The 119,776-nt window shown below is 45.1% G+C and overlaps 2 protein-coding genes and 3 long non-coding RNA genes across 12 annotated transcripts; all 5 read right to left on the reverse strand.

Moving 5' to 3' along the window:
- Positions 1 to 10,774: 10,774 nt before the first annotated feature.
- Positions 10,775 to 29,554, reverse strand: LOC129384379 (uncharacterized). Of its 3 annotated transcripts, none has more exons than XM_055069799.2 (8): positions 29,476 to 29,554; positions 28,487 to 28,576; positions 24,301 to 24,390; positions 23,324 to 23,419; positions 22,391 to 22,486; positions 16,858 to 16,968; positions 15,168 to 15,275; positions 10,806 to 10,987 (listed from the first exon to the last, which is right to left on the reverse strand). In XM_055069799.2, exons 1-8 carry the CDS (start codon positions 29,501 to 29,503, stop codon positions 10,848 to 10,850), a joined length of 759 nt encoding a protein of 252 aa, XP_054925774.1. In that variant the 5' UTR covers positions 29,504 to 29,554; the 3' UTR covers positions 10,806 to 10,847. The 3 variants fall into 3 exon arrangements, with proteins under 3 accessions (XP_054925775.1, XP_054925774.1, XP_054925776.1); XM_055069801.2 differs by lacking the exon at positions 10,806 to 10,987 and adding an exon at positions 14,348 to 14,632 and having other exon boundaries at positions 29,476 to 29,551; XM_055069800.2 differs by lacking the exon at positions 22,391 to 22,486 and having other exon boundaries at positions 10,775 to 10,987.
- A 1,407-nt stretch (positions 29,555 to 30,961) lies between these two features.
- LOC129384202 (uncharacterized) lies at positions 30,962 to 35,473 on the reverse strand. 2 transcript variants are annotated; one of them, XR_011889900.1, is made up of 8 exons: positions 35,391 to 35,473; positions 34,898 to 34,987; positions 33,912 to 34,001; positions 33,421 to 33,510; positions 32,927 to 33,016; positions 32,434 to 32,523; positions 31,449 to 31,538; positions 30,962 to 31,045 (listed from the first exon to the last, which is right to left on the reverse strand). It is a non-coding gene; the product is annotated as an uncharacterized lncRNA (long non-coding RNA). The 2 variants fall into 2 exon arrangements; XR_011889901.1 differs by lacking the exon at positions 33,912 to 34,001.
- An 803-nt stretch (positions 35,474 to 36,276) lies between these two features.
- LOC140212922 (uncharacterized) lies at positions 36,277 to 39,581 on the reverse strand. The gene is made up of 4 exons (XR_011889902.1): positions 39,333 to 39,581; positions 37,854 to 37,943; positions 36,868 to 36,957; positions 36,277 to 36,464 (listed from the first exon to the last, which is right to left on the reverse strand). It is a non-coding gene; the product is annotated as an uncharacterized lncRNA (long non-coding RNA).
- A 1,237-nt stretch (positions 39,582 to 40,818) lies between these two features.
- Positions 40,819 to 43,408, reverse strand: LOC129384272 (uncharacterized). 2 transcript variants are annotated; one of them, XR_008612005.2, is made up of 5 exons: positions 43,226 to 43,408; positions 42,737 to 42,826; positions 42,282 to 42,377; positions 41,306 to 41,395; positions 40,819 to 40,902 (listed from the first exon to the last, which is right to left on the reverse strand). It is a non-coding gene; the product is annotated as an uncharacterized lncRNA (long non-coding RNA). The 2 variants fall into 2 exon arrangements; XR_008612006.2 differs by lacking the exons at positions 40,819 to 40,902; positions 41,306 to 41,395 and adding an exon at positions 41,785 to 41,891 and having other exon boundaries at positions 43,226 to 43,402.
- A 9,170-nt stretch (positions 43,409 to 52,578) lies between these two features.
- Positions 52,579 to 116,418, reverse strand: LOC126529486 (uncharacterized). Of its 4 annotated transcripts, XM_055069796.1 has the most exons (9): positions 116,044 to 116,418; positions 110,365 to 110,681; positions 108,272 to 108,365; positions 97,013 to 97,257; positions 92,193 to 93,987; positions 87,488 to 87,510; positions 81,030 to 81,056; positions 75,783 to 75,818; positions 52,579 to 52,769 (listed from the first exon to the last, which is right to left on the reverse strand). In XM_055069796.1, exons 1-5 carry the CDS (start codon positions 116,218 to 116,220, stop codon positions 93,618 to 93,620), a joined length of 1,203 nt encoding a protein of 400 aa, XP_054925771.1. In that variant the 5' UTR covers positions 116,221 to 116,418; the 3' UTR covers positions 52,579 to 52,769; positions 75,783 to 75,818; positions 81,030 to 81,056; positions 87,488 to 87,510; positions 92,193 to 93,617. The 4 variants fall into 4 exon arrangements, with proteins under 4 accessions (XP_054925771.1, XP_054925773.1, XP_054925772.1 ...); XM_055069798.1 differs by lacking the exon at positions 87,488 to 87,510; XM_055069797.1 differs by lacking the exon at positions 75,783 to 75,818.
- Positions 116,419 to 119,776: the final 3,358 nt, after the last annotated feature.

Here is a 119,776-nt window from a genome sequence, read left to right on the forward strand (position 1 = left end):
TTCGGAATGGGTGACGACTGCCCGGTTCTGGAAGAAATATAATATCTTTACCCGCCTACATGAAGCAGCAGAAGCGAATTAATTTACTCTCGTATTATTAAAAAAAAAATCGTTTAGCACTATAAAGTTCTCAAACCCCTTCAATACGTATATGACATCACCCCACGCACTTTTCTTGAAAAACATCAGTATTATTGCATTTTTTAACCTTTCGTTGCTTGCAGCCGCGATGTTCTCCCAGTAACCGCAAGATAAGTGAGGGAAAGTGGGCCAATCGCAGACGCCGACACTGCCCTCCTCCCCAGCTATCTCCTTTGATTGTGCTAGCTCGGCCCTACCAAAATCATCTACGATTCTGCGTGTTCCTCGGCTTTTGTCAGCCAATAAGATAAGAAGAACCTGTCAAGATAGGCAATGTTATTCACTTAGAAACTAAACAAAATTGACCTCCTACAAACGAGTGTAGCGTTTAATTGGACGGCTCAAACAGCGCTGCCGGTAAGTTTCCGATGCTTTCTTCTCCGCATACATAACTATGACGTCGCGAGATTGAAATAAAAGAAGGTTAGAATATTTTTGCCTTATAAAACCTTTGTTCAGCATAAAGGCAGCAGCAGCACTGAGCAGCCACAATCGCAATTTTTTTACGAGACAGTTATCTAAGACAGCGTCGATTTAATTGCGATGATGAGATGCTCAGGTCGGGCCTTGGTCGCCCAGCCCAACAGCAATTACGCCTCGAAAGCACGCATTCTTTCTCACGCGAAACTCAACTATAACCCTTAGACAGTATGCGCATACGCCATGCCGCGTAGAACTAGTGATGGCGCGGATGTGTGACCCAATTGACAGTGACTGACAAGAATTTTATCGCAGCGTCCTGAGGAACTTGATTGGGGGAAACCGAAGGCTCCCCAATCAAGTTGGTGCCTCCGCCCCCGGAGGGACAGGGAGGTGGTGGCTCTCTGCGAAGTCGTGGGCCCACGGGACGGCCTGTAGCAAGGCATCCCACTTGGACTTGACCCAATTGACAATTTGCAAAATATATGCTGCACAATAGCCAGAACGATGTTATGCAAATAATAGTCCTTTAGACATTAAATATTGCCGTAAGAATACACGACCGAAATGTGTCTTGGTGTAACTTGTTTTAAGATGAGACCTTGACGTCTGAGTAGGTTTTCTTGCAGATCATGGCAGCAATTATCGGCAGAAGGTAGCACTTTCGGCACGGGCAACCAGCTTTTATATTCTGGTTAACCTAGAGCGTACATTGAAGAAAGAAGCATTCAATCGGTGCGTTCACCAACTCAGCTGGTTGAGAAGCGGTAAAAAATCTGCCTACCAACAGCAGGGATGTGCCTTGTTTTCCGACCTGGATTTGTGGAGTAGCCGCAACACCCACGCGGGCGCACACTATTTTGCAAGTACTAAATTTTTGTTAGGGCGTAGACGCAGAAATGAAATGGGAAAATAACTCTTAACAATACCAGTCTCCCGTCATGGGATGCAGTAAGAAATTGTTTCCAAAAGCCAGAACATGCCGGTTTTCTAATATTTTTCCCTCCCAGCCACTATACACACGGACTATCTTATTTAGCAATGAAATAATTCGCTGACGAATGCGATACTCCATAATACGAAATTTGAGCGCCGCTCCATGCATGTTTTATTTCGCGATATATTGACTGGCGCGGACAACCTGTTTGTGCGGCAAGCTCCAAACGGAGCCAAATTTGGGTGTGACTACCTCGCTAATCGGGAGATAGCGAGAGGCAGCGCGTGGGTGATGCGTGGGCATCATCTACATGCAGCCACCGAGGACAGGCCTGCGCTCTTGCAGCGCTTTGTTTCCATACAGACGACGCGCGCTACTCTGGCGCCATCTCATAACCATCGGCGCCCACTCTTGCGCGGCACAACGCTTTTCTTCTCATGCTTTCGCCATACCCTCCTGCTCCTCCTTCTGCCTCGTTCTTTCACTGTCATCATCATCATCAGCCTGGTTATGCCCACTGCAGGGCAAAGGCCTCTCCCATACTTCTCCAACTACCCCGGTTATGTACTATTTGTGGCCATGTTGTCCCTGCAAACTTCTTAATCTCGTCCGCCCACCTAACTTTCAGCCGCCCACTGCTACGCTTCCCTTCCATTGGAATCCATTCCGTAAATCTTAATGACCATCGGTTATGTTCCCTCCTCATTACGTGTCCTGCCCTTGCCCATTTCTTTTTCTTGATTTCAACTAAGATGTCATTAACTCGCGTTTGTTCCCTCACCCAATCTGTTCTTTTCTTATCCCTTAACGTTACACCTATCATTCTTCTTTCCATATCTCTTTCACTGTAGCCTCCTAATAATAATAAATAACGGTGCTGCAATACAACTGTGCACTAACAAAGGATAGATCTGCGCTTTCAGTTGAAACTATATTTCAGATTTCTAAGAAGGCACTCATGTTACTTGTGAAACGAGCACCTCATTTTCAATCATTGTAGGAAACATGCTCTATGATGATTCGTCCACAAGAGTGGGTCGTACTCAGTGAGTTCCAGTCTATATTTGTGAGAGGAAAAAATATTTGAAGCAGTTAGTGTGAATATCGTATTCGATTAGTGCACGATAATGCTTACGGTGGGTTGATCTTGCATACGACTGACAGATAAATATGGGGGTGCCGATTTTTATTGCGTTATAAAGGAGATGAAACATCACTTTTAGCCGTGATAATTTGCTTCCGTTTTGCAGCGTAATGATGCCGGTGTGATCAGGTAGGTGTTATGTTGAGTTTGTAAGTCTAGTGTTACCGAAAATAAACCTTATGTCTTTCATTATAGTTACTCTATTTAGCTCACCTGTTTAAAGGTAAAAGAAAAGCGAACCGGCGCTAGCATATTCGAATACAGATCGCATGAGTATGTATGAGCTATTAGTTCCGTATGTGACGGTGCAAGCTGAAATTATATTTTCAATGAAAACACTTGTTTCAGGACTGTGCAAGTAATGTATTTGATGAGAGTATCCGATCTCAAATCGTTTGAAGTTGGTAATCCCCAACATTTCTAATTTGTTACTTGGGTCAAATGACAGTTGCACATAGCGTATTAAAAGTTCGACTTGTAACATTAGTGAAGTATTGCGAAGTAAACCCATTTAACAAAATTGTGAGACAGATATCAGCAATTATACTGCCAGCGCTCGTATTTTATGCCTTTAATGAGAATTCGGCGGCCTGCAAATGTAATAACATCTGAAAAAATCACTGAGTCATCTGCCAAAAGCGTAAGTTTTATATTTATAGAGAGGGACAGATTATTTATAAATATTGTAAATCATATAGCAGCTAGAACAAAACCCTCCGTTGGGCCTGACGTGATCTCGTATTGATCTAGATGCAGTGTCACGTATTCGTACGAATTGTGTGCCATTAATAAAGTAATTTTTATTCTAGCAAACAACGGGACCATATTGACGCGTGTACTTCTCTGTATCAGGCAAGCACATTTCGCCGCCTAACAAATGTAATCGTACAGCGTGGGACGCGCCTGCATGTATCCGAAGTTTCTGGAAAGTTATCGTTGCTTCTATCCGCTGTCTGTTGTCGCCGAACCTTATGTTATCTGATTCCATCGCGTGACGCGAATGGTGTAGAACTTTGTGGAAGGCACGCGGGTCCGAACGATTAGTCTGGAACATTCGACGACTGCTCTATAAAAGCCGACGCGCTTGACCCGCTGATCAGATTTTCGACGATCGCCGGCTGTGTTCGCCACTATCGTTGTGCTATAAGTGTAGCCTGTTTTGTGGGCACAGGTTCGCCCAATAAAATTTATTTTAGTCGTTCACAGTGTTGCTACTGTGTTCTTCAACGTCACCACCACGTGACAATATAGTCGGAAATAGTTCCTTTGCTTATCGCTTTACAAGTAGCATGACTGCGTTCTTAGAACCATGAAATATAGTTTCTAGCTGAAAGCGCGGATCTGTTCTTTGCTGGTGCACACTTGTATTGCATACAATTTTCTTATTATTTTCTGATGTGAAAGGTGGTCTCATGCTTTAGCTAGACCTAAAAAGTGAAATTAGTTTGCTTCATCTTATCAATGGCGGGCGCTATATTGCTTTATTATTTTAGAAATTTAGTAAATGTTGAAATGCCCTTAAGGAAACCATGCTGGGCAGATGAAAGCACACGTTTTTCTTCAGGGATATAGTAATGTGTTTTAACATTGAATGTTCGAAGAAATTACGTACATAACTAGCTAGAGATATTAATTAGCGGTATTATTTTTGCATTTTTTTCCCTCTGTGAAAGCAATGCATGTATTTGTTGATTGACTAAGGAATATACAAATGTCCCAGTTACCCACTCTGCATACTTGTTAATAAAGATATTGGAATGTTCTCAGGACCAGTGCCCTTGATTTATATCAATTTTTACATGTGCTTCAGCCCGCCTTGCTCTGTAAGTGTTACCAATTTAATTGGTGTACGATGGGACGGTTCCATGAATGGTATGCGGATATCCGTATATCTATCATATACGGTAAAGGTTGGTAGGAAGTTATCATTGAAAGTTTACAAAAGCGCTGTTGCCTTTAGAGGAACGCGCGTATTAGTCACTTTTTTGGGGATTGAGGTACATTCACAATTTATTTGACTTGTTTTGCTAACCTTTCGGAAGAATCGTAGCCACGTAATCAGATGTAACATCCTTTTATTTACACCTGAGATGATTAAGTTCCACTGTGGCTCCACTTCCAGTAAACTTGCTCGATTCGTGCTCAGCTATTTTCTTAACTGCTTTCTTTTGACTTCGTATGTAGTACATCACGAATTATTCAAGGGCTTGATGTTCTCATTTCTTATTCGGTACATATTTTTATACATGAAGTAGGAATGTCTTTAAATCAACTCCGCAGCCTTTGAATATCAGCTCACAAATCAATTGTAAGTGCTAAGAAACAAGCCTATTAAAAAAGAGAGAGTCGGTCATGCTTGTATCATGGGCATGGCTGAAACAGTGATACAATAGAGATGTTTGTCGATTAACTTTCGCATCATCCATCGATAGTGTACACAAGATAAGCTGGCAGTTCGAAATGCCTGGCATGATTTCCATGATTTTTATTTTCGTAATGTCGCGTGGAAAGTTTCACTAAGAAAAATGAAATCAAGAATGTTGGACATTATTTAGTGTACACGCGGGGCTATAGTCACTATCTGACCTAAGGAAAATTTGAGGATTACATCACAGAACATTGGAAGGGTGATGGTTAGGGCTTGTTGGTTATCAGTGAGAAGGTGTGGCGCAGCGCAAAGCGGGGCAGGGGACACAGGAAGAAACGAGGACAAGTGCTTACTGCGAACTGAAATTTTATTGTCTGCTGCAACGTATTATATAGAAAAGACAGAATGAAATTATTTTACGTCGTTTTCTTCTGCTTTGTTTTACATAACAATTTGTATCAGAAAACAAACTTTCAGTTCACAGTAAGTGCTTGTTCTCGATTTTCACCTGTGTCCCCTGTCCCGCTTCACGCTGCTCCACAGAGTCCCACAGAAAATTGGAGGGTCCGAAGAATTGAAAGTCAAAGCGTTTCAATCAATTTCTGGGATAGTAAAAACACAAAAAAGAATTATTTTCATATTCGATACGTGGAGCTACTTATACTTACAAAGTGAAGAAGTAACGCCACTGGTGTGTGAGGGACTGCGCTAAACACAGCCAACAATGATGGCTCCTGGACCCATTTGCCAGTTGCAAAAAAAAAGTTACTCCTACGCCTTTCAACAACTGGAACTACATCGAAGGCTATTGGTTTACTCCGTTAAATTACCACGCTAACACCGTATGTAGGCCTGCCCTTGCACATAATTGCATGGCTTGGCCTACGTATTTCATGATCATGAATGTCACTTGTTAACCACGTTTCTCTGATTGCTGTGAAGTTATGCTCAAGATTGTATGAATATTAAGAGATATATGAACATGTGTGGGTTACGGTGTATTTATTCACACGAGCTTAAGATCTCATCTGAGACTAGCAGTAACTTGAAAATAATTGAACCCTATTGTCTGTTACATCTCATCTTAAGAACTTCCACGAGCATTCTTTCTAAAAATTTCCAAGCGCATTTTACACATTGTGCTTACCTCAATTTTTACTTTTTATATCTGCAGAACAAGCGATATGTTCACTCTGGGTGAAGGAGAACTTCACTTTAGAAAGCCAAATCCCTCTCGTGGCAAATTTGTCTTTTCATTCAAGCTGCAAAAACGCATACTACTTTGGATATCTCGATACCTGCGGCAAGTCATAAGACGCTCGTGGAACACGAATAAATTTTTCTGACAGAAACGGTAATAGATGCTTTTGTGAATTCATTTACGGAAGAAAGGATTCTGCGAAACACGACAGTGATTTATGCGGCTGTGCAGCCCTGCAAAGAAAACGCTCAATCAGTCACCGTCAACCATTGCTCCTGGCTACTTCCTGCTTAACTGCATTGGCGACTATTGGTCTGCTGAAAATGTTCTTCGCAGTCCTCTCTAATTTATTTATTTCCGCCATCTTTGGCTGTAAAGCACAATTCGGCTGAGTTATTATAATGTACAACGAAGCTCACATAAAGACCGCATTTTTCGTAGTGTGCACAACAAAGCTGCTCAAGCAGACTAGAAAAGGCACAAAAGCGAACACACATACACTTCCAACAAACCAGGCGCCACTTACACCTGGCGCTTGTCGGCTGGTACATCTCTGCTTGCTGATGTCGTTTTTAACCGAGAAAGAGAGAGGTAGAGAGAGGGAAAGAGAAAGGAGCAAAATCTCGTGCAGGTATACGGAGTGACAAATTCCAAGTTTCCCAGAATTTTTAAAAATTTACAGTTGCAGATAACATATATCTATTTCTTGAGCTGGATCATTCTGAGAAACGGACATTACTCGCACAAGAAATGAAAGCAACTTATTCAAGAAGAACTTGAACAGATTACACAATTTCACTAATTTCATCTTTATTAAGTTTATTTACGGCACATGTAATTTAGTAATCGTAGCTTGTCAGTTTGTTACTCCTATTCACTTGGAATGAATTTCCAGGGCCAGAACAGCATGGACATATGCGCCATCAAACTCTTAGTAAAACTGAACTGTTGTTCCAATTGCTATTTTCAGAAAACGCTGTCTTAGGCATTAAAGCCCGAAAGTAACTGGAACGCCTATCTGTATGCTCCACTTTGCGCAATAATATATCAAAGCTGTTGTCATTCTGGAGATTGATTTCAAGCGCATACGTCTTGCAAGCTTACTGGGTACAAATCGTAAATTGGAAATAATTAACAAGGTAATCGTTAATCGTGCTGCAGTGGCGACGTTAACGTCGCCACTGCAGCAAAATGGATGGAAACGAATTACAACCAGGCAAGTTCTAAACGAATTGGGCTGAATCATCATCATCATTTATTGACCCTTAAAGGCCCCTGTTGGGGTATTACATAAGGGGGGAGCATACATAAGAAAAAGAAAGGTACAAACAGTCATGACTGAAGTAAGAAACAATAACAATAACACTCATAAGGGGTAAAGAAGGTGTAATCAAATGAATGTCAAACACAAAAAGTAATAACCAATGCACTAAAAAATGTGTGATGTAGTAAAAGTAAGTCAAATCCATTAAGCATCAATACTCAGAAAGTTCGCCAGTATGTTTCGAAACTTGGTAGGGTTACGTTCGATTACTACGTGGTCCGGTAAACTATTCCATTCTGCAATAGCTACCGGCAAGAAAGAGCTGTTGAAGGATTTAGTAGACCCGTGAAGACGTAGAATACTGAGGTTGTTTGAGAGACGGCGTGAAGTACGGCTGGGGGGCAAAAGAAGTGTGTCACGTAAATGCGGGAAATTGTAATAGAGCTTTTGAAAGAGGCATAAGCCTGAGATTTTTCGACGATGTGCTAATGATTGGATGTGGCGAGATGATTTGATGTTTCTAACACTTAGCCGATAGTCGTACTGGGATGTAATAAACCGGGCTGCGTGATTTTGGACGGCTTCCAGTAGCTCAACAAGGTACGCTTGATGGGGATTCCATATTGCTGACGCGAATTCCAGTTTAGTACGGATAAATGTTTCATATGCTAGTTGACAGTGACCGTCTTATGAATCCCAGGGATCAATTAGTGGCAATAACCAGATTTTGGATATGTTCTGACCATGTAAGCTTGCTAGTGAAGGTGATACCAAGGCACCTGTATGATTGAACCAGCTCAATAGGAAGGGCCTGCGTTTTCTGTTCACTTGCACAGCACGTCTCACGTTACGGTTGTTCCAGTTGCTCCATAATCCTGGCAGTTCTATTATATTGAGATAATGCGTGTGATCGCGCACAGAAACAGACGAAGTGCGCAAAGCTGGTTGGGTTCACGCGAGCAAAGGAAGGTCGGTGAGCGATTGTAGGAACTCCGTACAGGGAGGTATGAAACGCGAAAAGAAATTGAAGAACCTCAGAACTCTCGTAACTTGCAAAGCATTGACAGTTACGAAAAAATCCTTCACTGCTTGAATGTGCCAGAAGAAAGAATGGCTTCTTAGCAAAGAGATGTTATGGCCTAAGAAAATCCGCTCGAAAACCTCGAAGAGGCACTTCTGAGCATTCACGGCTTTACCATGTTTCTGCAGGCAACGGAATAACGTACGCAAGTGATCATCGTTGCCTGCTGGAGTAGCAGTCGCGACAAGAATGGCACTGATGTCGGCAAGTACAGTTCGAGCGCCACGCATCACTTCTGGGCGAAGTGTTGGTGCGCCTAATTCCAAAGACATCGGTGCGTACTCAAACAAGCCAAACGGAGTTGTGATGGCTGTCTTTAGCCTCGGTCCGGGCTCCGTAGGATTTTGATGCCATGCATGAGCAAGGTCGACTTTCTCAAGGATGGCTTGGTGGGCTAGTTGGTAAAGTATCTTAAAGAGTTGACAGCACACGCAGAGGGGGATAAAGTGAGGAGCAACATGACACAGCGCTAAACTACAACCGACACTTTATTTGAAGAGGCAACACGTACGTACGCTGAAACAGCCAGTGCGTAAGCTAACATCTTCGTATCATATCGCCCTCTGCCCTTTAAAGGCATCATACAGATATTCAATTTCATTTTTAGAGCGTCGCTGGAGGCGTGCTTACGCAATTATGTTTATCACGATAGATTACATATGCTTCGGTCCCATAGCGTGTCAGCATGTCGTTCTTATTCACTTCACACTACCCGTAGACGTGTTTGTAAGTACAACTTCTACAGTGCAGTGACAGGTGGCCCGATAAGACAGTCTTTCCTACCAGATTCCGGTGCTCCCTGAGCCTGTCGTTCACACACCTACCCGACGGGCCGATACATCTTTTCCCGCTGTCCAAGTGGCAAGTGCAAATTACGCCTTCCTCGCCATTAACGAACTGCTCTTTGTCATTTATTGAGCATCCTACTTTCTTTCTGGCATCTGGGTTGACCATCAAACAAATTTTTGAACGTTTGTCGGGGCAGAGGAGATAATATCTACGCCACTGCGCATAAATATTTTCTTGAAATTGTGTGCGATTTCTGTGCAGGTAGGGTGCCGCTAATGCCTAGTAGATAGAAATTTGGGAACTGTCTAATTGGTCCTTTTGCAAAGCGGTCTACAACTTTCTAATTGAATTTTTCTTCCTTAGCTTCTTTGCTACCGAGGTTGGTTAATTAATCATAAAGGCTTCTGCAATTAACAAGAATAAAAAATGGCGATACCTACTTCTTACAATAGTCAGCATCATGTATTTCGTCGCGTCCTGTTAGTGTGTATCGGCATATTTTTAAAATCTGGCAAAATTTATTTGGGACACCCTGTATACTCCGCGTAGTTAGATGACACAAAAGCCTGATTGAAGCCCGACAAAACTTGATGGCAAAGCGCACAGTATAGTTTTTTTATATGGTGAAGTAAAGTTTCAGTTACGACTAGCTTAGAAAACCTATTACTAAGTAATTGTATTTGTACGATAAGTTGGTTATACCATAAAAACATTTTCTTTTTTTTTCTCCATGGCCAGCAATATATGTCAACAAGTTGTTCCAGTTTTCCTTTATTTTGGAACTGTCTTTAGGCCTTTCAAGGTTAAACTTACGTGCTGGCAAATAAGCTTACTTCCATTTCCCCCTAGCATGTCATTTCCCAACCAAGTGGTTACCTTCTAGTTGGTCGGGGTATTTCGGTGGCGTCATCCTCACGGAAAAAAACTTTGAGCGATTGAAGCGAAAAGTGCTACCTTCTTTGGCATCACGCATACAACATACAGGACGGCATTCGTTTCAATGAATAGCAACATCAAAACAAGCATCCAAATTACATACTTGATAATAAGATGTTTTATGAAGAAGGATTATGTAAAATGTACGTAATGATTCATTACAAGGACAGCTCCATGATTCTCAGAGCACACTACATGCCAAAGTCATTGCATGTGCGAGTACAATCGACAACACTCAAGATCCCCTATTTAGGCAGTAGATTCCCCTCTTTCACCCGGTGAGGGACCTCAATGCCCACCTTCTCGGCCAAGTGAAACTGTCGCACTGTCTGCAAAACCTTACGTATTGTGTCGCATCACTCCGACGGACTCTGCCTCTGGTGTCCAACCTTCGTCCTATCCTCGATGCAATGACGCTGAAATTTCTTGAGAAACAGGGGTTGACACTGTTCCCACGACGTCGTCAGCGTATGCTCTTTGTAGCAGTTAGTAGACTGCAAATGGCCGATGACCGCTTTACACTTTGGGGTTGCAGACGAAAACGGGGCCATATAATCGTTTGTGAATTATTTAGCGGCGGTTTCCTCGTCGGCTCTTTGGCGCCGAAAGAAAGATGAAGCGTGAATGGAATTCCACAGCTGCAGGCTCGCCGGTGTGCATGCTTTGTCCAGAAGGATCGCCAGGAACAACAGCATTCCTTCTATACCTGCACGTTAACCGGTGAATCATCATTTGTCTAGAAGGAACCTCAGCCACAATAGTACGCAGCAGAGTTCTTGTCTCACAATTGACACTGGACGCCCTGCGCCATCTAGCGATGCCACCAGAAAGTCTGCCCGTGGCGTTTGTGTAAATGTATATTGCGAGAAGGTTCAGCATATATTACCCAATTGAGAGTCAGCCCGCCACCGGATAAATTTCACAATATTTTCGTCTTTAAAGATTCGCATATACCAAGTGGTACATACACACTGAGCTTAAGTTGGTGCCGAAAATGTTAATCGAGGTGCGACACATACACCGGAATCTAAGTTGGTGTCACAGGTTCATCAGAGAGCGGCACTTGCACTAATTCGCATAGCCAGTGGCCCAAGACCGTGAAACGGGTGGTTTTGAATAGGGTTCCCCCCACGCCGTTGCGAAATGCTCTACCCATTAGACTATAGACTACTATAGGCTACTATATATAGACTACTATACACAATACGCCCGCTTAAGCGAGAAACTTCTCCCGCGGGCCTGAACGCACGCAAACGGCACCGTGCAGAGGCCGAACGTTTTAGTTAACCCGGAAAACCAAAATCGAAGTAAACAAATGCTACCTGTACCATCTAGGCCGACAGTGAATGTAGTGAAGAAGAAGAACAGCAATATCAACAGGGGTAGAATATACAGGTATCTACGCGATGATCTGGATAAACATCAATGTAATGCATGAACGAGTCACATAGATGCATAGGGGTGGCACCCCCATTTGGCTCCGCATACGTCCCGTTCAAGGAGGTGTGCGCATTTTCCTTCTCAGGCAATATATAACGGGTTGCTGAAAGGCCGGTGTGCAAACACGGACACAAGAATGAACGTATTGAGAATAATAAGAATAGAGTTAGAGGTGTTCTTTGCATTCACTATCTGTCGCATAGGCTTACGAATATAGGAAGACAATACCTGATCAACTTTGGGTTTACCGCTCACAGTAACGTAGGAAATATATACGCCACTGTCTCGACATACAAATTGAAGCAAAAAAAAAAAACGAATGAATACTACACAAGGTAAGAGGCATACGTACAAGGCCGCCGAATGATCGTAGTTGTTCATTCTAGCTGCGGTTACGTTTTGTGTACGACATTCAAGGCATTGCATTAGTCAATAAATTTTCTGAGCATGGACGTTACTAATGAAACAAAGTCTCCCTTCGTGTAAACTGTCGCGATTAGTAGTGTAGTGAAAATTTTGTAGGCCGGGTAGTTTGGCTTAGAAATAAAACGAAGAACTTCGCCTTGTGGTTTCGGCCTTGCATAAGGGGTCGCACATACGTAAATCGGCACTCGATTATTTTTATGCCTAAACCTATGGTTCACAATGGGCCTTCACCTATCCATGATTGACGTGACGATGCAGCATTTCTTTCCCTCTTTTCTGGCATTCCCTCTTTTCTGACATTCGGTAACATTTCAGTTGATTGTCCGATTTCATGTTCCCGTGTTCATTCCTCCTTTCGGTCGTGTTGGCGTGCCGGGCTTTCAGTGCCACAAATTCTTACGAAGTTGTTGAATTTTCAGTGGCCCTTTAGGAAATGATAATTACTAAACCAATAAATAAAGCAGTGACGCATAGAGGAAGGTACTACAAGACCTGGGTACAGCGGTCGATATTATCGGGTGAAGTTAACTTCTAATGGGACAAACCTGTAAATTGGTGGCAAACACTCTTCCCTTGCCTTCTCTTACAATTAGTTTTCCATGGTTTCATTCTTTTCATATCCTACCGCGCGCTCAGTGGTCTGTCCAGCGTGAGTGAATAAGTAAACGCAAAATAAAATGGCTACTTGGCGCATGTTTACCGCGGTTCAGGGCCAACGTTTGGAGAAACCATTTCGTATACATGTGTCGCTTAAAGCAGTGCCACCGCTATATAGGATATACGGAAGAACTGGTTACTGAAGGAAATATGAAGTCAGGTTCTTTCGCTAAATTTATACAGCCTTAGACAGCTGAGCACGGTTAGTGTTACATCATATGAAACAGTGATGTAGCGCTGTTGAAGAAGAATCTGAAGATATCGCAGGTTATTGATTAACCTGCTTGGCGTATAAGCTACAGTAACCACTAGCATATTCTGTAGCAGTGCAGTATGGGCTGCACTTTCTTGATGATTTGTTTCACCCGAACAACATCATGTCCTCTGCGCGACGCCATTCGTTTGCTTCGGTGAATGTTTCGGAAAGAACGTGTTCGAAGCACTCCTTGGTTTTGCTGGAGATGTAGCGGAAGCGCTGGGGCATTTCTAAACGAGCGCTTGACTAGCACTCAGATAACTTAACAATCTCGGAAAGTTCCAATTGATTTCAACGGACTCATGTGGTATGCTTTCTTTTCCAGGTGCCGCATGTATTGCTGTTTAACGCGGCAGCGTTTAGGGCCCCGTGGCGCAGAATATCCGGTGGCGGCGTCCGGCATCGCCGTCCCGCCTCCTGCGTGCAGAGTCGGACCTCTTTTTGGCGAAATGAAATTCGGACCGCGCATGCCCAGGCCTCCATGTAGCGCACGAAAGTCACTGAATTCATGCAATTTATCAAGCTGAAATGCTTAAAAAATCATAAAGTACGGCATATTCACAACCTGCAGGCATGATAGCGTCGGATTGTCATTCGAATATACGAGAAAACATGACTCTGTTAAGCGAAAACTAAAAACAAAAACAATACGAACCCCCTTTTCTGTGTTTGTACCATTCCTAGAGCGGCCATATGGCCTCCCAGATTTTCGCGCGCAAATCTCGAAGGACATAAAACTGTGCGCCTGGTTCCTTGCAACAGCTCCAGATGGCGCTCGCCTCTGCCGCATGGCGGCCCATTCAAGAGGCCGCATTTCTACCAGAAGGCTCGCCTACATGCACAGCGTTCACCGCCATTGTTTCCCGGTAAACATTACAGTTACATAAGCTGCAGTTGCCGGGAAGCGTGAGAAGCTGTCAGGGAACTTTGCCGTCGCGTTCCACTCCTAAAGGCAGAGCTTAAGCGTCCTCTAACTTTTTTCTTAAGGCACGTAGCTTCCCGATGACGAGTGACATCTGACGTGCTGAATAGAAATTACCCCCTTCCTCCGTTCACGTGAGAATATTTTCTACTTCAGAGCTGCTAGAATTAACATCACCGGAATTGCATACCGCCTTTTTGGCACACTGCTAAGTGCCATAGGTAAAGCCACCTTGAATACCTAAATTCAAGTCCAATACATTTGCCATTGATTTGTGTGTCCCGGAAATTATTTCTTGTGTTATACGACTCTATTATCAATGTGGACAATCGCAATGAGGCAGTGCAGACACTTGAGAGTTTTCATAATTAGTACTTTTTATTGTAGTTACCTAAGGTAGTATAAATTCGGTAGAATACAATGAGCAATGTCTCAGATGGATTCTTTATGCCAGTGACAATGGCCTTCAATAGTTCGTAGGATCTTCTGTTTCGTACTCGTTTAACCAAAAATACACTCCCACCCCTCGTGGTGCGCGTTATGTTCTGTCATATTATGCGACTTGTTTGACGCCAGATGCAAGGAATGTGTCATGGGCAGTTGGTCCTACATTCTTATACGATTCAACACACATAATAATGTCTATTCACCTGAAACAAAGTATATAGTTATAGATTAGCCCACATCTGGTACTCAGGCTTCCTGCAGGAAGGGTTCTTCACACTACAATGGTTTTTATGTTATCACGCATTCTACTCGAAGAGCAGGAAGAGTTTCAGCAATGTCATTTATGGATGCAGCCTTGCTCGGACATTTACTCTTGTTAAGTTGCATTTATGATTTAATTGTTTCTCTTAATGTGAGCTTTGATGGGCTTATGTGAAGTATTGAGGCTGTAAAAGGGATGGCCTTTTATTCTGGCCACAACCGAAGCGCTAGAGAAAGACCTATGGAAGGAATATTTTAGTTTCAGTCGTTTTCTTTTTCTAGGTGGTAATGTCCCGCAACCATGATCAACACATATTACGTATGACTACTAGACATATTCACAAACCGCTCGCCTCGCGGAGTACATGTTGTCAGGAATTTTCGGTGTGGAGAACGTATTCCATAAAGACGGTGATCCCTAGGGTGATAAATACGCATCATGACATAGACACGTCACAATACCAGTGATACACTTACCATTTGGTGGATTGCAGTGGCAAACCCGTCCCTTGCATTTGGCCGATTTCAGCCAGCTCAAGGTTAAATTTTCCACGCAGAATTTTTGACATCTCTCTTGAGTGCAGTCTGTTCACAAACACACAAAAATGTCCATTAGTGTACATATCAGTCTCAAGGTGGTTCGCTTTTTGCCTTATACCTACAGGCAGTGAATAATTCCAGTGGAACTTCCGTAGTACAGCGTGTTTTTAATCAGGGTGTTGCTGTCTATAGAAAACAATACGCAGTGATGCCTTCGAATATTACTAGAGAGTATGTGGCTTACTTATTTAGTGTGTATAGCTATGGCGCTTAGGCCACATTTAAGATGTCAGCACAGATGGGACAGCGCAAAATACATTGCTTTCGTATAGCAGGTTTTAATACTGTTTACATGTATGCTAGTTTAAACACCAACCTACTTTGTGTTAGCATAGCCTACATGAGCATGGTAATGGAGGAAGGAAGTTGAAATGTGTTCATTTTTCTTTAATGCGAGGTTAAATGAACCATTAATGAACTCTTGAATGCTCTCGCCAGAACTCCAAAGATATGTTCAAAAATTACATTGGTATGTTTTATCTCGTATAACAATCTGTTGCAGGATCCAAGTGGGGGTAGTAAACATGGCGATAGTAAATTCCCAACTAGTGTATGTAAATACACCAAATATAAGACGAATAAGAGCTGGCGAAGGCTCCGTTCATCTAACTTCATTTGCTAACGCGCTCTAAAGAAAATAGCATCGTAGTCAGTGACATCAAAGTCATTGCATGTATCTATAGTGTTGAAAACGCTGTGATCACTGTCTATGCTTTCATGCTGAAGTAAAACATCTTCGGAGCTTGCTGAAAATGCATATAAATGTATTGATTTAGAGACGGGTGTGGCAGCACTTACGTAACTGGCAGTCACCATTTTACAAATGTCTGCTTAAGAACATACACGAATAGAGTGTGTAGGCACCCTAGTGGCCAAAGAAAGGACTCGCCATAACGTCGAAATGAGTTGAACTCACCCTGCCCGTTACTGGCCATTAGACCACCTACCCAACAATCCACTTATCCCCTGAGAGTATCCCACCAGAGTGCCTATAGGTCATAGCTAATCTCCCTAGGCGAAGAGAACTGAGCCGAAAAACATCCGAGGAACTTTATTGAAACTTGCCCTTTTCAAGAAAAAGTTTGTCCCAGGGTTACTCAATAATTTCTCGGCGCCAATTGAGCATAACAGCTTTGCTCACTGTAGCTTTCAGACCTGTATATTCACATGAGAGCCGAACTTTGTGCACCTACAGCCATTTCCTGCGGCATTCACGTTGCCCAAATAACAGCATGCAAAATCATCACTTGCTGTGCATTTGCAGATGCCACGAAAAATCAAGGGCAAGTGATCAGCCTCGCCACTTGTTCCTGTCTGTCGCAAAAGGCATAGTAATAGCGCGACTGCGTTTGCCATTTGTGCATTCATCTCATTATTTGTCATCTACCGCGACAAACATGTGGACAGGCGGATTGAATCCGCAGATAGATTGCGTTTGACATTGCATGGCATCTACAAATGATTGCGCGTTCTGGTATCACAATGCTATTCCGCACGGGTAAAGGTGGTCATAGCTATTTCTCCTGCGACCTAACATGTGGAACGTTGTTTCTCGAACAGTGCTCACCATCCTGGTACAAGCATTTGCACTTCCCTTTTCCAATGCATATAACATCGAGAAGTGGTTTCTTGCTGTCCAGCTTTTTGCAGGCTGTCACGCAAGCGGACCGGGTGCAACCTGCGAAACCGAAGCAGAATGATGTAAAAGAATAACTTCCTTGATGCTAAGAAGGAGTAATACATATGAAGCGAATCCATGCACTTCCCATAAACCCCATATTGGCTGAACCGCCCGCCCCCCTGCAGCTTCCGTAAACAGTAGCGCCGCAGTTCCCTATAGCAATTATTATATGAAGCTCAATGACTTACACAACCATTCTCTTGACGCTGGTGCGTTGAACGAGTGAGCCTGGTTGCGTAGTCAACGCTGCAGCACACGACCGGAACGGAAGCGGGCGCATAAGAGTGTGTAGTAATTTCCCATAAGAAATTATCTCTAACAACAAATCCGTGATGTGCGATCATGCTACTAGCCGGCCTCGCTTCTTTCATTTCTTGCCGTTAAATCTGAGCTTCGATTCTTCCTCGCTCTGAAACGACGCGGTAAGTTTTATGCGCTTCAACTTTGAATGAATGTGTGGTTTTTATTGGCGCAAGGGTCAGGTATGGCCAAAGAGCGCCAAGCAAGTATTAGTGATTTCGCGGTGGAGTGATGAGTTCTATGAAGTTGACGAGACGTGGCTGTAAAGGAGCCTAAAAACTCTCACTGTAAAGTGCGCAAAATGTACGTGTAATAAGATTATGGCGATGGCAAATGACGTGTACTATGAACATTAAGGTGCATTGGAAATAATGACACGACATAAAAATTATGTTAGATGCTGAAATTCACTAGAGAATCACTGTCTCGTTAGAGCCCTTTAGACACAAGGGCCTGGAGACATGCGCTATACAAATCAACTATCACAGCGGCATCCTCTGGAAAGAGGATGAGCTACGAATTTAATGGGCTGATAACATGTAGGACAACATCATTTAAATAATTTAGCACTGCTTTCGTGTTAAAACCGGTTCTTTACCAAGAAACATAGCTGGGTGGAGAGGGAAGCAATAATGATACGCAAAAGGAAAATGTTTCTTTCATATTCGGTTTTGCGACACTCCAAGAGGACGTGGAGGACGGTCAGCCTCTCACCACATCACCACAGGTTGGCGGTTCATTTGCAGTGAACAGAAAATTGTGGGTACCAAATGTGTGCCCTATTCTCATGCGACAGAATAGGACATCTGTTCGCCGTGATTTTTTTGCGGAGCGCCAAGAACCTAACTGTGGTTTTATAGCATGCAGTTTATCATTTATTTCTGCATTCCACATGTGTTGCCAGTGTTGTCGCAGCTTCTTTCGTAAGAAAAGCTTAAGATCTGTGACAGGGGCAGAAGCCGTAGGAAAGGTAGTTAGTGGTGTCAGATGATGTGGCCATTTTATCAGCTAGTACATTACCCTCGATGCCTCTATCGCCAGGCACCCAGCATATTACTACATGTTTATGTGATAGATAAATAGTGCATAAGAGAGAGTAGAGTTCATTGAAGACAGGATTGGTATACTTTTGTAAAGAGATTAACGCTGTTAAACGACTTAACGAGTCTGTGAAAACTATTGCTCTGTCGAGTTTTAATTTATTTATGTTTTACTGCAGACAGTACTTCATAGGCTTCTGCAGTGAAAATACTTATTAGCGGGTACAATATGTCATATTTAGAAAAAGAGGGACCAACAGCGGCATAAGATACACCAGCATGTGATTTTGATGCGTCTGTGTAAAATTCACAGCACGAGTACTTTGATTGAAGTTCACGGAAATGCATAGCGATTTCGAGGTGAGGGGCGTGCTTTGTAACCTCTACGAAGGATACATCACAATCTATCACCTACCACTCCTAGCGCGGTAATAGCTTAGCAGGAGGCATTAGGCGATGTTCGATTATTGGGACATTAATTTCTTCGCCAAGTTCTCTTGCACGGAGTGACAAAGGAAGTCTCATAGAGGGTCTATTGCGAAAAAGTGTTTGACACGTCAAGTCCTTAACGGTTGTGAAACACGGATGTTTTTTATTAGAGTGCACTTTGAGAAAATAGGTGAAGCTGATGTACGTTCTCTGAAGATGGAGTGACCGCTCATTTGATTCTACATATAGACTTTCGACAGGGCTTGTTCTAGATGCGCCAGTGGCCAGGCGGATACCCAGATGATGAACGGCGTCTAACATCTTTAGCGCGCTCGGTGCGGCAGAGTGATATACTCCGGCACCATAATCTAATCGTGATCGAACTAGGCTCCTGTAAAGATTCAATAAACACTTCCTGTCACTACCCCATGTTGTGTGGGATTGGATTTTAAGTATATTCAACGTTTTTAGGAATCTTGCTTTAAGATATTTTATATGTGGAGATAAAAGTAAGCCTCGAGTCAAGTATAACACCTAGAAATTTGTGTTCATTGTTCAGAGGTATTTGTTGTCCGCCCAGTTCTACGCAAGGATCTGGAACCAGGCCTCTCTTTCTTGTGAAGAGAACAAAAGAACTTTCGTGGGAGTTGATTTTAAATCCATTTGGTCTGCCCACATGGACACCTTGTTTAAGCCCTGCTGTACCTGTCTTTCACGCGCTGTAAGGTTGCAGGATTTCAAACCTATTTGTATATTGTCTACGTAGTCGGAATAAAACATGGCTGGAGACAGTGAAGCACGACGTGTTCTCATCTTAACAATAAGAGTTTGCAGCTGAGCACTCCTCCCTGGGTACACCAGTTTCCTGTATAAAAGGACGTGACAGTAGATTACCTACTTTTACCCCCAAAATGCACAATTCGAGAAATAGCTTTTTATTGGGTTTAGCATGTTGCCATGAATGCCCATTTTTGATAAGTCTCTCAAGATGCCGTAGCGCCACGTTCTGTCATACGCCTTCTCCATATCAAGAAATATGGATAAGAAAACCTGTTTGTGTACAAATGCGTCACAGATATATCCTTGAATACGTACAAGATGATCAGTTGTGGAACCCCTTCTCTTCAACGCGCTTCAACTTTGGTTGCAGCCTTATTTTTGCGTAACTACATTTTGGCTAAGAAAATGCGCACGAACAGCACAGGTTAGTGAATTTCGCCGTTGTTCGAAAAAGGCAAGTGAACGCAATGTGTACCTATTTAACAAGTTCTTTGAGGTAAAGAATAGCTTGGTAACAATTTTATGCGTATATTATACACCTAGAATACATGCATGCGAAGAAGTTGATGAGTTGAAATATTTCTGAAAGTTCTTTCTCACCTATATATATTACCAATTCACAAATCCTGCTTCCATGTTGAATTATTTTCGAACTTTGCGTCAACGTCGTTTCATGTTTTAGCCACATGCTGCCTTATCTACGCTCTTTTTTACACTTTACAGTCAACAGAACTACCTTGTGTACTTACTATACCATTTCTCCTAACAATATTCTCACACAATTTGATCAGTATACTTTCTGACACTAAGATGTCAATCCCGGAAAAGTGACCTGGAAAGATACTATCAACGTGTTCACTAACCTCCAAAAATGACAATTCCTTCTTCTACATTGCGTGCCTGTTCATATCTTCGGCATTGTTCTATCCTCTTTTCGTAACAAGTTGGCGTATGTACACCTATTCAATGGGTCAGAGTGAACACTACTCTAGAACTAAGCTTCAACAGGGCGAATAAAACAAGAACACGACGATGAAAAAATATCACAGATCATGTGATGGCTGTAAACCTCACTTTTATTTAAGATATGCCAGCCATTGTATGTAGCCTAACAAAAGAAATACCTACGCCTCACCATTATCTTAGAAACAAAACCGCGTTTCTTCATCATCTCCTTTGTGGGAAAAATTCTCTAAAACGAGCACATTCTCACAATACTTTATCAAGTTCTCAATTCCGCATTCCTAAGAAGTGAGAAGTGTGAATCATTGTCTGAATGTTTTTAGTCACCTCCACAAATCGCAACTCCTTCTTTCATCTTGCACTCTTCTCCTCGTTTTTTTGAATTCTTCTTTCAGCTTTTTGTCACACGTTGACGTTTCTGGGCACGTTAAAAATGTCAAACTATACAACAGTACGACTTTTTTTATACAGTATTTGGAGTTTAAAGGACCTTACAAAAGTTCGTGTCACTATATCTTAAACACAATTGAAAATGCACAAAAGAGATCAGTAATGGAATTCAAAATAAGCCCGCACAAAGGAGATAACGAGCCAACAAGAAACAGACAAGGAGAGCGCGATCAAGTGAGAGAGCGAGAGGGGGCGAGTGAACACAAGACTATAATCGAGCGAGAGAGAGCTTGCCTCTTCATCAAATCCAAGCACTATCCAAAACACAGAAACGGCTGAAGCACCCAAATAAAAGTATACTCTTTAAGAAGGTGTCCCTGACCACGTACGAGGTCGTATGATTAGCTGAAGGTTTTCCCTCACCTACACAACTCGCCGCTTCTCCTTTAATCTTGAATTCCTGTTCAATTTTAGTGCATTGTTTTTTGTACCTTTTCGTCACACGTTGGCGATTCTCTAACTGTATAAAATAGCATAGTAAAGTAAAATTCCTCTTCTTTTCAATACATTATTTTGAGGCTAAATAGACCTTACAGCAAATTCCAGTCAGTACACTTAACGACAATTTCCAATCAGCACAAATCATCTACAATGATTGTCAATGTAAGCTAAGTGCCTGAACAAATCAAAGAACGAGCCAACAACAAAAAGTGAGCAAGAGCGCGAGCGAGAGAAACATCGAAATTGAGTCGGGGAGCAACATACTGTAATCGAGTGAAAGAGAGATTGCCTATTCGTCGAATCCAAGGACCACTCAAAAACAAAAATGGAAAAGCAGCCAAAGAAAATACACGCTTCACAAAGGTGTCCCTTATAACATAGCAGCTCGTATGATTGTGTAAATTTTTTCATTCACGTACACAAATCACCCTTCCTCCTTTGATGTTGCATTCCTTTCAATTTTTTACATTGTTCTTTTAGTATTTCATCCCGATTTGGCATTCTTGTGCCTGTTTCACATGTTAAAGCAAAGTTCCTCTTCTTTTCATTACATTGTTCGAGGTTAGAAGGACATTACACAATGATCCAGTACCCTTAACCACAACTTCAAGTGAGCAAAAATTATCTTCGTTGATTTTCAATGTAAGATAATTGCCCGAACAAAGAAAACGAGCCAACAACAAAGATTCATTGAGAGTGCAAGCGAGAGATACGTATATAATGTGCAAGCCGACAGCAGACTCCAAATGACCGAGAGAGAACTTGCTTCTTCCTCTAATCCCAGCACCATCCAAGCACAAAATTTGCTAAAACACCAAGAAAACAGAGTGAAGGCACGGAGATGGAAATTCGAGACGATAAGCACAACGAGAACAAGGTGAAAGCAGGATCCAACGTTTCCAGAAATGGACTTATCTTCTTCAATGACACCAAAAACCAAGAGAAATTAATGGGCTTTTAAAAGACCTATATGGTATGATACCAGCTCTAATGATAATCTGAATGCATTCACTCACCTACACAAATCGCCCGTCCTCCTTCAATCTTGCATTCCTTTCCGATTTTTTGGCATTCTTCTTTTGTTCTTTCGTCACATGTTGGCGTTTCTGGACCTGTTAAAATTGGCGAAGTGAAAAAAATTTCCTCGCCTCAGTGCGTTAATTCAGGTCAAATGGACCGTACAGAAGAATCGAGTCAGTACCCTTAGCGAGAATTTCGATGAGTGAACATTCTATACGGTATTGTCCAATCCAAGCTAATTCCCAGAACAAAAGAAAGAACGAGCCAACAACAAACAACAACAAGTGCGCGAGCTAGAGAGACGTATTGAATGTGCAAACGAACACGAGACTCCAAGCGAGTGAGAGAGAGCTTGCCTCTTCGTCTAATCCCAGCACCGACAAAACGCAAAATTTGCTGAAATGGTCATAACGAGAAGAAAGGGGGTTACCGGAGTGGCAATATTTTTGTTAATCATACCATGACAAGTAAACAAACACACCAATGAAAACACAGGGGAACTCAGTTGTACTTACTTATTGAATTAAAGGAATGATAAATAATTGGCAGTAAAAGTGGATAAAAATGGTTTGTGAGTGGTGGCGCTGGCCGAAAATTCCCAGGTTAGTTCTAGTAGTAACACATAAATACCCAAGAGAGTGGATGGGGAAACCGAGCCGCGGAAGCTCAATTGGTTAGAGCTTCACACACGTACTGCGAAGACGTGGGTTCGTTGCCTACCTTCGGCAAGCTGTTTGTTCATTCACTTTCAATACGATTATTTTTGCATTTCTTTAATTAAATTAGTAAGAACAAGTAATTTCCCGTATGTTTTTCTTGATGTCTTTGTTGACTGCTCATGCTAAAAGATTAAGAGAAACTGGTACGATTTCAAAAGGCATCCATGATATGATACGAACTCGTATGATTATCTGAATGTTTTCACTCACCTACACAAATCGGCAATCCTCCTTGAATCTTGCATTTTTGTCCAATTTTTTTGCATAGTTCTTTCCGCCTTTCGTCACACGTTGGCCTTTCTTTACCTGTTAAAATTGGCAAAGTAAAAACAACTTTCCTCTCCTCCGGGCGCTGTTTCAAGTCGCACCGAGCTTACACAAGAATTGACTCAGTACCCTTAGCTACAATTTCAAGTGAGCAAAAATTATATATGTGATTATCAACGTAAGCTAGTTGCCTGAACAAAAGAAAGAACGAACCAACAACAAAGGGTCATTCACAGTGCCAGCGACCGAGACAGCGAGAGGGAGCGAGCGAACAACAAAGTCTGAGCAAGCGAGAGAGAGCACGCCTCTCCATCTAATCCCAGCTTCACCCAAACATGGAATGTGTAAAGCAGCCAAAGAATTGGATGTACTTAAGAATTCATCCTAGTTGTGGCACGAGCTGGCCTGATTATCTAAATTTTTTTCATTGTACATCAGAAATCGCCACTGATATTTTAAGCTTGCATTCCTGTCGAATTTTTTGCATGGTTCTTCAAATCTTTCGTCACAAGTTGGCCGTTCCTGTACCTGATAAAAATTGCAAAGTGAGGAAAAGTTCCCCTTCTTTTCGGTACATTATTTGGTGTAAAAGTGCCCTGACACAAGAATGCAGTTAGTACACATAACGACAATTTCAAGTGACGAAAACTCATATTCAATGATTGTCAATGTAAGGTAACAGCCTGAAGAAAAGAAAGAACGACAAAACAGCAAAGCGGGAACGAGAGCACCGCGAGAGAGCGAGAGTGAGCTTCCGAACAACACACTTTAAGCAGGTGATAGAGAGCTAACTTCTTCGTTTAATCCCAGCACCGCGAAAACGCAAAAGTTCATAAAGCAGCCAGAAAAATCTACACGCCTTAAAATGGCATCCATAGTTTGTCACGAGCTCGAATGATAATCGGAACATTTTCACTCACCTACACAAATTGCCATTCCTCCTTTAATTTTGCACTCCTGTCCCATTTTGTTGCATTGTTGTTTGCGGCTTTCGTCACATGTTGAAGTTCCTGCACATGTTTAAAACGGCAAAGTAAAGAAAAGTTCCTCTTCTCAGAATGTTATTTGAGGTTAAAACGACCTTACACGTGAATCCAGTCAGCATATTTACCTACAATTTCAAGTGTCAAAAGTTGTATTCAATGATTTTAAATGTAAGCTAGCTCATTACCTGAACATAAGAAAGAACGTGCCAAAAGCAAACAGTCAACGAGAAAGCCAGGTAGAGAGACAGCGATGGTAGCGAACGAAGAACAGAGTCGAAAAAGCGAGAGAGCTTGTCGCTTCGTCAATGCCCGAAACCGCCAAAACAATCGAATTGCTGAAGCAGCCAGAGAAATTTATACGCTCTAAAAAGTCATCTATAATATAATACGAGTTCGTAAGATTAGCTGAATATTTTCACTGACCTACACAAATCACCATTCCTCGTTTAATCTTGCATTCCTGTCAATTTTTTTCCCACTGTTCTATTAGCCTGTCGTGACGCGTTGGTGTTTCTGCACGTGTTTAAATTGGCGAAGTTCCTCTTCGCCGAGCGTTTTTTTTCAGGTTAAGCGGTCCTTAACGGAATTCGCAGAAAGGAATAAGCTTCGAATAATGAACACCTCTTTCAGGGAACGTAACAACAGAAAGTGGACCTGGAAGAGCCCTAATGGCGAAACAAGAAATGAAATGGATTTTAAACTTTGTTCTGACGCCAGGATAGTGCAGGATGTAGAATTTATAGGTAGGGTAAAGTGCAGTGAACATAGGTTAGTGAGGGATAGTATTCACCTCAATTTGAAGAGAGAAAGAGTAAAATTGGTCAAGAAGAAACAAGTCAAGCTAGAAGCAGTAAGTGTAAAAGGAGCCCAATTAAGGCTGGCCCTTGCAAAGAAATTTACAGCCTTAGAACCGAGAGATGATGATGACATATAGGCAACGAAATGAAACCGTAACTAGGCTTGCTTCAGAGCAAGCCATTGAAGTGGGAGGCAAGGCTGCAAGGCAAACAGTAGGCAAGCTCTCCAAAGTAACAAAGTACGTAATAAACAAATGACAAAGGTGAAGAGTGGCCAACTCAAGAGATAAGATAGAAGACGCGGAACTGTCAAAACTGATCAAAAAGGCGAAAATAGGGGATATTCAAAACTAAAGCATGAGAAAGACTGAAGAAGCCGGAAAAAACGGACGCAGCCTGAAATCAGTTAGAAGGAAGCTTGGCATAGGACAAACCAAGATGTATGCACTGAAAGATAAGCAGGGTAATATCATCAGCAATATAGAAGATATAGGGAAAGCTGCGGAACAATTCTATACTGACCGGTACAGTACACAGACGAGTCAGGATACCTCAATTAGAAACAGTAATGAAAACGATACAGAAACTCCTCCAATAACTAGCCATGAGTCAGAAGGGCCTTGCACGTCATGAAACCAGGAAGAGCGGCCGGATATGAAGGAGTAACAGTCGACTTAATCGAAAATGGAGGATACATAATGCTTTGAAAACTGGCGGCTCTTTATAGGAAGTGTCTACCGACCACAAGGGTCCCAGAAAACTGGAAGAATGCAAACATTATACTAATCCACAAAAAGGGAGACGTTAAAGAATTGAAAAACGATAGACCCATTGGCTTACTCCCAGTATTATATAAAATAGTTACGAAAATAATCTCCAATAGATTAAGATCCACACTGGACTTTAGTCAACCAAGGGGACAAGCTGGCTTCAGTAAGGGAGATTCTACAATGGACCACATCCAAGTCATTAATCAGGTTATCGAGAAATCCGCTGAGTACGATAAGCCTCTCTATGGCTTTCATAGATTACGAAAAAGCATTTGACTCTGTAAAGATATTCCGAGTCATAGAGGCATTGCGTAATCAAGTAGTACAGACCACTTATGTAAATACCGTGGAAAATATCTACAGAGATTCCAGAGCCACCTTAAATCTTCACAAGTAGGAAGATACCTATAAAGAAAGGGGTCCGACAAGGAGCCATAATCTCTCCTATGTTATGCACTGCGTGCTTGGAAGAAATATTCAAGCTATTAAACTGGGAAGGCTTAGGAGTAAGGATCGACGGCGAAAATCTCAGCAACCTTCTATTTCCCGATGACATTGTTCTATTCAGCAACAATGCAGGTGAGTTACAACAAATGATTGAGGACTAAACAGAGAGAGTGTAAGAGTGGGGTAGAAGACTAATATACAGAAGACAAAAGTAATGATAGATAGGCGGGCAGGGGAACAGGAGTTCAGGATAGCCAGTCAGCTTCTACAGTCGGTGAAGGCGTACGTTTACCTAAGTCAATTAATAAAAGGAAACCCTGATTATGAGAAGCAAATCCATAGAAGAATAAACGTGGGTTAGATCGCATACGGCAGACATTGTCAGCTCCTCACTGGAGACTTACCATTATTACTGAAAAGGGAGGCTTATAATAAGTGCATTTTACCACTGATGACATATGGGGCAGAGACTTGGAGACTGACAAAGAAGCTTGAGAACAAGTTAAGGACCGCGCAAAGAGCGATGGAATTAAGATTTCTAGGCACAAGGTTAAGAGACAGAAAGACACCGGTTGGTATCCGAGAGCAAACTGGTATAGTCGATATTCTGATTGACATCAAGGGAAAAAACTCGAGCTGGGTAGGTCATGTATCGCACGGGTAAATAACCGTTGGACCATTAGAGTTACAGAATGGGTTCCAATAGAAGGGAAACCCAGTCGAGGACGGCAGAAGACTAGGTGGAGCCATGAACTTAGGAAATTCGCGGGCGCTAGTTGGAATCGCTTGGCGCCGAAAAGGGTAATTTGAGATCACAGGGAGAGGCCTTCGTTCTGCAGTGGGCATAAAACAAGCTGACAAACAAACAAGTCACAATTCATTTGAGCAAAAATTATGTACATTTATTGTCAATGCAGGCTAATTGCCCAAATAAAAAGAAGAATGGGCCAGCAACGAAGAGTGATTGAGAGCGCGAGCGTGAAAGACATAGAGATTGGGCACGCCAACAACAGACTCCAAGCAATCGAGAGAGAGCTTGCCTCATCGTCTACACCCAGCAACACCAAAACTATATATTTGCTAAAGCAGCCAAACAAGCTTTAAAAATTCATCCATGATATGATACGAGTTCATATGATTACTATTTCACTCACCTACACAAATCGCCTTTCTTCCTTTAATCTTGCATTGCAGACCATCTTTTTGCATTGTTTATTTTTAGCCCTTCGTCAAAATTAGGCTTTCTGCACCTGTTTGAAATGTTAACGTTCCTCTTCTTTTCCTTACTCTTGTCGAAGTTAGAAGGACGTTAGACAAACATTCAGTGTCTATACTTAACGAGAATTTCAAGTGAGATAAATTACTTACAATGAGTGTCAATGTAAGCTATTTTGCCTGTGCACATGCAAAAGGGAAGTAAAAACAAATAGACATTGAGAGAGCCAGCGACAGAGACAACGAGAGGGAGCATGTTCAAAACATGATGTAAGCAAGCCAGATACAGCATGCCTCTTCGTCTAATACCAGCATCGTCCAAACTTGGCAATGTCTAAAGCAACTAAAGAAATTCGTGCACTTAAAAATGTATCCTAGTTATGGTAGGAGCTAGTCTGATTATGTGAGTTTTTTCAATTTACTACACAAATAGCTATTCATATTTTAAGCATGCATTCCTGTCCAATTTTTCTTGCATTTCTCTTTTAGCCTTCCGTCACAAGCTGGCGTTTCTGAATCAGTTAAAAATGGCAAAGAAAACTTTCTCTTCTTTTCGGCACATTATCTGGTGTCAAAATATATGACACATGAATTAAGTCACTACAATAAACGACAATTTCAAGAGAGCAAACATTATCAACAATGATCCGCAATATTACCTACTTAGCTTAAGAAAACAAAGAACGAGCTAACAGCAAAGCGCGAACGAGAGCGCCAACGAGAGAGACAAAGAAAGTGAGCGAGCGAACAACAAACTCTACGCTAGCGAGAGACAGCTTGCTTCTTCATCTAAACCCAGCATCGCCCAAACACGAAAATGTCTAAATCAGCCAAAGAAATTGATACACTTAACACTGAACCTCACGTGATTATGTGAATGTTTTCACTCACCTGCACAAATCGCCATTCCTCCTTTCATCTTGCATTCCTGTCCCAATTTATTGCATTGTTGTTTTTTTCTTTCGTCACAAGTTGGCGATTCTGCACTTGTTTAAGATGGCAAAGTAAAGACACGTTCCTTTTCTTTTCATTACATCGTTATATGTGAAAAGGACATTTCACAAGAATTCAGTCAGTACACGTAACCACAATTTCGAGTCACGGAAATTATCTCCAATGATTGCCAATGTGATCTCTAATTGCCTGAACAATAGAAAGAACGAGCCACCAGCAGAATGATTGAGAGCGCGAGCAAGAGAAACGTAAACGATGTGCGAGCCAACAGCACACCCCAAGCAAGCGAGAGAGAGCTTCCCTCTTCGTCTGATCCAAGCACGCACCGCCCAAACAGACATGTTGATAAAAGGGCAAGAGGAATTTCTACGCTTTCACAAGAATTCCATAATACGACACGAGCTCGGATAATTTTTCGAATGTTTTCGCTCATCTACACAAATCGCCATTCCTCCTTTCATCGTGCATTCCTGTCCCAATTTGTTACATTGTTGTTTTTTCCTTTCGTCACAAGTTGGCGTTTCTGCACTTGTTTAAAATGGCAAAGTAAAGACGTGTTCCTTTTCTTTTCATTACATCGTTATATGTGAAAAGTACATTTCACAAGAATTCAGTCAGTACACGTAACCACAATTTCGAGTCACGGAAATTATCTCCAATGATTGCCAATGTGATCTCTAATTGCCTGAACAATACAAAGAACGAGCCACCAGCAGAATCATTGAGAGCGCGAGCGAGAGAAACGTAAAAGATGTGCGAGCCAACAACAGACCCCAAGCAAGCGACTAAGAGCTTGCCTCTTCGTCTGATCCAAGCACGCACCGCCCAAACAGACATGATAAAATGGCAACAGAAATTACTACGCTTTCACAAGTCTTCCATAATATAAGACGAGCTAGGATAGCTTCTTGAATGTTTTCACTCACCTGCACAAATCGCCATTCCTCCTTTCATCTTGCATTCCTGTCCCAATTTATTACATTGTTGTTTTTTCCTTTCGTCACAAGTTGGAGTTTCTGCACTTGTTTAAAATGGCAAAGTAAAGACGTGTTCCTTTTCTTTTCATTACATCGTTATATGTGAAAAGTACATTTCACAAGAATTCAGTCAGTACACGTAACCACAATTTCGAGTCACGGAAATTATCTCCAATGATTGCCAATGTGATCTCTAATTGCCTGAACAATAGCAAAGAACGAGCCACCAGCAGAATGATTGAGAGCGGGAGCGAGAGAAACGTAAACAATGTGCGAGCCAACAGCAGAACCCAAGCAAGCGAGAGAGAGCTTCCCTCTTCGTCTTATCCAAGCACGCACCGCCCAAACAGACATCCTTAAAGGGCAAAAGAAATTTCTAAGCCTTCACAAGTCTTCCATAGTATGACACGAGCTAGAATGATTTCTTGAATGTTTTCACTCACCTGCACAAATCGCCATTCCTCCTTTCATCTTGCATTCCTGTCCCAATTTATTGCATTGTTCCTTTTGCCTTTGGTCACAAGTTGGGGTTTCTGCACTTGTTTAAAATGGCAAAGTAAAGACATGTTCCGTTTGTTTTCATTACAGTGTTATTTGGGAAAAGTACATTTCACGAAAATTCAGTCAGTACACGTAACCACAATTTCGAGTCACGGAACTTATCTGCAATGATTGCCAATGTGACCTCTAATTGCCTGAACAATAGAAAGAACGAGACACCAGCAGAATGATTGAGAGCGCGAGCGAGAGAAACGTAAAAGATGTGCGAGCCAACAAGAGACACCAAGCAAGTGAGAGAGAGCTTCAATCTTCATCTGATCCAAGCACGCACAGCCCAAACAGACATGATAAAAGGGCAAGAGAAATTTCTAAGCTTTCACAAGTCTTCCATAGTATGACACGAGCTCGAATGATTATCTGAATGTTTTCACTCAGCTACACAAATCGCCATTCCTCCTTTCATCTTGCATTCCTGTCCCAATTTATTGCATTGTTCGTTTTGCCTTTCGTCACAAGTTGGGGTTACTACACATGTTTAAAATGACAAAGTAAAGACATGTTCCTTTTCTTTTCATTACCTTGTTATTTGTTAAAAGTACATTTCACAAGAATTCAGTCAGTACACGTAACCACAATTTCGAGTCACGGAAGTTATCTCCAACGATTGCCAATGTGACCTCTAATTGCCTGAAGAATAGAAAGAACGAGACACCAGCAGAATGGTTGAGAATGCGAGCGAGAGAAACGTAAAAGTTGTGCGAGCCAACAACAGACACCAAGCCAGCGAGAGAGAGCTTGCCTCTTCGTCTGATCCAAGCACGCATCGCCCAGACAGACATGATAAAAGGGCAAGAGAAATTTCTACGCTTTCACAAGTCTTCCATAATATAAGACGAGCTAAGATAATTTCTTGAACGTTTTCACTCACCTGCACAAATCGCCATTCCTCCTTTCATCTTGCATTCCTGTCCCACTTTATTGCATTGTTCTTTTTGCCTTTGGTCACAAGTTGGGGTTTCTGCACTTGTTTAAAATGGCAAAGTAAGGACATGTTCCTTTTCTTTTCATTACATTGTTATTTGTTAAAAGTACATTTCACAAGAATTAAGTCAGTACAAGTAACCACAATTTCAAGTCACAGAAATTATCACCAATGATTGCCAATGTGATCTCTAATTGCCTGAACAATAGAAAGAACTAGCCACCAGCAGAATGATTGACAGCGCGAGCGAGAGAAACGTAAACGATGTGCGACCCAACAGCACACCCCAAGCAAGCGAGAGAGAGCTTCCCTCTTCGTCTGATCCAAGCACACACCGCCCAAACAGACATGATAAAAGGGCAAGAGATATTTCTACGCTTTCACAAGTCATCCATAGTATGACACGAGCTCGAATGATTATCTGAATGTTTTCACACACCTGCACAAATCGCCATTCCTCCTTTTATCTTGCATTCCTGTCCCAATTTATTGCATTGTTGTTTTTTCCTTTCGTCACAAGTTGGCGTTTCTGCACTTGTTTAAAATGGCAAAGTAAGGACATGTTCCTTTTCTTTTCATTGCATTGTTATTTCTTAAAAGTACATTTCACAAGAATTAAGTCAGTACAAGTAACCACAATTTCAAGTCACAGAAATTGTCTCCAATGATTGCAAATGTGATCTCTAATTGCCTGAACAATAGAAAGAACTAGCCACCAGCAGAATGATTGAGAGCGCGAGCAAGAGAAACGTAAAATATGTGCGAGCCAACAATAGACACCAAGCAAGCGAGAGAGAGCTTGCCTCTTCGTCTAATCCAAGCACGCACCGCCCAGACAGACATGATAAAAGGGCAAGAGAAATTTCTAAGCTTTCACAAGTCTTCCATAATATATGACGAGCTAGGATAATTTCCTGAATATTTTCCCTCACCTGCACAAATTGCCATTCCTCCTTTCATCTTGCATTCCTGTCCCAATTTATTACATTGTTCTTTTTGCCTTTGGTCACAAGTTGGGGTTTCAGCATTGTTTAAAATGGCAAAGTAAAGACATGTTCCTTTTCTTTTCATTACATTCTTATTTGTTAAAAGCACATTTCACAAGAATAAAGTCAGTACAAGTAACCACAATTTTAAGTCACAGAAATTATCTCCAATGATTGCCAATGTGATCTCTCATTGCCTGAACAGTAGACAGAACTAGCCACCAGCAGAATGATTGAGAGCGCGAGCGAGAGAAACGTAAACAATGTGCGAGCCAACAGCAGAACCCAAGCAAGCGAGAGAGAGCTTCCCTCTTCGTCTGATCCAAGCACGGACCGCCCAAACAGACATCATAAAAGGGCAAGAGAAATTTCTAAGCCTTCACAAGTCTTCCATAGTATGACACGAGCTAGAATGATTTCTTGAATGTTTTCACTCACCTGCACAAATCGCCATTCCTCCTTTCATCTTGCATTCCTGTCCCAATTTATTGCATTGTTCCTTTTGCCTTTGGTCACAAGTTGGGGTTTCTGCACTTGTTTAAAATGGCAAAGTAAAGATATGTTCCTTTTGTTTTCATTACAGTGTTATTTGTGAAAAGTGCATTTCAGAAGAATTCAGTCAGTACACGCAACCACAATTTCGAGTCACGGAACTTATCTCCAATGATTGCCAATGTGACCTCTAATTGCCTGAACAATAGAAAGAACGAGACACCAGCAGAATGATTGAGAGCGCGAGCGAGAGAAACGTAAAAGATGTGCGAGCCAACAAGAGACACCAAGCAAGTGAGAGAGAGCTTCCCTCTTCATCTGATCCAAGCACGCACCGCCCAAACAGACATGATAAAAGGGCAAGAGAAATTTCTAAGCTATCACAAGTCTTCCATAGTATGACACGAGCTCGAATGATTATCTGAATGTTTTTACTCACCTACACAAATCGCCATTCCTCCTTTCATCTTGCATTCCTGTCCCAATTTATTGCATTGATCTTTTTGCCTTTCGTCACAAGTTGGGGTTACTGCACGTGTTTAAAATGACAAAGTAAAGACATGCTCCTTTTCTTTTCATTACCTTGTTATTTGTTAAAAGTAGATTTCGCAAGAATTCAGTCAGTACACGTAACCACAATTTCGAGTCACGGAACTTATCTCCAATGATTGCCAATGAGACCACTAATTGCCTGAACAATAGCAAAGAACGAGCCACCAGCAGAATGATGGAGAGCGCGAGCGAGAGAAACGTAAAAGATGTGCGAGCCAACAACAGACACCAAGCAAGCGAGAGAGAGCTTGCCTCTTCGTCTGATCCAAGCACGCACCGCCCAGACAGACATGATAAAAGGGCAAGAGAAATTTCTACGCTTTCACAAGTCTTTCATAATATTAGACGAGCTAGGATAATTTCTTGAATGTTTTCACTCACCTCCACAAATCGCCATTCCTCCTTTTACCTTGCATTCCTGTCCCAATTTATTGCATTGTTGTTTTTTCCTTTCGTCACAAGTTGGCGTTTCTGCACTTGTTTAAAATGGCAAAGTAAGGACATGTTCCTTTTCTTTTCATTACATTGTTATTTGTTAAAAGTACATTTCACAAGAATTAAGTCAGTACAAGTAACCACAATTTCAAGTCACAGAAATTATCTCCAATGATTGCCAATGTGATCTCTAATATCCTGAACAATAGAAAGAACTAGCCACCAGCAGAATGATTGAGAGCGCGAGCGAGAGAAACGTAAACAATGTGCGAGCCAACAGCAGAACCCAAGCAAGCGAGAGAGCTTCCCTCTTCGTCTGATCCAAGCACACACCGCCCAAACAGACATCATAAAAGGGCAAGAGAAATTTCTAAGCCTTCACAAGTCTTCCATAGTATGACACGAGCTAGAATGATTTCTTGAATGTTTTCACTCACCTGCACAAATCGCCATTCCTCCTTTCATCTTGCATTCCTGTCCCAATTTATTGCATTGTTCCTTTTGCCTTTGGTCACAAGTTGGGGTTTCTGCACTTGTTTAAAATGGCAAAGTAAAGACATGTTCCTTTTGTTTTCATTACAGTGTTATTTGTGAAAAGTACATTTCACAAGTATTCAGTCAGTACACGTAACCACAATTTCGAGTCACGGAACTTATCTCCAATGATTGCCAATGAGACCATTGATTGCCTGAACAATAGAAAGAATGAGACACCAGCAGAATGATTGAGAGCGCGAGCAAGAGAAACGTAAAATATGTGCGAGCCAACAACAGACACCAAGCCAGCGAGAGAGAGCTTGCCTCTTCGTCTGATCCAAGCACGCACCGCCCAGACAGACATGATAAAAGGGCAAGAGAAATTTCTACGCTTTCACAAGTCTTCCATAATATAAGACGAGCTAAGATAATTTCTTGAACGTTTTCACTCACCTGCACAAATCGCCATTCCTCCTTTCATCTTGCATTCCTGTCCCACTTTATTGCATTGTTCTTTTTGCCTTTGGTCACAAGTTGGGGTTTCTGCACTTGTTTAAAATGGAAAAGTAAGGACATGTTCCTTTTCTTTTCATTACATTGTTATTTGTTAAAAGTACATTTCACAAGAATTAAGTCAGTACAAGTAACCACACTTTCAAGTCACAGAAATTATCACCAATGATTGCCAATGTGATCTCTAATTGCCTGAACAATAGAAAGAACTAGCCACCAGCAGAATGATTGACAGCGCGAGCGAGAGAAACGTAAACGATGTGCGACCCAACATCACACCCCAAGCAAGCGAGAGAGAGCTTCCCTCTTCGTCTGATCCAAGCACACACCGCCCAAACAGACAGGATAAAAGGGCAAGAGATATTTCCACGCTTTCACAAGTCATCCATAGTATGACACGAGCTCGAATGATTATCTGAATGTTTTCACGCACCTGCACAAATCGCCATTCCTCCTTTTATCTTGCATTCCTGTCCCAATTTATTGCATTGTTGTTTTTTCCTTTCGTCACAAGTTGGCGTTTCTGCACTTGTATAAAATCGCAAAGTAAAGACATGTTCCTTTTCTTTTCATTACATCGTTATATGTGAAAAGTACATTTCACAAGAATTCAGTCAGTGCACGTAACCACAATTTCGAGTCACGCAAATTATCTCCAATGATTGCCAATGTGATCTCTAATATCCTGAACAATAGAAAGAACCAGACACCTGCAGAATGATTGAGAGTGCGAGCGAGAGAAACGTAAAAGTTGCGCGAGCCAACAACAGACCCCAAGCAAGCGAGAGAGAGCTTCCCTCTTCGTCTGATCCAAGTACGCACCGCCCAAATAGACATGATAAAAGGGCAAGAGAAATTTCTAAGCTTTCACAAGTCTTCCATAATGTATGACGACCTAGGATAATTTCTTGAATATTTTCCCTCACCTGCACAAATCGCCATTCCTCCTTTCATCTTGCATTCCTGTCCCAATTTATTGCATTGTTCTTTTTGCCTTTGGTCACAAGTTGGGGTTTCAGCATTGTTTAAAATGGCAAAGTAAAGACATGTTCCTTTTCTTTTCATTACATTCTTATTTGTTAAAAGCACATTTCACAAGAATTAAGTCAGTACAAGTAACCACAATTTTAAGTCACAGAAATTATCTCCAATGATTGCCAATGTGATCTCTCATTGCCTGAACAATAGAAAGAACTAGCCACCAGCAGAATGATTGAGAGCGCGAGCGAGAGAAACGTAAACGATGCGCGAGCCAACAGTACACCCCAAGCAAGCGAGAGAGAGCTTCCCTCTTCGTCTGATCCAAGTACGCACCGCCCAAATAGACATGATAAAAGGGCAAGAGAAATTTCTAAGCTTTCACAAGTCTTCCATAATATATGACGAGCTAGGATAATTTCTTGAATATTTTCCCTCACCTGCACAAATCGCCATTCCTCCTTTCATCTTGCATTCCTGTCCCAATTTATTGCATTGTTCTTTTTGCCTTTGGTCACAAGTTGGGGTTTCAGCATTGTTTAAAATGGCAAAGTAAAGACATGTTCCTTTTCTTTTCATTACATTCTTATTTGTTAAAAGCACATTTCACAAGAATTAAGTCAGTACAAGTAACCACAATTTTAAGTCACAGAAATTATCTCCAATGATTGCCAATGTGATCTCTCATTGCCTGAACAATAGAAAGAACTAGCCACCAGCAGAATGATTGAGAGCGCGAGCGAGAGAAACGTAAACGATGCGCGAGCCAACAGTACACCCCAAGCAAGCGAGAGAGAGCTTCCCTCTTCGTCTGATCCAAGTACGCACCGCCCAAATAGACATGATAAAAGGGCAAGAGAAATTTCTAAGCTTTCACAAGTCTTCCATAATATATGACGAGCTAGGATAATTTCTTGAATATTTTCCCTCACCTGCACAAATCGCCATTCCTCCTTTCATCTTGCATTCCTGTCCCAATTTATTGCATTGTTGTTTTTTCCTTTCGTCACAAGTTGGCGTTTCTGCACTTGTTTAAAATGGCAAAGTAAGGACATGTTCCTTTTCTTTTCATTACATTGTTATTTGTTAAAAGTACATTTCACAAGAATTAAGTCAGTACAAGTAACCACAATTTCAAGTCACAGAAATTGTCTCCAATGATTGCAAATGTGATCTCTAATTGCCTGAACAATAGAAAGAACTAGCCACCAGCAGAATGATTGAGAGCGCGAGCGAGAGAAACGTAAACAATGTGCGAGCCAACAGCAGAACCCAAGCAAGCGAGAGAGAGCTTCCCTCTTCGTCTGATCCAAGCACGGACCGCCCAAACAGACATCATAAAAGGGCAAGAGAAATTTCTAAGCCTTCACAAGTCTTCCATAGTATGACACGAGCTAGAATGATTTCTTGAATGTTTTCACTCACCTGCACAAATCGCCATTCCTCCTTTCATCTTGCATTCCTGTCCCAATTTATTGCATTGTTCCTTTTGCCTTTGGTCACAAGTTGGGGTTTCTGCACTTGTTTAAAATGGCAAAGTAAAGATATGTTCCTTTTGTTTTCATTACAGTGTTATTTGTGAAAAGTGCATTTCACAAGAATTCAGTCAGTACACGCAACCACAATTTCGAGTCACGGAACTTATCTCCAATGATTGCCAATGTGACCTCTAGTTCCCTGAACAATAGAAAGAACGAGACACCAGCAGAATGATTGAGAGCGCGAGCGAGAGAAACGTAAAAGATGTGCGAGCCAACAAGAGACACCAAGCAAGTGAGAGAGAGCTTCCCTCTTCATCTGATCCAAGCACGCACCGCCCAAACAGACATGATAAAAGGGCAAGAGAAATTTCTAAGCTATCACAAGTCTTCCATAGTATGACTCGAGCTCGAATGATTATCTGAATGTTTTCACTCACCTACACAAATCGCCATTCCTCCTTTCATCTTGCATTCCTGTCCCAATTTATTGCATTGTTCTTTTTGCCTTTCGTCACAAGTTGGGGTTACTGCACGTGTTTAAAATGACAAAGTAAAGACATGCTCCTTTCTTTTCATTACCTTGTTATTTGTTAAAAGTAGATTTCACAAGAATTCAGTCAGTACACGTAACCACAATTTCGTGTCACGGAACTTATCTCCAATGATTGCCAATGAGACCACTAATTGCCTGAACAATAGCAAAGAACGAGCCACCAGCAGAATGATGGAGAGCGCGAGCGAGAGAAACGTAAAAGATGTGCGAGCCAACAACAGACACCAAGCAAGCGAGAGAGAGCTTGCCTCTTCGTCTGATCCAAGCACGCACCGCCCAGACAGACATGATAAAAGGGCAAGAGAAATTTCTACGCTTTCACAAGTCTTTCATAATATTAGACGAGCTAGGATAATTTCTTGAATGTTTTCTCTCACCTGCACAAATCGCCATTCCTCCTTTTACCTTGCATTCCTGTCCCAATTTATTGCATTGTTGTTTTTTCCTTTCGTCACAAGTTGGCGTTTCTGCACTTGTTTAAAATGGCAAAGTAAGGACATGTTCCTTTTCTTTGCATTACATTGTTATTTGTTAAAAGTACATTTCACAAGAATTAAGTCAGTACAAGTAACCACAATTTCAAGTCACAGAAATTATCTCCAATGATTGCCAATGTGATCTCTAATATCCTGAACAATAGAAAGAACTAGCCACCAGCAGAATGATTGAGAGCGCGAGCGAGAGAAACGTAAACAATGTGCGAGCCAACAGCAGACCCCAAGCAAGCGAGAGAGAGCTTCCCTCTTCGTCTGATCCAAGTACGCACCGCCCAAACAGACATGATAAAAGGGCAAGAGAAATTTCTAAGCCTTCACAAGTCTTCCATAATATATGACGAGCTAGGATAATTTCTTGAATGTTTTCACTCACCTGCACAAATCGCCATTCCTCCTTTCATCTTGCATTCCTGTCCCAATTTATTGCATTTTTCTTTTTGCCTTTCGTCACAAGTTGGGGTTACTGCACGTGTTTAAAATGGCAAAGTAGAGACATGTTCCTTTTCTTTTCATTACCTTGTTATTTGTCAAAAGTTCATTTAACAAGAATTAAGTCAGTACAAGTAACCACAATTTCAAGTCACAGAAATTATCTCCAATGATTGCCAATGTGATCTCTAATATCCTGAACAATAGAAAGAACTCGCCACCAGCAGAATGATTGAGAGCGCGAGCGAGAGAAATGTAAACGATGTGCGAGTCGACAGCAGACCCCAAGCAAGCGAGAAAGAGCTTCCCTCTTCGTCTGATCCAAGTACGCACCGCCCAAACAGACATGATAAAAGGGCAAGAGAAATTTCTAAGCTTTCACAAGTCTTCCATAATATATGACGAGCTAGGATAATTTCTTGAATGTTTTCACTCACCTGCACAAATCGCCATTCCTCCTTTCATCTTGCATTCCTGTCCCAATTTATTGCATTGTTCTTTTTGCCTTTGGTCACAAGTTGGGGTTTCTGCACTTGTTTAAAATGGCAAAGTAAAGACATGTTCCTTTTCTTTTCATTACATTGTTATTTGTTAAAAGTACATTTCACAAGAATTAAGTCAGTACAAGTAACCACAATTTCAAGTCACAGAAATTATCTCCAATGATTGCCAATGTGATCTCTAATTGCCTGAACAATAGAAAGAACTAGCCACCAGCAGAATGATTGACAGCGCGAGCGAGAGAAACGTAAACGATGTGCGAGCCAACAGCACACCCCAAGCAAGCGAGAGAGAGCTTCCCTCTTCGTCTGATCCAAGCACACACCGCCCAAACAGACATGATAAAAGGGCAAGAGAAATTTCTACGCTTTCACAAGTCTTCCATAATATAAGACGAGCTCGAATGATTATCTGCATGTTTTCACTCACCTGCACAAATCGCCATTCCTCCTTTTATCTTGCATTCCTGTCCCAATTTATTGCATTGTTGTTTTTTTCCTTTCGTCACAAGTTGGCGTTTCCGCACTTGTTTAAAATGGCAAAGTAAAGACATGTTCCTTTTCTTTTCATTACATCGTTATATGTGAAAAGTACATTTCACAAGAATTCAGTCAGTGCACGTAACCACAATTTCGAGTCACGCAAATTATCTCCAATGATTGCCAAAGTGATCTCTAATATCCTGAACGATAGAAAGAACTAGCCACCAGGAGAATGATTGAGAGCGCGAGCGAGAGAAATGTAAACGATGTGCGAGCCGACAGCAGACCCCAAGCAAGCGAGAAAGAGCTTCCCTCTTCGTCTGATCCAAGTACGCACCGCCCAAACAGACATGATAAAAGGGCAAGAGAAATTTCTGCGCTTTCACAAGTCTTCCATAATATAAGACGAGCTAGGATAATTTCTTGAATGTTTTCACTCACCTGCACAAATCGCCATTCCTCCTTTCATCTTGCATTCCTGTCCCAATTTATTGCATTTTTCTTTTTGCCTTTCGTCACAAGTTGGGGTTACTGCACGTGTTTAAAATGGCAAAGTAGAGACATGTTCCTTTTCTTTTCATTACCTTGTTATTTGTTAAAAGTTCATTTCACAAGAATTCAGTCAGTACACGTAACCACAATTTCGAGTCACGGAAACTATCTCCAACGATTGTCAATGTGACCTCTAATTGCCTGAACAATAGAAAGAACGAGACACCAGCAGAATGATTGAGAGTGCGAGCGAGAGAAACGTAAAAGATGTGCGAGCCAACAACAGACACCAAGCCAGCGAGAGAGAGCTTGCCTCTTCGTCTGATCCAAGCACGCACCGCCCAGACAGACATGATAAAAGGGCGAGAGAAATTTCCACGCTTTCACAAGTCTTCCATAATATAAGACGAGCTAGGATAATTTCTTGAATGTTTTCACTCACCTGCACAAATCGCCATTCCTCCTTCTATCTTGCATTCCTGTCCCAATTTATTGCATAGTTGTTTTTTCCTTTCGTCACAAGTTGGCGTTTCTGCACTTGTTTAAAATGGCAAAGTAAAGGCATGTTCCTTTTCTTTTCATTACATCGTTATATGTGAAAAGTACATTTCACAAGAATTCAGTCAGTGCACGTAACCACAATTTCGAGTCACGCAAATTATCTCCAATGATTGCCAATGTGATCTCTAAAATCCTGAACAATAGAAAGAACTAGCCACCAGCAGAATGATTGAGAGCGCGAGCGAGAGAAATGTAAACGATGTGCGAGTCGACAGCAGACCCCAAGCAAGCGAGAGAGAGCTTCCCTCTTCGTCTGATCCAAGTACGCACCGCCCAAACAGACATGATAAAAGGGCAAGAGCAATTTCTAAGCTTTCACAAGTCTTCCATAATACATGACGAACTAGGATAATTTCTTGAATGTTTTCACTCACCTGCACAAATCGCCATTCCTCCTTTCATTTTGCATTCCTGTCCCAATTTATTGCATTGTTCTTTTTGCCTTTGGTCACAAGTTGGGGTTTCTGCACTTGTTTAAAATGGCAAAGTAAAGACATGTTCCTTTTGTTTTCATTACAGTGTTATTTGTGAAAAGTACATTTCACAAGTATTCAGTCAGTACACGTAACCACAATTTCGAGTCACGGAACTTATCTCCAATGATTGCCAATGAGACCACTGATTGCCTGAACAATAGAAAGAACTAGCCACCAGCAGAATGATTGAGAGCGCGAGCGAGAGAAATGTAAACGATGTGCGAGTCGACAGCAGACCCCAAGCAAGCGAGAGAGAGCTTCCCTCTTCGTCTGATCCAAGTACGCACCGCCCAAACCGACATGATAAAAGGGCAAGAGAAATTTCTAAGCTTTCACAAGTCTTCCATAATATATGACGAGCTAGGATAATTTCTTGAATGTTTTCACTCACCTGCACAAATCGCCATTCCTCCTTTCATCTTGCATTCCTGTCCCAATTTATTGCATTGTTCTTTTTGCCTTTGGTCACAAGTTGGGGTTTCTGCACTTGTTTAAAATGGCAAAGTAAAGACATGTTCCTTTTCTTTTCATTACATTCTTATTTGTTAAAAGTACATTTCACAAGAATTAAGTCAGTACAAGTAACCACAATTTCAAGTCACAGAAATTATCTCCAATGATTGCCAATGTGATCTCTAATTGCCTGAACAATAGAAAGAACTAGCCACCAGCAGAATGATTGAGAGCGCGAGCGAGAGAAACCTAAACGATGTGCGAGCCAACAGCACACCCCAAGCATGCTAGAGAGAGCTTCCCTCTTCGTCTGATCCAAGCACGCACCGCGCAAACAGGCATGTTGATAAAAGGGCAAAAGGAATTTCTGCACTTTCACAAGTCATCCATAGTATGACACGAGCTCGAATGATTATCTGCATGTTTTCACTCACCTGCACAAATCGCCATTCCTCCTTTGATCGTGCATTCCTGTCCCAATTTATTGCATTTTTCTTTTTGCCTTTCGTCACAAGTTGGCGTTTCTGCACTTGTTTAAAATGGCAAAGTAAACACATGTTTCTTTTCTTTCCATAGCATTGTTATTTGTGAAAAGTACATTTCACAAGAATTCAGTCAGTACAAGTAACCACAATTTCAACTCACACAAATTATCCGCAATGATTGCCAATGTGATCTCTAATTGCCTGAACAATACAGAGAACGAGCCACCAGCAGAATCATTGAGAGCGCGAGCAAGAGAAACATAAAAGATGTGCGAGCCAACAACAAACCCCAAGCAAGCGAGAGAGAGCTTGCCTCTTCGTCTAATGCCAGCACGCACCGCCCTAACACAAAATTTGCTAACAGAGCAAGACAAATTTGTACGCTTTCGCAAGTCTTCCATGGCATGACACGAGCTCCAATGAACTCACCTACACAAATTGGCATTGTTCCTTGAACCCTACATTCCTGTCCAATTTGTTTGCATTGTTCTTTTACCCTTTCGTCACATGTTGGCATTTCTGTACCTGTTAAAATGGCAAAGTAAAGAAAACCGTCTTTTCGGTACGTCCATTGGTGTAAAAAGATTAGACGCATGAATTCAGTCAGTACGTTTAACGACAATTTCGAGTGAGGAAATATTATCAACAATTATTCTCAACGAACCAGCAGCAAAGTGTCAACGAAAGCGCCAGTAAGAGACACAGCGTGAGTGAGCAAGCGGACAACGGATTCTAAGCTGGCGAGAGAGAGCCTGCCTCATCGTCTAATCCAAGCACCGCCGAAGCCCGAACACATCTCAAGCAGCCAAAGAACTTGATGCGCCTTAAGAAGGCATCCGTGACAACACCGGAGCTCACGTGATTATCTGAACGTTGTCACTTACCTACACAAGTCGGCATTCCTCCTTCCATCTTGCATTCATGTCCCATTTTCTTGCATTCTTCCTTTAGCCTTTCATCACAAGTTCGTGTTTCTGCTCTTGTTTGAAATGGCAAAGTAAATAAATGCTCTTTTTATTTTCAGTACATTATTCTTGTTTAAAAGGACTTTACACAAGAATTCAGTCTGCACAGGTAACCAAAATTTCGTGTCACAAAATTATCTACACTGAGTGCGAATGTAATCTGATTGCCTGAACAATAGAGAGAACGAGCTACCAGCAGAATGATTGAAAGCTCGGGCGAGAGAAACGTATAGGATATGCAAGCCAACAACAGACTCCACGCAAGCAAGCGAGAGCTTGCCTCTTCGTCTAATCCCTGCACTGCCCAAACACAAAAGTTGCTAAAGCAGCAAGAGAAACTTCTGCGCTTTCAAAAAGCATCCATCATATGACACGAGCTCAAAAGGTTACCTGAATGTGTTGACTCACCTACACAAATCGACATTCCTCTTTTAATCTTGCATTCTTGTCCAATTTTCTTGCATTTTTCTATGAGCCTTTTGTCACACATTGGCGTTTCTGCAATCGTTTAATTTGGCAAAGTAAAATTCCTCTTCACAGTGAGTGGTTTCAGGTGAAACGGAGCTTCAGTCAGTAATGGTAACCACAATTCTATGTGAGCGGAAATTATGTAAAATGATTGTCAGTGCAATCTGATTGCCCGAACAAAATAAAGATCGAGCCAACAACATAGAGTAACTTAGAGCGTGAACGAGGGATACATATAGATTGTGCAAGCCAACAACAGACTCCAAACAAGCCAGAGCTTTGTTCTTCGTCTACTCCTAGTACCGCCAAAAGGCAAGGGTTTGTAAAGCACCCAGAGAAATATATATGCTTTAAAATGACATTCCTGTTAACATCGGAGCTCGTGTGATTACATGAATGTTTCCACTCAGCTACACAAATTGCCATTCCTCCTTTAATCTTGCATCCTGACCAATTTTTTGCATTATTATTCCCGCCCTTCGTTACAGGTTGGCATTTCAGCATCTGTTTAAAACGCCAAAATAAAGAAGCGTTTCTTGTCTTATCTGAACCATCTTTGAAGTTAAAAGGACCTTACACATGAAAGCAGTTAGCACACTTAACCACAAATACAAGTGATATAAATTATCTACCATGATTTTTAATATAAACTCATTAGCCGAACAAAAACAAGAACTAGCCAACAAATAAGAGTGAGCGATAGAGCCACTCAGATAGACAGCAACGGGGAGTGAGCGAACAACCGAATCTAAGCAAGCCAGAGAGAGCTTGCCTGTTCGTCTGATCCCAGCATCGCCCATACATAGAAATGTCTAAAGCAGCCAAACAAATAGATGCGCTATAAAATTAATCCAAGTATGTGCCGGTGACCAGAATTAGCGGGATCCTGATATTTTCAGCGGCACCGATAATAAAGACGTTGAAGATTGGCTGGAATTCCTATAAATGCGCCAGCAACTCCAACAAATGGGACGATCCGCTCAAGCTCGGCAACGCGATCTTCTATTTATCGGGCGTCGCCAAGCTGTGGTTAAAAAACCACGAAACCGATTTCCGCACGTTGGCTAGCTTCAAAACCAGCATCGCATCAGTTTTCGGCCGCCCTGTCATGCGCAAACTTTGCGCTGAACAACGCCTACGAAGCCGATCCCAGCAAACTGGTGAAAGGTTCACCAGCGACATAGAGGACATCGTCGATCTCTGCCGGCGTGTCAACCCGACGATGGCAGAGGCGGGCAAGGTACGTCACATCATGAAGGGTATTTCCGACGATGCCTTTCATATGCTGCTGTCCAAAAACCGAGGCACTGTTTCTCAGGTCATTGAGCTTTGCCAGAGTTTCGACGAGCTCTGCAAACAGCGTCATCGCACGCGGAGCCCCCTGCTTCCGACGAAACCCTCGCGACCATAACCGCGGCTCCTGAGATGGACTCCCTGCTTTGCCAGATAAAAGAGTTCGTCCATGCTGAGGTCCCTCGTCAGCTTTCGCTGCTGTCCTCAGCCACGCCACCACCTTCGCCTTTGCCGGCCAACCTTCGCCAGGTTAGCGCAGCTCTGCCTTCTGCCTTCGAGACACCACCGGTGCCTACTCCCGTTGCCTTTCCCGAGGTGACTGCACCTCTCAGCTATGCCGAGGCTCTCGCGCGGCCACCACCTCCGACATTTGCGCCATTCTCATCAGTCGTCTCACTGCTTCCATCTCCTCCCTTCCTTCAGCCGTGGTACCCACACAGCAGTGGACAATGGCGCACTCCTGACAACCGGGCACTATGTTTTGCGTGTGGTCTACCTGGCCACGTTACACAATTTTGTCGCCGCCGCACAACATCCTACAGCCGTAGCTTCGAGACGGAACCATAAGTTTCCCCATACCCGTCATCCTCCGCGTCTCAGATCCCTGGCCAGATGTCTTCCTACTCGGACCACCGCCCTCTTCTTGGCCACCGTTCGCCATCGCCTCTACACCGCTCGCTTTCGCCTATGCGTCGTCGTCCTTCTATGCCGGAACGGGAAAACTAATCGTCGGAGTTCCAGAGGCACGAACTGCGTCACCCACGAACAGACCAAGGCCTCTCCCTTCTCCGGCTAATGTTATTGATGTATATGGGAACGGCGTCGCTGCACTCACCCTCGTTGACACTGGTGCCGCAGTTTCAGTTCTTAGTGCCGAATTTGCCGTTCGCTCAGAAAATTGAAGACGCCACTCTCAAACGTGCCACTTCGTACTGCCAGCGCTGACCGTATCACGTCTACAGCTACGGCTCCTCCTTGCGTTGTGATCAGCGGCATCCTCTACATCGTGGAATTTTTGGTGCTGTGTTCTTGTTTCCACGATCTTATTTTGGGCTGGGACTTGCTTTCCGCTAATAAGGCCGTCATCGGTGGTTCTCGTGCTGAAGTAGAATTTCAAACGCTGTATCATTCCCCACTCCTTGACGCTCGTGAACCTGATGATAAAGTATTTGTTGCCGAAGACGTTACAATATTACCGCACTCGTCTCCCCTTGCCACAGTGTCATGCAACATTGTTGCTGATGCCAGCGCACTTTCCCCGCTGCCTTTCGGTCTTTGGGACGTTCACGCCGGCGTCAGCAGACTGCTCGTCGCCAACCGATTATCCTGTCCTCTCACTTTGCTTCGTGGGCAGTGCGTTGGCCGTGCCCAGTGTGTCGACCCTGGTGTCATCATTGAAATGCCAACTGGTTCCATCGCTACTCATGAAGTCGCCGAAGTGACCTGTAACCCCGCGCAGTAGCCGACTTCGCCCGATGTTTTACATAGCTCCATCGCCGACACTTTGACTGTTTCTCAACGTGCCCAGCTTCTACGCCTTCTCGACAAATTCCGTTCGTCTTTCGACTGCCAGCATGGTTCCTTGGGCCGCACGTCAACTGTTTGACATCGCATCGACACGGGTACCAGTGAGCCACTACGACAAAGACCATATCGTGTATCCGCGACAGAGCGCCGAGTTATCGACGACCAAGTAGCGGACATGCACAAGCGCGGCGTCATTCAGCCTTCGGATAGCCCCTGGGCATTTCCCGTTTTTCTTGTTAAGAAGGATGGATCGATTCGATTCTGTGTCGATTACCGTCGCCTTAACAAAATAACCCGTAAAGATTCTTACCCTCTTCCGAAAATTGACGACACCCTTGAGTGTCTCCAAGGCGCGGAGTTCTTCTCTTCTATCGACTTACGCAGCGGCTATTGGTAAATCCCCATAGCACCCGAAGACCAACCTAAAACGGCTTTTGTAACACCAGATGACCTATATGAATTTCGTGTCATGCCTTTCAGGCTTGACGCTCCTGCAACATTTGAGCGTATGATGGACAACCTTTTGCGTGGTCTCAAGTGGAAAACGTGCCTGTGCTACTTTGATGATGTGGTTGTTTTTTCGCCTCATTTTCCCACTTATCTCTGTAGGCTGGAGGAAGTGTTACAGTGCCTAACTGCCGCCGGCCTTCAGCTCAACCTGAAGAAATGCCACTTCGGCACAAGTCAGCTCACCATCCTTGGCCACGTAGCATCTAAACACGGTATTCTCCCTGACGCCGCCAATCTCCATGCAGTTGCTGATTTTCTCAAACCTTCCGCCGTCGAGACTGTCGCACCTTCCTTAGCCTGTGTTCCTACTTTCGCCGCTTCATTCGGAATTTTGCGTCCATCACCGCTCCCTTGAATCAGCTTCTACGGAGCCACTTGAACGATTACGCGTGGTGGTCCGCTCGTGACGATGACTTCCAAGAATTGCGTCGTCAGCTGACCTCGCCGCCTATACTGCGTCACTTCGACCAGACAGCTCCGACCGAAGTGCGCACCGACGCCTGCGGTGTTGGACTCGACGCTGTGCTCGCGCAGCGCAAATCTGGATTCGACGAGTACGTCGTTGCATACGCAAGCTGCACCCTCACCAAAGTCGAGAAGACTTATTCCGTTACGGAGAAGGAATGTTTGGCCATAATCGAGGCACTTGGTAAATTTCGACCCTACCTCTATGGCCGCCCCTTCGACGTGATTACAGACCACCATGCACTTTGTTGGCTGTCCACGTTGAAGAACCCCTCAAGTCGATTAGCTCGCTGGGCTTTGCGGTTGCAAGATTTCAACGTGCGCGTTGTCTACGGGTCTGGCCGCCGCCACACCGATGCCGACGCGCTTTCCCGTTCGCCCGTGTCAACCGAAAGCGATGCCTGCTGGGACCAAGCACTTTCGGTCCCAGCAGGCTGCGACATGGCTTCGGAGCAACGCAAGGATGCCTGGATTAGTGCTCTTATCCGCTTCCGTTCAAACCTGTCGACCGTTGCTTCACCTTCTCGAGCCTTGCGCCGTCTAGCATCTCACTTCGAAATTCGGGATGGACTTCTCTATCGCCGGAATTACGTCTCGGACGTCAGCAAGAGGCTGCTGGTCATACCTCGACATCTTCGTGGTGAAATATGTTTTGCCTTCTATACTGCCCCGCAGCGTGCACATGCGGGTGTCTTCAAGACGTACTCCCGGCTTCGCTCCAGATTTTATTGGCGCAGCAATGCACACCTTTGTGTGCAAGTACATTTGGTTGTTCCCTCAGTGCCAACGCCGCAAGGTTCCTCCTGCTCAGCATGTCTCTGGTCCACTCTAGCCAATCCCATGCCCTGCCAGGCGCTTCGATCGCATTGGCATTGACCTGTATGAGCCCCTTCCGCCATCTTCGCCATAATCTTCGCCATCGACCATTTGACGCGATACGCAGAAGCAGCCGCTCTGCCTGCTGCCACCGCTCGTGATATAGCATCCTTCCTCCTGAAAAACGTTATTCTCCGTCACGGTGCACCTCGCGTACTTTTGCGTGATAGAGGACGTGTCTTCCTCTCCGAAGTCGTAGACGCGCTCCTTGCTGAATGTCGCATCGTTCATCGCACCACCACCGCCTACCATCCTCAAAATAATGCTCTGATGGAAAGATTTAACCACACCCTGGGCGACATTCTCTCCAAATACGTCGCCACTGATCACACTGTTGGGGACCTCCTTTTGCCATTCATCACGTTCGCCTACAACACTGCACCACAGGCGACCACAAACAACCCCCCATTCCTCCTTTCATACGGATGCGAGCCTCCGACTACCCTCGACACCATTCTTCCGTTCACACCCGACTCATCCGAATGTACACCCATTTCTAAAGCTGCCCGCCGCGCAGAGGAATGCCGTCAGCTCGCCCGTTCTTTACAGCCGTCGACCAACGGCAACGAAAATGTCGATTTGACAATTATCACCCGCATTGTCACTTTCTTCCGGACTGCCTTGTATGGCTTTGGGTTCCTGCCATTCCTGCTGGACTATGATCCAAGCTTGCCTCCAAATATCAAGGACCCAACCCTGTTGTAGTGCAGACTTCGCCTGTGAACTATATTGTCGAGCCTGTCACGCCACCTACGAACCAACGCTGTCGTGGTCGTGAAACCGTCCACGTACAACGCCTGAAGCAGTATTGCGACCCCATGATTCTATGTTCACCATGAGTCGCCAGGATGGCTCCTTTTCCTATGGCGGGGGGGGGGGGGGGGCAATTCTAATGAAGAGGAATGTCTGGCGCTGCAGCCACATCGCCATTCGTCCGGGAGGCACAAGCTCGAGATTTCCTGAGCTGCTCTGCTTGAGACACGCTGCCTGCTGCTCTCTTGTAGTGTATTACTATTAGACAACAAATATAATCTACGATGATTGTCAACGTAAGCTGATTCCCTGAAGAAAAACAACGAGCCATCAGCAAAGCGGGAACGAGAGCTCCAGCGAGAGTGAGCGAGCGAACAATGGACTCTAAGCTAGCAAGAGGGAGCTTGCATCTTCGTGTAATCCCAGCCCCGCCCAAACACGAGAATGTCTAAAGCAGCCAAAGAAATTTATTCGCCGGAACTCGTGTGATTATCTGAATCTTTTCACTCGCCTAGATAAATCGCCATTCCTCCTTTTATCTGGCATTCCTTTCCCATCTTTTTTTTTCATTGTGCTTTAAGCCTTTCGCCAAAAGTTGGCGTTCCTGCACCGGTGTAAAATGATAAAATTCTTCCTGTTTTCATTACGTTCTTTGGAGTTAAAAGGACGTTACGCCAGAATCCACTCAGTACACGTAAGCGCAATTTCAAGTGACCAATAATTATATACAATGATTGTCAATGCAAGCTAATTGCTCGAAGAAAAGAAAGAACAAGCCAGCAGCAAAGCGTGAACGTGAACGCGAGCAAGAGAGACAGCGAGAGTGAGAGAGCGAACAACAGACTCTCGGCAAGGGAGAGAAAGCTTGGTTCATCGTCTAATTCCAGCACTGCCAAAACGGAATGGTTGCCAAAACTGAGAAAATTATAGGCTTTCAAAAGTCATCCATGATATGATAGGAGCTCGTACGATTATCTGAATGTTTTAACTCGCCTACACGAATCGCCATTCCTCCTTTAATCTTGCATTCCTATAATTTTTTTTTTTTTTTGCACTCTTCTTTCCGCCTCTCGCACACATTGGCGTTTCTGCATTCTTGCCATTTTCCTTATGATTTACTCAGTGGTCAACAGCGACCGTCATCTGAGAAAACAAACTTCTCATATTTCCCGTATGATGTTACTCGATCATGACTTATTATCTACCGCTCTCGCACCTCTGCTAGGAGACTGACAGGGTCTTAACACGTAGAGTAAACAAGAATGTTCAAATTTTTTCGTACGTTCTTTTACACAGTTCAGTCCGACGACACGAAATACTAAGCCAACACGACGCTAGTGGGCTTAATGTGGCTCCACAGCACATCAGACAAGTGTATATTGCTACGGGCCTTACCAATGGGCTCGACAATTTTGTGAATTTCAGCAAACTGTCGCAGGGAAGGAGCCTGTAAAAACTGGAAAGGATTGTCCTGTGTTGTACAAGTGGTGTAAAATCTATAGAGCACCGTTTGTTGGTCTTATTTTGCCAGGACCTAGTTCGGCAAGCAAGCTAGCTTACTGCTATTCAAGAAAGACCCGTTTACCGCGATTTCAGCGGAAGAGATGCTTATAGTATCTGTAGCGCTATTTCCAGCAGGTAAGCGGGCCTGATTAGAGAGTAGTTTCCGCCTCATTGGGGAAACATGGGGAAGTGCGTAAGCCCTCGATAAGTGCGCCTCGAGGTACTAGGATTAGTAGCAGATTGCCTTCATAGAGAAATGACAGAGACAACAGCAACATGTAATCGATTGGAATGATGCCATAACCTTCGTTCTTCACGGCTGCTAGGCTGGCATTCAGGAACAGGTCGTCTACTTAAATGTGGTAAGGCACTAGACACTGGCAGGCAAAGTACGGGAAAATCGTATTACAGTAGCAAGAGGTTGAGAATTGATTAGGGGTTTGCGTTCAGGTTTCGTCGGCAGATTGTGCCATTTGAAGGATAACATGCCTTTGTGAGTAGAAGCTTCACCTACGCTTTTGCATAGCTATTGCACTGAGCTATGCGATCTTTGGAGCATCTTGTAATTTCGCTTCAGTGCCACGGAACTAGACAATGCTTGAGAAGAATTTCCGGTTTCTTTACGCTAGCAATATATGAAAACGACTTTCAGTCTGTATTTCTATGCGTTTGTGCAGGCGAAATACGCGACAATGTTCAGGCCAACATGCACTGCATGAAAACAGCATAAGAATAAATAAACATTTGGGAAAGTAGTGGAACTATGGGCAAAATATGTTGTCTATAAGTGTAATCTTTGTAAATGGCAAAAGTGGCAGTGCTCGATAACAATGCAGCTGGGAGAATCCGAAACAACGGCCCTTTCGCGGCTCCTGTAGCGACCCACTAATACGACCATGACATCGGATGTGGAGCGTGAATCGCCGTGCCATGCAGATCATGCCAGGTTTTCACACACAAATGAACAAGCCGTGTACGCGTGCGAAGAAACGATAAATGATGGCTTATTTCGTGCTTAGTTGATGACACCTTTAAGTGTCCATTATCACACGAGCTTTATGTCGTATTTGAATCTCACGATGTGAAAGTGTCTGAGATAACGCAGTTACAACGCCACTCAACAGAATAGGGACACGATACATTTTATGACTGGCTGACGCAAACATTGGTGTGACTTGAAGAAATCGTGTTACCCAACAAGTTTGTTGTACACACGATAGTGGCTGATGTCTGTTATTTTCCACTCGCAATAACATACGAAGCATTTACACGTAGCATTATAGCGCGTTCTAAATATAGCCCATAGGCCATGTGGAAATCAGCGACTTCCATAAACAATCGCCGATAGTTCCTGGCTCCTGGCTTCAAGCCCTGCCTACCACCCGGGCGAGCATGGCATAAAAAAACTCTGCTGTAGCTGCTGTGTCTTGCTGTCGCCTTTACCAAGTCATAATTTACCAAGTCACAAACCAAGTCACAAACGGCCGTGTTGGCCTTGTGCACAGCAGTCCTTTATTCTCAATTCGGCACCCTCGCCGCTAACACACCTTCGCTCGTTGCCGCACCCACCCGCCTTACGCTCTTTGGAACCCTACCTGTATACACTGGGGCGAGGAAAGCATATGTCGCCTTGAAGAAGACAAGGCCACCTGTCGAAACGCTGGCTCCTGCTTTTACCTTATTCTCGTTTTGCTCATCGTCCAGCATTTCCTTAGTCTCTCTTGCACACTCTCCCTGTCGAGGTACATCACTTTTACATTTCATGCGATCCTCGTCTAGCTCTTTTAAAAGCCATCACAAGTACGTATCTACCTTACAAAACACTGACAGTTCCTCCCGCAGGGGTATTAGTCATATAATAAAACAAAGAGAGGCAAAGGCTCTCGCTTACCGCCATCCGGGTTTCCAATTCTTCGTGTGACTGCAGAGCAGAATAATGTGTCTATATTTGACCGCTGACCCTTAGCGTAAGTTATATGCGCATATGCACTCAGCAAATATCACTACTCTTGCTTCTACGTTTATTCTATGGCTTTATTGCATCAGATACACCGGCAGTGCTTTTCAACGCTCGATGCCTACCACGGCCACCTTAATCGATATATAATTTTCCCGAATAATGCCTCAATGACTGTAGCTTCCGCCGTTGATCCGTATTGAAGCATTGAAGCGTAGCGAAGCTAAACTTTTTTGCTCGAGTTGTTAATAATCATTGATGTTTTCGACAGCACAATTCTGCTATGACTCACAATTTACATGGCTCTATATTCCACACGTAGCTTTGTTGGACGACAGAAAATACACAAAATGTCGTGGAGTGAGATTTGAATAATTTGGGTGGTTTTACTGAATAAAAAACAATAATATTTGTTCACTTCATGTTTATTAAATCACAGGGCATCCTAACCAGTGCAGCATCTCAGAGGAGTCTAGGTCAACGGCTATGCATAACAATATTGTTAGTCATATGGTATCTTCATGTATAACTCGAAACCACTTCTTCCTCTTTGAAATGTATAAACACTTGTTGCTTGCTGTTATATATCTTCCCATGGCACTGCAATAAAGATAGATTTAGTGTCATTGTAGCACTAGCTAGCATTAGAGCTACACTATATTGTACTATAACTTCACATAAATCATCTAAATCTCCACGCGACAGTTTATCTCTCAAACCCGCTCCTTGCATGATAGGTCTCACTCATATAGGCCTCAGACAAACGCACTATGCTACAGTGCTTGTTCTCTTCGTTGCAAGCAATCTTTTCTTTTAGAATTCTGGTGATTGGATCAATCGAACTTGCGAAAGATCCAACCGGTTTCGTTTTTTATCATTTCTTCCTTTCGTGTAAGTAAACATAATCTAGAAAGTTAACTGTCTAAAACCGAAGCCCAGAAAAGCGAGTCGGGGAAAATGCCAAGCAGAAACTGACATTGTACCTCCCACTATACAGACGCTATTGCTCCAATTATCGTGCATGAATGAGACTTGTCTTAATAAAATATGTTCGTCCGTTCGCCCATCTGTCTGTATCTCTGTATGTTCGTCCGTCCGTCCATCCGTACTCCCGTCTGTCTGTCTGTCTGTCTATCTGTCTCTATGTGTGTATCTATCTATTTATGGATGTGTGTGCTCTTGGAAAGCGTGTCAAAAATATGCCTACGATAATAAAGTTGCTTCTACAGATTCTGATAAGGGCAGTCACTAATGACAGCGCTGGTTGTATTACTACATATACGACTAGCATATGTAGTCAGTTTACAAACCATACACAGCAATAACACGTGTACGATGCATTTACAACCAAATTAAGCTAGTGGGACCTTTTGCGTTCACTAGCGGCACTTCCATTCCCAGATAGCAATAAAGTTGATCTGTTCTAAAAACGTACCATAAAAACGTGATGTAAAAGGGAGAACGCCAACCAGGAAAGAAATATTTAGCGAAACATTAATTACGTTTTTAATAAATATATTTAGTCATTTAAAATAATTTTCACTAGATTATTAATTTTGTTGTTCCCGTTCACCTCTTTTCATCATGCATTTTGCCGAACAGAAAAGAAAACCTTGCGCCGCATGACGAGACAGTAAGCTGATGTTTAAACACTATCAAACAATGGCACGTAAGACTCACGTCAGGAACATTACGTTTGCGTGTAGTAAACTCGACTGTGCATAAAGGAACAAATGACACAGGCGAGAAACTGAACGCGCAAAAAAATGACAGAGATATTATTATTTTTTCTTCATTACCACATTGCACAGCACAATCACAGGAAACAATACATTCGAGGGGACAGTTTCTAGGAACTGACCCTGCCGATCCCGTTAATATTCGCTCGTGTTTAACAATGCTTCAATTCTTGGGAGAAATTCACGCTCTGGGGTTTGAAATCAGTGCACCGCCATAATTATACTTATGCTTTCTTTTAAATATAGCCTAATTTTCTTCACGTCTATGTAAGCGTTCACAAATGCCATCCTTGATCTCAATATGCTGTGGAGGCCCATGAGAATAATGAGATAAAATTGAATACCACCCTCATATTCAATTGGCAAAAATATTATGCCGGAAGCGTCCGCAGGTTGCTATTTCTTGAAACTACGTATACGCGATATCTTTCTAAAAGCTACCTTACGAGCATATATACTAATAACCTCTCGAATCACAGGTTGTTCCGGGGTGCATATATGTATTTTAATAAATAAACAAAGCTGTGAACGAATATTTATATAAGTTACAATCTGGGCACATGTGCAATCGACGCAGTGCACAACTATTATTCAAACATATTATTATGAACTGTATTTTGTGTAAACATGGCATTAAGACCTCCAGTTGTCGAATATACCACCCAGAGGTGATGGTGGTATATCGCGTCTTTAACAAAACTTGTTTCTGGGCTAGGTGGTTCATGCTTAGCAACTGGGTACTGGTAAGCGCGATTCCGAGATGGGACAGAAGATAGACAAAGCAGCACAGGACAAGCGCGAACTCGCAACTAAATTTTATTCTGCAGACTTCGCTTACTTAGGTACACAGCAGACCTAGATCGCGAGAGCACACTAGCCGTCAAGCCAACCAATGCATCATATCAGGAAGTGTATGGATTACAGCATCATTCCTAAAAACAGCTTTTCTATGCTATGCAAAACAACTGACGTATCGGTGATACGGGCACTTTTTTTTCTTTCTGATATGATATACCTCCGTGATTTGTCTGGCCAAAGCAATGCCACTCCTACCCAGAATTAGAATAGCGGAAAAAATTGGCTCACAGGGACAGGCCCTACAATGCATAGGTAAATGAAAAGAAGCTTTGTTAGCTACAGAGCACTCATGTTCCCGCGCCCGATCGTTGAGGCATCGGACGATTTGTCCGATATATGCCTTTCCGCAATTAAGCGGCATCTCGTACACAACGTCAACGGTGCATGTGACGTATGGCTTGGTACGCTTCTTTCCACAGGCAGATTTGGTCGGACGTCCCGATATGCATCAGCACAACTCAGCAAGTTTTCGTGGAGCAGAGAACGCAATAGGCACGTCCTACCTTTATGCCACATTCTTCAGGTTGTCCGCTACCTTGTGAATGTAGGGCACCACTTCCGGCTTTCTTATTCGTATAGCCTGCTGAGGCATTTTTCTACCCTTCAGTTTCTGAAGGAGAGTCCCGGACACAGCTGTCCAAATCGAACACTGGAATCCAGTCGCCAGTTGGCGCTCAGTGTGGTAATTGAAGCTATCAAGAGCCAAGTGAGCGTAAGACTTCCCCAGCACATTGTGTTGCGATCGCTCGTTTTATCACCTTACTATTTGCTGAATCAAACCGCAAGAGTTCTTTACGAGCTTGCTGAGAGTATTTCCAGCAATTGTGCAGCCCACTAAAAACATGTTCTTATCTAAAAACTGCAAGGTGTCATTGTCAGGAAGTTCATGAGTAAAAACTAGGCCTTTTCTATGCATTCTAAAGAGGCTTAAAATTTCATGATCAACACAAGTACTCATCTGGAAGGTATTAGTGTTTAAAATCACGAGAAAGTCGTCTACATATTTAAGAACTCGTAGTACCTTCTCGGTGTCTAATAGGTTATTCAAGTCATGGTCAAAGGAAGGTAAACCTTCAACCGAAGGCGCGCTTGAAAGCAGCCCAATACCACTGTGCAAGCGCTCAGTCATGTGGCTTTGTTCATATTTCGCGGGCCTTCTTTGCAACCAAGAAAAAAGGACTACGTGAGACGTATCTTAAAGGAAACAACTCGATCGGTGGTTTCTGAAGGTGCTCTACAAGTGTGCGCATCTTACTTGCGCTCCTCAGCCAATAAAGGAAAAGTTGGGTTTTAATTGAACTTAATTAATTAGAGAGTTATGGGGAACACACACAAAATTGTCTGCGTTACTATAGGCTATTGCGGCTAATGTGCGTTCGGTTCAATTAAACTCCGACGTACCTTTCATATCTAAATTCATATATATATATATATATATATATATATATATATATATATATATATATATATATATATATATATATATATATATATATATATATATATATATATATATATATATATAAGCCAGAAGATAGGGGTTAACCGAGGCGCGCCGTTTTTATTAATCATATCATCAGAAGCCAACAAATAAAGACACCAAGGACCACACCGGGGAAATAGTACTTGCTAATTGAATTAAAGAAATTATGACTTAATGGAATTGAAAGTGGATCAAAAAACAACACGTCGTAGGTGGGGAACGATTTCACGTCTTCGCATTACGCGTGCGATGCTCTCCCAATTGACCTACTGCGGCGCCGTCTTCCCCTCCGCTTTCTCGGGTATTTATGTGTTACTGTTAGAACTAACCCCGGGAGTCTTAGCCGGCACCACCACCAACAAACCTTGGCGGCCGATGTGGAACATCCTTTCTGCCGCAGTCGTCACGAGTACCGTGACCAGCCGCTGCCAAGGTTTGTGAGTGGTGGCGCTGGCCAACACTCCCAGGGTTAGTTCTAATAGTAACACATAAATACCTCAGAAAGTGGAGGGGAACACGGCGCCGTGGTAACTCAATTGGTAGAGCCTCCCACGCATAATGCGAAGACGAGTGATAGTTCCCTACCTGGGGTATGTTTTTTCATGCACTTTCACTGCCAGTAATTGATAATTTGTTCATTTCAGTTAGTAAGTACAAGTAATTTCCCCTGTGTTGTCCTTGGCGTCTTCTTCAGCCTTATTCATGTGCGATATGTCTGTCTCCCCCTTTCTCCTTATGTCCTGCTTTGGGCTTCGACTTTCTGCTTTCATTGCGTTAAATACTGCGCGGTCGTTACGCATGTAATCGTAGCGTTTGTTTCAGTGTTTCAAAAGATACTGGAGAATATTCGTCACATGTTCGTTGCTTTCTAGCTCTTTGTGTTACAAAAATATCGGAAAGAAAACACACTGGAACACTGGTTAAAAACTGTGGCTTCCACGCGTGCTTTTATTTTGTTCTTTTTACCAACAAATCATCGATTGCCATGAATTTTTCAGTACTGAACCACTCTCACTGCGGATGTACTTATATCCTGAAGCTCCCCAGTATGATCGCTTAATATTTTTCTCTGGTGGGTAATCATTTGTATCTCGTTGTTATGTAGTCTATTGGTGCAATTTTTGTACGTCTCTGTACATTAAAATATTTAAACCTTTGAGGGGCGATTTTTTTCGCAATAGGTGGCCGCCCAGGGTCGATTTTTTATTGCAGATTCCAATTCTTCTTAAGGAGTTATCTCGAAAGCAAATTCCGTAATTTTTCTAGGGTAACCGTAAAGTGAGAAAAAAATATATTTTGCGTTGGTATATATTTACCCTTCATTCATGAATAACAACAATAAAAAAGGAAATAAACTTATCAGAATTGAAAATTGTATACATTGTTATACTACAAGGCTTTGAAAATGCGCACGCTAGAATATTTCGCAAGCGGCAAATGTTCTTGCTCTTACACTAATATGTAAATCCACGGCGTTATCGAACTGCGTAGGTGCGCGGACTCAAGAAAACTGTGTGGTGGCGTGCCCGTCAAAAAAGCAAAACGTGTGACAAACTTCCGCTAATCTTTATCTTATCGCCAACCAGAGGCAATAAGGTTGCGCGAGTCTAAAAAAAAAAGAGCAAAGGAAACGCATGCACGGCGGCATCCTTCCTATGCGCACCCCTGTGAGTACTAAACGAGCGAGAAAGAAGCGGTCGCCCTTTGAGCGATAAGTAACAAGATAGCCATCCGTTTCGCAAGCGCAAGAAGCCGAAACCGCCCGCGGGACAAATCCCAAACCGCCGCCAGCCCGCGCGTCCGCCAATGCGCGAGCGGTAGTATATAGACGCGCGGGAGCAAACTAGCGCTAAAACAAACCATGCAACTAAAAGTGAGAGAGGGAGGCGCGCAAAAAACTTTCCCTGTTTTCCCACATGGTGGCAGCACATGACAGAAAAGAAAGAGTTAGGAAATTGGCGCGCTTTTTAAATATACAGACGGTGCAGTAAATATACGGCATCGACCATTTTGGAGTTCGTTCGTGGCGCCGTATATTTACACCATTGACCCTCAAAGTGTTAATAGGGTATTCGATCTATATCGACAATCCAATTTTCGATCTTACTGAAGATTGCCTCGTAAAATCGTCAGAAAATCGGCTCAAGATTAAAAGATACATTTATTTCCTGTGTTTCCCGCAATCCTAATTCGGTGCTATTCGCGATAATACATATGGCAAGAGCGAGTTTTTCCGCTAAGGTGTAATCTAGCCCTAGTATTTTTTTGCCGCCATCGCTGAATCTTACTGCGATAGCATTGCATACAATAACGCCTACCCATGAGGATGAAGCTATGGTATTTAGGGCAGTCAATTGATTAGACGTGCAGGTGATTCACAAGTAGTTTTACCTGCGAATTATAGTGGTAATGCTTACGGTAAAGTACCACTAGCTACCAAATTAAATTAAATTATACTGTTTTACGCGCCAGAACAACGATCTGATTATGAGGCACGCCCTAGTGGGAGACTCGGGAAATTTGACCCACCTGGCGTTCTTTAACGTGCACCTAAATCTAAGTACACCCGTGTTTGCGCATTTTGCCCCCATCGGAATGCGGCCGCCGTAACCGGGGTTTGATCCCACGGCCTCGTGCTTAAAAACCCCGCACCATAACCACTAGGCAACCACGGTGGGTCATCATGATCATAAACAACCTATCTTAAGTCCCCTGCAGGTCTAAGGTCTCTTGCTAAGGTTTACCTTGCTTGACCAAAGTAAACCTATTCCTTCGCAGACTATAGAGGCTGACTAGGTAGAGATTTACCTTGGTAAACCTATTCCTTCGCAGACTTAAAGGCTGACTGGGGATCCTGAACTCTTGTTCCCTTGCCACGCTATTGATCATTACCTTTATTTTCAGCATAATAATCTTCAACCCCACTCTCACACTCTTGGTGTTAAGGTCCTCCATAATTTGTTGTAACTCGTCCCCAGTGTTGCTGAACCTGACAACGTCATCTGCAAACCGAAGGTTGCTGAGATATTCGCCGTAAATATTGAGTCCTAAGCCGTTCCAATTTAATAGCTTGAATACTTCTTCCAAGCACGCAGTGAATAGCATTGGAGCGATTGTCTCTCCATGTCTGACACGTTTCTTTATAGGTATCTTCGTACTTTTCTTGTGGGGAATTAGGGTAGCTGTGGAAATCTTTGTAGATATTTTCCAAGATACGTACGTAAGCATCCTGTACTCTTTGATTCCGTAATGCCTTTATGACTGCTGGTATCTGTACTGAATCAAATGCCTTTTCGTAATCAATGAAAGTCATTTAGAGAGGCTGATCTTCCTTCTGTCTCTTCCCCTTCTCCCATCCCCCAGTGTAGGGTAGCGCAACCAGACTACTGACTGGTTAACATCCCTGCCTTCCTGTATTCTTCTCTCTCTCTCTAGAGAGGCTGATTCTACTCTACAGATGTCTCGATTACCTGATTGATTACTGGATGTATTCCATTGTACAGTATGCCTTCCTGAAGCCAGCCTGTTCAATTGATTGACTGAAGTCAAGTGTTGCCCTTGTCCTATTGGGAATTATCTTTGTGAATATTTTGTAAATACTGGAAGTAGGCTACTGGGCCTATACTTTTTCAATTCTTCAGTGCCTGGCTTTTTGTAGATTAGTATAACATTGGCATTCTTTCAGTTCTCTGGGACTCTTGAAGTCGTGAGACATTTCGTATAAAGGGCCACAAGCTTTTCAAGCATGACGTCTCCTTCTTCTTTGATCAAATCGACTGTTATTTTATCTTCTCCTGCCACCTTTTCTTGTTTCATGTTTTCTAGGGCCCTTCTAACTTCATTACAAGGTATAGAAGAAGCCTGTGTAACATGTTCATTACTACTTTCAATGGAGGTATCTTGGCTGCTCTGGGTATTCTACAGGTCAGTATAGAATCCTTCCGCTGCTTTTACTATATCTTCGATATCGCTGATGATATTGCCTTGCTCATCTTTCAGTGCACAGATCTTGGTTTGACCTATACCAAGTTTTCTTCTCACTGATTTCATGCTGCGCTCATTTATTACTACTTCCTCGGCCTTTTTTTACGTTATAATTTCGGATATTCTTTATTTTCTCCGTGTTGATCATTTATGACAATTCCGAGAATTTTACCTGATCTTTTGAGTTCGGCTCTTTAATTCTTTGCCGTTCTTTATTATATCCTTCGTTGCTTGGAGGAGCTCACCTACTCTTTGTGCATTGCCTCCTTGTGCATTGCCTCCAACTTCAAGTGCTGCTCCTGAAGCCAGCCTTGTTAAGGTTTCATTCATTACCTCTATATCCCCTACATCTCGCTGTTCTAAGGCTCCATATTTGTTTGCAAGTACCAGGCGGAATTTGTCAGCTTTTATCCTTACTGCGTCTGTGTTGGCCTGTTTCTTCTTGACCAATTTTACTCTTTCTCTGTTCAAATTGAGGTGAATCCTAGACTTCACTAAACTATGATCACTGCATTTTACGCTACCTAACACTTCTACATCCCGCACTATGGTGAGATTGGTAGAAAGTATGAGATGGATTTCATTCGTTGCTTCACCATTTGGGCTTGCCTAAGTCCATATCTTCATAAAACTAATCTGCTTCATCATCCTCATGACTGAAGGTGGGAGTATAGGCTTGTAGCATCTTTATTCTGTACCTGTTATCAAGTTTGACGTAGTAGTTCTGCGGAAACCCGCAAGGTGGAGAGAAGTAATGCATAAAGGGAAAATCAGACATCCACCCTTCGTAGCAATTGCTGCAAAGGAAACCCATACGCGTTCCTCGATCGAAAAGCCTTATAGTTGAACAAAAATTCGTCCTGGTCCGGGACTCGAACCCGGGACCACCGCCTTTCCGGGGCAGCCGCTCTACCATCTGAGCTAACCATTACTGTTAGTTACTGTTAGCCGCTCTACCATCTGAGCTAATTAAGATTACTGTTACCCTAACAGTTATGCTGTATAATTCGTGAATGTTGCCCGCTATGTCATTATGTATTAGGAATCCTACCATGCTTAACTTTCTCTCTGAAGTCCTCTATTGCAGAGGACGCGGCCCTTACTCAGCGCTGTAAAAGCCTCACCAGTTCTTACCTCACTATGGCCAATGATATCCCAAACAATGCCTGATAGTTCCTGAAAGAGTCCTGCTAAGTTAGCCTCTTTCGAATGAAATCAGGTGTTAAAGGTTGCAAGGTGGTAAATGGTGTTAAAGGTTGATTTCCATTGGCGGCCTGTCCGGGTCCAGAAATTCTTAGCACCCCCTGCTAAGTTACTGGTCTGACCGCCGGCTTGGTCAGGGGCTCTGCAGCTGCTGGGGCTGAGGGCCATGAGTTAATAGTAGGAATCATGTGGGAGGTAGGGGCCGAATACTGCACCAGCGAGGCCAATTCCTGTTCTGGTGAGTGAGTGTCTCTGTTGAAGCTTAGTGGGCCTTCCTAATTGGATTAGTATAGCCCCACTGGTTATCGACGTTTTAGCCGCTGTCAGCCGCCACTCCAAGCCTGTAAATGTTTGAGTATTGGAGGTGGCGATTTCAAGATTACCAAATTAAATTTTTTTTATTTGAAATTCTAGGACAAACGAGTGTACAAGCTAGCTCAGTCAGATAACCCTGCAGGCTGTGAGGCTGTCTTACGACACGGAATTTCAGCCCGAGGATCTTACATGCCTAAAAGATTCATTTCTTTATCCGCGTCGAAAGCCGAGCCGTCGAGAGTTCATAAGCTGCACTGTCATATAGATGCACGTATATATACGCGGAAACTTTCGCTCACAAACGAGCCGGAATACTCCGACATCACATTTTCTGCGGAGCCCATAACGCTACTCGCGTTTAAATATAATAATGTACACGATTCGCTCGATTCGACCACAAATGGGGGGCATCTAAGTAGGCACGCCTCGGCAGCGCACTTCGGAAGTTACTGCAGCCCATTTCGTAAATCTTACAAGCCTAAAAACTTCCATAACTTAGCCGCGATAGATCTGTTTTGCTCTTCCCGATTGGTGACACAATATAGAATGATTCCTAAACGGTTCTGACCTCGTAGTTCCGGAATCTCACGCACGCCGGCGGTTGTGAACTCGGCTAGGTACACGATGCATATCGACGAACTCTGACAGCAGTTAAAACGAGCAGGGGGCAAAATAATGGTGGAACTGGTCGCTTCTCTCACCCGAAAGGCGATGGGAAAATCACGAAAGAATCGGAAGACTTCCGCCATAGGATTTTCTGTGACGAGGAGCGGGTCCCTAGCTACAATATGAATACCTGCAAAATCCGTTCAGATAGTATGCCACGAGGGGCTAGAAATTCCTCCTGATACAGTATTGGGTACTGCAGTAAAACACGTTGTGGGGCGAGTTGGTGCATAGCTTTCAAAAGGTGAAGCGCCAATAGTGACGGCACACAAGAAGAAATACAGCGCCTTGTCCTGGCAGTATTGGGAACCGCCATAATTTCGAAGTAGGCACTCTATGTTGCCAGCTAACCAAGGCATCAGATCGCATCCATTTTGCTAACTACTAGATACCACGATCTGTGAAAAACTGCGAAGGCATCTCGATCCCCTGAGCAGCGCAAATTCGCATTTGACGGTAAATCCCGAATGGCTTATATTGCTACCTTCACGGTACTTGTTCCTGGTTAAAAATACGTTTTAATGCACTTTCTAGATTTCACATATTTTGTTGAACCTATCTATCTATCTTTCTTTCTTTCACTTAAATCGCGAAGGTTAACCATTTAGTCAAAATTGAGCAGGAGTGTTCGAATGATTTGGGTGAGAAGCGCTTAACGGGACTCGAAAGCCCACTGATGCAAGCTAGAAAGAAAATGCTCGGCTATGAGCTCACCCGACTGAAGCCACAGCTGATTCCGCTTGTCACGAAGACTACGACAAGACCACCTTCTTGTGAACCGGTCCTTACATTGCTCATACCACTTGTAGTGCACTACCAGATCGAAAGCTATGGCAACAAAGTTACAATGACGTTTCACATCCTGAACGCGGGTGACACGAAAGCGTGTGGGTGCTATAGCGCACACGACGCTATCAACCCTCAGTGCGCTTTGACGCCTACACTGCCCGTGTCACAGATCGTATTCAAGACAGGGCTCACGCGGCTGTGACACACGCAGTAGCCGACGGTGTGGACCACCCCGTTGTAAGCTTCGGGTTACTATTTAAATTGTCTAGCATGGTGCCAGTGCGCTCAGGCAAACATTAAGACTTCACACTCGATGACCGCGGCCACTCACTTTCAAAACGCTGACGTTAGGATTCGCGGCAGCAGCAGCGAGCGAAGCAACCTTCGTGCTTTCATCGGTTCATAGTAAACTGAACGGTGAGAACAAAGCGCAAACGAACCTGGAAGCCGTCGGCCCACTTCGAAGCGCGAGCGACCATGCGCTGCTGAAGTAGAACGCGCCCGCTCCATCGCTGGTGCCAAGGTGTGATGCGCGCGGAGGAATACGGCGCTCCTCTGGCCCTTCTGCACTCGAGATTCAGCCGCCATCATCGGCTCACCCTCGCACGCTTTAACTCGCCCACACAGCGTACGGCGCGCGGGCATGACGTTATCACGAAACGAGCCCGACACGTATGCATCGAATGAAAACCGGTAGCAACTGCTAGAGGATGTCAACCCAGTGCGCGTTCCACTACCTTCCTCCTCGGCCCGTTTCGCCGCGTTTCGATCCTCACTTCGCTCAACCTTACCTACACATTCTCCTGCGCTTTGTACCAAGCATTGGCGTTCCTGTTAAGGGACGGGCTAGACGGACATCTCCACTTCTACACGGACGGCGCCGTCCGTGCAGACTCCGGATCTGCCACTGCCCTCCTGCGTGATCCCTCTCCTTCGACGCTCGGGAGTGTGCCGGCTGCCTTTCGCCTGAAGCTCCACCGCTGCTGAGGTGGCTGGCCTCCACCTGGCTGCAGACATTCTGGCGGAGGGTCTCCAGGATTCTCCGGTTGTGATCCTCTGCGATTCGCGAGCGGCGCTTCTTGCTCTTCATAAACTGGAGACCGCCGGCCTTGGTGTTGCCCGGCTGGCGGAAAATCTTCGCACCTTTGCTTTGAGTGGCTTCAAACTGTCGCTACTGTGGTTCCCCTCTCGCGTCGGTGTCCAGGGCAACGAGGAAGCTGACGTCCTGGCAAAGGCAGCAAACCAGGCCACAGTACCAGTCAGCCCTGTTGTAACGACCTTCGACTATGCAAGGCACACATTGCAGCGGCATACACCACCCAGATCGGCACGTCGCCAGTGGTCTCCCTACCTGTCTAATTCCTGATCGTGGCCTCACAAGGAAGAAGCGGTCTCTCCTGCTGCACCTGCGGATTGGCTGCTCTCGAACGGCAACCCGGAGGTACAGAAAAAGCCTGGCTTCATCCTCAGCCTGATCAGCGTGCGGCGAGGACGAAACAATCGACAATATACTTTGTTTCTGCCCCGCCTTGTCAAAGCGACGGCTTCTATCTACGTTTCATTTCGACGCCTCGGACTCTCGGTGGTCTCAGCATCTCAGCTGCTGTTTCCCGGCTCCACCTTCCGGCACCTTCTTACGTTCCTGGAGGAACCGGGGCTGTCTTGTAAATTGTGAATGCGCCGCATGGCTACCGCTGACAGCGGTACTCAATGGTACTGGGCTCTGCAATCGTCTCGATCTTCTTTCTCTTCTCTCTTTCCTTTCTTTTTAATGCCCCACTCCCCTTCTCGAAGACGCTGAGTCGTCTCCCTAAAGGGCTGCAGAAAATAGCGCCTTTTTCTCCTTACAATCACTCTCTCTCTCTCTCTCTCTCTCTCCTGTAAGTTCGTTTAGTTGCCAGTACTTTGCAGCACGCTCCTTTCCCCGGCGCGCGATCTTGTTCACCTCCAGGGCCCTTCCTCGTTCTCTTGCTTGGCGGCCTCACACATCTTCCCCCGATTTCTAGAGCTGGACTGTTAGGATTGCGCGAAAAATATTGCATATTGCTCGCAACTGCAGCTTATCAATTAGCTCCGGAAATGTTATTATGGAATGAACTATGAATTATTAGAGCCTGTATTCGAGCAGTGCACAACACTTCCTCTTATTTGCAGTTTTTGTTGCTGGTAACCTGATGATATGAAAATAATGGATAGTTTAGCTACACATGACCTTCGCGGGACAGCAAATAGCTGATCTCTGTTTTGAGGAAAACCTGCATTTATTAAAAATATTGTCACTCACTCGCAAAAGGCGTAGTTCTTGTTGCTGTAAAAATTGCAAAAGTTCCAAATTGTGACACACTCCCCATACAAATTGCACACAACTTTTATTGTGCCAAACAAAAGTTTTCAATTGCTCCCATTATTAAACTAGACATGTATACGAGGAACTTCGATTAGCTAGCAAATATGAAATGGATATGTCTTCTGCATAAACAAAGCGAAAAAAAAAATGCAGTTGCCATTTAGCGGTAAATTCGAGAGAAAAGGCGCTTCCGGATCAGACATGCTTCATATGGGCGCTGTTTTCTTTTAGCGTTCCAGCAAATATTCTCACAGTGTACGTCCGAATCTTAGTGCACAGGACTGTGAACCACTACAACGGAAGTGGACAGTGTTTCTTTTCAACCATTATCAGGACCTTTTCTTCAACAAATGAATTTCAGTCCTGATGAACGAGCTAGGCCTACTCACGCGTAGGCTTAGAACGAGTACGGCTCTGCCGGCTCGTTTTACCGGATGGACTCTATCAGCTCACGGCTATCTACCCTCCCTAGCCCCGTTTCAGCAATTAGAGCGCCCCCCACAATAAACCCTGGCCTCTCGTAATGATAAAGTCTACGCTGAACACCGGAACGCTAGCTGAACACGGCAGGGAAAGCTCCCGGCATCCGTCGTGCACACGGAAGTGGGGTTGACCGAATCGGTTTCCCTGACAGTGGTGACGCTCACGACGACGGGCCTGGAGGACAGTATCGAGTGCGAGACCGATTTCGCACCGGAGTGGGGCACAACGAACTACCCCAGATACACCACCCGAAGACACAAGGGAACTGTGGTAGGAGCAGGGGAGTAAGCCTCAGGTTTTTGTACTCATCAGGTCGCTTAACCAAGTGTCCGTAGAGGAGATCCCCAAGTCAAATATCAACCGCCTCATAGGACCAGCTACCCCTATAACGTTGCAACTTAACACCCGGCATTTAGGTGCATTGCCGAAATCATGCAGTTTGTTATTACCGCTATTGCAAAGTTTGGTGGAACAGCAATAGCTAACAATAACGCTGTCATCATCAGCTGAGGTGCGTAGGATTCCTGTTGGAATAACAGATGCAACCAAACCTGCTGACGTTACTAGCAAGGAAGTCACGAAACTTAGACCGGCGCTCAACGCGCAATGCACCGCCAGTCACATTCGCTGTCAACATAATAACAATTGCGATTTAGAATCATGAAGAAGGCACAAATGCTTCTTCTCTCCTTCGACGTCCTGCAAGAAGCCTCCTTGGGTTACGAAATGATACTAGTGTACGAGCACCCGTCTCGACCCTGGCACGTGTCCTTTGTCACACGGTGGTCCACAGAACATCGTTCTGCGCCTCATTGGCAATATGTCGTCACTGTGGTCGAAGGCATAAAAATATAGTCGATGGGAAGTGTGCCAGGCAGTGGGGCATATTTCTCTGGGCCCCAACTGATATTACTCGAACGACACAGTTGTATAAAGCATGACGACAATGTGATGCAGATTCGTTAATTAAATTATTTATTAACGACGACAAAGTGGCGATGGCACGAGGAGAATGAGATGTCGACGACTGCATGGCAACGATATCGTGGCGACGGGGGTGTGGCGACAACCAGTTGAAGAAGCGGAAACGACGATGGCACGATCGAGGCGCCATGACGACGACTTTATGACAACGAATGCATGATAGCCTCTGTGTGAAGAGTATGCAATGATAACGATTGAATGATGTCAATAACGATTAAATGATGTCAGCATGATGACGACAGAATGTGGAAGAAGTAATGACGTCGATGGATCGATGAAACTGGTATGACGACGACGGCATGATGACAATGGGATGATGAAACTGAAGTGAGAACAATAGTAAAACGACAATGTGACAACGATGGCATAACGACAACGATTTGACGACGACGGCATGGCGATAGTTGGATGTAGAAGTTAGATTCATGACAACGAAACGACCGCGACGGCATCTCGATGACAGTGTGACAACGAGTCCACGACGTCTACTGTATGATGACGATGCAGCGACGATGAGTGCATGACCACGGTATAAGAACTGAGGGATGACGGCGAGTGTATAAGGACAATGGCGTGTCGATGGCTGTATCATGATATCTGTAATAGCACGATGGCATGCCGGCTACGCCATGACAAGAGCGGTTTGTCAAATCTGAATTGCCGATGATGGCCCGACCACGACGGCATTACGATGATACTCTCATAATGAAGGCATGATAGAGACTGTCTGACGATGACGACATGAAAAGCATGGGATAGTCACTATTGAATGAAGGCGGCATGGTTACAATGCAATGAAAAAGAAACATTGACGTGGATGTAGCGAAGAATGCTGTTTGATGGCGATGGAATGAAAATAGGATTACGTTACTCAACTGATGACCATGATAAAACGACAGCGTGAACACGAATGGCATGGGAAAGAACGTTTGACGAGCATGGCGTGATGACTACGGCATCACGAGAGTAGGATGATAGTGTTATTCACCTCCCCTTTGAAGTGTAATGACAAAGCAATAATGACGACAATGCAACTCCCATGACGGCATCAGAAACACGTAAACAAACCAAGTGGCCCGGATTATTAGGCAACAGGGACCGCTGGGTCGGAATACAAGGCGTGATGACGATTGCATGACGATAGCCAGATCCCGAAGCTCTAACGATGACCATTGAATGATCATGATGACATCTCGACGACGGCATAACGACGGCATCATTAATGCCGGACGATAAAGGTGGAATAACGCCCCGGCGATTCAACGACCAGGATGCCACATCACGACCACGAGACCTTGTGGCCGAAAGCATTAAACATCTTACGCCACTTGTCGTAGTAGGAGGAGTGACGGTCACGGCATTACGATAGTCAGATATCATGAAGCTGGAATGACAATAGAATGACAAAGGCGGCATCACGACCACGACCGGATGCCCAGTGGCTCAAGCAGGTACGCAACTTGGGCCACTGGGTCCAAGATAGATAGATAGATAGATAGATAGATAGATAGATAGATAGATAGATAGATAGATAGATAGATAGATAGATAGATAGATAGATAGATAGATAGATAGATAGATAGATAGTGCTACATCGTAAGGACGTCACGCCAGCCTACGGCAACAGTTATCACCGATGCTCCTCCTCCTCACACTCCTTCTCTAACCGTCTCGTACAACGCCTATATTAACACGCATCAAAGCAATAAACGTTGTCTTGGCCCAGCCACTGCCGTGTATGGGGCGGATTCTTCAGTGGCGACGAGGATGAGGTAACAACGGGCCGCCCTCTTACTAGCCGCAGCCTTCGCCACCATGGGAGGATATGCCAGCCCGCCGCAGTTTGACGAGACGAGCGACAAGTGGACAGCTTACCAAGTTCAGTTTCCTTCGTCAAATAGCGGACGTATGCAATTTTGGCTCAACGTTGGATCGTATGCTGCGAGATCACATCGTTTGTGGGCTGCAAAGCGCAGGAGTGTGTCGACAGTTACTTGCGAAGCCGCAGCTGAAGAGGAGTGAAGCAGAAGAAATCGTGCTATCAGCTGAAATGGCCGAAGCGAGCGCGCAGCAGATAAGGGTCCACGCTGCTGAAGGAATCGTACATGCGATGGGAGGACAGTCTTATCGCCCTACAAAACGGCCACGGATTATTTCGTCCAACCGCTGCGGAGCGAAAGGGCTCGAAGCAGAGGATTGCCGGTTCCGTTAGGCAACATGCTTACCGTGCCAACAGCGGGGTGATATCGCCCGAGCCTGTTTCCGTCGAGAGGGAGAGAGAGTTCATTGAAGCGCCACCAGGGCTGTCGCCTCAGGTAAGTACCCGATCATTTCGGGTGAGGGGGGAGCACTTTTGTGGGCACGGACGGTATATTTGCGTTCGAAGTAGCAGGCAGTCATGTCAGCCACGTCAGTATCACGCAACCCATTGTACGCACATTCAATTGCGGGGGCTTTCCAGTGGACATGCACGTCGATACAGGGTCACGAGTGTCGGCTCGATTCGCATGTCCAGGCGATGGTAGACCGAAGCAAAACATCGCTGCGACGTCCTTTGGGAGAACCTTGTGTCTGATACAGAAGCCCAGCATCCGTCCTCGGCAAGAAGCGGCAACAATGACTGGACATGCGAATCGAGTGTGTAAGATTCTTCGCTCCGAGTGGCAAAGACAAGCACGGTTGCACAGGGAGCACCTTCGGGCAACTCTTCTGCTTGCCGCCAATCCGCACAGTGGTCGACGACTCTGGTGGGAATGGAACCGGATCATCAACGCCTCCGCTGAGTACATGTGGCAGCTGATGCTTCCGAGACTTCGAGCACAGGTACCGAAGAAACCACCAGCTGCAGAAAGTCCTCTGATCACCCTCGGAGACGCTGCCGTCCCAGATTCAGTACGCCGCGTGCTTGCCTACGGGCCGAAGTTCGCCGTACAACCGGAGAAGGTTCCTGCGGAGCTACTTGGAATGGTCAAGCAGGTTTCCAGGCGAGCCTCAACGGAAGAACAGCAAAGGTGCACTTCGGAAGTCGTGGATGTGCTCACACATTGTAAGACATCTGTTCGAAAGATTCCTGTAGCTAGAACAGTTAGTTTTTTGAAAGGACAATCCCTGTCTTTTTTAACCTCCGATAAGGAAGGTGGCTTTGTTGTAATGCCGAAACGCTTGTTTGAATCAAAAGCCTCAGAAGCTCTCTCGGGGGTTTTTAAGAAGCGCGAAAAAGTGTCTCTTGCAAAAGTAAAAAGCAACGCCAAAAAGCTGTGTAAGAATCTGAATTTAACGAAACTTGTGACTGCAATCATCATCATCATCATCAGCCTGGTTACGCCCACTGCAGGGCAAAGGCCTCTCCCGTACTTCTCCAACTGCCCCGGTCATAATACTTCTCCAACTGCCCCGGACTGCAATAGAGTCGGAGAAAAAGTTGAGCCTTGATGTATTCTTCATGGCAAAAACTCATAAATATAACTGCCCCTTCCGCGTCATAGTCTCAGAAAATGGGTCATGGCAAAAACAGGTCTCCTTGTTTCTCCAGCAAAATTTGAGTAGACTACCCATTGACGACCCGTTTCGCGTGAAGAATTCGGAAAGCGTCGTAAAATAAATGGCACAGAATGAGAACAAAATGCTATCCGCCTTCTCTGTTGACATAAAGGACTTGTATTGCTCGATACCACAAAATGATTTGATGGAAAGCGTCAATGACTGCATCGATAAATATGGAGCAATTGCTTTCCAGAATGCCTCTGGCATAGCAGTAGGTTCCTTTTTGGAACTACTGTCCGTTTACCTGAAGTCCACGCACATAAAATGGAACGACGACGTCTTTCTACAGAAAGAGGGTGTCGTATAGGTTCGTGTATAGCCCCTGTTTTAAGCGACATCTTTTTAGCTTCAAAAGACAACCTGTTAAAGCAGTGCATATCGGGGACAAATGTTATGCAGATTTTTAGATTTGTCGATGATTTTTTAGTGTTCTTAGATTGTGACAGTCCAGAATTGGAGACCCAGTCATCATTAGTATTGACAGAGTTTAAAACAGCCTTACATCCTCTAACCCTGACCCATGAGCTTCCGGCTGATAACTATTTAAGATTTTTAGATTTAGAGTTCACATTTTCATCGTGTCATGTGTGCTGGCAGTTCAAGCCAAGGACTAGCAAACCTATCCTCTCCTACTATTCAGCTCATTCAAAAGTAATAAAACGAGGCATCATTCAATCATGTTTAACCAACGCACTTAACAAGTCATGCGTGCATCAGCTGCAACGCAGTTTTCATTGTCAGGTCAGCCGCCTCAATGGGGCAAGTTATCCTCACCATGTGATCGTATCTGTTGCGGAAAAAATGCTCAAACAGCTCAAGCAACCTAGCGCTGTAAACCAGGGTCGAGCAGGCCCTTCTGAAACCAGGTGTGCCATTATTCCATATGTTCATGGCATATCTCACAATCTCAAAAAAGTAGGTACACGAGCTGGTGTTCGTGTTATATTTTCCGCTCCGAAACGTCTTGGTTTGATGTGTGCCAAAGTGAACGCAGGAAATCGGAAAAACAAACAGGTGTGCGCAAAAAAACATGGGCAGAAACATCTTGGATGTGTACAGAAAGTAGTTTATTCGGTCTCCTTGTCGTGCGGTTCATCATATGTAGGCCAAACGGGCAGATGACTGAATGACAGATTAGATGAGCATAGACATAAGATGGAAAACCAGCTCTCCGGTCATATAAGTGCGCGTTGTAAGGCTCACAAGTGCATCCCAGATTTCGATAGAACCAGTGTTCTGTACAGAGCTGACCATCTACTGACAAGGGAGATACTGGAAGCGCTTGAGATAAAATAGCGTGGTGTTGATTGTATCAGTGAAGCCTCAGTTTCGCTTTCGACAAAGGAACTGGCGTATCTTGAGAGTGACACTTAAAAGTTATACTGTATCTTGGCTTCCTTGTGCGATGCAGATGACTGCCCTGTTTATTCTTGTTGTTTTGTTCCTTGACAGCAGCTATATATTACTATGTCAAGAAATAAAGCACTCAGTTGTTAGTGCGCCTACGTGCTGTCTCGTGTCCCCCTTCTTCGTGTGTTGTTTTATTCAGCGCCGTCTTTGTAATCATGCTTCACCAACTAGCCCACCAACACATGCTCAGTTACTCTTGTCCTGGAATGCGATGCCTCCCCGGATGGGGTCGGCGCAGTGCTTTCTCACAATGTCGGGGACGGGGTGCGTCGGCCCATTGGCCTTCGTTCTCGGGTAGTGACTGAAGCCGAGCGAAATTATTCACAGCTGGAGCGCGAAGTTCTGGCTCTAGTTTTTCGGGTCTCGAAATTTCGACAGTACCTACTTGGTAAAACATTCACTGTTGACTAACCATAAGCCGCTTGTGGCCCTTTTTCATCCAGATCGGGCTGCACCAGTGATGGCCGCCGCCCGAATCCAGCGATGGGCCCTGCTGCTGAGTGCATACGACTACATCATCAAACACCAGCCGGGAAAGGAAAACGTTCCAGCACATGCCCTCAGCCGACTCCCGACGTCCGCAACGTCTCAGCCAGAGACCCTGGAAGGAACCGGGGATGGCGAGTATGTGTTGCTCATGGAAAACTTCAATGATGGTGTTGTGTCCGCGGAACAACTGGCCTTTCTCACCTCGCACAATGACGACTTAGGTGCGGGAAGGATGACCAAGAAACTTGGGGCCTAAGGATCTACATTTGCGACCATGCTTCAACCGGGAGGCTGAGATAACGTGGAGTCATGGGCTTCTATACTGGGACCATCGCGTAATCGTGCCTAACAGCGCAAGAGCGGAGATGTTACGCCTGCTGCAATACACCCATCAAGGTATTTGTTCAATGAAGCGGCTACGCCGTTCCTTGCTTTGGTATCCCAGGATTTATAACGATATTCAGAACATGGTTAGGTCATATCCCAGTTGCGTACAAGCAGCGCCTATGCCCACCAAGAAAACCCCGGTCGCATGGCCAGAAACGGGCGAGCGTTGGTCAACGCAGCATATTGACTATGCGGGGCCAATCGATGGACATATGCTACGGATAGCTGTGGATCGTTGTGGACCCAACTTTCTGCCGCACCCTGCTACGCGCTCCTTCCCTTGCAATCCAGTCCGTAACCCCTAATTACCACCGGTTATCTTCCACATACCCTGCCCATGCCCATTTATCTTCATTGATTTCAACTAACATGTCATTAACTCGCGTTTGTTCCCTCACCCAATCTGCTCTCATATTATAACCTTAACGTTACACCTATCATTCTTCTTTCCATAGCTCGTTGTGCCGTCCTCAATTTAAGTAGCACCCTTTTCGTAAGCCTCCAGGCTGCTGGGCCGCAGGTAAGTATTGGTAAGACACAGCTGTTATACACTTTTCTCTTGAGTGATAATGGCAACCTACTGTTCATCATCTGAAAATGCCTGCCAAACGCACTCCAGCCCATTCTTATTCTTCTGATTATTTCAGTCTCATGATCTGCATCCGCGGTCACTACCTGCCCTTAGTACATATATTCACTTACCACTTCCAGTGCCTTGCTACCTATAGTAAACTGTGCTGTTCTCTTCCTTGACTGGTAAACATTACTTTACTTTTCTGCAGAATAATATTTAGACCCACCTTTCTGCTTTGCCTTTCCAGGTCAGTGAGCATGTATTGCAATTGGTCTCCTGAGTTACTAAGTAAGGCAATATCTTCAGCGAATCGCATGTTACTAAGGTATTCTACATTAACTCTTTTCTCCAATTCTTCCCAATGCAATTATTTCAATACCTCGTTTAAACACGCTTTGAATAGCTTTGGAGAGATCGTATCTCCCGGCCTGACGCCCTTCTTTATTGGTATTTTGTTGCTTTCTTTATGGAGGACTACGGCGACTGTGGAGCCGCTATATATATCTTTCAGTATTTTTACATACTGCTCGTCTACACCCTGATTCCATAATACCGGCATGACTCCTGAGGTTTCGACTAAATCAAACGCTTTCTCGTAATCAATGAAAGCTATATATAAGGGTTGGTTATATTCCACACATTTCTCTATCAGCTAAATGATAGTGTGAATATTGTCTATTGTTGAGTAGCCTTTACGAAATGCTACCTGGTCCTTTAATTGGCAGAAGTCTTAGGTCTTCCTGATTCTATTTGCGATTACCTTAGTAAATACTTTGAAGACAACGGAGAGTAAGCTGATCGGTGTATAATTTTTCAAGTCTTTGGCGTTCTCTTTCTTATGGATGAAGATTATGTTGGCGTTCTTCCGAGATTTCGGTACGCTCGAGGTCATGAGGCATCGCGTATACAGGGTGGCCAGTTTTTCTAGGACAATCTGCCAACCATCCTTCAACAAATCTGCTGTAACCTGATCCTCCCCAGCGGCCTTCCCCCTTTTCATAGCTGCCAAAGCTTTCTTTACTCCTTCCGGCGTTACTTGTGGGATGTGAAATTCCTCGAGACTATTCCCTATTCCATTATCTTCGTTGGTGCCACTGGTACAATATAAATCCCTATAGAACTCCTCGGCCACTTGAACTATCTCATCCATATTAGTAATGATATTGCTGGCTTTGTCTCTTAACGCATACAACTGATTCTTGCCTATTCCTAGTTTCTTCTTCACTGCTTTTAGGCTTCCTCCGTTCCCGAGAGCAAGCTCAATTCTATCCATATTATACTTTCTTATGTGAGCTATCTTACGCTTGTTCATTAACTTGGAAAATTCGGCCAGTTCTATTCTAGCTGTTGGGCTAGAGGCTTTCATACATTTGCGTGGCTTAATCAGACCTTTCGTATGCTGCGATAGCTTACCGTTATCCTGTGTAACGAAGTTACCACCAACTTCTATTGCACACTCCTTAATGATGCCCATAAGATTGTCGTTCATTGCTTCAACACTAAGGCCCTCTTCTTGAGTTAAAGCCGCATACCTGTTCTGTAGCTTGATCCGGAATTCCTCTATTTTCCCTCTTACCGCTAAATCATTCATCGGCTTCCTATGTACCAGCTTCGTCCGTTCCCTCCTCAAGTCTAGGCTAATTCGAGATCTTACCAGCCTATGGTCACTGCAGCGCACCTTGCCATGCCCGTCCACATATTGTATGATGCCATGGTTAGCGCAGAGTATAAAGTCTATTTCATTTCTAGTCTCATCATTCGGGCTCCTCCACGTCCACTTTCGGTTATCCCGCTTCCAGAAGAGGATATTCATTATCTGCATATTATTCCGTTCTGCAAACTCTACTCATAACTCTCCCCTGCGATTCATATAACCTATGCCATAATCCCCCACTCACTTGTCTCCAGCCTGCTTCTTACCTACCCTGGCATTGAAGTCGCCTTCAGTATAGTGTATTTTGTTTCGACTTTACCCATCACCGATTCCACGTCTTCATAGAAGCTTTCGACTTCCTGGTCATCAGGACTGCATGTAGGGGCGTAGACCTTCAAGAAGTGCAGCATATCAGTTTTCCTAGTGGATCTAATACCTCTTCTTCTTTTCGTGTCACTGAAGTCACTGTCTCACGGAAGTAACGCTGCAACGGCACATGTCATGCGAGAACATGCTCTCCCCTTGACTGTTGCTCTGTTTCGCGCGTAAGTCCTTAAAATTGGGAGGGCGTAAGAAAAGGCCGGCTTGCATGATATAAAGGCATCTTCTGCCAATATTTTTGTTTGTGTACAATATTAACTGTACTAGTTGCATTAGTGGTATTAGTTAGGAATGCGAATCAATATTGACATTGTTCTATCTTACCAGCTTCCTCTCCAGGGTCATCTCGTGGCAATGCGACTGAAAAATGACAATACATTTATTTCCCTATTAACATTGGATGCTATGCGTTTGGCATTCTTTTTGTCATCATTTCAATCACTGAGACCGCCAAAAATCAGAAACATTGTGATTTATTATTTTGGTTGCTTTTATTTCAGTGTCAGCGCACTTTCACAGATACCACGGTTTCATGCGACAGCACTACAACAGGTGCGGGCCTTGCGCGACTTTCTACCGTGCGCGAGTTTGCATCAAGGCGACTGATTACTACCTTCAATGACGCAGCGCACGAGAACCAGAATGGCTTTACCCAGAACGGTGATGTAAGTATGCGAGTGTTTCTACTCGCGAAAGATGCCTGAGAGTGAGTGAAAATACGCTGCCAGCTGTGAGTTGTGCCAACGTTTAGGTCCCCCACAACCTTCTCCCCTCCGCCCCCGCTCCTCTTTTTCTCTGCCTTTTAACATTCGTAGCACGGCCCTCGAAGTCGAGGGTACACACCCTCTAGGCCTTATTTCGCGATCAACAACTCATTCGCCACCTTGTTTTTGGCAGTAACAGCCTGGTGGCACCTGCCACCAGTTTTTGGCAGTAACAGCCGCCATCGTTTCGTTCCTTGTACTCCGCAATACTACCCTGGGCCACGGCCGTTTTCGGGCCACGATGAACGACCATGCAGACTAACTTGTCGCTAGTGAGGTCAAAGAGGTCATTCGACTTTTTACTGACAAGTTTCGTCAGGCTACCCCTCATCATCTGCGGCGATTAACCCGTTAGTCGGGGCAACTGAGTAGGTGCAGTACATTTCAAAAGCTAATTTTCTCAGAGCAGGTTAGTTATGTCACACTGAAATAAAATGTGCCATTGAACAATGCCTGATCTTAACGCTACGCTTATTTCGCTTGTTCGCTTATCTAAAGGACGTAGTATATTAAACTCTGTTTTCTCTGAAACTAGCAACGTAGAAGTCACTCATATAAAATGAACCGTCGTGATATCATAAATGCCTTCTCAGAATAAACACAATGCTTTGAAACATTCTCACTCGGTATGATCCTTGTCGCCGCCCCCTCCCCCCAGTTCGCCAAATTTTTTTTCGAAAATGTTATGTTTCTGAACAGATACCATTGACGCTTGTCGCTATCCCTTTCCTACAAGGTTCTGATATTACTAGGGAGAGCGGTAACGTAAAGAAAAGAACAACTGGACGTTGAGACAGGCGCTCGTCCTTCTTTTTTTTCTCGTCGCCCAGTTGTTTCTTGTTTTTTTTTTTGCATAGTGCCTCCGCTCTCCTCAGTAATCATGACATACGAAGTATTTTTGGTTCGCTTGTGTGTTACCTTTGTCTTGTGTCCTGTTTGGTGCGTGCACGCTGGATTTTCATAATTGATAATTCCTTCTACATACCAGCTGGCCCAAGAGTCTACGCTTATCATATTAGGCTGGATGAAACATACTGCAGCCACAATAATCATACCCAAGGACGTGCTAGTTTCGAACACGTGCTACATCAAAGACCTGCTAGTTTGTTAAAAATCACGAGAAAAAACATGTCGAAACGGGTCAAGTTCGCACTTGCATAGTACTTTTTTTCGTACGCTCTAAGATAGTTAGGTTACCTGGAAAAGTCGATGTGTTAGCGCCAACAACGGAGGCTCACCGCATCAGCGCTTAGCTTGGTTCATCAATTGCACAGCGCATTTCCCTCTGCCCATCCATACTTGTATAACGTCCGTGCAATTTCTCAAACAAAAAGTTAAAGACGCAGACTCACTTGGTAATGTTTAAGCTCGCTGTACTACCTTTTCAATACACACACACGCACACCGACACACACACAATGCACACACACACACGCACATGCACGCACATGCAAATATACACATGCTGGGGGCGAGAGAGAGAGTCAAGATAATACAAAATTAACTCCGGCTTTTGAAATTTTGTTCATATATGTGTCTGCCGTAGCCGGCGAAGAAGGAGCGCTTTTAGGAACGCAAATAAAGAGTTATGGTCCTCCTGTTTCCCTGGTCAAGTGTTATGTTACAAATTTGCCGCCGTTGGACCGGTAACCTGGCGCTACTTGCCTGAGCCACTCCGATTTTGCGGGGACAATGTGCACGGAAATTACAGTTTCCCGTGATAAGCCGGTGAACGTCGCACAGTGCGTCTACGGGAAGAGCCGTTCTGTTCGATTGAGCACTGATCATATTGAACTGTTACTACTGCAAGCACGGCTTCCTGAAGAGCAACGCTGGCCACGGCTTTCAAGATTTCGATGAATGATCCTCAGCATGACGCAGAGGTCGCGCGTTGCTGCGAATTTCGCGATGCCACCGCAGAAAATCCCGTCTTCACGAAAACGGATGTAACCTCTGATCACCACGATTCAGAGGACCACAGCGCAAGTGCACTGGTGCAAAATATAAAAAGTGCAAGTAACGAATAGCCTGCATCAGTAGCAACTACTAAGTGAATGAGTGAGTGAAAACTTTTATTGAGTCTTTTAAGAGTTTTGCGGTTACGAGGTCTCCGTCGTCTTCATCTTCTTGGCGCTGGCGACTTGAGACTTCCCTTCAGCAAGGGTGGGCCCCTATTCCAAGGCTCCACTGAGTCGTGCTGCTTCGCTCGCGTGCTGCACTAGGGCCCTTTGGGCCGTGAGCTCTCTGCTGGTGAGCCGACTCTCCCATTGCTCCACACTCGGGTGTTCGTGTTGTGGAATGCTTTGTTGCGTTCGCACTCCCAGGTGATGTGGCAGAGTGTAGGTGTGGCACCGCACCAAGGGCAGGTGGCCCTGTATTGTGTCGGAAACACCTTATTGAGCACGTGTAAGTTGGGGAAGGAGTTTGTTTGTAGTCTGCGCCAGCTGGTCGCTTCCTCCTTTGTGAGGGCTTTGTGTGGTGGCGGATATCTAATTCTGGTTCCTCTATATTAGTTCAGGGTCTCTGCGCATCCCCCCTCGCAAGCCTGTAGGTGGGTCTCCGGGGCATTAGACCGTCCTGCTCGGAACGCTTCGCCTCGAGCTAGGCTCTCTGCTCCTTCCTTCCCCCCTATGCCTACGTGACCCGGGATCCAGATTAGTTTGTGCCTGGGCTTTTCCTTCTCGGCGGAGGTGGCTCCGCTGAGTATTCTGAGGGCAGTTTTGCTGATTCTGCCCCTCGTGCAGTTCCTGCACGCCTCTTTTGAGTCCGTCAGTATGTTGAGAGATCGGCCTGTTCTACAGCCTTCCGCTGCCGCCAGCGCTACGGCAATCTCCTCGGCCTCCGCTGTGCCAGCGACCTTGGCCGTGGCATACGTGATCGGGTTTCCTTCCTTGTTAACCACTACCGTCGCGGTAGTGGTTAAACATTTTTCTACAGTCAAACTCTCGGCTAATGAGGACAACACCTATGCAATTTGTTAGGCCGGAGTGTACGACTGGTCGGGCACGGGAACTTCCCAGGAATGGCTTGTTTTTTACGAGTAGGCCTATGACAGGAATTGCTGGCAGGAGGACAAAGACAAAGTTATGAACATACGGCTGTACTTATGAGGTAGTGCAATGTCCTGGCACGAGCTTAGAGCTTCTGAAAAGCTCAACGCCCCTAGAATGAGTGAAAACAGATTTTCTATTTATTTTGGTGAGAAAAACCTTAAAAGCTTGGTTAAGGCTCTATCTTACAACTCCGGGCCGTTTCTTCACAATTTCTTCGAGGAATAGAGACAGCTGCATTTATCTGACTCTGCTCTACTCCTGACTTTGGCGATATGAAAAAGTCCAGGGGAACGCAAAATTCCGTCATTTCTGATCGCAACAGATCAGTGCACAAGAATGGTGGTGGCACGGCCTGGGCAAGGAAGAGACAAACAGTGCCGTAACCCTCCTTTACAGAGGCATATTCTTGGATTTGAGGGTTGTAATATCGGACAATGGAGCTGCATTGCTAAGCAGAAGGATTCAAGAGTGGGCAAAGAGCTGTGCCGTCACACCGCGGTGCTGTATGCCCTATCACCCGCAGGGAAATAGAATGACGGGGATGGTGATAAGCCATTCGAAACAATTCATGCCATTGCATCAGTTATGATTTCTCGATCACAACATAACGCCTAGAGGGCCAATTCCCACGACTTCGAGCACTGTTCGCCGTATGTTAAAAGGTATAGGAATCCAGGAGGGGGGAGGCCTAGAAGCGGCTCTGGCTTATCACAACAGGACTCATACAACTAGCCTTGGGAGCAGTCCATATTTTGCTGCCTATGGTGATGTTCAAAACATTATGGCAGACAAAAAACGTGAAATTGCAGACAGGCAAATAGTGAATGAGCGTTGCAAAACATCAGAGGAGCGATACAGCAATATATATGTATATAACTGTAAAAAAACATTGTAGGATAAGAACACCGCAATGTTGCGTGCGCGTTCGTCTACCGCCATTCTTTTTCTTATCCCGCGCCCTTCCCGAACCAATGACACTCGTCTTAGTGAACCTGTCAGCGACCCGAACACTGCCAGCGATGAGGGGTGGCCGCCTCATTGAATGCGAGGGGACTACCCTTAGCCCCCAGCTCTCGCTCGAACTTTTTTTGCCTCTCTCTCTCTATTGTGTGGGCCCATATATGAAGAAACGGTTTCCCAAAAATTTACTGTGTCCCTTGAAGAAAGTCGCGGTGCGCTTCAACACTCAAATGAACAATCGTGCACTGAAATCAAGCAGTCTACTAACAATTGACGAAAATTGGCGCGAAAAAAAAACAAGGGACGAGAATAACTTCACTGAATGCGACACTGCCTCTCTACGAGAAAGCTACACGATACGAGCGCAGAGGTGTTGTCACGGTGTTGTCAAGGTACAAAGATAGAACTGCGCGGGAGATTTCTGAAGCACTCTTTATTCACAAATCCGGTGATATGTGCGTCGCGAAGCCGTCTATGATGCTGCATGACTGTTGAGTTCATTATTGAGCCGCGAATTCTTAAGCTTTTCCGCGAGTCTGTGCCATGATACATATTTCTATTCCTGAAGATAAACTACAATTGCTAGTAAACTGCGCTTGTATCGTGTTTCTTTCTCGTGACCTTTTTTTTTCCATCTCTTTTTCGTCAATATAGAATACCAACTCGCCCAGCATTCAGTACATCTATACTTACTACATTGGGCTAGCATTTCTTTTTACGTTATCCGACCGCAGAGAGCGCCAATAACTAACAAATAATTTTAATTTGTATCAAGCCACTGAGTTCGTACTTACCTTCGTTCGTCTCATCTATATACATGTCTACAGAAAAGGAAGAGAAAAAATGAAATTTCTGTCATGAAATTGAACATTCAAGGAATAACCGTGATGCCTTCATTTTTTTTATGCAGCTACTTTGCATATTTCGGCGTGAGCATAGTTTTATGGCTGTTTCTTTTATGCTGTCTGAGACGCGTACTTCTCAACTAGTAACATTTCTTGCAGTTTAGTGTTCATAACAGCGCTCACAGTCAGAATGCCGGCGGCTGAACCTGTTCAAGGTGACTGTCATCTTGCTATCTCCCAACCTTCACGTTAATGTTATATACTCCCAGCAGAGGCATGTCTTCCACTCGAGGACTAGAAGAAAAGGTGAGCTCTTGCAACTTCCTTGCGACCTGTCGCGTTGTGATGACTATGCACACATCAGAAAGTACACGACACCATCATATGGCAATAGAGGAAGGCTGCAGATTGTCCTGCTTCAAGGCAGGATTTTCTTAAATTTGTGTGCGGAACCTTAGGCGCCGGCTAAAGTAAACCAACCCGCTTGACTGTAGTAATGTGCTTAGCGCACTCCGCTCAGCCACCGATAAATATATCTGCATGTCAAAGGAAAAAAAAAACGTACAACTTGACCGTAAGCTCCTTCGTCACTTCGCATGATTAGCCGCAGGTCTCCGAACTCACGTAACAATACAAATAAATGTTGAGGCTTATGGCACTATTGCTAGGCTTCTAAATGTAATGTCAGGGGAGGTCAAGTAAATAAATATTGTAGTGCCCAGTTTCAATTGAGCCGGCTCTGCCTTCACTTAGACAGCGACCAGATATATATTTACTGGAATGAACTGAGCATTTTTTGAAGTGATGAATTATCCCTGGTAAACAGTCCCCTCTACGTCGTGTGTGGTGGAGCCACTTATAAAACGCCATACATTATTATCGTTTCGTCCAATTCTTCGAATGATTATATGAGACATTTTATTGTGTTCAGCTGAATGTGCCGTCACATGTTAAAATATTATTTAATATTGTTCTACTCGAGCAACAGTCAGATGCGCTTTGACTCAGTCCTTCTGCCCAGCCGGTACGGCCCTGCTTCAACCTCTCCGCCCCAAAAAACTTTTAGGCTTATTCTACTGGTAACGCGCTGCTATCAGTAGTCATTCTCTCCAAATTCAGCATGATGTCAACAAGGGCGTATGTTGCGAAGCCATTGCATCCTATGCTGGCGCCGCGTTGTTGCTAGAACAGTCACAGGAATAAAGAACCGCAGAATAAAAGAAATAATGGTTTTGAGGTTTTCAAGGCATTACCATATCTTGTCAGAAATAAACTCCAGCCCAGAATGTCCATATTTCAAATCCTTCAGACGTATATACGTATCAGAATATCTTCTTCAAAACTGTATTTCTTCTGTATTTATTTCTGTATTTCTTGAAAGGCGATAATTCTATTTGAAGTAAAATATCGGTAGCTCAGGGCTTTGTTATTAGTTCCTGCAGTTTCAATGGTTTCTACTTTCCAGTCTATGCATAGTGAAAGAGAGCTGCAGCCTTCCTTTACCCTGCTTTAGAGCTAATTAATTCAGCATACCTACGTACTACGGAGCTTTAGTACCCTGTTTAACTTTGTACCCCTGTTCCGAAAAGATTGATGCGTCTGCTAATGGCGAAAGCACAACCCTGCCAGTATGGGAGCTCATTAGGCTTGTAGTTTTAGAAACATATGCGCTACGGGTTTCTCATTGTTACTATACCTTGGCTAGGATTTGTCTGCGCTCTGTATCTCTATGTTAAACGCACACAAGCGTCATTTTAAGATAATTCGACGCGCGAAGGAAAAGGCAAAAAGACAAGCATGGCCGTGCTTCAAAAAAAAATGAAATCTCCTGTTTGTAAGATGTATACGAATAATAAGGTTTATCCAGCGCATACGGGAAAACAGTTCATAAAATATTTGTGAGCTTTGCAGCAGCGACATATATATATATATATATATATATATATATATATATATATATATATATATATATCACATATCATGTAAACATATCATTTTAAAGATCTGCTTAACGAGACGCCGCTGTGATTACTCATTAGGTAGATTTAGTTTTTTAGTAACTATCTCGTGGTACATACTTTATTTTTCCGCTAATGCCGCACTATTTTATTTCACTGCTTGCGTTGGGTGGACTCCTGTATTTTTGTTTACCACTGGCCTTGGGTTACCTTGGCCAGCGCTTCTTGTTGTGTTTGTTTGTTTTTCAGTGTGTTTTTATTGAACGCAGTGATGCCACTTTCCCGCAAATATTTAGCCAACTCTAACAAGAACAAGTTCCACCATTCCGTGAACACCAGATGACCAAATGGCACTTGACGTGTGGTCCGCGCTTGCCGGCCTCGTTTGATCACTGACATCACAGCGCGCGGTTGCGTTCTTTGGCATTAGGCTTTCGTGACTTGCACAAGTACGCAGATTTTTTTAAATATGCGTTGCGTTTATATCAACGTGTCGTTCTTGAAACACCCCTATTTACTCAACACAAAAAGCTTAAAAAGAAGGCGGATGTCCTTACGCGGCTTTAACTTGGTTATTTTTGATAAATGCATTCATAAAGGCCATCAACTGAGACCCTCCTACATAAATTTCCGAATTACATATGGGGCGCTTATACAAAAATGCGCATGTCTCAAAAGGGCATCTGGCGTCGAAAGTTATACGCTGTGCGGCTTTTCCATAAAGGGGAGGATCTTTTTATAATAAGACCGATTATGTTTGCTTGGAAGGAAAGTTGGTCGAGTATAGCAACGAAACCTTTCACTATCAATTCAAACCCTAACTACAGCCCTTTTCACATATGAGTGCGGCCGTCTTTTGTTTCTCAACTTTTCCTACATTGTCAGTCGCTTCAATGTATTAGCCTAATACAAACAAACAAAAATTTGCAGGCGACTACTGAAGAATTTTATGTCAACAGAGAAACAAAGAGTTGAAATGGGCTCGTTAATGTAACGCTTTGTTGTTATAGCAATCAATCTTTTTAACCCCTAAGTTAGGACGCAGTATATTTTTCCTGAAACTCTGGAAATTAATGGCGCACACAACTTCGGCGCCATTGCTACTGGCAGTATTCAATAAGTATTATCAAGTATTCTGGTATTCTTGTTAGCATAGTTAACTATGTTGTACACAAATACCACACGGCTGTGAAATAGCTGATTGTTTTTATAAATTGACCTCACTTAAACATTCAAAGCTTAACGTAAACATTCATGTAGCGGTGTAAGTATTCAGGACGAGTTTAAATAGTACTCATCTGTCAGGTCTTCCGCAAACATGCTTATATCACGTACCCACAGTCACTTGGTCGGTCTAACTATACTCGCAGGTCGTTACCATGTACTGACCGTTTTATCATTCTAAAGTCGCATCACCAAAGAAAAGATGGCGAACAAAGCATAAATATTTTGACAGTAGTCCGAAGTATCCTTCATTAAAGAGTGGAAATTTTATTTTTTTACTGGCTTTCCACTCTCCTTCTTTCAATGGAGCCTACGTCAGAGGAGGAGTGTATTGTATAAATAAATGGAATCGCAAGTAGTGTACTATCGAGTTCTGCTATTAACAATTCAAATCTCTAAAAGGTATGAATTTTAAGACATTATAACAATGGCAGCAGCGTGCTCCATCCAGAACTGTAACAACGCTCGAGCCATACCACTAACTTAAACATATTCAAAAAGCTTCCCCTCTGCTTATAACTCGTTATTGGGGCGTTCATGGCATATATATTTTTCTTTTCTTGGTTATTTACTATAAATACACCGCGTGAGAAGTTAAGGTGATGAACATATTTGGTGACAATTCTGTCTTGTGATGACGACAGTGCACAGATCTACCAAATGAAAACTGGAGCAGAAGAAATAATAATTCCTTGTACATTTTTATGGCAGAATCCCAGTACAAATATATTTCAAAGCGCGTGGTTACACATCCGAAAACGTGTGAAATATTACAGCGAAGCGGTATATGGCCGCAGTTCTGTGAATTTTTGTTTTACGTGAGCAAGAACTATCATTATCATGGCGCAGATCCGCGTAAGCATTCATACGCCCGCAAGCAAGCAAAAAATGCAATGGCTCATATCCCAGTACGGCAGAGGCTATAAGCACTCAGCAAAGTGAAGCGAACTGTGATTAAATTCTTTCTAATCACGCATATAACATACAGAACAGCATATCGAAAACTGTCCTCATCAATGGCTCATACCCCCGTAAGCAAGCAAAAAATGCTATGATCATAGTGCCGTAAGGTTCATGGCTACTCACTTTGCGTGAATTAGCTGCGATGACACTAATCCTGTTGTCAGTGATTTCAATGTGGATGTGTCGCTGCCGAAAAGGGAGTGGTTTACGCATTCCGCGTTGCAGACATATCCCTTGCGATGCCACACCGATCCGGCCAAACCGACCACCCAGAGGTGTATGTGCATCGATTTGACAATATCAAAGAATATGATTGCAGGTGCGAGTGAAATAATGACCACCGATCAAGTGAAATGAGTGTGCGTACCTTTCGTCAAGATGACCACCCAGCAAGACAATAAATGAGTTCGTACCTTTGTTCATAATTGTGTGTCACCGCCGTATCGTGTGCTAAACAGCTTCGCTGGTCAACCACCTTCACAGAGTGGAATGACTCATGATTTTTTTTTGCTTGCCACAAAAGAAAAAATGTGAGACAGGTCTTGTAATGCAGGTGTTAGCACGGCGGCTTTTATGAGATATAGAATATACGTTTTCTGATGAAGAGTGGGGCCGCATCTTTTAGGAAGAGAAATTGTAAGTTTGAGGGAACGTTTATTCTATAAAATTTTCCTCTTGGGGGGGGGGGGGGGGGGGAGAGCATCCCTCTTTCTTTAGTTTGAACATCCCCGAAATATTGCCTGTGGCAGAAATCCAAACTTATTAGGTAAATTTCTTGTAGCAGAAGAAATACCAGATCGAGAAATTCCGATGTGCAAGTAGCCCAACAAAATAATAAACCTTCTTCTTGGGAAGTTCGTGCGATTTGGAAAACATGCTTTTAGGGCGCCAAAGAGACAAACGCAAGGGACAAACACACAAACACACAAAACCCCAACTACCAACTGATTTATTGAAGTAGGAGGGGAGGGGGCCATGGTGCAATTCCTGCCACGCGCAACATAACAGAAATCACCTGCCATTCAAGCATTATCTCTGCCGATATATCTGTGCTTCAAACAAGTGCATTATCAGTAGCATACAACGTAACTGAGGTAATGCTCACACACGTGGTACATTTTGTTTTGATGTAGCGTGCCTCCAAGGGTTCACGAGCAGTTTTATAACCGCTCCTATCCACTATGGCACAGCTACTAAAGTATGGCTCACACGGGAAGGAATTGCAATGTGCGCTAAGCTGTGCACCATCCGGCATATTTAGTTTGCTGGAATGCTTCCTCAGTCGATCATTCAGGCATCAGTCCGTTTGGCCTTCACACGACTTTCGGCAGCTGAGAGGAATCTCGAACCACAACCCCACAGCTCACAAATCGCGTAGCGTGCTTCTTCGCGCAGCCTTGTCTTGGAGCAGTCGTGTTCGGTCCCCGATACACTAGTTCAGCTATATAGTCGTACCACGAGTACTCAGAGGCAAGAATGCATCTACTTCATTACAATCCCGAGACTAGCCCGACATTCTAAACGTGCATTCGCAAACTATGCAAAAAGAAGCATTTGCATTCTGGCTTAGATTGGCCCTTGCTTCTACATGAGCAATTTCGGTAAATAGTTTAATGGGACACTGATGTAATCGGTAGCACATTCCAAAGACGTATTATATGAATCTGGTGCTTTTCTTTGGATTGGCATTGAGCACATGTGCCATATCTCTTGCGCCTGACCTCAATATCCGAATTTCGACATGTGTAGTAAGGTGAATGAGAATACAGAAGGCGAATTAGGAAGCATTTTTACTTTCTGTCTTGCCACTGTGATTTTTCATGCACATATTTCATATCCCTTCAGAATGGCGACCTGCAGATACCAAAGTACCGAATATAATGAATGCATCTTTTAAGAAGTTTATTCGAGCTTTAAACAAACACTGTGAGTTAATACGAAGCCGCGCACTTTGCGTAGGCAGCTATTATCTGCATTTGGAGTCAAAGTCTTATGCTTCCTACATTCTGAACTTTTTCTATGTCCAAGTTCGCCTAATGAGGTGTTATATGTTTAATTCGCGGTTCTGCCAGAGTTTGGTCCTTCCCCATCGCCAAAACGTGACGACGAAGTATTTGTGCTACTGAAGTTGCAATAAAAAACGCAAATAAAGGAACAGTAGAGGGTACTTCAAGCCTTTCTCAGAAATTCTTTGGTGAAATTATTGGCTACGATATATATAAAGAAGTGAGACATAGATTTCAGCAAGGACCGTCCACTCACCACTTGGCTTAAATATGTCCGGCCTATTGTAAATAGAAGAAAAACGCAGTTAGCTTTGCTGGCTAAAACGTAAAAACGTAACACCAATGACGGGGGAAACCTTGTTTCCCCCGTCAATGGTTCTACGTTTTCGGTTCATCATCGACACCGCAGGCACATTAAAAATTTTAGAAAAGGATTGGTTCTACTCAACGTCACATACTTGTTCTATAATTAAACTTTATTGTATTTCCTTGACGAAACATCGCCGCTAAGGCTGTATCGCACAAAGTTGAAAAGTAGGCTCTTTGTACGGGGGGACATTATGGAAACGGATTATTTCTGAGGTAAATTTTTAGAAACCATCAAGATGTCTATAAAAACACTTCAAAACACGGGGCGTCATTGCAAGTTGTACATGGGCACTGCCGCCATGATAAAGATTGCCTGTCTTGCTAACAATCAAGTGGTCATAATTTTGACGTTGACGTTGATATAAGGTGAAGAAGATTTGTTGTTTTGCAGAATCAAAATTACTGAAAATATCCATTTTGGCACCCGACAAATAATGATAATATATAGCGAATGAAAACATAATGATTTGTTGGCCATGCAGCCACGAGACAAATGCTACTTGTTCCTATGTACCAAAAATTTAGCAGACGAAGCAAACATGTCGAAATTATATGGAGCAAAGCTTTAGTCGAGTGTTGTGTGTCCAACCAACTGCGAGGCGTCCGATTTGCTTACTTTCATCCTATGCAGCCTGTAAATATGTTTACTTTTATCGACCACAGGGCTGGTATATATACGGTATCTTTATTTTTATGCGGTGTACCGGGCTCACAAGTTCTTCCGACATTCCAAATAAAGTAGGCGCATGTGGAGTATTAGACATCTACGCTGTGAGGTCACGAGTACCAACGCGGAGTATGACGGCTTTAAAGGGCGGAATGGTGATAAACGAGGGCATGCACAGATAAGTGCCCCTAGCAGCATTTATGGATTCAAATCAATCAAATCAAATCAAATTTATTTCAACATACAACTGATGCTGAGGACCATGCGCAAAAAACGAACAACGTTAGACGTGGTCCATGGCCCCGTTTTACAGGCAGCAACAAATGCAACAAAGGATGAGCACAGTTAAACGCAAGAGAATTGGAAAAATATGATTTCCACACTAATAACTGTGAAACATTCTTCAGGATAACTATGAAGAAGTGCTAGAAAAAAAGTAAAGCACACATGATGAGTAATTCTCATAAGTACAGCAAGTCATCAATTCATCACAAAATACAAACAAAAAATAATCACAACAAATGGAGTACCATGCAATTCACTATTATAGGACACAACATACGGAATATTTCGTACAGTAGCATATAGAAAAGGATTTAATACGCACAGTACAAAAAATCATTATACAAGAATTGCACTCACTTATTCTACAGGGCGTCCCAGCTACTATGCATGGAGTTTTAAATAACGCCGAACGCTCAACGCGAATAAGGCAAAGCGTATGTTTATAAACTGGTTGGGAAATGGGTGGAACCTTTTTAATTGTATTATTTATTTAATAAATTAAATAATGAAATTATAAATAAAGGCGATTCACTAACATGTTAATACCGTCGAAATTGTCTAAATGTTCATTTGGATGTTGTAAAGTATCGTAAGAAACGCAGATATTGCTCCCAACAACGTGCACACATGCATTTACATTTTTTCGCCAAATTGAACAAGCAGCAAAATACAAAAAATAAATATTAACTGACTACGCACCTGTGAAGAATACCAACGACATCAAAAGCATCTCATTGGGAAAGCGAACTGTTCATCTGCCACTGGACCGAATGGCGGCGATAGCAGCATGACACGGCAGTTCTTTCAACGCCTCCGGAACGGCTCCCGAAGATTATTGCGTATCAAGAATAATAAAAACGTTAATATGAAGGGTGGGTTTCAGATTAACCACTCGCTTTCCCACTGACACTATTTTATGGCGCAGCCTTTGCGTGCGCAGAAGCTCCCAGTCACGTGGTATACTTTTTTTTTTATTTCACGTGTTTTCCCCTATCTGCCAAACAAGTAGACACGCGATGTGTGGCTTGCTAAAACCGCCTCTTTACGACATGTCGTACGATTCCCCAGGGTCCCTTGATCGACATTTCGGCGATTACCACAAGAATAAAGAGCTATCGCTTTTATTTATTGATTGAACATCATTGAATAAAACTTGTTGGAGATTTTTTAAGGAGACGCCAAACAACATGTATTTAGCGTTATTTTAATAGGTTAAGCAAGGTTGGTTTTCTTATAGCTTTTTTTTTTCGCTTCGTGCATCAAAGCGGGGGCGCCCTGTATACTTATTGTTCGCTGGACCGTTTCCTCTGTAGCCTATGCAAGGTGCAACGTATACTTACATACATAAATTTCGATATCTGCAGCAGTTCTTATAGAAAGATTCAGTGTGCGAGCATAAATGTCACCAGCCATTCGTTTTATTGCCGTGCATCCTCCAAGTGGCAGACCTCACGTCAGACTCGGTTAGGTTCGGTTTTAGAGGCACTCCAGAGGAGTCAGTCATAATCCCGGCCCTCTTTAACCTCGCCATGATCAGTCTATCGAGGAAACTCTCCGGGATTGACGGCATTAACTACACCATATATGCAGACGACGTCACCATATGGTGCAGCGGTGACAGCGATGGACGCTTAGAGGCTGCGCTTCAAGAAGCCATCGAAGTCACGCAAGACTAACTGAGACCTACCGGTCTCCGATGCTCGCCGCGGATATCGGCTCTACTATTTACAGGCCCAAGCACACGGCTCCCAAACCGAAAAGTTGGAAACATCTGGAGGACATCGGCATCACTCTAAGGACACGTGAGGTCTTGCCTCATCCCATTGTGGACTCTCTCCGGGTTCTGGGTAGGACGATTGAATCGGATGGTTCCAATAACGAGACGGTATTGATGTTCACCAAGAAAACGGACAACGCCATCAGGTTGATAAGAGGAGTTACCAACCGGTTACAACCAGGTTACAGGACTACTTGCAACCTTGTCCGGTTGGTTCATGCTTTCGTGATGTGTCACTTTACTCGTGTCACGGCCATGCACAACTGGCAGAGGTGGGAACCGGACAACCTGAACGCGTTGATCATAAAAGCGGTCCAGGGAGCCCTCGGGCTTCCCATGTACACGAGCTCGGAGTGACTGCTGCGCCTCGACATGCGCAACACGCCAGAAGCGATAGCGGAGTCACAGGAGAGGGCGCAGTTTACCAGAATGACATCCACGAGTGCCGGGAAAGAACATCCTGAGAGATCCTGAGAGAACATCCTCAACGGAGATCGAGGCTAGTTTCTACAGCATACCTCGCGAACAGAGGCAGTACATTACCATTGCCACCATTCCTCGGAATGTCCACCCCGAGCACAACGTTGGCAGATGAAGGGCTAGGGCTAAAACCCTCCTGGAAAAGGCGCGCAGTTGCGGTTTCGTCGATGCAGTCCGGTACCCGGACGGAAAGGCGTTCGCTACAGCCAGAGTCGATCAAGAAAGGAAAATCACAAACTCCTCATGGTCCGGACGACGGCTCCCGAGGTTGCGGAACAGGCTGCAATAGCATTGGAACTGCTGGGCGACGGGAGAATGACAATATACAGTGACTCGAAATCAGTGGTCCGAGCATTCCAAGGGCACCGTCTCGAAACCAGTCTTGCGGATACTACGGGATAAGGAAATCAAGCAACACACGATTTTCTGGTTCCCCACTTACATGGTACCGATCAAGGGCGTCAACCTCAACGACAGTAGGTATCCCCGTGCCTCATACAACAAACTCACAAAGTATTTTATGTGGGGAGGCGGAAGTATCCGCCACTGCACAGTAAATTGAACAAACATCAGGCATTGACTCTGTCTCTTGTAAGTCGGGGCATACCCTAGCCCCGCCGTCTTACACTGGACCTATCCCGAAATTCAAACGTTCAACACTTCCACTCTTTGCTCACATATTGCCAACTTAGATCATATTCTCTGGCGGTGCCCCGCATTACAGGATGACGAAGACGTTACGTTGTCCAAGTGGGTGGCTGCCCTACGCAGTCCCGATTGTGAAGCCCAACTATGGGCTGTGCAACTGGCCCGCGGCGTGGCGGAGAGGCTAGGTCTTTCTGTCCCGACGGGGGAGCGGCTCGCTACGTGCTAGTACAAGTTCCGATGGACCTCAATAGTTTTTCCACCATCCATCCCTGCACTAAGGCTGTAACGTATAAGTTGGCTTTGTTGTATTGTATTTGTACTGCCGTCCTTATTAGCGCGTCCCCATCTGCTTGCTCTGATTAGCTGTAAATTGCTAATGGATACGTTACCTTAACATACTTCCTATGCGAACTCAACCATGTCGAACCAGCAACGAATTGCATTACCGTGGTCGGCTGCACGTTCAGTAGACTAGGAACAGGACAATCCGCTCCTATATACTGTTAGTTGAGTCACTTATGATCGGTACCTAGAGAGCTACGTTGCATTATTGCATTATTTAATTTATGCTGCCCTCATTTCAATTCCAGTATCAAAAATAAAGGCAGTAATTCTACGGTAGCGAAGCAATGTCCGCAGCTGCTGCACAAGCTTGCTTGCCCTGTCAAGAAACTATTAGATCGGGTTCAATTGAGGCGTCGCTCAACATGTGGAAATCAAACACGTCGTACTTACCGCAAAGGGAGACTCGAGGCTTGTGGCAGTACCTGAGCAATGACGGTTACCGTGACTAGGCATATAAGCGTCGCGTGCATAGCTACGGTTGTCAGAACGGCCCGATATTCTCCGGTCTATCGAAGTACAGTAGTCACCTCACACGTTCTACACTAATCGCACCAATGCTTGTGTACGTTGGGCTTCCGTTGCCCGGTGAATTTGAGCGAGTCTCAGCGCACTCATTCCGAGTGCCGTTATTGTTCTTCAGAACTCGAAGGCTACGTGGCGAGCGCTTCAAAGGAACAGCTTTACGATTCTTAGCTGCAGTTGTTACTTTCCGAGAGCAGTATCTGACTGTTTTAATAGCCCCGTTTTAAGAGACTCGAAATACAAACATTTGTTTCCTTCGGCGTCGACTTCGAAGATTTTGATGCATTTCGAAGGCTGTTCAATGAGAAGCTAGAGACAATTTACGTTTAAACACCTTGCTGCATTGTATGCGAACTCACTGAAAGACGGTCAGTAAAAATATGAACTGAGCAGCGGCGCTGTTTAGTATGTCGTTTGTTCCTTGAGCCACGTTCTAACTCAAGAACCTCTTGTCATGTTACTGTGTTCCGTACTTCGCCATCTTTATCACTCCTAGAAACCGTTCTTGTACGCATAGACGGTTTCACCTTTTAATGTTTCATAAGGCTAGTAGTACACAATGTTGATAGAGCAGGTAGGAGTTGCATACCTTACCTTTCCGCGCAACGCAGACGAATACAAAGGCTACATCGCATTGAGGTATGTTGAGCTAGCACATGCATTTCATTACACTGTTCGTCATCTACCTGTTTTCATCACTGGTCGGCGGAGAAAACCCTTAACGATGCGAAGTAGTATGTCTACAAGGTGTTTTTTTTATGATAGAGACCGACACAGCAGAACATAGAAAAGACATAGCAGGAAAGGCGCGGGGGCACGTTGGTCTAGTGTCCTTTCTGTTAGCCGAATGTTTTTTTTTTTTTTTGCAGCATTGTTATTGATGTTCACTTTTTCTTTTTTGGATGTGACACATACCCACAAAGGCAATTGTGTTCATAAGTGAAAAATGAAATTACCATCTACATATAACCTATTTCTTGGATTTATTCGTCTTTTTGTTCTTCAGAGTTATACGTTTTATGAAACGGCACGTAAGAAAAAGCGGGTCACGTCAATAAATGTCCCATGAGGACACCCGCCCCCATGACGCGATTCTTTTACCAAGCAACCATGGTGGAAGAAAATAGCTTATCAGTTGTTCATGGCTCTACAATATATAAACCTGCTAGGATAGAGTTGCTCAGGAAAGGGGCGGGGATGACAAATTTTTAATAATTATCAGCGCGATTGGGCAGCCGAGTCAGAGAACCGTGTATGGATTCTGGAGAAGCGCTGGCACGCCACGCATTGTCGTCACACGCCAGTGCTGCCCACGCAAGCTTTTCTGCAAGCCTCCAGTGCGCTGAAGCTGTTCTTGCCAGAGAGGCACAGATGGCGGGCAAGGTTCTTGGCCGTGGCTTTCACACATCGCTCGGCCACACCCGACGCAGCCATGTGGGCAAAGTACGGCTGTTTCAGTCTTTCCGGTGCGCAGCGCTCCTCCCTGGGGACTCGACAACCGGTGGTGCGTGAACTGAGCTCGCGGCAGGAGCGCCGGCACTCTTCAGACGTAGGGAACAAATTGCCCCTGCTGTCGTTCGCGGCCGGGCAGAGGCCGCCCGGGAAGTTCCACGGTCGACACAGATCGCCGTTGAAGAACCAGAGTGGGCCCACGACGTCCTCACTGCAGACGGGTTAGAGTAAAGAGTTGGTGCCAAAAGCTCTGTCCCTGCCGCTTTGTTTCTTTTTTATTTTTATTTTATTTTTTTTTGCATTTTAAGTCATGGCTCATTTGGCCTTGCGTGCCAAGGCTACAACTGCGCAAGGACAAACTCTGTAGTCAAAAGGCTCTTTCCTTACCGAAGAAGTTATCAGAGTTCAAGCTTAGCCTGCGCATGGTTATTCTGAAGAGGAACCTGCTTAACCATGGTATTCAGGTATGCTTGTAATCCTGTGCACCTGCAGGTGGCTCTACTAGCACCCGCGGCCATATAGTTAAAGAGAAGCTGCTCACATTTATGGCAACTTGTCCTTCAAGCGTTCTTTTTTTCATATTACGCATAGCATGGAATCGAAGCAATAGCAGCGCCTTGACTTAGAGTCGGCACACCAAACTTAACAGAATGGTACGTACAGTCGATAATTAGGGTATTTGGTATCCGCACATACTGAACAGAAAATTCATTTTGATCTGAAACGTTCATAGGACAAAATTATAATTCAGGTATATTTATTAACGCGTACCTTTTAGTAAAATACCGTTGCTAAAGGTACGCTCATCGTCTCTCTTCAACTTCCTTTATAGGTATGTTAGAAGTATCCGGCAGTGCTTTTATTAATTTACGTCCATTTTTTCTCGTTGAGGTTTTACGTGTCTAACGTTGGGACACATCGGCCATAATCGCGCTGAATCACTAAATACATGTTTCCCTCGCGTCATCGCTTATACTGTGCGTGCTGTTGCGGAGCCAGCGTAGATTGGCGGGCTCATCATTGCCGTGACAACTGACGCATCCGCATCCAGTGCGTCGATGCGCGATTTCAAATAAAAAAATAAATGCATTCAATTTATTGCCCCTCAGCGCGATACTACGACAACGTGTGCTAAGTGCAAATAAGCAACCATGCAGTTACGTGAGGCTGACTACCGATCCACTAACGTGGCTGGTGCAAATTCGCCCCTCTCGCAGCATTCAGCAGTTACGAAGATCGGGAATTCGAAACTGCCATCCACAGTTAACAGAAACGTAAAAAAATAAGCGTTGAAACTCCTCTTGGCGTTGGCCAAGTAGCCGTAAGCATTGTGCCACCTGCTCATTTCCACGAGCCCGGTGTCATTATCAATGCTATGAAACTTGATCCGTCAAGTACAAACGACAGCGCTGCGACGACACGAACAGCGGCGAACGGCGGCGCAATGTGCATTAACAACGCAAGCAAATTACTGCAAGTGGCGGCGCCAGGTGCACTGTTGACGTTTCGATCATTATAAGCCGTTATCGCTCATTAGCTCCTTATCCACCCCCCATCGAACCATTATGAACTGTGATCAAACGTACACCGGTGGTGCCTGCGTCTAAGGTATGGCCACGCGGACTGCATCTCGAAAACGATCTGCGGTACGGACCGAGAGTGTCGACTGCTGATCGCTCAAACTACTGTGTTTCCACCGCTTCGCGTCGCAGAGAGAAGCGCGGGCCCATATATTCAAAGCGATCTGAGAAAGGGGCGGGGTGCCGCGTGGGCTTCGTGAGCGGTGTGTTCTCGCCGCTTCCTTCGGGCTTTTCTCGTTGGGTAAGCACAGAAATGCTTACGCGTTTAGTAACAGACGCCGACAACTACAACCCGTTTCCGAACTGTTTGTGCCGCTGACTACGATTCACGTCAACTTCAGTTTTCATTCGCGATCAGGCGCCAGTGACCGTTGTCATACCGTTTGCTTTGTCAATCAAAGCAGTTCTTTCTTGACGCTACTTCGCAAGCCTGCTTCAGTGATACCGCTGTGCAGACCACCAATATGAACTTAAAAATGGGTGGCACGTGTTACGCTGTGGCGTGGGACGTAGAAGCTCGTATATGTTTAAACCCATTTTCGGCCGTTGCCAATTTATAGAAACTCGTGCTTTGATGCTGTTTTGTCTAAAGTAGTTAATGGTATATAGATGGAGTTTTCCGTAGACATAATAGAAAATATGCGTGTAGATGCAATAGCGCGCTTTGATGGTAATCAGTGCCAGCGCCACTGAGGGCTTGCTTTTTTTCCGAAGCATGCAGTGGCTCTATGCGTTCAATACGATATAAACAAAGATATTAGAGTAGAACGTAGGTAAAGCGCCCTTAAAAAAACTTTTTGAGAGTGCCCCAATTAACGAATTTCGTGCAGCAGAGAGCTGAACAGTTGAGTATGTAGTTAACATAACTGATACAGAAACGATGACAAGTCGGTCGTTTTGTTATATCCGACTGCTGCGCCAGGTACCTCGGTCGGATAACAATTCACTATCATTTGTCTTTCACTTCCTTTTTGTCTGTGGTAATTTGCCTGACGTGGATATCACCTTTCAAGCCACATCTCGCAAGGCTGGAATCAGTCCTTGCTCAACGCTGCCGCACAGCCACACATTGGACAGTCGGATTACGAGTCTAGGTAAGTTGATTACGCCGTTCTCACGTGTGCTCAAGAGCGCATGTAAGATAAGGGCTATTGTTACATTTAATAGCTATTATTAACATCCTGCACAAAACTGCTCGGGCTTCTGTCGCATCATTTCTGCCCATTTCAGCATTTCGAAGGCCCATTCCTTTACTCTAACGTTCATTCTGCTTTACGCTTTTTTAATATGACGTATCTAGTGCTTCGAGTAACTTCTAAACACCCTTTTCGTTAGAATCTCTGCGGCACTGGCACAAAGTGTCGTCGAAGTGTGCTGTAGCTCGTATATTATGCCGCTTGTTCGCGCACGATTCCACGTAGTACATTTGATCATGGGAAGACATGCACGCATGATAGGCAGTGTTGTACGTATTCTAACCCCTGAAGGTGCGCGAAAACCAGTTGCGAAAGAGCTTTCTCCTTACAGATTGGCGGTATCTTTAAGACGACAAACTGGATTGTTTGCGCATATAAGTTCACCGTAGCTTTAGACGCTTCGCCAATGAAAGCACATTCGATGACTGTAGAAAAATCAAGAGTCGAAAGGCCTTCTTACCTCTTGCATTCGGTGAACAGAACATCTTCGTGGCATTTTGATTCCACGGTGTTCGCATTTGTACCGCAGGCGGCGTCGCAGCTGGCCAGTGACGTGAACTTGTTGGCCCCTCGGTTACACAGGGCGGCCGCCTCCTGGTCTGCTACCGGGACGCATGCTCCTTGAGATGCATCGAAGTAGAACTCATACTTCGGGGACTGGCAGAACACGAAGTAGAAGGCCCCGCAAAACTCCTCTCTCTTAGCCTGCAATTGACAAACGACGGTCACTGATCATACGCTCTGTTTATCGCGCTCTCCCATGTCTCTACCAGTTCACGGCCGTATGATTTATGTTGTCGGAGAGGTATCGGCATCCGAGGACTGCAGATAATTAGATGAACAGATTACAAAACATGGGTGTGCATAGTGTCCATTGCATTCGCGCATGTTAGAGGCAATTGGACATAGGGAAGAGCTCGCTACGGCCTGTCGCGGCATTAATGAAGCTAAGAAAAAAGTTTTCACCTTAATGGACATGCCGTTGTGCCACGGATAACGTGATTTTTTTTATATACCGTATATTCGCGTAAAGGTGGACTCACGTAGGCGTCACACCACCTAACTTTACGCGTCAAAATTTGGCGAAAACTATTGCATTTCACGTAATGCGCGCCGCGACCTTATCTGCTACAGCATGGAAGAGCTGCCCCGCCGTTTAATGCCGATTAACATCCTTATCCTGTTTCCGCAGCTTTGTCTCTATGTATTTACCACTAGCCTCTTTACGCCACTGTTCAATTTAAAATATTCTTCAAAATTGCTCCTCCACTGTGCGGATTCGAAGCCGCATCACGCGGCTTCCCCAAAAGCAGCAGCCCGACGCTTTCGCGCTTTTACCCCAAATGCCCGCGGGCAGCGACGAAATAACTTGGTATTCGCACGCGCTGGTGCGCCACAATTGCAATGTCGGAGGCCAGGCTAAATGAGCCGGACATGGCGGGCGCGCTACCCCATTACACAGCGTGTAGAGCGCGGAAGCGTGGGAGAAGAATCTCGCTGCAGTACGCGAATCATACACGACGTGTTCTGACGACAGCTACGGTGTCACGCCGCATTCCTTAAATTTGATCCCAATAGCGTCGACATAATCATAGTGACGTTCCTCTTCCGTAATTTCTCGAACGAAGCACAGCATTCAGCGATATATGCGAGATCTTCCCTTTTTTGTGATGTTTGTGTTTTGTCGGCGCCGTTCGACCTTAGAGAGTTTTAACAGTTTCGTGTGCCGTGCGGTAAGTACGGTAGTACCGTACTGGCCTAAAAGTGCGCATATCCGGGTAGGCCGCACGGGAAATATTTCCGTATAAAAGTTTCAAATGTAAGGAGCCTTTGCCGTATATGATAACGAGTGTATCGTGTATTGCGAACTCAGCCGGACCAAGTCGAGGCGCAGCAGGAAAATGGCGTCGGCCAGAACCTCGCGTGCTTTTTCCCCCAAGAGACGAGTAAATTTAAATTCCCCTTCTATGACTAGACGAAGTGGCAGGAAGTAGATGACACTTTTAACTCGGACCTTACACTTAAGCAGTTCCTTTAGTGGCGCCAACTTGTCACGCAGAGTTTAATTAGGATGACGTGGCATTATTTGTTATTGGGGTACCTAACATGCTACTTTCCCGCTCGTTTAAAGTGTCAACAGCGATGTAATTGACAACAAGCAGTTCTTTTTTTATATATACATTGCTACGACGAGAATATCCGCAGAAGCACATGTTATTGGACGAAGTTTCAGATGTCGCTACCGGCATTGTTACTGTCCTCCACGCTTACTGTAACCCGCCACTTGCGTAAAGAGTAATGCATGTATGGACAATCTTAAGTTCTGTAATATTCGCCAGAATGATTATTTCCCGCTCGTCACGTAGTTGCCTTAATCAGCAATGCCTATAACCACTATCACTATCATCCTTATCACGTTACTCTACGTATCGAGCAGCACTACCAACTAATGCTCTCTCAATAATCGTGGCACGGTAGTACCCAACGGCAATACCGTACTGCAACATATTTCTGTCGATATCACAATCGTAAATGAACGGTAAAATCTGAGCATTTTACAATAAAATCGTAAAAGTTGGCAGGTAAACATTCGGTTGCACTGTGTAGATCTGCTGCGGTTTGAAAAGCTAGGCATGGTGTTTTTTGTTTTTTCCCCACACTGTCGAGTATAATGTTGACGTGGTAGCAGGAGGTCAGAGAGATGTATTACAACGTGGTACCCAAGAATAAGCCAGTAAACGTGAGACAAGAAAATGCCCCAGACTTCAGCGACCCCATCGGCTAGGAACTCGTCTACTGCCGACAGCAGCATTCTCCTTGCCAAACCACCATCCCAACTTTGGTGGCCTGTTTCTTCCTTAAATAATAGGGCCCACTCATTACGAGGCACACGATGTAAGGCAAGTTTGTAATTTGTTTTACTCGAATAATAATTAGTAGAAGTCAGAGAATGTAAAACTTGTCGAATACGAATAGGAAGTTTCGAATGTCTTATAGTCAAACGCACAGACCTATATTTAAAGCAGAGATATCTACTGCGGTGTAATTAAGTACCACTTCTGTACTAACCAGTTGGAAAAAAAGACAAATAACTATATCAGGTACGAGCAATCAGTTCTAAGCACTGAATCACCAAGTTTGTCATAAAATAACTTCACAAATATCCTCTCAACCCCTTTTAGAGCCAAGTTGCAAACTATCGACTAATGAATGGCTACTGTATGACTAGCTTTCCAAAAACGCCATATATTTGTTTGCTGAAAAAATGTGAGTCGTTGTGGAAAAAGAAAGAAAACGCTATAGAAGCACAGGTGTGCCGAAGAGACATGGGAAAGGGCCCGTTGAAAAGAAAACATAACTGGTTGTAGCGTAAACAATTTGCGGCATGACTAGACAACCGAAAGCTAAAATGATAGAATACATGTAGAACCCACTGTTGGGGTCTCGGTGCTGACGCCCGTTATTGCAAATGGGTCGCAAGCCCCAAGGGTAGCGTTGGCCTGGCGGCCTGGGGCACTGGAAGCATCCGAAAGTCCCGGCAAAGCATGAGAAGACTGGTAACAGAACAACTTGTTTATTCTAACAACGCAAAAGAGCGGCCGGTCAGGTCGACCGAAGTGGAGAGACGGGAGAGCACGTAACTCAACAGAACAAATCGGAGCCTCTCTCTCGGCGTCCGGGGGCAGCTGCTCTTATACTCTCGGCGTCGTGGGCAAGAAGGAAGGTCACGGGATGAGCCCACGCTACGGCGGAGCATGAGCCCACGCGACGGCGCGCACGGTCGAGCCGAGAGACATGTTGAGCCGAGTGTAGTGACGCATCGCCAACCCGCCGACGGACAGACCTCCTGGCACCTCACTTGGGGAGCTCCGCTCCCCGGCTGCCGCGCTTTGACAAGCGTGGGCACACACACACACACGCACACACGAAGACACGTGGCACTGAAACACGCCTGGACACGCTTGGCGGGGAGGCGTTGCGGCGGCGTCGAACGGGCCAAAATGTCCGCCGCTTTGAACGAAGCCCCGGCGTCCGCTGCATCCGCGCCGGCATTACCGCGCGTTGTAGGCGAAACGTAACAGACCGCCCCGCCGGGGGAAGGAGATCCCGATGGTCAGGGGACTGCATCCGCTGTCCGGAGGGATGTCGCTCGATGATGCTCATAACCGAAGTCGGGCGTCCTTTGGCGTTTCTTGAGCGCAGCGCACAGAGAAGGCCTCGTTCTCACGTTCAGGTGCACACAGGACACTGCAAAGTGACTTCGGGAGAGTTGACATTTTTGTTCTCGTTTCCGGCAAGCGTTAGAACTACGCCGAAAGTCAACCGCTCAGTCAGCAAGCACGGCACAACCCTCACTAAGCCCTGCCAGGCTCTTTCCCCTTTTATACTGCTGCCTAGTTCCTTACAGTAGTTTAGCAGCACTCAGAACGCGTCCACAAATCGGAAAATTGCACTAGAAAGCACATCATCACTTTGAAACACTACACAAAAGCAATAAGTTAAAAAAAAATCCTGCCTCAGGAAGAAAAACATCCGTAACAAGCAATTTTGAGGCTGATTCCCACGTTAGGGGCTTCGACTTAAGCCATCGGCGTTACCGTTGAGACTCCCCTTTTTGTAACGCACCTCAAAGGAATATTGTTGCAAAGCGAGGCTCCAGCGCAGGAGGCGGCCATTTTTGGGAGAGATGGTCTGCAGCCATTGGAGAGGGCAGTGATCCGTCTCAATGATAAACCTCGAGCCAGCTAGGTAACATGACAATTTCTGAACGGCCCACACGATACACGCACACTCTTTCTCGGTGGCGCTATACGCCTGCTCACGACTCGTCAGCTTACGACTAGCATACAGGACGGGGTGTTCTACTTCTCCATTTTCCCGTTGGCACAGTACAACGCCCATGCCTCGCTCACTAGCATCACACTGAACAACGAACCCTTTTGTGTAGTCGGGCGATCGTAGCACAGGCTGGCTTGTTAGGGCGCTCTTTAGGGCGCTAAAAGCTCTTTCCTTTGTCTCATCCCAGACGACTGTTTGCGGCTCTGTCTTTCTTAGAGCGTCCGTTAGGGGAGCCGCGATATCAGAGTACCTGGGGATGTACCTCTGATAGTAGCCGGCGACACCTAAGAACGACCGAATATCGGTCTTCGTGCGCGGTTGCGGGAAGTCTCGCACAGCGGCCACCTTTATTTCAGAGGGGCGGCGACGACCCCGACCAATCACGTGTCCGAGGTCGACAACCTCGGCCTGTGCTAACTGGCACTTGGGAGCCTTGACTGTCAAGCCCGCATCGCGCAGGCGGGTTAGCACTGCCCGCAAGTGCGCCATATGCTCAGGCCAGGATGCGGAGAATATCGCTACGTCGTCTAGATACGGTAAAGCGAATTCTTGCTGTCCCCGCAACACTTTATCCATGAGGCTTGAAAAGCAGTATGGCGCGTTCTTCAAACCAAAACTCAAAACTTTAGGACGGAATGTCCCCATTGGTGAAATGAACGCCGCATACCTACTAGCCTCTTCTGTAAGTGGAACCTGCCAATAACCCCTGACAAGATCTAGGGTGGAAATAAACTGAGCGCTACTCACTCTCTCAAGGCGCTCCTCGATGTTAGGGATCGGATAAATTTGATCCTTAGTGATGGAATTAAGCCTGCGGTAGTCGACGCAAGGACGAGGTTCCTTGCCCGGTACCTCAACTAAAATCAAAGGGGAGGTATAATCACTCTCACCCGCCTCAATAACACCGAGCTGTAGCATTTTCTTTACCTCAGCCTCCATAATATCGCTCTGGCGGGGTGACACCCGGTACGCCTTGGATCGTACTGGCTCTGGGGAGGTAAGTTCTATGTCATGAGTAAGGACAGAAGTCCTACCAGGCCTCTCAGAGAACAGACCTTGAAACTCTTGTAAGAGCTGGTGTAGTTCGGTTTTCTGCTCAGGCGACAGGGATGCTTTACTTATTAAGTCACTAATGACTTGATCGGTGTCTTTCCTGTTCGTCACTGAGCCTAGTCCCGGAAACTCGACCGGAAGCTCTTCTAACTTTCCCGCATCGGGAATTTCCTCTCCAGTATCTGGTGCCTTTAACGCTACAGGCTCAATTTTATTCAGTTCGGGCGTGCTCTGAATACCAGCTTGCTGCGCCTCTGACCCTTTCTCATCGTTCAACAACGTCGGCCCCGCAACTACCGCCTTTGCAGCGAGCTCCCGAACCTTCGATCTGGTTAAGGCCTGAACGCTAGCCTCACCAAACAAAAGCCCCTTCTCGCGCAGGAGGTGATCGGACCTGTTCGAAAATAGGTACGGGTACTGGGGGGGCAGCATAGATGACACTGCGGCCTCCGTCTCAAGTGCTCCGAAAGGTCCTTCAATAAGCACTTTTGCTACCGGCAGACACACGCTATGAGCTTCCACTGCTTGTTTGATCCATGCGCACTCGCCCGTGAACATATCGGGTTCTACGTAAGAGGGGTGAACTACATCCATTGTAGCTGCGGAATCGCGAAGCACTCGGCACTCTTTCCCGTTCACGAGGAGGTCTCGCATGTAAGGCTCGAGAAGCTTCATGTTCTCGTCAGTGCTGCATAAAGACAAAAACACGACTTTTGTTTTTGTTTCTGGACACTGCGCCGAAAAGTGGCCCGGCTTCTGGCACGTATAACAAACGCGCGCTTGCCTCGTCTCGAACCGCTTTCTGCGTTCGGCTTCGGTTGCCGCCGTCTCCGTACGTTCGGTCGGACCCTGCGCCGAAAAGTGACCCGGCTTCTGGCACGTATAACACACGCGCGTCCGCCTCGTCTCGAACCGCTTTCTCATGGGCGTGAACTTCGGCCTCTCAAACTTGGAGCCAAATTCACCCTTTTGACCGTCCTTAGCTCCACGAGCCCGACGCGTCACAAACTCCTCGGCTAACTCAGCGGCTCTAGCCACCGTACTAACGTCTGGCCTATCCAAGACCCAGTACCGCACGTTCTCAGGTAACCAACCGACTATAAAACTGTTCTAGCCCGAAACACTGCAGAACTTTCTCGTGGTCACCAAACGCTTTCTCTTCTTTGAGCCACTCCTGCATGTTTGACATAAGCCTGTAGGCAAACTCTGTATATGACTCACTCTTGCCTTTCTCATTTTCCCGAAACTTCCGACGGAACGCCTCCGCTGACAGCCGGTACTTTTTAAGCAGACTCGATTTCACTTTGTCGAAATCCTCTGCCTCCTCTCTATTCAAGCGAGCGACTACGTCGGCCGCCTCGCCGGGTAGCAAAGTGAGCAAGCGCTGTGGCCACGTTTCCCGAGAGAACCCCTGCTTCTCGCACGTTCGCTCAAAGTTAACCAGGAACAAACCAATGTCCTCTCCAAGCTTAAACGGCCGCATCAGGTCAGTCATTTTGAACAATACTCGTTCTCCTGCACCGTGTGCCTGACTTCCATTACGAGCGCGTTCCATCTCTAACTCGAGACGCTTCATTTCCAAAGCGTGTTGACGGTCGCGCTCTTCTTTTTCTTTCTCTTTTTGTTCTTTAAGTTCACGCTCATCTTTCTCTTTCTGTTCTTTAAGTTCACGCTCCCTCTCCTCAATGGTCTCAAGGCATTCCGACAGCTCGTCATCCTCAGCTTCTAACTCAAGAATAGCCCTTAGCAGTTCTGGTTTTCTGAGTTTGTCTGAGACATCCAGACCCAACTCTCTTGCAAGCTCCAGCAATTTCGGTTTGCGCAACGACTTCAAATCCATGGCTGCTCTGAATGCTGCTTTCTCTACTGCCTACTATTGTCTTGCCGCAAAGTAACCCGGCAGCAACGGCAACCACAATTACCAGCTCTGTTTCTGACACTAACAAAAGCCTGGCAAAACTCAGAAGAAGAAAGTCCCGCACTCACCAAACCTCGCAGCCAAGAATTCAGCGCAGTCGTTCCGCTGCAGGCAACCAGTCATCACACAGGGCTCGTTGCACTGCTCCCGGATGGTCGTTGTGCTGCTCAGCATACATTCAACCGCATCTCTTCGCTGCTGGCCTCCGTTGTCGCGATCTCACCGCTGGCAACCAGTTGTTGGCGACTCCGGTGCTGACGCCCGTTATTGCAAATGGGTCGCAAGCCCCAAGGGTAGCGTTGGCCTGGCGGCCTGGGGCACTGGAAGCATCCGAAGGTCCCGGCAAAGCATGAGAAGACTGGTAACAGAACAACTTGTTTATTCTAACAACGCAAAAGAGCGGCCGGTCAGGTCGACCGAAGTGGAGAGACGGGAGAGCACGTAACTCAACAGAACAAATCGGAGCCTCTCTCTCGGCGTCCGGGGGCAGCTGCTCTTATACTCTCGGCGTCGTGGGCAAGAAGGAAGGTCACGGGATGAGCCCACGCTACGGCGGAGCATGAGCCCACGCGACGGCGCGCACGGTCGAGCCGAGAGACATGTTGAGCCGAGTGTAGTGACGCATCGCCAACCCGCCGACGGACAGACCTCCTGGCACCTCACTTGGGGAGCTCCGCTCCCCGGCTGCCGCGCTTTGACAAGCGTGGGCACACACACACACACGCACACACGAAGACACGTGGCACTGAAACACGCCTGGACACGCTTGGCGGGGAGGCGTTGCGGCGGCGTCGAACGGGCCAAAATGTCCGCCGCTTTGAACGAAGCCCCGGCGTCCGCTGCATCCGCGCCGGCATTACCGCGCGTTGTAGGCGAAACGTAACACCACACGTTGTCATGTAAGCCTCAGTGACAAGACCTAAAACAAGATCATTTTGCTTCTGCATGGTTTCGAAAACATTTGTGGTTGTTTCACTTCTGAAAATTTGCTATATTTTCTTCAGCAGACAGAACAGCAATCATACTTTAACATTCCTTTGTCGCAAAATATTTGGTGTGTTAGTATTATTTCAAAATATCGTGCACTTCCTCTTTTAATACAAATGTGAATAGCTGATGTGAACTAGTTGATTTGTATTCGAAACTTCGAATGTTCGTCCACCTCCGTTAATTTCAGTCATTACATTCAACAATTAGCTGAATATATATAGGCCACAAAACATGTTTGTTCTGGTGCGAAAAAAAAATTATATGTAAGGCTCTTTGTTACTATGCTAAGACCGCAAATATGTTGTTTTTGTCGCTAGCCATGCAAGTGAAAGTACGTAATTAAGTAATTATAGTGTAGGCTTTCATTTACTCGATGCATTGAAGGAATGGTATGGACCGGCTAAGCCATTCCAGCAGTACAAATGGTTCCTCACTTTTCTGAGAAATTAACGCGAGTGGAATTACGGGGATATCCACTATCCGCAATGGGGTATGAGCGGTATGGACAGCTCCACTACGCAACGTTTTCGCACAGTGTTCAAGCTTTCCATTTATTGCGTGCGCCGAAAGTGGGGAGCACGGGTAACGGGCAGCGGCCCCAACTTAAACTCGATGATACTGTGTGGCCAGGTGATGAGAATAGAGCCAACAGTGGGGCTCGTTGGTGTTGATTCATTAGAGAGTTATAGCATAGTGGGATCCGCGATCCGCTTCCGCAATCTGCCACCGTGAAATGCATCTGCACATAGGTGTGAGCCCACCTCCCACAGACGCTGCTCCGAGGCCACCACGCCAGGCCAACTGTGCATGCACACGCTTCGCCCAGTTCATTACCGCCTATGTGATGCCCGCGCGGTTGTTGTTGTTTTGTTTTTTGTTTTGTTTTTTGTTTTTCGAACAAGATGCTCCAAGTTCCCTCGCTGGTGACGGCGCTGCGAAACTCGGCAATAGTTAGTGTCAGACATTTTTTCGTATCATGTATCATCAAGTGATGATGAAATCGAGCTCATCCACGTTACCGCATTTGAGAATCAATGTGTAGCACTTAGCACTTAACTGGAGTCGTCGAAAGACACAATCCGAGAGCTTGAGGCTTCGTAGACAGAAAAGGCGCAGCGAATGCTTTGCGAGGTGGTTCGCCTGGAGGTGTATTCGGTAAGTACCAATCTAGTCGTCTGCCCATTGCAGCTGCTCCTGTAGTGTGTGGTTGGTTGGGCTGTGGTATCAGTGAGAAGGAGACAGCCGCCCTGAGCAAGTCTCCCCTTCACTGGTCAAGCTCCAGCCACATAGCGGCGGCCGGAAGGGACAGTCCACTAGCTGCACTCATAATGAATATCCCCACTGGTTTGCACTTCCATGCCGAAGAACCCCCTTCAAGAATTTAGAAAGTATGCATGAATTGGACGCGCGTAAATGAAAATACGTTTGTTTCTCTCAATAAAGTAGGCAACAAAGAACAAACAACCAGGCGAATCGCCTCCACGGTGGTCGCTGCGCGCGCTGCCTGTCCGAGAAACGAAACGCCCTCGTATCCTGTATTTCGGTCAATCTAGTGGTTCCTGCAACGCGTCTATTCTAAGATGATGCCGCGTGAATGAGGAGCGCTTTTTACATCCCTTCATAATATTTATTCTGCAACCTGTGTTCAATATTTACGGTCAAATAATTCCTGGCCTATACGGTATAGTTCGCACGACTGGTTGACGGTCATATCAGTGAAACCGGAGCTCTGTCGGTCATCGCTCGCGAATCTGTGTAGTTGTCCAGACGTGCAGTACGGTGGAGGGCAGTGACACTGTTACGGGTGAAAAGGAGTGCCGTAAAAACGGGAAATTCTGCTTCATATTTGTGAGAACACAAAGGGATATTGCGCGATACTGCGCCAGGTGTATGAAAAGAGGAATATGTCGAAAAACGGCATGTACAAGTGGTACAATCACTTCCGTGGCGGTCGGGACAGTGTGAATAAGGCGCAGTGACCAAGTAGGCCCGTGAGGTCCTGCACGTCTTGACAACGGTTCATTTGGAGAACCACACGCGTTCGCGAACAATCACTCAAGACCTCGGGTTTCGTTGACCTGGCTGCCGACCAGTAGCACAAGCTTCACCGCGCGCCAGATATTCATTTGCACTATTCATTGATACCAGTTTTTAATCATGCGTCATGCACAAATGGTTACCGAGCTTCACGACGCCGCCACCATGGCGACAGAAGTTGGTGCCTCCACCCTGGCTGTTAAAAAAGAAAAAAGAAAGATTTAAAACGCGGCGATGCGCCGCAGTGGCTGTAAAGGACCAGGCGAACTTCGCGAATGCGCAGAGGCTGTCTACAGTTGCGGATCACAGAAGCAGAATGCAGATCACGGTATGCTAGAACTCTGTTATTGACTGCTGCGTGGCAGAAAGACAACGAAGACGAGGTGGTTGTTGTTGCCTCAGCGCTCAGTGTGTTCACTTCATCTCTTTCCGTTTTCTTCCTGACGTGCGACAGTTAATAATGAATGACGACAAACAACAATAAAGCGGCAATCAATGTTAGGCAGTTTAAATTTCCAATACTTGAGAATATGCTCTTGTGCTACGTTACGCAGGTCAGGAGACGTTGTCAAGCAGTTGTATTTAAAATTATATCCGTAGTGATATTCAAATTGCAAAAATGGCCTAATCGTTCACTGGAAGCACCTTGCCGAAATTGCGCAAATGTGTTGCCTTTATACGAAAATATGGGCTTTCATTTCTTTGAAATAAAGAAGAATTTTCCTATTTTACGTATGTTCTACGATGCAATCCCCCGAGAAACGTCCATCGGCGTTGGTGTCCCCACGTTATTTAAAATATTGATGTAATAAGGTACGAAGAATTGTAGCTCATACAACCGTGAAGATGTATAGAAGAGTCGAGAAAGGTATTGATGCTCACCCGCCGTGAAGCCTGATGAGGCATATCCGCTGGCGTGCTCGTCAAAGCCTCTGTCGTTTCCACTTCCTCTTTGGATGTCCTCTTGGTCACCTCGCTGATCCATCCGAACAAAAAAGCACACTCTTGAATGCACAAACATGGTTCGAATACCTCGTAAAATGACAAAAAATTTTCAATCTAAGCTCTTAAATTCGTAGCCAATATTCCGATAATATGCAAACAAGAAGCATACAAACGCTACCAAATCGCGCAAACTTAAAGTTGGTGGGTGACATGCTAATCAGCAGTCGCTAAGATAATTTACGCTCCAGCGAATTTCATGAAATTCGGCGTTGCTAAGCAATATTTATTGATACTTTGGTCCCTGAGAGTCTGTTTCGATGAAAATTAAAACTGCAATCATCGAGAAATTTTAAATTTATTGGTCTTTGTTTTTCGAAATAGTTGTCCTACAGATTTGGCATATTTCATTTCTTTTATACAGGTGCGCCTATAGAGATAAATTTGACCTAATCGTGCTAGTAATTGTGGCGCGCTTCCAACTCAACACAAGTCGTTTTAAACTCAATATCACGTCTGATGTCGCCTACGCTTCCAGCCAGCCTACTGCTGAACTCCTTCGGCTGAAGTCAGGCAAATCAATTTGTCAAGTACTGAGAAACGAGAAAACCACAAGGGGCAAACTCTTCCATGAACGTTAGGCGACCAAATGTGTGTTAAATCGATGCTCCATAGCTCCTTCTATCACATCGCAAGAGTTGCAGAAGACGACGAATGGCATAACATCGCATTCACAATTCGCAAGATACGCGGTGTTACTCCCACCACCGCCAAATTGTATTTAAATTCAGTTCGGATTCTTAGGATGTTTCGCCCGCTTTCCGCTATCTATGTCCTGATCTAAGCGTTTCAGGCCAACTTCGGTCACTGGGTATGGGCCAATAGGTATATCTGCTTAACTCCAACTGATTTCTTCAACGCCAACTTCGGTTACCTAATGTGCGCCACGAGGTATGTGCTGCTCTCCTTAACAATCGTAATAGCACATAAAACATATCTCCACTAATTACGCGCCCATCGCAAGATTGCTAATGACGTCAATGGGTAAATTTTTCTCAAAGGATGAACTTGCTGCCTATTTTTCCCACTTTCATTTTTTTCTTGATTATTCCTACTTTTCGATGTCTCCATTTCAATAAAAAAAATGTTTCTGCTGTGATCTCCTTTGCTCCATCATCTGTTGACTTAATGCAGCCGAAAATGGTTCCTTCGTATTTGTTCTTCTCAATCACTCTGTTATGATACAATTTGAACAAACATTCGTCAAATGTATAAGGAAAAGTGAAGAACTACATTTGGGGTCCTGTACGGGTCTCTTGTTCAACATGATAGCAAGGGCAGTGAATCAGTGGTAAAGTAAGATCGTACGATTAGGGCAAATCATTTTTACGGAAGCCCGCAAAATTAAAAGGGATACACATTAAAAACATTAAATTGCTAACCTCCCGACGCACGTATCATTTGTACAGTGCTCACGGAATGAAACGGTTCAATTTAGGCCTAACTAATGCGCATACTTTCGTTTCCACCGGTTACGTTCGTGTCACATCGACGTAATTTTGGCGCGTACGCATAGATAAGAATCCGCGTAACCTTTGGTGGCCAGTACCCAAATTCACAAAACGTTCTTACGCTAAAAGCATTCGTGCCAGCGAATAGTGATGTGGGAAATATTATTAGCGAATGCAATCAGCCAATGTAAAACAGCGCTTACGAACGAAAAGCTTTGTGAACCTGGCCCCAGATTCCTAGCGACAGGACATGGTACTCTATATATCAAGGGTTCTGCTAGATCTTCCCTGTCACCTTTCATTCAATGAGCACTGTACGTCCTTCTAAAGAGCGCTCATACGGGTTTCTCAAAATGAGAAACCCGTATGAGTCTTTTTTTGCAGCTTGAGGCTACAGACGGGTGGATAATAATTTTCTCTTTCAAAACCCAACATTGTACTGCCTCTTGTCAAATACTTGTGGTTGGATTGCCCGGGTGCCAATCAGCAGCACATTGCCCACCGAAAGTTCACAGTGCTCACTGAGAGCTAAGTCTTCTTCGAGCGTCGTCATTTGCGCCAGCTGCGAGTGGCCGCGACGCATTCGCGTGCAACCAGGATCCGACGCCGCCCCTGCCCGACGCCACACCCGCCGCCAATGGTGGCAAGTGCTGCTGGTCCGCCGGCTGACCAGTGGCCTCGTCGTGCTCGGCCAGCCAGGCGCTGGTGCGTCCCAGCATCAGCGACGCGACCAGCAGCGCGATGAGCAGCACCGAAAAGACCAGCATCCGGACCAGGTTGCCCATCCAGTTGGTCTCTCCGGCCGAGACGCCGCTGTTGACCGTCGACGGCTCCGCCTCCTGTAGGATGGATCCAGTGTTGATAATACTTGGAAGGCCACTGTCACGAAGTGTCCCTTTTGCTGAAGTTGTTATAAAGGAGTAGTATAAAGCTTTACAATGGGCGAGGAGGAAAATACGCTTTTCGGCCCATTCCTGCTCTGGGGCTCCTGCGAGCCGACGCGGGGCTGCTTCAATGTTACGCCTTCGTGTTCTGCGGTTAGATTTTGTGATGTATTAGCGCGTTCTCCAAAAAGGTAGCTTGAAGTCAGTTCGCACAAGGTTATCCTCAAACCATATAGCAGCCTTCGGGTGCAGAAGTGACCATAGAGCATGCGTAATGTCTCCGAGCTGCGTAAACATGCGATTCGCGTCATCAGTCGCGGCGTAGTTACACTGCGAACCACTTTGGCTATATCGGCTTCCAAAACGCAGCGGCGTCTGTGAATTGTCAGCGTCAATGGGAAAATATTCTCGCTATTTGATCGCCTCGCGCTGGAAGTGAAACGTCAGCGTGCTCCTGTACGCGGCCAGAGCAATGCAACCCCGAAACGCCCACGTGCCGGTCGTTATAAAACATTTGCGCAGTGGTCAATCGGCCAGTTGTGTCGGCATCTCTTGCGAAAAAAAGAAAAGAAACGCAATAACTGCACAGTAGCACCGCGCATGATAATGTTGCACGCTTAACCCAAGTGCTATAGAGCCAACACATCTATAACCCAGCAGCTACCACATGCTTCGGACGCTAGCGCTGCTCGTAGCCGGACGCGCTCGACCACTCGGCAAGTGTGATTCATATTGTACGGCCGGCTGTTATCCCTAACCAAACTATTTGGTTCGTTGATGGTAACCCCGTCCAATAAACGCGGCAGTTGCGCATTGTATCTTCAATAAAGATTTGAGCTTTTGTCCAAGGGCAAACTTAGCACGGCCAAACTTTGGCATAGGCCCTTCTGTACTGCACCGTGTTTATTACGCTAGCTTACTCTATGGGCTTTTTATTGCGGTCCAAAGAGTAGTTGTAGCTTGCCTTTATTTGTCGTTGAATATAACTTAAAATTCATTTGTATTTGCAGGTCCCTAATTCCGCCGTAGGTTGATTTTACGGCACACTAAACCGCGGACAGCGCCCCTTTCAGCAAGTCGTACCATTGGCAAATGTTTTGATTCGGCAGTAACGAGAAAATACATAAGGTATCATGTACGCCAGACCGTTATGCCCTTCGTAGTGCCTTCAGAGCACCGAGAGATTAAAAAAAATATCCCTGACGATTACGATACTCCCTAATGCGAAATTTAAGCGCAGCTGTACAGGTGTTTTAATTTCTCGGTATTTTGGCTGACGCGGACCATTTATCTCGTGCGGCACGTTGCAAACAGAGTGGTGTGTGGCGTGACTGCCTCGCTAATTGGCCGACCGCGAGAGGCCGTACGTGTGCGACGCATAGGCGCGATTGACAGGAGCCGCCGCAGACAGACCTCCACTCATGCAGTGCTTTGTATCCGCACAAATGAAGCGCGCTACTCTGGGGCCATCTCGTGGCCATCGTCGCCGCAAAGCGCGTCCTGCGCGGCACTACGCTTTCCTTCTCACGCTTTAAACATGCCCTCCTCCACCGCTGGCTCATTCACACTGGAGACTGACAGCGGTCGCGCGACCAAGTAGATTGCACAGCGATGAGTCGCAAATGGTCGCTTTTCTCGAAAAGGGACTATTCAGGTCCAGTCGCTCGCTACTCAATTTTTCAGTCGCGTGAATGTGGTCGCAAAACTTCTAAACTAATGTGTTTTCATCCTGCGTCGCGCCAACTACAATGACCATGGCAGACTGCAGGCCTATAATTGGCGCATTGGCTTGTGGCGCTTAGTTGCAGCAGTTCCGGCAACGTGTTAAATGTACGCGGTGGTATTGTGAGGAAGGTAAACAACAGTAAAAGACAGCGGAATAATTATGCACCGATTCCCACGCAGCGCGAACAAGAAATCACGACTTACTCTCGATAATACTCCTCGTCATGAGCGCGGACTTCGGGCAGGGGACGACTTGTGCGGCCGGCCACTTATCGCGAACAGAGGCGCGCGGGCACCTATTAGAGTCGGGTTTTTTTTTTTCGGAGGCTTCCGCACTCCCACACCTGACACCACGGCAGAGCACACCAGCTGAGTGACGACGTCATCCTGTTCGGTCGAATCAATATTCATGACTGCTGCCAGAACGCGAAACCAGCGAAGTGCGCGTGAACTGCGTAGATCCCTACAGTTCTCCCTGAGTACTATAATCTCCGGGATTGCGACTTGCAGGTCACGCTGAGCCGTGCCTACCGGCATCGGTCGCCTTCAGTCGTTTTTTTGGTCGCCAGTAGCAAATGGCCGCTCGACCTCCTTAAAGGGGTCGAGACGAGAAAATTTTCGTTCATGCGTTTGACTCAGGCGTTGCGTATTGCTTCAGGAAGCACAATACGCACCGCGGGATTCATATATACCCGATAAATACTTTAGTAACAGCATTATTATACCGAGAGATTTCGGTTTCGGTTTCTAGGCTTCGGGTGATGCTATGACGCTGTAGGAGGGGAAACGCAACACGGCTCTGTCACGTGGGCTACAAAAAATACTGACGTAAAACTATGCTGCGTCGTCTGCTCGCGCATATGCGTGCTCTCCGAGCAGAGGTATACTGGCGACTCGAAGTGCATGTCGCGATTATTATATTGTTGGGAAGAGCGACAACAACGCTAAGAATTATTGCGGCTTGTGAGCGTCGGAGATTCATTCCGAAGCGCCATCAGCTTTAGCTTTGAAGTGAACCTGGAGGAGGCCTACCGACGATATCGGCGCTGCCGAAAAATCAGCGGCGCTGAGGCTGCCGTCGGTGCGAAAGTGACCACTCCTCGGTCGCTGATTGGCCGCTTCGCCGTACGGCTGCCGCAGATACGGGTCCCGCACCCATCCTCTGTAAGGCAAGTAATTCTCGCCGTTCGCGAGCACAAGCGACGTCGCACCGCAGCCCGCGAGCGTCGTGCGGCGAGTTGCCGTGCCGGTAACGTGGACGGGCCTTTACACGTTGAGAAACGCCAACCGAACGAGACACCACTCCGAGCTGGCGAACTATGTCACTCGCAGATGCAACGTCAACAGCGCTCCGCTACAGCGCTGTGCATGTCTCGCTTAGCCAGGGGCCAGGGTTAGCTCGGTTACAGTGTTCTTGAAGTCTGTAGCATAGAGAAAGGATTGCTATGTGCCTGTAGCTCGGTCATAGTGGAAGCTATGCTCGGTCGCTCGGTTCCGCAGGCTCTGTAATCCGCATTCCATCGCTACTCATCATACGTCACGTTCTTGTGCTAGTGTACTATAACGCCAATATTTTCGTTCCTCTGCTTTCCCGTCATAACAGCCGCGCTAGCAATGGGTCTCGACCACGAGAAGGAGGTTTCAATGACTTTCTGGAGCTGAATTAAAATTATTTTCAAGTGTTTGCAGCGTCCAATACCTCGTTGTGTGTGTCGTCACATACAGAAGCAGCCCACAACAGGCTTTCTATAGCGTCGAAATTGGGTGTCAACCCCTTTAGATCGCTAGTGTGATTGAGCCTTCGTGGTTGCGCTGCACACTCCTCCTCGCGCCCTCTTCCCTTGCTTAGTCGTACCTCCCGCTGCGCACAGCGTTCGCGTTCATCTTTCGCTGTGTTCCTTCACTCGGTTACAAAGGGCACGCCGACGCTCACTGCAGGAACGGGCGCCTGTAGGAGTTGCGCTCTAAGACGCAAAAGCTTTTGGCGCAAGCATACTTCGGCAAAACAGTTTTCTTATCTACTTTCTAGTAACACAGTTTCAAGCTCATTTCCACAAGCTGCTATTTTAACATGATACGTTAAGCCAGGAACAGTACCAGTTTGGCTGCTTCTAATTTGTTGTAGTGAAGGCACGATGACACGGGCCCATAAGACACACGAGATGACACACAGCACTATTACCTGATTACTTATGTGCACAACCGCACTCAGAAAGAAAAAAAAATACATTATTAAGGCAATACATAAAACACTGTCATCCATAACGCTGAAAAACACAATTGTCATCATCTCAAAACTATTTCTTCACAATTCACAGCTACTTGTTCAGCTAGGTATAGGAATGTCCTTGAAGGCAGCGCGGGAAATGCGGCGTGTTGCTATTAAATCCGCACCCCCGCGAGGCAGCGGTGTTGCCAGTGCAATAAAAATGTGGAGGACTCTTAAGCTACGCCTTTAAGAGTGGAACGCGATAGCATCCAAAGATTCCCGACTGCTTATCACACTTCCCGGCAAACGCACCTTTCTTGCAGATGCGTAACGCCCCTAAATAAAATTAGTGGATGCGCGCAGGTAAGCGGCATCTGCATGGTGTAGTTGCAAGGAACCGAGTGGCCTCCGCCACTCTATGAATGGGAGAAACACTAGAAACGGGGTTCGTGTTTGAGTTTTCGCGTAACAAAATTATGTTTGCTGGTATAATCAAATTACAATCCGACGCTATCATGTCTTCAGGTTGTGTTTAGGTCGTACTTTACGGTTGTGGTTGCGTATTTTGCATTGAGGAATTCAATTCGTTAAGTAACGCATCTGCGCTACGCGAAGGGCCTATACGTGATTGTGGTTCGGAATGATTTCTCGCGAAACGACGTCCGACGCCCACACCAGATTTTTCGCGACACTGGGTCTTTAATGCCCTAGCGTTACACATGCGACCTACAATATACCGCGTTCACTCTTCATCTCCACTGACAACTCGCATGACAATTAGCTCTTAAGGCGCGTTTGTCAACATGTTACACAGACTTTATCCGCGAAGCATTCCTATTGGGTTTAGATGTATCTCTCACTTGCCAGTGCGATGTACCATGGCAATAATTCCCCATCGCTGCACCACTATAAACACCGCCTTTCTTTTTTTTTTTTTTCTTGTGCACCCGGTCCACCCTTGATCGTTACGTTGTCGTTGATTGCTCCCATGGGCTCGCTAGCCAAGCGAGTGAATGTTCTTCTTCCGTTTTACGGTTTTCGTTTCGCAGATGTTATCTTTCAAGTTGCCCAGTTTACCCTTTTAACAGCTCAACTAAACTAAACCCGGGCGTTTTAGATGTCAGAACCATGATCTGATTACAAAGCACGCCGTAGTGGAGGATTCTTTACCGGGGACGAGCGTTTCTAGTGTTCCGCCCTCACTGGAATACGGCCGCCGCTGCGCGGGTCAACCCCGCGACCTCGAATTTAGCAGTGCAGCGCCATAGCCACTATAAGCCATAGCACCGGGTGTCTTTGTCAGGAACCGCTGCTGAACAAACAGCACTACTGCAGCACAAGTTGAACGAGACCAGTGAGCCGTCGACATTAAACCACACTGACCTCGGTGCAGCTGGCGGAGAAGTCGGGAAAGCCCTGTCCGGTGGCCGATTGCGCCCAGAAGTCGACAGGAGCTGCGGGCCAGTAAGGGGAGGCCGCCCATTGCAGCTCAAATGGCGCTGTTCCAGCGCGATGGCCCCGGTTCTGGTGCAGCGGCTGCTCCGTGGCGAGGTCCTCCATTTTGGCTCACGCAACTTTCACCTGATCGGCGTGCCAAGAGACTAAATATGGCGCTTCTTCTACGTTCTCATCTATGCCTCTCAGACCGGTAGGTCATGCCCTGTCTGCTCGTGTATATTGTTGTTGTTGCCAGTTTAGCTCGTGCTTCACAGCCGCTATGAAAAATTGGGCAAGGTCAAGTGAGTAAAACTAATGAACAGAAAACGTTGGTTTCATTCACAAATAAGTGAAATTGAGAAATTTGATTGCAAGGATCAAAGAAAATAAATTGGAGAGCCTGAATTGAAAGAAACTAAAATTATTGCCAAAGAACGCAGATTTACCTACGTAAGACTTTGACTTAATTATAAAGCCTCGGACTCACTGATCTGACAAATAGATCCGCGGCAGTAGCTGTAAGCAAGCTACCGCTGTCAGAACCAATGCTACATTCGCGGGGCATATGTTATTAGCTATGAAGGGAAAGCTGACAGGGTGGAACTCCTGCGCATGCATTCATACACCACGTAGTCCGGGTGAGTTTGGCCACGGTTTCGGTCTCTCTGGCCTTGCATAGCTCCTTTAATTTAGTGAAGGCAGAAACGGTTGACTTTGCGTAAAGTTATGTCGGCAATCAACTAATCGAGCTCTGAGCAGCGAGCAACGGGAGCCTTCGTCGCAGCGCTGAAGCTCCCATACGATCTCCGCGTCGGTTAGCACTACGACGCGCAACCAACGCCCCCGTTGACAGAGCCGTCGCAGCATAAGTATATATATCAAAACGTTTATTTTTTTAAAAAAAGTGCAGAAAGCGAGTGGGTGGCGCCCCTAGTCCAGGGCCCCACTGGCTTCAGCGGTCCGCCGTGCCTGGTCGAGGAGCGCTAGTTGCATCTCCCGATCCTCGCTGGCGAGCCAAGTCTCCAACTGCTCCCTTCTGGAAAGTTTAACAGATATTTCTGGTGTAATAATTTTGGGTCGCCTGTTCCGGTAATCCCACGTCATGTGGAAGAGAGTTGGCCGGCCTCCGCACCAAGGACAGCGAACGCTGTACAGCGTTGGGTGAATGGCATGTTTCAAATAAAGGTTTGGAAATGTGTGCGTCTGTATTCGGCGCCAGTTATAAGAGTCCAGCCTGGATACGTCAGGGTGTGGTGGTCTGTACTTTCTTCGCTCGCGCCGTTGGTGCTCAGGGATGTCTCGTGGTAAGAAGGGGGTTTCGTCAGAGTGGTCGGCTGCTCGGTTGACAAAAGCAGGAGCTGCACCGTCCGCTCTTTCATTGTCCTCGAGTCCTGCGTGACCTGGGCACCAGATGATCATGTGTGTCTGTGTTAGGTTGGATCCTAATAGGTGAGTGGTGCTGTATGGTAGCCTCCCGGTGACGAAGAGTCTACATGAGACTTTGGAATCTCTAAGAGTTATCGACGATTGTCCCAGAGCGTCCTTAGTTTTAATAGTTAGCGCGATGGTTGAAGCTTCTGCGGTTATTAAAGAAACTCGTTTGTAACTGGCGACGTTGGTTCTTTCCGCGTGCGTTTGCTTAATTCTCGCACAAATGCCACAAATATTGTTTCGTTCACTTGGACAGTTTTTTTATTGCTGATGTTGGCCATCAGTCTCTGCGGGGAGCTGACAGGCGGGAAGGCAAGCGAGGAGCACTCACCAGAAGACATGGGAACCCTTCTGCTTTCGAGAAACGAACGTATAAGTATTCAGAAACCAATCGTATAATTAAATCAAAAATTTACTTACGGTAAGAACAGCCAGAATCACACTGGACGAGGAGGAGAGCGTGCAGGTAAACATGGGCAGCGCGGAAATACCGCAAGGGTCCGTCTAGTCACCGATGCTCAACCTCGTCATGATCGGTGTATCGGAAAAACTGGAGAGAATAGAATGCATTAATCACAAAGTTTATGCATACGACATTACGATTTGCACCACGAAGGATGCAAGCGATGGCGATATGGAGAACGAGGTTCAAGGGGCTATGGAGGCAATCGGGAATCATCTGGAGTGCACCGGACTAGAATGTTCACCGGAGAAACGGTTTGTCTAGCCCCAGGAGGCTAGACAAACCGTCCAGAGACATGGCGGAACTACACAAAACGGGAGCCAGAATAACCACGAGAAAAAGTACGCAGATAGCCTCGGTCCTAAAGATCAGAGTCCTGGGAAAAGGATCGAAGGCAGTAGAACAAACGCGGAAAACCTAATGCGCTTAGTAAAGAAAGTCACGGCAACCGTTGGGTTAATACGAAGGGCCTCTAACAGCAGGAGGGCATTTAAAAAAGACGCGTCGTATAGTTGGTCTAGGCCTTCGTAATCATCCACGTCATGTACGTGGCGGCATTCGTGCATTGGAACAAGGCTGAGAAAGACCAGATCGACGCGCTCATTAGAAAAGCGTGCAGAACAACACTGGATCTCCCGCCTTAAATAAGAAACAACAGGTTAAAACAACTCGGGGTCCATAACACGCTGGATTAAATCGCGGAAGCACAAACGATAGCGCAACTCGAAGGACTCTCTGAAACCAAGGCGGGCAGAGAGATCATGGAAAAGATCGGCATAAACTACCACGGAATGAAGGGCCCCAAGACGCAGATTCAGCCGGAAGTACAAGCCGCCATATACACGGAAATCACACCGAATAACATGCACCTCGTGCACAATGTCGAGAGAAGAAAAGTCCGCTCGAAGGCGATCCTCAAAAACCATGGCGCGCGGGAGGGTGTGCCCTTCGTAGACGCCGCCCGGTACCCCCGAAATCGGGAGGACAATGGTGATGTCGGCTGTCACGAGGGCACCTCCCTCTTCGCAATACCGGCTGTACACACGTAAGGAAAGACCGTCACTGCGGACTCCGTATGCACGAGATAGTCGGAGGCAGCGGAAGAAGCGGCAATCGCATTGGCTCTAATCAGCGGTCGGCAACAAGACAGGACAATAACCAGTGATTTAAAGACGGTCATTAGGAACTTCACGAAGAGCTGGGTCTCCACCGAGGCGGCCAAAATCCTGACCCGCGGAGCAGAAGGCTTCAAGAGCGGCAAAATGACACCGGTACACCTTAAATGACTAGTGGCACATATGGGCGAAGTAACCACAGAAGACCCAAACACCCCTCCCAACCTCAACGAGGATGCCCACCGAGCTGTGCGAGTAGTAACCCACCGCAGTTTGGACAGTGACAGCCCAACACCCCGCACCCCCTAACCCAAAGGGGGGAGGACTGTGGCGGAGGTGATGGAAAACCCGGATGAGGTGACGACGACAAAGTAGCGTTACAAGACGGGAGTGACAATCCCCATGAGTGGGTACGCGCCAAACATATCAAGGTCATCATCATCATCATCGACAGACTGGTCATGTACCACGACACACTGACAAACTATACGAAACAAAGAGAAGCATACCTACAACCGCACGAACAACTCGACAGGTCTCAACAAACAGATTAGCGAATATTGCAAACCAGAACCTTTCGACACCAAGTATACTTAAACAGATTAAATTCCACGCAGTACGCAGAAGCTAGCTGCAAGCTCAGCAAGCACGAACACGCAGACATGGCACA

Source organism: Dermacentor andersoni, chromosome 8 (genome assembly GCF_023375885.2).
Source record: "Dermacentor andersoni chromosome 8, qqDerAnde1_hic_scaffold, whole genome shotgun sequence".
Classification (NCBI taxonomy): domain Eukaryota; kingdom Metazoa; phylum Arthropoda; class Arachnida; order Ixodida; family Ixodidae; genus Dermacentor; species Dermacentor andersoni.

Coding starts and splice junctions, on each gene's coding strand:
- LOC129384379 (XM_055069799.2), bottom strand. CDS start 29,503: ATGAAAGGAGGAATGGCGATTTGTGCAG. Junction 28,577..29,475: donor AGGAATGGCGATTTGTGCAG/GTGAGTGAAAAC, acceptor AAACAAGTGCAG/AATCGCCAACTTGTGACGAA. Junction 23,420..24,300: donor AGGAATGGCAATTTGTGTAG/GTGAGTGAAAAT, acceptor CAATTTTAACAG/GTAAAGAAAGGCCAACGTGT.
- LOC126529486 (XM_050177073.2), bottom strand. CDS start 116,220: ATGGAGGACCTCGCCACGGAGCAGCCGCTGCACCAGAACCGGGGCCAT. Junction 110,682..116,043: donor TCTCCGCCAGCTGCACCGAG/GTCAGTGTGGTT, acceptor TCCATCCTACAG/GAGGCGGAGCCGTCGACGGT. Junction 108,366..110,364: donor CGAAGAAGACTTAGCTCTCA/GTGAGCACTGTG, acceptor CGGATGGATCAG/CGAGGTGACCAAGAGGACAT.